The sequence below is a fragment of the Sciurus carolinensis genome, chromosome 10 (genome assembly GCF_902686445.1).
Source record: "Sciurus carolinensis chromosome 10, mSciCar1.2, whole genome shotgun sequence".
NCBI lineage: Eukaryota > Metazoa > Chordata > Mammalia > Rodentia > Sciuridae > Sciurus > Sciurus carolinensis.
The window spans coordinates 100,301,038-100,413,025 of NC_062222.1; the positions used below are offsets into that span (position 1 = coordinate 100,301,038).

The 111,988-nt window shown below is 38.6% G+C and overlaps 2 protein-coding genes across 2 annotated transcripts; both read left to right on the top strand.

Annotated features, from left to right (window-relative positions):
* Nucleotides 1-11,638: 11,638 nt before the first annotated feature.
* Nucleotides 11,639-25,752, top strand: Sgcb (sarcoglycan beta). Its single transcript, XM_047567259.1, is given in 7 exon segments — nt 11,639-11,697; nt 15,193-15,402; nt 19,407-19,596; nt 20,316-20,485; nt 20,487-20,504; nt 20,808-20,939; nt 24,450-25,752. Coding segments are annotated over 7 exon segments (960 nt in total). The 5' UTR covers nt 11,639-11,661; the 3' UTR covers nt 24,654-25,752.
* A 146-nt stretch (nt 25,753-25,898) lies between these two features.
* Nucleotides 25,899-70,438, top strand: Lrrc66 (leucine rich repeat containing 66). Its single transcript, XM_047567258.1, is given in 6 exon segments — nt 25,899-27,962; nt 30,467-30,964; nt 51,717-51,848; nt 51,851-51,885; nt 65,662-65,851; nt 67,323-70,438. Coding segments are annotated over 5 exon segments (2,604 nt in total). The 5' UTR covers nt 25,899-27,962; nt 30,467-30,471; the 3' UTR covers nt 69,077-70,438.
* The last annotated feature ends 41,550 nt before the right edge of the window (nt 70,439-111,988 follow it).

Sequence of the window (111,988 nt, forward strand, 5' to 3'; positions counted from 1 at the left end):
CCGAGACCCGGGCGGCGGCGGTGCGACCCCTTGATGGGCGCAGACGCACCTGCGGGCAGGGGCTGCAGGCAGCGGGAGGCCTAGAACCTTCCGCACGCGGGGCTCTAGGTGACAACACGTGCCTGGAAAGCAAAAGTTAACCCTCCATAGACGTTTTTTATTAGGCTCTCAGAGGAAATCACTTCTTTGACCCTTCCTTTATTTTTTCACCTTTCAAACCTCTCATGCCGCCTAGGACTTGCCTGTATGAATTTTGCTGGAACTAAGATTTCAATTTTTCTTACTTCTACCTTTTGCTTTGTTTCTTAGCCCACGGGGTGGGTGTCCGACAGATTTTTAACTCCAGGAGGTTCACAAATTAGAACTAATCCCTCAGGTTTGGATAGGATTTGGTAGAATGTGCTAGCATATGTGTGTATGTGATATTGAACACTATAAAGCTTCATTTAATTCTGAATTCTTTAAATGAGACTTTGTAAAAGTTCCCACCCCATCTGTCACCATTTCAAAAGAATGCATTCAGCCACAGTGAGTTATGGTTTGAACTACTTGAATGAAGTCATTTCAACCATTACTACGCATTTTAGAAGCAACCACTTGCTTTATGTCATCAAATGATGTGCAGGTTGCAAATCATCTGTTCATGAAATCATGGAGGTGAAGCTAACTTTAAAATCAGTTTCCTTTCTTTAGGTACTTGAAAGGATGTGAACATTATTTATATCGAATTGCCATAAAATTCAGAATTTGCACCACCTCTTGTTTTCATTTCTCTTAATTCCAGAAATGAAAAAGAAAGATTCCTTTCTGGAGCCTGCTTTCCTGCTATTTTTCATACACCACAAAATCAGGATTTATAAGAGTCCAACATGTAGGTGTATCACAGTAGAAAAATTACTATAGTAAAAAGAAAAAAAACTATTCATTAGACATCTCCTTCCTAAAATGTGGGAGCAAGGAAGAAGGGAAGGAATGGAGGAAAGACGGATCCCTTAATTTGGAGTCAAATGAATATTCCAATAGATAATAGGAGTCACTTTATTTAATCATAAAAAATGAACCGCAACAGTTGTTTATGACAAATTAGAGGTTAGATCCTTTTCCTTGCCGTGAGCACCTTAATTAGCCTATAGTCCTTGTTTCATCATTTGTAAAAAGGCAATAGTTCTTACTTCATAGAATTATTATGAGACCAAATAAGATAATTCATGTAAAGTGCGCAGCATAGTTTGGCATTTGCTATTGTAAGTGCTCAAAAAAATGCTATGATTGGTATTATTAAGAATTTTGATCGTAGTATTATATTAAATAAAACTAGATTGAAATAATCTAAATTTCCAATAACAGGATGATGGTAGAGTAAATCGATCAATGAAAAATTTTACAAAACTATCTTTTTATTGAAGAGTATCTAATATCTAGAAATTCTCACTATATAATATTAAGTGAAAAAAGCAGGACATTATATATTGTGTTAAATTATATTATACAAATCCAAGATGTGATTATTTAGATGATTTTAATTAGCTCTTATATAATTTTCCAATTTTCCAAACTTCTACCATGAACATGAATTGCTACTATGAATATTTATCTGAAAAAGTTAGCAAAAACAGTTACCAAAAAACTTTGCCACTCTTGGGAAAACATTAGCCAAAATATGAATGGGTAAGCTGCTGATTTAAAACAGAATATGCTTTGACCAAATGTCCATGTTACTAATTTAATAATTAAACTTACAGTGTCTTAGGATAGAACCATATTTTGAAATCTCCCTAGAATGTGCTACCTGATGTTATTTATCTCCTCTTAAGTTCTAGTCCCACAACTAGACTCAAAATCCTCAAGACAGTTAAAACCTCCAGCCTTCCTACATCTGGGTTTCCCTAGAACTCAGGAGCATGCTTTGAACATAGCAGGACCTTTGTGTTTATTGATAACAGAAACAAGCCTTCCATTCAAAGACTCAAAATATTAGGGGAATGTTCCACTAACTTGCTATTCATCCACACTACTTCCAAAAAAGAATCTGAGATGGCTTACAGTGAAAGACTTATAGAAAATATCACTGTTAGAAGTTTTTTTAAAAAAACATTTTTAGTTATAGATGAACACAATACCCTTATTTTATTTGTTTATTTTTTTATGTGACACTGAGGATCAAACCCAGTGCTTCACACGTACAGGCAAACACTCTATCACTGAGCCACAACCACAGCCCCTGTTTGAAGTTTTGTAAAGGAAAAAGCAAATATACCCTAAATTTGTACACCACAAAATCAGGATTTATAAGAGTCCAACATGTAAGTTTATCACAGTAGAAAAATTACTAAAGTAAAAAGAAAAAAAACTACTTGTTAGACATCTCCTTCCTAAAATGTGGGAGCAAGGAAGAAGGAAAGGAATGGAGGAAAAACAGATTTCTTAATTTGGAGCCAAATGAACCTCATTTCACATTCAATTCTGGGTTTTGTGTAAGCCCAAGCAGAAAGAAAAATAATTTTATGATTATGATTATTTGATTCTAAAGTACATGCATCTTCTTTGAATGGAAACATTTTCCTGGTACCAATTCTAAAATACATTTATCTTTTTAAAAAGATTATAGAACAATATAGTTGAAAGGTGTCTTTAATAATCATTTTTAAGAAAATATAGAGCCAAGTCAGCCATGGTGGCGCAGGCCTGTAATCCCAGCAACTTGTGAGACTAAGGCAGAAGGATTACAAATTCAAAGCCAGCATTAGTGACTTAGTGAGGCCTTGGGTAACTTAGTGAGCCCCTAACTCTAAATTAAAAATAAAAAGGGCTGGGATTGTGACTCAGTAGTTTAGCACCACTGGTACTATTTATATAGTACTATATAATATTTATATAAACAATCTTGATATGATTGTTTCTTGAAGCCAGCTGCCTGTGATCAATGCTAAGAGGATAACCCTAGAACACTTGCCATCAAAAGCAAGTCAAGCAGTTGATGCCCAATTTTTTAGCTCTCAGATGGTGTTACTTGACACAAGCATAGAATTTCCATACCCATAGTGGGTATCTTCCTAAGTGCCCTTAATGATTGAAAACATCAGATAAGTAAAGATTCTATTTGGAGAATATTTTGATGCTCTAAATTTTGTCTCAATTTGATTATTTTAGGATATTATCAAGTAGGCAATTTTTAAAAAAGAAATTGTAAGAACAGTGCTCAAGCCCTTTGGAAATCACATCTCACCACCACGGCCTCGCATGCTGGACATAGAGCCATGGTGCCTGATGTTTGCCCGGCTGGGTTTCAGTCTTGTTTTGTTCTCATCCCTTCTTTCTATGCCCCAATTCCTCCTTTCTGGAATGGGTACACTTACTCTGTGCCATTGGATATTGGATGTATGTCACTTGATTTTGATTTTTACCGGGGCTCACAGCCACGAGTTTCCCTTGAGTCTTGGAGGAGAGTTTGAACTTGGACTTTTGAGCAATAGGAACTGTTCCGTCTATGGGAAGTCTTGGAGATATACTAAATACATTTTGCACTGTGAGATGGACATGAGTTTGGAGGGCCAGGGGTGGAATGTTATGGTTTGCATCTTGGATGTCCCCCGAAAAGTTCATGTATTAGGCAATAAAAGAATGTTCAGAATGAAATGATTAGATTATGAAAACCATAACTTCGTTGGATTATCCATTTGCTGGATTAATCATTTGAATGGATTACTGGATGGTAACTTTAGGCAGCTAGGGCATGACTGGAAGAGGTAAGTCACTTGGGGTATGGCATGGGCTATATCTTCCCATGGCTCCTTCTTCTCTCTCTGCTTCTCTGATGCCATAAGCTGAGCAGCTTTCCTTTCCCACACCCTTCCACCATGATGTTCTACCTCACCTCTGGATCAGAGCGATGGAGTTGGCTGACCATGACCTCTGAAACCTTGAGCTCAAAATAAACTTTTCTTCCTCTCTTTTGTTTTCATCAGGTATTTTGGTAACAGTGACCCAAAGTTGACTAACAGAAACAAACATAGAACATGGACTCTGTTGCTTTGTTTCACACTCTATTTGTGAATTAATGACTTTGTATGTTATTAATCACTCTTGAGTCACATTTCTTTCATCTGTAATATGAAAAGCATGGACTAGATGAGTTCTAAGATCTCTTGCAGTCCTGACATTCTTTAATGCTATTTTAACATTTTGTAGACTCAGGATCGAACACATCTTGCCCCTTGTTTCCATTTTTGGTTTGCAATTTAGTTTGGACCATGCTTTGATTCTGAGAGTTTTTACCATCACCAAAAGTTAAGCATCTTTTTTGAGTTCAAGTATTCTATAAGCTTGCTGGAATAGCTTTCCTAACCTCTAGTAAACAAGGAATTTCTCTATGGTTGCACTTTTAATAAATGTAGTAGTTCGAGTTCCACTAACAGATCTTCTAACCCCCACCCAACCCCTAGAGCTCATCACTCTTTTCTGACTTTTAGACATTGTCACATTACATGATACTTATTTGTCTGCCTCCTCTATAAGCCTGTGTGTTTCTTGAAGGAAAAGACAAAGACTTATTCAGCACAGCAACTGGTTTATGAAAAAAAAGTGAAAAGAGAAAAGGGGGTGGGGAATAAAAGGGAAGGAAGGAGGGAGGGAAGAAGGGAGGGGAGGAGGAAGGAAATGATTGGCTGAATTATATCTGATGTCATAATCCCACTGAGGTAGAAAAAGGCAAGTTTGCCAGACAGCTGTCCATTCTTAGGCTGTCATAATTCTACCTCACAGCCAGGAGTCATTTATTCCAGAGAGCTATAATGTGTCAAACATCAACCTGGCAAAGACTTTCTGAAAGTCCTTAATTTTGTCCACTCTAAATTTTACTTGCATCAATCAACTGGACAGATTTTTCATTTGAGATGTTAAGAAACCAACAAAAGATTAACTGAATCCACTCAATGAAATGAGAGCTCAGCATACATAGTTCACATAACACTGAACATAAATATATGCAATAAACCACAAGGGTATTCAGTGGGATCCTCATCTGGATTCTTCCATACTAAGGAGAGTAGCCCACTCTTAGTCAGTGTGGCCGTAAAAATAGCCTGTGTTCTGGTCCTGAAACTCAAGGCCCTGAACCTCTTCTATATATGCTGGGCGATTTTGGTCCTACTGCTGTCTGAATTGGATCTTGTTTCTTTGGATAAGGGTCTGTATTGCTAGTTAAACAAAACCTTCTGGCTTTTGCTGACCCAGTTGCATGAAATTGTTTTTAAATACAGTGTTTATTGGTGGTACGCTAAGGCACCTTGCACTCAGAAGTACCATGTTCTTATAGGCAGAAAACACTGCTTTGTTTACTTAGCATTCTCTAGCCTGAGTGCTTTGTGTTCTCATTTCAGGAGCTTCATTTTTGTCCTTTTTGTTTCTCTGCTTTAGTGAAGTGGGGAAATGTTCCACTCATTGGAGGAAGAACTAATTGATGAGAATCTGAGCTGAAGGCAGCTTCTTCCACTGGGCAGAAGCAAAGATGCTGTGTCCTGTGTGATCCCAGTACCAATAAGCATTTTCTGCTCAAAGCAGAGCATCAGAATTTTCCTGCACAATTATATCATGCCTGCTAGTGCCTAAAATACATAAACAAGAAGAAAAATTTAATGTATCACATGGTCTCACCTTAGCACCTAAATAAACTACAGAACATTTACAGAAAATACAGAATAAAAGAAGAAAAATTAAAAAGAAGGTAGATGTAGTGTGATATTTACTAAGATACCTCTCCTATCTCAATCTAGGTTTCCAAAAAGGGCTGCACTGTTCTTGATATTTTCAGCTCTGCTAGCCATATCAGTGGCAAACATAAAGTTTCATGAAATGGCCATTTAAGTATGAACTCAGGATATATTAAGTTAGGCAGAGGAGCAGAGGTTATGGCCCCTCCAGTTAGATACCACTAAGCACCTCAGGAGAGTGACATGGGACAGCATGAGGGCCATTGCTAGGATGAGTGATGTTGGAATAGAAACTTTTCACACATTTAATGAACATTTACAGGATTTCTACTGTGATACAACTACTTGACTTAAACCTGAGGCAAAATTAAACTGAGTTCCTGCTCCCCAGTGTCATGTCCCTCGCCCGCAAGAAAGCACGACACAGGAATCTTCCTTCAGCAGTTTAATCAGGACCTTATTACTATACAACCATGGATTTTCTTCTACTATCTTGAGCCGAATTCGTACACCTTTATACTCTTGCAATAGCCAATCCACTCCTGCCACTTGGCCTATGTTCATAGGTGCTCCCATATGCAACAGTTGGCTCAACCAAATATGGGCTTGTTTACCTAGAATGCACCTCAGGCTTTAGCGGAAACCAGCGCCATCTTGTCATGGCGGCGTGGTGGCTCGCCACACCCCAGGATGCCACAGTTCATTCGAGAGAAAACTACCACAACCACAGTTGACTGTGACAAGTTATAAAATTCTATGGAAACAATGACTCCCCTTACCTTCTTTCCTGTCCTTTTGAAGAAAGAATCAGGAAAATTAATAGAAGAAGGTGACATTTAGGGCCAGTTCTGAAAGGATTGAGAGGAGTTCACTATGAAGAGCAGAGAAAGTGGAAACAGGAGGAACAGGAGCCAAGAGATGTGCGATTGAATGGAGAGTCAGGGAATGAGGAATTTTTATCCCAGTGTGACTCAGACAAATGAAGGAACAAGAAACAAGACCAGAAGAGTCCTGGGCTAAGCTATGATGACTCTTGTATATTAGACTTTTAAAAAAATCATCTTTATTTCATAGGTAGTGGGGAGCAGCCAAGGGTTATAAACAACAACAACAAAAAAACTTACATGATTAGATCTATCACAAAGGAGGTCCTAGAGGTTAAGTTTGGAAGAGGTGGGACTGTACCCAGGAAGAACACTTAGAAACAGAGAGATGAGGGATGATAAGGTCCTCCTCTGGGGTAATGTATGGTGAGTGTTAGAATGGACACATGCCAGTAATATTTGTTACCCAATAAAAGATTAACCAAGTAATCATTCATCAAAGTTAATTCATATGTATCAGATGTTGGTTCCTAATGTATTCGAGATTCAGAGCAACATGGAAGTAATAACACATTACTCCTGTTTTGTAAGTAACTCACAGTCTAATCAAGACCAAATTTTATGGGCATGAAAAGCAAAATAACAGGTTAATACATTAAGTACAAAATGGGTATCATAGTGAATCAGTACAACAGAAGTTAAAAGGAGAAAGCAACAAGGAATGGCTGTAATTGTCAGGAAGAGGTGGAACTGATAAAGAATTTGAAGAGGTACAAATTCACAGCTAAGTAAGATGGATGGGTAAGTAAATAAACTTCAGTGTAGTGTGATTCATAACAGGGATGTGCTTGAGGATCACAGGCAGGAGCACAGATATCAAGTTTGTGATGGGGAAAAGGATTACAAAAGGTTTGCTAGAGAGGAATTCCTTCAGCTGGGTTTCAGTGGACAAGTAAAACAGCTCAATGAAAAAGAGAAAGATCCACAGAGGAATAGGCACAGGGACATTAGGGACTCAATATATTTAGGCAAATGTGCAGGACTACAAATATTACATGACTGAAGCGAACGATGAATTTGTGAGAGAGGCAGGAAATGAGGCTAAAAGAGGTAGACCAGGATTCAGCAGGTAATAACCCTAATGTGCTGACCCAAAGAGTAGAAATGTTATTATGGAAGGTACTGCGGTGTGGTTAAGATTCAGGAGGAGAGACATGATTCAATTTGTATTTAGAAAGATCACTCTAGAAATAGTATAGAATGGCTTTGAGGTATATGACTGAACTGGCATCGTTCACTAAGAGAACATAGGAGAAGCAGATTAGGGGGAAAGATTTTTGAGTTTCAACTTTGGATGTGTTGAGCTTGAAGTATGTATTAGTTGCCTATGGCTACTATAAAAGTTACTACAATCTTGGTGACTTCAAACAAATTATTTTTCTGTTCTGGAAGCTAAAAAGCAGAAATCATCAATGTCAATTGCTTCTAGAGGCTCTGAGAGACGAACCATTTCATTCCATTCTCTTAGCTCCTGGTGGCTAGTGATAGTTCTTAGAATTCCTTGCCCAGTAATCAGATTGCTCCAGATTGCTGTGTCTTTCCATTATCTCCCTTGTGTACACCCTGTCCTCTCCAAGGATACCTTCCCTTAAGTCTGCAAGTCTAAATCCAGAGTCTTCTGGGGTCATTTTTTTTTTTTCTTAACCCCTGCAGTACCAGGGATTGAACACAGGGCTTTGTGCATACTAGGCAAGCACTGAGCTACAATCCTAGCTTGGGTCATTTTAATAGAGATCCTTAATTTAATTAATCTGTCTCAAGCCATTCAAGGTATTATGATAGAACACCATAAGGCTGGGTGGCTTCTTAAACAAGAGAAATTTATTTTTTCCAGTTCTGGAGTTTGGGCAGTCTAAGATTAAGGAGCTAACAGATTTGGAGTCTGGTGACAGCACATTTCTTAATTCATTGATGGAAACTTCTCACTGTGTCCTCACATAGTGGAAGGGACAAATGCACAATCCTGGGCTTAATTTATAAGGGCACTAATCTCATTCATGAGGGCAGAGCTAATAGCCTGATCTCTTCATGCCAAGGTTTGAATTGGTCCCCCAAATTTCACAAATTGGCAACAATCTCCAAGTCTCCAAGGACCTGAAGATGAGTAGACCACGAGAGTTTGTCCTCATGAAGGATTAAGGTCATTATCTTGTGAGTGTAAGTTTTCTCAGGAGTAGGCTCCTGGCAAAAGCATAAGGATGGCCCCCATCTTCTCTTGCCCCCTTGCCGTCTCTCGCCTTTTACTATTCCATGGTGGACATGGAATGATGCAGCATAAAGGTCTTCATCATACACAGGCCTCTTAACCTTGGACTTTCCAATATTCAGAAACATAAGAAATAAATCCCAGGTATTCTGTTATAGCAGCATGAAATGGAGCAAGATAACTCCCAAAGGCCCAGTCACTTCCCAAATTCCCACTTCCCAGTGCTATCATATTGGGGTTTAAGATTTCAACATATGAATTTGATTATGGGCAGGAACACACAAATATTCAGTCTATAGCAAAAACCCTATTTCCACAAAGATCACAAAAATACTGAGGGTTATGTCTTGGATATTATTTTTTAAGGGACATTATGCAACCTACTACAAAGTGAATGAGGTGTTAATGTCTTCATAATCTGCCTCATACTGGGGAGTGTGGGCTGGGGAGCTCTGCTTTGTGCTTCCAAATTTAACAATATACAATAGGCGAAAGGAAATGTCAAAGGAAAGACTATGTTGTGTAACAAACAGTAAAGATTTGAGTCAGGTGAACATGGGTTCAATCTTAGCTCTTTAGTTGAAAACTTGGTCAGTCATTTAACTTCTGAGTCTTGATTTCTTCATTTGGAACATAGGGACCTATTTCATAAGACTGTTATGAGAATTAAAGAGACATTAACAGGCACACAGTGGCTTCTAAATACCATTATGTCAAAGAAAAAAAGCTTGAAGATAATGTACTTGATAGTGCCTTACATTAAAGTTGTGATTGTATAAATGAATTGCAACTTTTCATAAAGGACAGAAATTGGCATCAAGAATTGTGGGATGACCTGTCAGAAACAGATCAACAATGAAGAATCCAAGAGAATGTGACTTTCAGATAGCCAAAGGAGCATTTGGCTTTAGGAAAAATCTGCTGTCAGGAAAGTATCTATTATCAGCAGCCAAGTGGGAAAGAGGTTGGCAAAATCAAGGTAGAGCTTTCTAGTCTTAAAATTGGTATATTAGGAATATTTTGAAGATATTTAATAAGTGACATACTGTACCAGGCATTGGAGATAAAACAAAGAGTGAGACATAGACATATGATGCAATCTAAGTACTGCACAAGGGTAGGAGCAGAGTTAAGGAACAGAACTCCTAAAACTACCCTTGAGAGCCTTGGAAGACTTTGAAGAGAACAAGCCATTTGGATGATCCTCAAGGATAAATAAGAGTATGTCTGCCAGAGAAATAGAGAAGGACTTTAAAAACAGTGGGGGAAAAAAACAAAGCATAGGAATTAAGGGCGACCTTTACAGATTTGGAAACAGGAATTCGGGATCAATCAAAAGCCCAGTTATCCAAACTGATGAATGAAAACAGAGCCAGGCTATTAACATAGAGACTTGGTACTGCCTCCCAAAGCCTTTGGCCATATTTTTCAGTCTTCCTCCCTATAACAGCAGGTTTGTCCTAGAGGCTGAGGCAGGAGCAAGCCTTCAGCTGTGAGTCAGATAATTTCTAGCATTTGGGAAAGAAGATATGCAGAGATTGATGACCAGTTAGATGCAGACCATACATAAAATCAGAGAAGAGGAGAAAAGATTAGGAAGCATTTACTGCATGACATTATCTAATTTAAACTCCTCAACAATCCTCTAACATAAATTAGAGCAGCGAAATAACCATTCCAGTCATCAAAAAGCAAAACTGAATTTATGATTACACAAATGGTATGCCTTTACGCCATGTACAGACAGAGAAACAACATGTATCCCATTTGTTTAAAATAAAAAAAAAATTTAAAATAGGAAAAAAAAAACCCATAACTGTTAATAAGGAAAGTATTTTCTACCCTATATTTAGGTTTAAAAAAATGTTGATTTTTATCAAAAAAAAATTACTTAACTAATACCTTATTAAAAAACATTTGGTTTATGTTCCTTTTTGTTGTTATAAATAATGGTGGAATAAGTACCCTTGCATAAAAAAAAAAAAAAAAAAAAAAAAAGAAAAAATGACGTAGTTCCTGGAGAGAGGAAGCTTTCTGCTAAGAGTCAGCCCTGGGTCCCAGGATGCTTTCTAAAAGTGATTGCCGGTGTGAGAAACAGCTCTTACACCTTGGTTGCTGCACTCCATTACGTTTTTTATTTTTCGATGAAAGGCGTGTTGGGTAATACTGATAACAAGTAACAACGAATATGTACTCAAGTTACCTGTACCTGTGGGTGGCTTCCTGGTGTGCAATAAATGTCTGTTAAATTAGGTTCGTCAAGGACATAAATCTTCAACACTATTTCCAATACTATGAGGAAAAGCCGCCCCCAATACCGCAGGAAAAAAGCTTCAGTCTTCATAGGCCCTCCAAAGTTTAGAAGCAGCCCTGAAGCCATTCAGTGTCCTCGCACTGGGGACAATGCCAAGATTCTAACCACCTACTGGTAACTTAATTTCTGTCCTCATTGTCACATCCCATCCTCGCCCATGAGTACGCAGGATGTCGCCCCTTCCCACCCTCGCCAGGGAGACGCTGGCAAGGAGGACGTCACACCTCCGATGTCAGTAGCCCTTCACGGTGGGGAATGGAGAGAGGCAAGATGTATTTTGAGGGTTCCTTTTCGGGCGGGAATCTGGGGGCGGTCGGGGGTCGCTTAGGGTCCCTCCCTGTCAGACCCTTTCCTGACGCAGCGCCCAGCTGGAGATCCTGGGAACCTCGCTTCCAGGCTGGGCGGCACCGGGCGGGGCGGGGCGGGGGGCGTGTGAGCAGCGCCCCCTCCAGTGCGCAGGCGCGGGAGCGGGCGTGGCGGGCACGGCGGGGCGCGGAGCGCGGCGGCGGCGGGGGGAGCGGCGGCAGCTGCAGCGGCGGGCGCTGGAAGATGGCGGCAGCGGCTGCGGCGGCGGGGACCGAGCAGGTCTGTGAGCCCCGCTGCGTTTGGGGCTGGAGGAGCGGGCGAGGCCGGGTGCTGCTGGCGGGCCGGCGGTCGGGCCGGCCGACCGGCGGGGCGCGAGGGCCAGTGGGGCCGGGCTCCGCGGGGCGGGGCGGGGCGGGAGGAGCTGTCCGCCACCGGGATGCTGGCAAAGGCGCGGTGCGACCCGAGCAGGAGCTCCCTCTCCGGGAAGTGGGGAGCCTGCCGCGGCCCTCGGCCTAGCTTGACTTGGCTATCCTTCGGCGGCAGTGAGAAGGGGACACTGTCCTCAGGGATCGGGAGGCTACCGTGCCAACCCAGAGCCTACTCCGGGACGTGCCCTGCTTGGCCGCCAGCAAAGATGCGGATAAAAATAACCTCAGTCCCAGCCGGGAGGCTCCCCAGACACCAGCCAAGAAGTGGTCAGCTGTTGCCTCCTGTCAGATTGTGGCCACGTCTTGTTTCTGCCAACCCTGATAGGCAGACGTGCCAGATTTCCCCTCTCGCTTTGGTTTTTGAAGATTTAGTCGCCAGTATAAAACTGTGCTGTCTAGTGAGTTTTAAATCACTTTTAAGAATGCATTATCAAGTATTTCCTGATCTGCATTGTAAACTTGTAACTTAGAATAGTTTCAGAGTCCCTCCATCAGCCTATACTCATATATGTACATGCATATGTGTGTGAATATGTTTACATACATACACATACATATAGTTGCTAGGGTTATAATTTTCAGTCACTTCTTAACTGTTGTTTCCCTTTTAAAATAACTGATAATGATAGTTTCTTTTGAGAAAGTGTCATTCTTCAACATTGTTGAGAAAATCAGTGAACCAAGTTGCAAACATTCTTTTTGACCTTTGGAAAGATTTTCTTAGGTAATTAACTTTTTAGAGATCTATTAGCTATATGTTCCTGGAAGTCCCATTCTAAGGAACAGAAAAAAATAGGAAGATGTGAAGTCTGCCTTCAAGGAGCCTAAATCAAACTGCCAAATAAATGCAAAAAAATCAGCTAAAGACAATAGTTAAGCTGCAGATTAGTGACAGTTAATGTAAAGGAATGAGTGAAGTTTAGAGTAAAGTTTGAAACTGTCAAGAGTAAAGCTGTTCCTTGGTTCTCATGAGTTCCCTCCTGATTAAAGAGCTTCTGTGTTAGATGCATTGGTACTTACTGTCATTTATTGGTCCCCAGCCATATCCCTCCCCTCATCTTTAGCTTCATTCCTATACCTGTTCTCTCCATCCATTTAAAGTTACCAAAGTTCATTGCCTCAGAGGTGACTTGTACTCTAAATCTCAAAGCTGTTCCCTTTCGTAGAATGCCCTTCTCTGCTTTTGTGCTGGACTTAATACTGACCATCCTTCAGAATTCAACTTTTTTAAACCTCAACTTTTCTTAGAAATCTTCAGTGTAGCCCCCACCCCTTAAGTGGAGTTGCTGTCCTCTTCTGTACCCATTTGGTATTGCTTTCACTGCTGTGGTATGGCACTTACCATGTTATACTGCAGTTGTTCATGATTTTGTCTATCTACCCTACTGTCCTGTAAGTAAGCTCTTTGAATGATATCTTGTTTAACCAGTTTGGAGTACCTGACACCACATGGTAAATATTCAGTAATTGTTAAATACATCAAATTGAAGATAATAGTGGAGATGAATTTGCAAAGAGTGCATCCCAAAAGGGATGAATTTTGCCCTCTTTCTCTCTTATCTATGGGCCTGTATTCAAACTCTGACTAAGACCTTTAAGTCACCCACCTATTAAGACTGTCACAAGCCTGTACTGTGTCTGTGCAAAATAGAAGAAAGCACTTTTACTTATGGCAACTCTTACAACTAAAAAAACAATCTAAATGCATATCCAACTCTAAAATGTTTGCAGGTCATGCACCCTCTTAGATGTTGCAGCCTCATGCAGTACCCAACCTACACAACTGTATTCATGTCTGCTTTGTTATAAAATCTTTTGAGTAGATTATGTTACCTTCTACAGAGCCTTTCTTATCATCCCTGATCTGTCAGGTCTAGCAAAGCTGGGAGTATAAAAGTTTTGGACAAGTAGGGCCAGGCTGAGGAAGTTCTTGGATAGCAGAGTACAGACTCTAATCTTTATGTTCTGTTGAGCTGGAGGTCATCAGTGGTTTTTGATCATGAATGACTTACGTTTCAGGGAATGAAAAAGTTAAGGTCATCTGTCAAGGAAGAGTGGAAAGGACAACTGGAATATTATTGTGGTGGCAGGGGTAACAGGCTTATCAAAGGCTTATGAAAAATGGAAAAAAGAGGAAGTATTTGAGTACTGTATCTGACCCACCTACTCCTCCCCCTTCCCAACAACTCTAGCTCATCCTGATTCTCTCCCATTTGAACTCTGCAGCATGTATTGCTATGCAGTTTGTTGGCACTTGAATATACAAAGTGCTTTGTTGCACTGTTAACTGTTTCTGACATAGTACTGTAACACATAGAGAATAAGAATGCTGGCCTATATGTCTTGTATATGTCTTGTGTGGCCTATATATGGTATAATGTTTAAGCTTAATACATACCTATTCAAGAAATGAGTTTTCTCAGAGCTCTCAAAATTATATAAGTTGGGCAGTATCCATTTCTGCCATTCCTTTCATACTTTTGTTAAGTAGGATTTTTATTGCCCACTATGTCATTCAACCATAGTCTAGTTTAATGGTTCTCAAGTTTTTTGGTCTTAGGTTCTCTTTACACTCTTAAAAACTACTGAGATCCCAAAGAGCTTTTGTTTATGTAGGTTACTTCACTGGTATTGATTAGAAATCAAAACTGAAAAAATTTGAAAACTTAAGAACAAACAAACATTGCATTAGCTTTAAGAGTGATAATGTTGTCACATGTGATCATGTACTCTATTAAAGGGAAAAAGGAAATGATCTTAATGTTATTTTGAAACTGTATCTGGCATTAAAGACCCTGAAGGGGTTCACTTGACCCCACCACAGCCAACATACACACACACACACTCTCTCTCTCTCTCTCTCTCTCTCTCTCTCTCTCTCTCTCTCTCTCTGTCTCTCTCTCAGAGGACTGCCCAATCTGCCGATCTAGGATAATGTTAGCTTTAGTCAGTGGAGTTATAAGGAGCAAACTGTTATCAACTATTCCAAATTCTTTTTAAAATATGTGTATGAAAAAATTAAGCATATTAATAAAAATAAATTGTCCACCATAAGATATGTTTGTCAATTCCAACAAGAAATTATGTGTACACCTTATTGACAATAGGACTGTTGAAAGCAAATAGGGAAAAAATGTTATCAAGTAGTCACACTGAAGTTTTTCCTATGCAGTGCCTCCCTTTGTAGTAATGTTATTATTTGGAGACTGTAGGCCCATGACTTGTGGGGTTTTAGTGGAAAATATGTCCGTAACCGGTTTAGTTTTCTTTAGTTATGAATTTGCCCTTAATAAATGTATCAAAAAGTGTGTTACAGCTGTTCCATTGTGCTGTATTTTGTTTTTAGCAAAGTTCCAATGGTCCTGTAAAGAAGTCCATGCGTGAGAAGGCTGTGGAGAGAAGGAATGTTAATAAAGAGCACAATAGTAACTTTAAAGCAGGATATATTCCAATTGATGAAGATCGGCTCCATAAAACAGGATTGAGAGGGAGAAAGGGCAATTTAGCCATTTGCGTGATTATCCTCTTGTTTATCCTGGCTGTCATCAATTTAATTGTAAGTATATGGTGCAGAATATTCTCTTTTCAATTACCGTGGGGAAGTTTTCATTTTTTTTTTTAAGGTGATATATGAACTTAGTTCCTATAACTTGTTAGGGGACCGTCTTATTTTCTGCTTTGCTGTACATGTTTTATCTCCTATGGGCTTTAGTGAATATGTATAAAAAGCCTAGGCTGAGGAGGCAACACTAATTGCAGGAAAAGTTGAATGAAAAGACAGGATTCTGTTTTTTTAAGAGAGACAAAGGCAATAAAATCATGGTGAAGTTCTCCTTTTAGGAAAAATGTTGACAGATTCTTCCCTTTAAAGGACTTAACTCTTAATAAGGGTAGAGTCAACTCAGTAGAGGAGAACAGCCTCAGCAACTTAGTGAGGCCCTAAGCAACTTAGTAAGATCCTGTTGCTCAGTGGTTAAGCACTCCTGGGTTCAATCCCTGGTACCAAAAAAAAAAGAAGAAGAATGAAAGGATCTGGTAGATTGATTCACTCTATGGTGCTGAGGACCTACATGTTACCTTTTCCAAAGATATTTAAATGTTTACAGGAGGGGTCTTTTTAATCTGAGTTCACAACTCTGAAGGTTAATTTTGAAACCCTCTGGAATATATTTAGATTGTTATTTTTATGTTCAGAGAGTGATTAATGGTATACCTAAGACTGCTTATGAACATGATCTGCAGCACTTCAAAAGTGACTTTATTTTTACTTCTAATGTTCTCAAGCCAGCCTTTGTAATTTATGTACATTCAAAACATTTGTGTCTAATTCTTCACTAAAGTCAGCAAGAGCTAGTACTATACATTTTATAGTTGGTACCATAAATAACTTTACTAGGAAAACATATTTAGAATTTATTTTTTATCTTATAAAGTTGTCTTATTGGAGACTCCTGGTTAAGAGGCAGAACGAAGACATTTCTATCCTGTGCTCTAAAACACTCATTCCAAAGTGACAATGGCAAGAAACAGAAATATCTTTGAAGAGAGTAAAAGACAACTGAAATCCCAAACCACAATATATGAAGACAGAAAGTAGGAGAAGGAATGGCAAATACTTGTCAGTGAGAAGAGACTTGCCTGTGTGTTGGGAGGGGGCTGCAGGGTGTATTAGTGAAGTGCCTTGCTGAACCCTCAAAGCCTCAGGAGTTGGAAGTACAAGTACCTTGAAAAGCAGAAGCAAGACAGGACCCGAAATAGAACTCATTTGAAAAATCTGTAGTAGTCAGATGCCTGGGCCTCCCTCTCCCCCAACCAGCAGTTAGGGCAGCTGCCCCTCTGAACACCACCCAAGACTAGCATGTGTCTAGACACCCTGGACCAGACAGGCATCTTTCTGTCTGAGGCTGTTGGGCGAAGGTGGGTTTCCAAGCTGAAAGTAGTGTAGTCTGAAAGCAAAGCACTGAGGCTGCCTTTCGTGCACCCCTCTCCCCTCCTCCTCCTCCTCTAGCTCCCTGGCAGCAGGAAAGAGACAGAGGAGCCCCCATAGAGAACTGAAGCACCTAAAGAAAAAGATGTGACAACAGTGACTTTTGGCAGGTCGCAGTGAAAAAACCATCTACTCTCCCTGTCATGAAGCCTGTAAGTCACAAACCCCATCCCACATAATTTTCTATGGACATTTTCTCAAAATCACTGTGAAATATGAACACTGAGTCAGGGATCCATAGATTTTTTGAGGAAAGCTTCAGGAATTGAAAAATGATGGAACAAAATACCCAAGTCCTGGGGAAGTATGTCCCGACCCGCGGGACATCAACGCAGGACGGCGAACCTAAGAGAGAAGGAATGAAAGGGACAAGAGACACAGGGAGTGACAGCAAGATAGGAATTCTGATCGAGCTGCAAATTTTTATTATTCTCACGGGTATTTATGCTGAGGGAATGAGGGGTATGATGAGACACAGGCTGGTTGGCTGTGTTTTTCTTTTGGGCTCCTGATAAGGTGCAAGTTCATGCCGTTGGGAAGGTGAAATCCCAGAAGAGAAGCGGGGGCGGGCCATAAGCAGAACTATCAGCCGGGAGTGGGGAGGGGGCGCGCTCGGGGAATCCATCAGCCGTCAGCTGCAGGGTGTTTGCGCAGGGGAGGCAACCGCAAAATATTCCCTGGGCTGCTGCTTATCATAAAGGTCAGAAAGTCCTCAGAATGAGAACTTCTTCTTGGTCCCTGACAGAAGTAGAAACTCAAACTTAGGGAGATAGAGAAAATGCAACAATTGACAGAAAATATTAAGGATATTGAATCCATGAGACAAGAAGGACATACCATTTAAAAGGAGCAATTGAACTGGGGATATAGCTCATTTGGTAGCCTCGCAAGCACAAGGCCCTGGGTTCAAATCCCCAGCACCGCCAAAAATAAATAAATAAATAAATAAAAATAAAAAATAAAAGGAGCAATTGAAGAATAGGAAGAACTCATAAAGATATACACACAGATGGATGGATAGGTTTTGGAAAACAAAGAAATATTCAACAAAATGAAGAATCCATCTAGGAGCTTTCTATTAATAGGAGATTCAGAAAGCAAAACCAGAAAACATTGGAAAGTTATCCAATAAATTAAGAAAATTTCTAGAACAGATTGAAAACTACCATTCTAGCTCTGGAATAATGCATTGAAAAAAGAAAGAATCCAGACTAGTACTATGAAATGTAAAAAATTAGAAATAAAGACCTTAAAATCTTTCTAAAAATTTTCCAAGAAAATAAAAAAACAGGTTTATATAAAGAATAAGTCAGAGTGGCATTGGACTTCTCAAAAGCAGAAGTGGGACAGGCATGGTGGTGCACTCCTGTAATCCCAGTGACTCAGGAAGGAGGCTGACACAGGAGGATTGCAAGTTCAAGCCCAGCCTGGGCCATTTATCAAGACCCTGTCTCAAAATAAAAGGACTGGGAATGAAGCTCAGTTATAGAATGTTCCAGCACCACCAAAAATATTTTTTAAAGGTAGCAATGGAAACTGGAAGGCAATGAGGCAGTGACTTTCAAAGTTCAGAAAGAACATTTCAAATCTAAAAATGGCTACTTAAGCCAGAGTGTCAGTCAGATGCAACATTCTTGCCATGCATGTTCTTCAAAAAATTTTACTTCTGCTGTTTATGAGAAAACCACTGCTTTACCAAAAGAAAGCACTGAAGAAAGATGAAGATAAGGAAACTGGGTATCTTTCTTGCACAGGAGAAAGACAAAAGGAAGTTCCAGCACGAAAGAAAAGGAAAAGTTTACAGTTAGACAGCTGTGCGGGAGGACAGAGATTGGAGCAGGAAGTCCAGATTGGAGCAGGAAGACAGGTTGCAGAAGGATTTTCTGAGAGAGAAAAATAAAACAAATATATGATCTGAGGAGTTTAGACAGAACATTTCATGGAGAGGTTTATAGAAATGTTTGAGGGTTTGAGATTTAGTTAGATTTTCAAAGAAGCTAAGCAAATTAAAGAAAGATGTATTATACAAAGTAGAAGAAAAGAATTCCCATCATAATAAAGTATTTGCTTTAGCAGTGAACAGAGTTTATATGGTCATAATACTGAAAATACTGAACATAGATTCAACTGAAACCTGAAGTTGGAATTGGAAGAAAAAAAGAGGTAAAAATAAGCTAAAATTCTCATGTGCTAAAACAGAAAATTACTAGATAAAACCTAAAATTGATAAATGTGGAAATAACAGTATACATGTATTAATTCACATATTGTTTAGAAACAAGGAGATAAAGCTTACAGCTAAAATCGTTGAAAGTGATTGCCCTGGGGAATGAAACCTGGAAAGGTAGAAGAATTATAGACCTTTCTGAGTATTTTGACTTGTCTTTTGCGAGTAATGCCGTGATAAAAATAAATTGGTTTTGTTTATCAGTGGAAAATCAATTAATATATTCATCTTACTGGTTAAACATTTTAGGAAGTCTTTGATGTTTTGGCAATGATTTTTTCTTTTCATTTTCCAAGTGTGTCACGTGTATGCTGCCTGTTAACAATGGGCTTGTGCTCTTTTTCAGATAACCCTTGTTATCTGGGCTGTGATTCGCATTGGACCAAACGGCTGTGACAGCATGGAGTTTCATGAAAGTGGTCTGCTTCGATTCAAACAAGTGTCTGACATGGGAGTTATACATCCTTTATATAAGAGCACAGTTGGAGGAAGACGAAATGAAAATTTGGTCATCACTGGCAACAACCAGCCTGTAAGTTACCACATTAACTGAAACGTGGTGTGTGAATGGAAAAGGGGGATTCGAGAACAATTCTTTGCAAAAACCTAGTTAATTACAGGAAGAGCTCTCTTCCTTTAGAGAAAATTAATTTATTAGTTTTGTATTCATCAGTGTTTAGAAATACTTAGTATTCAGTAGTGTTGGTTTTATAATCTTTTAAACTTAGATGCTTTCTTAATATTCTAGATTTTGTTCAGTGGTAGCATTGACAGATATAACTAGTGTAGAAATAGGTCGGTTACTCTTCTCCACATGAGGAAACTAATTAAGAAAGCTCCTTCCTGGGGTAGAATACCCTGTATTTTCTGAGAATCTGGGAGAGAATGTGTCATTCTGCTCAGCACCAGGCATGCCACGTGGCTGCTCTAACATAGGCTGGGTGAAACCTCAAGAAGGTATTCTTACTTTCGCCCCAGCCATCTTAGACCTTGAGCATGTTCCCTATGACCTGTGCATTTATGCAGAGCCAAATAAGCAAATAAACATTTAAGTTTTCATTTTAAAGAATTCTTCTCCCAAGGAAGTGGAGATAGGACACATGCAATTAAATGCATTTGAAGTTAATCTATTATTATAGGTTTTTTTTTAAATAGTGTTTTGTATAATTTTTTAAAAATAATGTTCTTTAGGAATTTTGGTTGCAATATTCTTTGAAAATATATTCACAATAGAGTGTTTTTTTTTTAAGATTGTTTTTTCAGCAAGGGACAACAAAGCTCAGTGTAGAAAAGAACAAAACTTCTATTACAAGTGACATTGGTATGCAGTTTTTTGACCCGAGGACTCAACATATCTTATTCAGCACAGACTATGAAACCCATGAGTTTCATTTGCCAAGTGGAGTGAAAAGTCTGAATGTTCAAAAAAGCATCTACTGAAAGGGTACGACTTTTATTTTCTTCACTGTACTAATGGGAGACAATTATTGTCTAAAGTTATAAAGTGGGAGGAGAGTTTCACTTCTTTACAGTGATATGAAAGACTGTATTCCAGAACATGGAAAAGGATTATTTCTAAATCTTTCATTATCTAGTTTGTGTGACCAATCTCAAGTCTTCTCTTTATATCAGTTTCCAGATCTATAAAATTTCCTGTAATTTCTCATGTTTGAAACTCCCATTTATCTGTGATAATTTGTCTCATATTAATTTAGAAACTCTTTTCAATACTTCTTTTTAATTTTAGATTACAAGCAATGCTACCAGTGATTTGAATATAAAAGTTGATGGGCGTGCTATTGTGCGTGGAAATGAAGGAGTATTCATTATGGGCAAAACCATTGAATTTCACATGGGTGGTAATATGGAGTTAAAGGCTGTGAGTATTTTCTTAAGAGTGTAAGAGAGTTATTAGGTTCTTAGATACATAAATCCATGTGTAGAATAGTATACAGTTACTAGAAATGGTGATATAATTGTATATTTCTTTGTCATGAAAAGATTTTCAAAAAGGATTGTGAAGTAAAAGAATGTTACAAAACAATTTGTGAACTATTTTATTTTATTTTTTAGAACATATAAGTTTATAAAAACCTATAAGAATATATCAAAATATCAGCAATATTTAGTTATGAGTAGCAGGATAAAGACGATTAAAATTTGCGTTTATTTCGTTAGTTTGTATTGTCTAAATTTTGTTGGTATTTGTTTAAAAGGCAAAAAGAGAAAAATCCCAAACTTCTTAAAGAGAATTCTGAAAGATCAAAGTATGCATGCCCAAAAGTTGTCATTAACTAAAGAGTCTTCATAGCCTTTCCTGTTTTTAATCGTGTTGTGAAAAAAAAATTAACAAATGTATCAAGTTTATTTCATTTAAACATCTATTATGAATTCTATAGGAAAAAGATTTTTGCCTTTATTGCAGCTTCTGAAAATTAAATTTTCTTTTTGCTTCACAGATTATATCTCAACTTTAGCAGATATTATACCTCATATAAGGGAGCCATAAGTTAAAAAACTTTTGCTAACTCATAATTCTGGTCAAAAAGTACTTATTCAAAATCCTTGGGGCCCTTACTATATACTACTTAACTAAAATTAATTAAATTTGTCTTACCAAGCATTACATGATAAAAGTGACTTCAAATCTAAAGGCTTATTTATTCCCTTTTTTAAAAATTCAGTTGCACATTTTTTAGGAATAATGAACTGTAGAAAATGAGGTAGTTGTTTCACTTTCATAAACAACTTTTTCCCCTAAAGCTCATAATTCTATCTCTGAATAGTAAAGATGAGCGTTAAGTGTAATTCTTGCCAGAAACACCCTAACAGTATTGAGTAGTTGTGCTAAGAAGCCCTTTCTCGAAGAGAGCAAGTTGAGCACCAGCCGGGCTGTTGTTTTGTGCATGAGAAAGCTGAAGGGAAAAGCAGGAGGCCTGAACCACTCACAGAGACCATACACAAATTACTTAAACCTTTATTTTTTCCCCACTGGAAAATTCTTGTCCTATTCTATCTTATTTCATGACAAATGTTAAAATACTTCAAAATATATATACATATCAGTTTCTTCACAGTTAAAAAAGCATATTGAAAAGATAATTAGCTGTATAATTCAGTCAATATCAATGATTAGTTTTAAAGAATATAAGCTACTTATTTGAATTTTATCAAACTACCTTTTCAAATCTTTTTTTTTTTTTCTCTTTCTCTTTTTTAATTTTTCTTTTTTGTGGTGCTGGGAATCAAGCCCAGAGCCCAACACACATGCTAAGCAAACATTCTACCACTGAGCTACATTCTCAGCCCTTAGTTTTCATTTTTAATTGACACATAGTGTACATATTTATGAAGTACAATGTGATGTTTTGGTAGATAAATACGATGTGTAATGATCAAATTAGAGTAATTAGCATATTCATCACTTCAAACATTTATTGTTTCTTTGTGGTAAGAACATTTAATAATTCTCTCTTCTGGCTATTTTAAGTATACAGCATAATGTTAACTGTATTCACCCTACTGTGAATTTAATAAAACTGCCTAAGAAACAATTTAAAGAAAGTAAAATTAAATGACCACAAGATGGCAGCATTGGAATAAAATTTGAAAACTAATAATTTAGAGTTAATATTTATTCCATATAGCTTGAGCATCCCTATTCCAAAATTTGGATTAGGAATACCCTACCAGTAAAATACTTCAAAATCCAAAAAACTGTGAAATCTGAAACGCTTCTTTCCAACCATTTCAGATAAGGGCTAGTCAGCCTGTAACACCACTAATACGTTATCCATTTCTATTGCTTTTTAACCATCTTTCTGTCATTGCTTTAAATACCCTCTGTAAGATGACAACTCCATATCTGGAACTCCTGCCTTATGCCTTAGCCTTTCCTCTGAACTAAGGTTCAGATACATAAATGCCTTCTTACCTTCTCCACTAACATGTCTAATAGCATCCAAAATCCAACAGGTCTTAAATCTTGACATCCTACTTCCTCACCAAACATACATATCTTTCAGTATTCTGTCCTGTAAAATGAGAACCTATCAGCAAAGCCTCTGTCTGTACTCTCAGAAGATGTACAGAGGCTGGCTGCTTCTCACCACCTCCACCATCATCACTATGGTATGAACTGTCATCATTTCCCCACCTGGATTGTTGGAACAGCATCCTAACTGGTCCTTCTATGACTTTGCTTCACAACAAGTCAATTTTTTGCCCTTCAGCCAGAGTGATTTTTAAAACAGTCATATCACTTACCTATTCAGAACCTGTACATGGCTTCCACCTAATTTCAAATAAAATCCAGAGTTCATTCCTTGGACTTTCATGTCTGGTCCCTGGTCTCATCTCCTCACCCTCTGTGCTCCATTCACTGGCCACCTTACTGTCCCTAGAACATCAGGCACATCTTTACCTTTGCACTTACCATTTTCTCTGCTTGGAATTCCCTTCCCCGTTACCTACCTGATTTACTTCTTCACTTCTTCCGGTTTCTGTTGGAATGTGAACTTATCAGAGAGGCCTTCCCTGATTCTTGTGTCAAATAGGATCCCCATCTGCTCACTCTCTCTACTTCCCTACTTACCCTGCTTCACTTTTCCTCAGAATGTATCCCATCTGATGTCCTACAGGTCTTACCTCTTCATTTGTTTATTGTCTGCCCCACTCCCTGAAATGGCAGCCTAATGAGAACTTGAACTTTGTCTATTTCATTTATCTGTATCACCAGTACCCAGGATAATGTCTGGCTCATAGTGGGCACTTAATAATTATTTGTTGAATAAATGAAAGAAATAAAGAAGAAAGGAAGGAAGGGAGATATGCTTAGTGATCCCTAAAAAAGGGGTTCTTAGGGCCTTTTTTATAAGAGTGTTTCTGGAGCAGTGGACTTGAAGAGGAAGAACCTCCACACAGTTTCCTTTGAATACGTGGTTTTCTAAATTATATGGTTTTAATCTTAGTTAATTCAATCTTCATTAACTCAAATTTTCCCTGTAAGAGAAAATGTCTTTTTCTTCTCATCATCAAAAACTTATCAGTCAGTAACTTCGTTAAAATTCTCTTAGGAATTAACAAGTGAAAATGAGACATAATCAACATTAGTTTTATTAAACACTTAGGACTTTTGATGTAATTTTAACTAATAATTGAGAGTTATACTGTGGATTTATTGACATACAGTATGAACTGAATAAAGTAAGAAGTCATCAGTTGTATCTTGATGGTTGTTTTGGTTTTTGATGTTGCCATTATTGCTTTGGTCATGATTTTACTCTTACTGCCTTCTTTTCATGTTAATACTCTGGCAAGTTTTGTTTAGTAACTTTGTTCTATACTCACATGTGGAAGTAAAAAAATCATATTATTATCCCTTTCATAGGAAAACAGCATCATCCTAAATGGAACTGTGATGGTCAGCACTACGCGATTACCCAGTTCCTCCAGTGGAGACCAGCTGGGTAGTGGCGACTGGGTGCGCTACAAGCTCTGCATGTGTGCAGATGGAACTCTCTTCAAAGTACAAGTAACCGGCCAAAACATGGGCTGCCAAATCTCAGACAACCCTTGTGGGAACACACATTAGAAGAGCCCAGAGGTCATCAGTATGTTTATATCTTGACTTGACCTTTTTTTTTTTTTTTTTTTTTTTTTTTTGAGTATGCATGCAAATCATGTTTTTACAGAGTTTGTGATAATTTTTAATTATTTTAACTGGAGAGCGCTACTGTATCTATTATGTAGTCTCCGTATTTAAAATATTCTTGAAAGCCTAAATTCTAACACATTTTTAAAGTTGCACTGAGTTTTCAAGAGACAGTCCTCTAAAATCATTACAAGAAGTCAATAAAATCAAAATTTATCTTTAAAAAAGTGTTTTTTAAAATTCTGCTATCCTTGACTAAAAGACAAAGGGCTGAAGCAACTGTTCAGATTCACTATAATAAGTTTTTGGTACTCTAATGGGGATAGACCCATTAGAGATGTTTAAAAGGCATACCATCAGTGTTTCATGTTCTATCTTTTGGTTTCTAAAAGAAAAGATGTGGATTTTTAGTTCATTAACCTTGAGCCATATTCTCACATACAAGTAAAGTCATTAAAGAACTTGACATACGTGAGAGTATAAATTGTGGGTCCTTAGTTTTGCACTGAGAAGAAAACACTCTGTGATAGAATGTTTACTTGAAATAATGATTATTATTGAGAGTCCACAGTGTAGTAGAAAGTAAACATACGCTCAGCTTTAACTTTCAAGTAATGATAGCTGTCATTTGTTAAGTGTCTTAGATTTCCCAGGCAATATATGTTTAATGTCTCTAGTTCTCACTAAGGCTCTCTGAGTAGGTGTTATCATCCCAGTTTTCCCCATTGGGAACTGAGGATCAGATAAGTTAAGAAACTTGCCTAAGATGATACAGTAAATCGCACAGTTGGGGGGAATGCAGGTGTGATCAAACCCAGATGTAACTGATTCCAAATACTGTGCTCTTTTTACTATCAGCACTGAATTCTCAATTATTTAAAACTATAGAGAAAGATGAAAAAGGACTAAGTCAAACTTCCCTAAAGTAAGAAAAGCAAACAAAACAGTTATGCTACTCTAATAAAAAGAAATAAATCTCATGTCAGTCAAAAAAAAAAAAAAAAAAAACTAATCACTGTTAGATTTTAAACTATCTTAAGCAAATTCCAAAACATTATTCTATATAGAGGTGAAATTGACCTACCTATGAGTTACCAGTTTTCCAACTGATGGTTCTTGGCACACTGGATTACCTAAATAGGTTACAGAGAGGTACTGGGACATTCTTACCCTCAGCCCTTGGGGCAGTTTAGTGCAATGGGAGGCAGTAGACCCAGCCAAGTTCTGCCGGTTTCACTCCAGTGTGCCACACTAATGTCACTTTTGTAATGTGTCAGGATACTTAACTAAAGGATGCTAATGCAGGAGATAATACATAAAATTTTTAAGTGTAAGAATGTATCTTCTAATATCATTATCTCATTATAATTATTTATAAACCCTCAAAACCGTTTTTTTGTAACAGATTTTGTATTTGATGTGAAAGGAACTCTCTGGTACTATTAAGACACACACACAATCAGGGACAGAGACTCCAAAGTAGATTGCCATAGAATAGGCAGTAGGGACATATCATAGGTTCCACCTGCACTGAAGTACAACTGTGTTCTGTCATGGTCACTTTGAATTGTGTAGATAAGAAAATCAATGCAAAAAAAATTTGTTTTCATGATTCTCTGTGACAGAAAAATCATATACCTTAGAGATTATGAAGTCAAAAATTATACTAAAATAGGATTGATTTACTACCTAATACTGAGAGCAATTTTTATATGAAAAGAAAGTAAGAGATTTATGACCTCTGAGTGTTATTAGTTGTAGTTATATTTGAACCCATTTGGATATCTTTTAATATATGAATTATTCTCAGAAAAAAAATCATTGGAATTTTCATTTAGATGCTCAGTATATTTTTAAATTGTACACTCATTACTTGTCTTAGATTTGTTTTGAAAGTTTCTTTAAATAAATATTTTTACTAAAACCACAGGACACTATATTACAAAGTATTATTTATTGAACCTAATTCATGAAATAGTCTATTTTTACTTCTCTTTGAGAAATACTTGTGTTTTTGATACATCTCCATTACATACTTTTGACATGAGAAGATATTTTGGTGTTTTTATAGAACTGACTGTTATTCGCATTTTAGGATACTTTGTAGGTAGTCTTCGCTTTTCCACTGAAATGTAGACCTGGAAAATTCATTGGGAAGTGAAACAAGAACAAACCACCCATTTTACCTGTGACCTATTTTGATTCACAGTAAAATTTCAGCAACTCAATAGCACCTCCAGATGGTGTTTTTCTATAAAGGGATGAATTTGCCTCTTCCTGCTGTATGTTCATTCGCTTCCATTAAGCACTGATAGGGCAAGCAGCAACCTTGGGGGAGGTGGATGATAGAGGACCCTTGGAAGAGTGTAGATGCGTGCTTGTTTACATAACGATAGTATTCTAGAGGTGGATTACTGTGACCTGGGGAACAAAGGTAAATAAATAAATGCATGATTTTTTAGAGACTGTCTAATAGGCAGATAGGAAAAAATGCAAAACAACACAAAGCAGGGACTGCCTATACATAGTCTGTGATATTTAAAAGTATACTTATTTGTATTTTTTGGCATTGTGAAAAAAATAAATTTGTATGATAGTTTTGATGATGAAAGATAGAAATTCTGTCTAGTTTTGAATGAGTGTTTTTTGAAGGAAGTAAAGTGTTATGGTGCTAAACTTGACAAAGAAGAGACCATTGAAATGCTGACAGTTTACTAATCTTAAGTGTTGAGAGGGGCAGAGATTAGAAATCGTGCCACCACCAAAAAATGAAGTAGATAAAAATTTGTTTCAGATTTCTAACTTGCATTTCAGTTCATTCAATTTGTAATAACTATTAATGACCTCTGTTTACAATAAAAATTCTGTAAACTGTTTGCTGTTAGTTTTTTAGTTGTTATATGTTAATGGATTTCCACTTGATCATGCAGACATTATAAATGTAAATATGGCTTGAGAATGGGACCCCATCTGTACTTATGTAATCTCTCTGGAATCAGAGTGAGAAAGTTGCGTGTTTGGATAGTCCTACCCCATTTGCATTGCAGAAGGCCTCTCCCCAGTGTCCCAGGGAACTAACTGTGCACACTGTTACCATGGCAAGAGGCCAGTGCCAGAGATGAAAGGGTGAGGCCTTGCCACATAGCTGGCATGATGACAGGATGGGAGGAGCCTCCACGACTCAAGTCTGAAATCCCTACCTGGCTGATCCAGCTGTAGACCCACTTGAAACTACCTCAGGATCTTAAGGTATGCCTCAGCAGCAATGGATCATATTCTTTCCACGTCTTCTCATCACCCAAAGTAGCCTCTCTTGCTTTTTTTCTTTCTTTTTCCAACTTCTCTTTATCTCGGAATGAATTCTTCATCTCGTTTCTACTTCATTTTTTTCCTCTACCGCCTTCTTCCTCCTTTCTCTCTCTCTGATATGTATGCACACACACACCCACACCCAGTATTTCTAACTGCTTCTTCATACTTCAGCTTGAAAATGTCTATTTAAAGACTTAAATTTTACCTATTGTTTTCAGTTTCATCACGAACTTCTTCTGGAGTTCTTAGTGCTGTCTTACCCCGTATATATAAATTTCTATGAAATAAAAATAATCTTTCTTTTACAAATTAATAACTTTTACTTTAAGATAATAGGATTATTCTTATCTATTTGGAACTTAAATCTATTAATATATCAGTCTCTTCAACTTAAAAATAAGCAAGGCAATGAAAATCATTTTTAAAAAAAACTTTTTAAGAAAAAGCATTTTCATCTTTCTCTTCAGTACTGCAAAGCGATGTGCTTCCCCAAATGATTTTTGTTGTTGCTAATGTTATAGCATTAGCTGAGTGTACAATTTTAAGTATAATGATTACAGCTTGAATGTAGAAGGAAATATCTTTCTGACTGGACAAATTAATTCCATTTCTGTGCATAGGGACATTATAAATCACTCTCGCTATAGGGCACCTTTGCAGTTCGTGGTCATGTGTATGAATTTAGATGTCATTCAAAATATGGGAGAACTAACCTTGTGTGAAAAAAAAAGTTTAAAACTTAACTTTGTAAATTTTATTTAATCCACAAATTCATTCATGCAAACAAACCATAGCCCCAGTGATAGACTACAGACTAATATTAATATAAAACATGGAAATTGTGTGTGTGTGTGTGTGCGTGTGTATGTGTGTGTGTGTGTGTGTAATGCTCCTTACCTTCTTTTGGGAAGTTCAAAACAGACACAAGCAAAACACCAAAATTTCAGGATAGTATTCATTCAATAAATATTTACTGAAATATTTTTGAAGGCTTAAAGACAAATAGAGGCTACAGCATAGGATTTGGGATGAGTCTGGAAGGATATGTAGGATTAGAATGAGGAGAGGAAAAGGCATTGAGCTTGGAATTGGGAGTAGATGAAAACCTAATGTTGACATGACGTGTATGCATAGTTCTTTGCCTAAACCATATCTTGTGGTCACTCCACATGTATTTATCAGACTAGTTCATGAGGTTAGCTAGAAACTCAAATCTTTGAATGCCACTCTGAGAGATTTGGACTATAGGCAATTGAGGAGCCTTGGAGGATTCTGATCACCTGATTGATGAGGGATTACATGAGAGAAACAATATTATGGGAAAAATGACCCTTTAAAGCCACTAGATTGGATCGAGGAGAAGAAGAGTCAAGAGTTAAGGGCAGGAAGATCGGTTAGAACATTCTAATATTTAGACTGGAGCAATGAAAACTGGAAAGTGTGCCATTAATCAGAAAGGAAAGGGCTATTTGCTGTACTTGCATATTGAATAATGTGCTCTTATACACTGGTTTTAAGTGGAATGTAGTTAAAACAGTCACAAAAGTCCTTTTACCTTTCTTTTTAATATATTTTTAGTTGATGATGGACCTTGTTTGATTGATTGATTTATACGCAGTACTGAGGATGGAACCCAGTGTCTCACACCTGCTAGACAAGCATTCTACCACAATCACAGCCCCAACCCCCATTTACATTTCTTTTAAAATTATTTTGTGTATGTGTTCAGCCTTTGTAACTTGTATTTATACTTATAAACTTTCAGTTGCTTCTCAAGAATTTTTGGTGAAAAAGATACCTGAGTTTCTATCGCTTCACTGTATCTACATGACTTCGAGGCAGAGCTTCCTTTTCCTAACTCCTTTATGTTGGATATATTAAAATGATTTGAAAATCACAAACCCACAAGACAAAGCTTTTAGTTCTTCTAGTCATGGGGAAATAAGGTATTTCTGGCGAGTTGAACTTTCTACTTACAGGGTTATGGGAGGTTCACACTTTAGTATAACTAGATATCATTCATGTAATAAACCACGTGGCTTACAGTATTCTAGATAAGCATAACAGACTTTGCTCCCTGCTAAGACCAGCAAAAAAATAGAGAAGTCTTATTCTTGGTAAGTTTCACTCCCTCCAAAACAGACTGCACAGTGAATGATACTGAAAAAGCAGATGCCAAGGTGAGGACTTACTGAACGTATATTCTCTGAAAATGCTGGCAAGTCCTTTATTTAAAGTGTTATAAATAAAATGTTATGCTACTTATATGATTTCAGTAGTTACATTTTAATGCCCTGACTTCTAAGAAATCAGTCACTTAAATTGACAATCAAGATAACTTTCCTGAATCTTAAAAGGAGAAAATTAAATATCCTGCTTCTTATTTGCTATTAATTCTTATGTAAGTTATTTTGAAAAGTCAATTTTTTTCCTTTTTCCAGGCATTATGAAAAACTTCTATTTCAGAGTTATTACCATAGTTATAGGTCTTTTTTTTACTGCAACAAGAGAAAATCCATCCAGAAAAAGCAGTGTTTTTTTCAATTCTGAGTACCAAAGTAATGACTATCTCCTGACAAATTGTTCTACTGGAAAGCACAAACTACCCATGAACACATCACAGACAGCAGCCACAGTGAATGTAAGCTTCAGTTTCTTTAGAGTTCTCTTAGGGTCTCACACGAAAAAAGAAGAATGGAAAATAAAACACCTGGACCTCAGCGATACTCCTATATGGAAAATTACCCTGATCCCTCTCCCACATTTACGTGCTTTGGAAATACTCAACCTGAGCAACAGTGCCATCCACTCCATCTCACTGGATCTATTCAGTCCTCACTCCTCACCGGTAAAATACCACAGAAGCAGATTCCAAAATGAACTTCTCTTTCTAAAGGTGCTAATCCTTCAAAGAAATAAACTCACTGACACTCCAAAGGGTAAGTACAATTTGAAAAGGTGAACTAGACAGAGAAACTATGAGTAATGTGGAGAATTAATGTTTTAATGTCAATAAGAATTCTGTATTTGTTTCAGTTTCAAGGGACCAACTGACAATAAAACAATATGATTAGAGCAAATTCGTAAAAGGAATTTCACAGTGGCATTGAAGTCATGTGAAATTTATAGTCGGTACAATTTAATCTCTCATGAGTATGACCTTAATGTTGGGGTTTGTCGAGAGACACCAGGAAATATTAAAGTGATTAATAATGTATGGTTTTAAGCTATTTTGTTTATCATGTATTTGCTAATATGGAAAAGTATTGAGAAATAGTTCAGATATTTTTATATATAATGTAATCAAATTATGTTGCCATGTTTGTAAGTTTTCATTCATAGAATACATTTTGCCTCTTCTGATCTAATTGTCCTTCAAATGTAAGCCAGAAATGTGATGATATTATATGAAGTATGTAAACTTTCTTATCAAATCAAAATCAGAATTCCTTATGGTATTTATAACAGGACACTCTACTTATCTTCGTATAATAAATTCTCACGTGACATTAGTAGTCTACATGTTAAGAGTTCCTTCACCATGTCCTGTTTTATTTAGAAAATACATCAGGTTCATAAGGCAAAACTTTTTTTGCCCTTTTTATATTCCTGGAGTGCTGGGAAATTTCCTTGGTTTATTGTCGTCGTTGTTCTTGTTTTTAGTCATTTTCACCATTTCAAAGCACCCACTTCACACAAGATACTTATGCTTAAAAAAAGATAAGGATTTCTGTCTGCTTTCTCCATTCCAAATTATGCACATTTAGTTTTTCTCATTTTTCAGTTCTTGTGTTTCAGATAGATGGATAGTTATGGGGGGGTTGTTTGTTTGTTTCCCCTTTCCCCAGCTTCAGACCTTCTTTTAAGCGTCATTTGGCAATATATCTCGCAGGTAGTCATGATTATTGAATCACCATCACCATATCAGCAGAACTGTGTGAGAAGGTGTCGTTTTTTTTCTCTTTGACCATCTCCATGAAAACATGTGTTGTATTTTCAGTGCAAGCGCAAATGAATTAGATTCCATTTAGAATTTTTATTGTATTGCTCTTATTACAAAAGGGAATACCTGTTATTTGTAGAATTTTCAGGTATTTAAGAAACAGTAAAAGGTAAAATTTAAACTCAATTATGTAATATATATTCTTAAGTTATATCTAAATTATACATTTTTTCTTCTAAAATTAGATGATACTGTACATAGTATTTCATAATTTGTTTTTCCTATCAGGACATTTTGGACATATTTATATAATTATCACACAAATAATATTGAAATAGCTGAATAGTTTTCATATGTGTGTCATAATTGGATTAAGCAAACAACTTTTAAGTTATTTCCATTTTGATATATTTGCATGAGTATGATAAGCTACATGTATCTGGATATTTGACATAATAATTTTAAACTACTGTGGTAGATAAAATCTCATTTCACAAATTCAAGTGTCCTAGAGATATAGTATTCTATAGGCTGTATCATAATTTCTGATTCTGAGCCCAAAGGGGGTGGTTGTAGTGTACATAACATCCGTCTTTCTTTGGCTTTCTCTGCCTTTCCCAGATGTGTACTGTAGCTGTAGAATCTTATGCCCTGGCTAGACATGGGAATTCCTAGCCGCTGCTACCCAGAGGATATTTCTTCTTAATCCTTTCAGTTTGGAGAAAATTCCTTCCCCCTTTATGATTCCTCCACACACTGTGTGTGCAGAAAGCCCTTTCCTCTAAAGGGTTAGGACTTATAACCTGCTCTGCCTTCTGTCTCGTCATGTGCCTTCTCTGGGATGGTGAGTATAGAGCCTGTTTTCTGCTTGAATGGAGAGAACAGGAAAGAGGAAACTATAGGCAGGATAAAGATAAATATGTCAAAATATTATTCTACCACAGAGTAATAGAGAAATGCTGAGTCTCTCTCCTTAGGACAGATGAAGACCCCAGTTTAATTAGTGTTTAGGGCTAATACAGTTCCACTTCAGGACCAAATATCCCTATAAATACAGATACAGACTTATCTTCCTTTTCAAGTTAAACTTCTGCCTCCCAAAATATGTTAAACCATACTGACGATATAGCTCATCTTGTTGGGTGCTTGCCTAGCATGCTCAAGTGTTGGAGTTCAAATCCCTAGTGTCCCAGGATTGGGGGAAGAAAAAAAAGACACTTTGGAGAATACCATACTTCCAAAATATGTTAAACCTGTGAAAGTCAAAAAGAAATAAAATGAGCAAATCCTATATATCTGAAATTCCATTAGAATTCTGGCAGATGAAACCATAGAGAAATGAACAAAGTAGATACTGAAAGTTCAATGTAAGCCATAAATCGAATTGGATATAATTCAGAGTCCTTTTATCCTTGGCATTGGTGATTTGAATTGTTTTTCTGTTATCAACATATGCTTTCAGTTTCTCCTAGGTTGAATCTCCTGTATCTGACTTTAAAATTCCATTTTGGAGGAAAATATTTCATGAAAAATATGTTGGCTGGGTGTTGTAGTTTGGATGTGAGGTGCCCCCCCAAAGCTCCTGTGTTGATTCGTGAATATTCAGAGGTAAAATGATTAGAAGAGCTGACGCATTTTCTCTAGTCCACCCTAGTTAGAATGGCTTGACTGGTGGTAACCATAGGCAGGTGGGGCACAGCTAGAAGTGGGTCACTGGGGGTGTGCCCTGGAAAGGTGCTTCTTCCTGTGGCCCCTTCTCCTCTCTCTCGCTCTCCCTCCCTCTTCCCCATCCCCACATTGCTGCCGTGAGGGGAGGAACTACCCTCAGCTGCACCCTTCCCCACGATATTCATCCCCACCTTGGACCCAGACCCATGGAGCTGACGGTCTGTGGACTGAGACCTCCAAAACCATGAGCCCCACATTAACTTTCCCGCCTCTAGTCTGTTCTTGTTGGATATTTTGGTCACAGTAACAAAAAAGCCAACTAAAGCACTAGGTCACTACCCAATTTTTGGCCTTTCATTTCTCCTTTTCAATTCCTTTATAAATCTGTTTTGGGAGGTTTGGGGTTTTGTTCGTTTGTTTGTTATGTTTTGTTACTACACTGCTGGGGATCAAATTCCCGGCCTCAGACATGCTAGACAAGCACTCTACCACTGAGCTACATCCCAGCTCTCTAAATCTGTTTAAAAGTAACATCTAAATAATACAGATGCTCCTCAACTTAAGAGGTGGCTACACCTTGGTAATCTCCTCCTAAGTTGAAAACAATGTAAGGCAAAGATGCATTTAATACACCTCATCTACCGAACACGATAGCCTAGCCTTTCTTAGATATGGTCAGACCACTTACATTAGCCAGGAAAAATTAGTTACATTAGTAATTACATTAGTCAGGAAAAATCGTGTAACACAAAGCCTGTTTTATAATAAAATGTTGAATATCTCATGTAATTTATTGACCACTGTAGTAAAAGTGAAAAACAGTGGTTGTATGAGCATGCCTTCACACACTATAAAGTCAAAAAAACTTAAGTGGACCCCTTATAAGTTGGAGATTATCCATATAATATTTATTCATAGAATTGTGAAGATAAATTTAAAAAAATCTCAAGAACCTGATTTAACATGGTAGTTGGCATAATAAATGGTAGCAATTAAACTACATGAAAAGTATTTTGTAGACTTGTACTTTGCAAATATTAGTTTTTATGGCTCTCTTGGCACAAATTGAGAATAACAGTATACTTAGAAACAAATAATTAATTTGTTTTTCTCTAAGTCTCAAGTTATCATTTAAAATGTTAAATAACTGTTGCCATGGATGGGATTCATAGCCCACTATAATTCATGAGTAGAGAACCATTTGTGTCTATTTAGATGTGCTTGCACTCATCTACAATAATAACAAATTAGAGATATTTCAGAAGACAGTAATCAAGCAATTAGCCTTGTAGCACATACGTACATACCTTTATAACCCATGTCTCGTTTGTGTTTAAATGGTGACTGTTTATAGAACACTCAGATGAGTCCATTTTTGTAAGGTAAATTATCACATTGACTAACAATTATCAGATAATCTCCTATGTTCAGAGTCAGCTGATTTAACTGGTACTCTCTGTGCTGGGAAAACACCCAGGTGAGGAGGTACTTACTGGCCAATGCAACATACAAAACAGAAGCCATCCATGAATTTAACCTTAATGATTCCATCTTCCCTAATTTTGAAGTACAATGTTAATACTGAGAAATGAGTGTGTTCAGCTTTCTGTCGCTGTAACAAAATACCTGAGACATCAACTTCAAGAGAGAAAGGCTTGTTCTGACTCCTGGGTTTGGCAGTTTTCGATCCACCTCAGTTTGTCCCTATTGCTCTATGTTGCCTTACTGATGCAGTACATCATGGCAGGAGCATGTGGCAAAGAAAGCAGCTTCCCTCATGGCAGCCAGGGAATGTAAGAAGAGAGAGAGCAAAAGACCTGCATCTCTTCAAGGGAATCTCTTAAACATGGATCTATCCTCAAATGTCCAAGCCTAGCCATTAGTGCACCACTTTCACTTAACCCATCATTGACTCACCAAGAAAAACATTTAAAAAACAAATTTTCTCCCATTTAGAAATGCAGCCAAGTATCATAGAAGAATTTACATCAATTTCCCAGTTCCACTTTCAATGTCATTTTCAAGGACCCACACTAGTTTCTCTTAATAAAGAAATTTTAATTCTCTTAAATTGGAAAAAAGATGTTTCATATGGGAATCATAACTGAACTTCATGGTATTAATTCCAATCTCCAGAAGAAGCGTACCTTCTTGAGGAATCTCACCTGATATCATGAGAGGAATTGAATAAAATTGATTTTCTTATAATTCTCTATATTCAAAGCTACCCATTCCCTCCACGTTGGCCATGTTTCTGGTCCCATTCTCATTTACTCTTATACTTCTGTTACTCTATTTACTTGTTTATTGACCTTAAACAAATCACTTTCACCTAAAAAAATCCTCCTGGTCCTTATCTTTAACTGAGGGTGATTATATACCCTCAACTGGTGTTGTGATTAGAGATAGTGTGTATAATGACCATAACATATGGAGCAATGGTATATATAAAACAATCTCTCATGGTGCTGGTAATAGCAGATGCTCAAAAACTGTTAATTCCTCTTTAGTGCTGATTGATAGTCCTGTACCTCTAATTCTGTTTCCCATTCCAGTCTTTGCCACAATGATCACTTCCTTGATTTCAGATAACTAAAGGTGATCCTAATTTCCTGTCTGTAAACATCCAGAGTTTATATGAAGCTGAGCATTTGTCAGTAGTCTCATTGCTACTCTTCATACTTGGCAGGTTTCTATAGTATTACAGGCTTCTGCTTCTCCTGTTTCTGAGCTCTCTCTGATCTGTCCTCTGAGCCATACTGATTCGTGCAACTATTGCCATTATCAAGATAATGACCTATGCATCAGCTTCAGTTTCTCATGCCCTTTTGTATTCCATCTGTCCCATTCCATCACCACTCCCCAATCCAGGTGACCACTGATCTCTTTTCTATCACTGGAGATTCATTTGCATTTCTGTAATTTACATAAATGGAGTCATACAATACAAATGGTCCCTGCTGATTCAACTTAATGATTACTTGACTTCATGCTGGTGTGAAAGCAAAACACATCAAATAGCAACTGAGCTTTGAATTTGATCTTTTCCTGGTCTAGTGAAATAGGAGTGATACTCTGTTGTGATGCTGAGCAGTGGCAGCAAGCCATAATCCCAGTCAGTCAGCCACATGATCATGGGGAAACAACTGACTCTACAGGGCACTGTGTTGCTAAGATATGATGCTTGGTAGGTTAGGTACATTAAATGCATTTTTGATTTGTGGTATTTTCAACTTATGATAGGTTTATTGGAAAATAGATTCATAAGTCAAAGAGTATCTAGCTAGCTATCTAGCTATAATATACACATATATACACACATATATAGCTATATATATATACACAAGAAAAACAATAAATGTTTTTCTTGGTGAGTCAATGAATGGGTTTAAGTGAAAGTGGTGCACTAATGGCTAGGCTTGGACGTTTGAGGGTAGATTCCATGTTTTAAGAGATTCCCTTGAAGAGATGCAGGTCTTTTTTTTTTTTTTTTTTTTTTTTTTTGGGGTACTGGGAATTGAATTAACCACTGAGCCACATCCCCAGCCCTTTTTGGTATTTTATTTAGAGACAGGGTCTACTGAGTTGCTTAGGGCCTTGCTAAGTTGCCAAGGCTGGTCTTGAACTGTGATCCTCCTGCGTCAGCCTCCCAAACCACTGGGATTACAGGCATATTACTGATGTGTATGTACTTCTGTTGTAGCTCTTTCTTTCAGCATAATAATCTTGAGATTTATTCATGTCATATATATTAAATTTCCTTCCTTTTATTGCTGAGTAGAATTCCTTCATGTGGATAATCATCTACCTTTTGATAGATGACTTTTGACTTTTACAAATAAAACTATTAGCTAAAAGGATGGAGAAATAAACCATTAGATAAACACTAATCAAAAGAGTATTTCAGGCAAGAAGACTTCAGAACATGAAAAATTATCAGGGATAAGGAAGATATCTTAATTCTTGAAGAAGACATAATAATCCTAAACACGAATGCACTTAACAACAGAGCATTAGAATACGTAAGGGAAAAAACTGATAGTTCAACATTACCCTGTCATTGATAGATCAAGCAAACAAGTAATCAATAAGGATCTAGTTGACTTGAATAGCACTATCAGCTTGACCTAAATGACATCTATAAAATGTTCCATCTAGCCAGACACAGTGACCCATGCCTGTAATACCAACAACTCAGGAGGCTTAGGCAGGAGGTTGCAAATGTGAGGTCAGCCTCAGCATCTTAGCAAGATTCCCAGCAACTTAATGAGAACTTGTCATGAAATAAAAAATACAAAGTACTGGGAATATAGCTTAGTGGTAAAACCCTTGGGTACAACCCCCCAGTATCCCCACCCCCCCCCAAAAAAAAAAAAAACAACAAGAATGCTTCATCCACCAACAGAACACACTTCTTCTCAAGCTCACATGGAGCTTCACCAAGTTACATCACACTATGGACCATAAATGCATCTTAGCAAACATGGAAAAACAGAACTCATACAAACTGAGTAATTCAATTACAGTGGAATTAAACCATGAATCTTTAACAAAGATAATTGGAAAACCATAAGTCTCTGAAACTAAGCTGTTAGACAGCTTCTGTCACTGTAATAAATACCTGGGATACATCAACTTACAAGGAGGAAAGGTTGCTTTTGGCTTATTGTTCCAAGGTTTCAGTCCATGGTCATTTGACTCCATTCCTTTTGAACCTGTAGCAAGGCAAAACATCATGATAAGGGAGCATATGGTCAAGCAAAATACTTACCTCACAGTGGCCCGGAAGCAAAGAGAGAGTAGAGAGGCCAGGTTCCAGTATCTTCTTCAAGGATATGCGCCCAATGTCCTAATTTCTTTAACCTTCCTCAAGGCTGCACCACCCTCAGGAGCACCACGAGCTGGGGACCAAGACTTCAACACGCAGGCCTTTCCACTCAAAATGCAAACTGTAGCACTAAACAGTTTTAAATAATGTATAGTTCAAAAAGCCTCAAGAGTAATTTTAAATATTTGAGCTAGTTGATAATGAAAATTTAACTTATTAAAATTTTGGGATGCAGCAAAAACAGTGGCTAGAAGGAAACTCAAAGAATTAATGCACAAATTAGAAAAGAAGTCAAAAGAAATCTATACTTCTACATTAGAAAATTAAAGACACAATGCAAGCCTAAAGCAAGCAGAAGAAAAATAATTAAAATATAGCAAAGAAATTAAAACAGGAAAAAATCATTAAAATGAGCAATATCAAATTTGGTTATTTGAAAAAATACATAAAATTGAAGTCCTCTGACCAAACTACCCCTCCAACAAATAACATGAGAGAAGACACAATTAGGCTAATATCAGAATTAAAAAGTGATTATCATCACTATTCCCACTGACATTTTTTAAATAGTAAAATTTTGTGGCAATCATTTCTCTTAGGGTAAATAACCTAGTGGTAGAATGACTGAATGACTGGGTCATATGTTGGATTTATGTTTAACTTTTTAAGAAATTGTCAAATTATTTTTTCCATGCAGCTGTACCATTTTAAATTTCAACTAGTATTGTGTGAGAATTTCAGTTGTTCTACATCCTTACCACACTAGGTATGATTGGTCTTTTTATTATAGCCATACTAATTGGTATATAATGTTAGATCAGTTTCATTTGGACTTCTCTAAATTACTGATGTTGACATCTTTCTGTGTGTTTGATATTTGTACATCTTTGATGATGTTTGCCAGATCTTTGACTCATTAAAATCTTTAAATGACTGAGTTTTGAGAGTTCCTTACATATACTGGATATAAGTCCTTTAAGAGAATGTGATTTGCCAAGTATTTCTCCCAGTATATAGCTTGAGTATTCATTATCTGTAACAATGTCTGTCAAAGAACAGTTTTTAATTTTTTGAAGTCCAATTCATAAATTTGTTATTTTGTAGATTATATTGTAATGTCATATCTAAGAAATCTTTGCCTTACCCAATGTCACAAAGATTTTCTCCTACTTTGCTTATGGAAGTTTTATAATTTTCAAGTTTTACATTTAGGTTTATGACCCATTTTGAGTTGTTTGTTATAGTGATGCCAATAACAGTTTTAATGAACGTGCAGTTGTTCCAGGTTCATTTGTTGAAAAAATTATTTTGGAAAGCTTTTTGCTTTTGTCAAAGATTAATATAGGTGAAACTATTTCTGATTTCTTCCAAAGATCCCTTGGTCTATCTTTTTTTTTTTTTTTTTTTTAATTTGTACTGAGGATTGAACTCAGGGGCACTTGACCACTTATGCCACATCCCCAGTCCTATTTTGTATTTTATTTAGAGACAGGGTCTCACTGAGTTGCTTAGCACCTTGCTTTTACTGAGGCTGACTTTGAATTCAAGATCCTCCTGCCTCAGCTTCCTGAGCCACTGGGATTACAGGCATGCGCCACCCACACCTGGTCTATCTTGACCCCAATACTACAGTGTATTGATTTCTATAGATATGTAATAATTTCGAAGTCAGATAACGTAAGTCCTCCAAATTTGTTCTTCTTTTTTAAAGTTGTTTTGACTATCCTAGGTTGTTTTCATCTCTATATAAATTTAGAGTCAGAGTGTCCATTTCTAGAGAAAATCCTGCTGGGGTTTTTATTGGAATTATGTTGAATCTATAGATCAATTTGGGGAGAATTAACTTCTTAACAATACTGAAGTATTCTGATACATGAACACAGGATTTCCCTCCACTTATTTAGGTCTTTATTTTCTCTCAACAGTATCTTATACTTTTAGTGGATATGTCTTGCACATAGTTTGTCAGATTTATCTCTATGTATTTCATATTTTATGCTGTTTCAAATGAATTAAAAATACAGTTGACCTTTACATGTTCATCTTTTATCCTGCAACTTTACCAGACTCGATTCTAGTTCTAGTCATTTTTTTTTTTATAGATTCTACAGGGTTATCTACAAGGACAATAACGATATCTGCAAAAAGAAATAGTTCACTTTTTTCTTTCCATTCTGGACACCTTTTCCTTCAATTTTACACTAACTAGAACCTCTAGCACAATGTTGACAGAAACAGCAAGGGTGGGAATCCCTGTCTTGTTCCTAATTTTAGAGGAAAAGTATTCAGTCTTTTATCATTAAGCCTGATGTTTCTATGGATTTTCATAGATGCTTTGTGGCTAATGAGATTTTTCCTGGTTCCTAGTTTGCTGAAAGTTTTTATCAGGTACAGACATTAAGATTTCATCAAGGCTTATCATATGAATTTTATTTTTCATCTGTTAATATGGAAAATGATAGAAATTTTCAATATTAAACCAAATTTACATTTCTGGGATGAATTCCATTTAGTCATGATGTATTATTCTTTTACATATTGTTGGATTCAATTTAAATGAAATTTTGCTAAGAAATATTGCATCTATGTTCATGGGGAATTGGATTGTTTTCTTTTTTATAATATCAGTTTCAGGTTTGGGGTATCAGAGTATTACAAACCTCATAAAATGAGCTAGGAGGGAAAAAACCAAAGGCCAAATGTTTCTCTGATAATTGGATGCTGATCCATAATGGGGGTGGGGGTGGTTAAGGAAAAATGAAGGAACTTTAGATTGTACAGAGGGAAGGGAGGGGAGGGGTGGAGCAGTGGGGATGGGAAGGATGGTAGAATGAGACAGACATTATCACCCTATATACATGTGTGATTACACTACTGGTGTGACTCAGCACCACGTACAGCCAGAGAATTGAGAAGTTATGCTCCATTTATGTACAGTGTGTCAAAGTGCATTCTATTGTCATGTATAACCAATTAGAACAAATTTAAAATTTTTTTAAAAAGAGCTGGGAAATATTTCCCCTTCTGTTTTCTGGGAAAGTTTATTTAGAAATTGGTTTTATATCTTCCAAAACTGTTTGGTAGCTTTCCCCAGGAAGCCATCTAAACCTTGAGTTTTCTTATGGAAAGAATTTAACTACAAGTTCAATTTCTTTAGTAAATGTAGGAATATTCAGATAATAGCTTTTTGAGTGAAATATTGATAATTTGGGTTTTTTCAAGTAATTTGACCATTTCATCTATGCTATTAAATTTAGTCATAAAATTTTTCATGTTTATCCTCTATCATTAATTTATATAGACTATGATTAGTGATACTGATAATTTGTATCATTTCTGATCGCCTGGCAAAAATTATTTTTATCAATTTATTGTTTATTCTTTGTATTTAGTTGATTTTCTCTATTATTTTCTATGTCATATTTCTTCTGTTTCTTCTCTACTCTTATTTATGTTCTTCTGCTTTTAGTTTCAGTTACTCTTATAAGTTTTAAGGGAGAAGCTGAGGCCATTGACTTGAGCCCTTTCTTTTTTCTAGCACAGGCATTTATACAATAATTTTCCCTCTAAAATTATTTAGCTATATCCCACAAATTTGATATGTGGTGCTTTCATTTTAATTCAAATCAAAACATCATATTTCCTTTGGAGGCTGAAGCAGGAGGATCAACCCACAGAGACCCTATCTTGCAATAAAAAATAAAAAGTGCTAAGCTTGTAGCTCAGTGGTAGAGCACCCCTGGGTTCACAGGAATTTGGATAAACAAATGCTTAGGATTATTTTGCCCTCTAGGTGAGATAAAATATCTTTATCATTATAAAATCATCCTTTTTATGGCTGGCAGAGCTCTTTTGCTCTGAAATACTCTGTTTTACATTAATATAGCTACTTCAGATTTATTTTGATTATCATCAGCATAGTATATTGTTTCCATCCTTCTACTTCTTTTTTCAACATTTTTTAAAGATATGATGCGGACCAAAATTCTTCCTTTCAAACTGTATGACTGAAGAGATTTTAGATTTAGATTTTATCACCAATATCTAATTTTAGAACATTTTTAATCACTCCAAAAATAATCCCATCAACATCATTAGTCAACCTCCATATATTTAATTTCAAAACAGATTTATTAAGGTATAATTAACATATAGTAAGCACATACATTAAAGTTCACGGTCAATGTATTTTGACATATCTATATACATGTGAAACCATCACCACACTCAAAATGGTGAACACATTTATCACTCCCAGAAGTGCCCTCATGCCCCTTTGTAATTTCCCTCTCCTGTCCCTCACCACACCTCCACCTTGAAGCAATCACTGATCTGCTCTCTGTCACTATAGACCAAGGTGTCTTTTCTAGAGTTTTATATAAATGGGATCATACAATACGGTACAATACATATACTTTCTCATCTGGCTTCATTCGTTCAGCATAATTTTTTGGATTTATTCAGTTTGGCATATGTATCAACACTTTGGTTTTTTTTGTTCCTGAGCATCATTACAGTGTCCGGATATGATATGCTTTGCTTTATTCATTCACCCATTAGGGGGCCCTTTTTATTGTGTCCAGTTTTCAACTATTATGAGTAAAGCTATTATGACATTTGTGTTTGTATGGAAATGTGTTTTCTTTACTCTTGGTTAAATGCCTACTAGTGTAAAGCCTGGACCTTGTGGTATATTTAACTTTTAAGAAATTCCCAAACTTTTCCACAGTTATCATACCATTTTACAGCCCCATCAGCAGTTCCTCTACATCTTTAGTAACACTTGGTATGTTAGTCTTTTTCATTTAAGCTATCTAATAGGTGAGCAGTGCTTTCTCCCGATTTTAATTTATATTTTCCTAACACCTAGTGATATTGAGCATCTTTTAATATAATTATTTGCTATCCATACATCATCTTTGCTGAAAACATCTTTGGTGCTCTCTTTATTTAAAAATTTGGTGGTTTTTTTCATTACTGAGTTTTGAAAGTTTAAAAAAAAAAAAATGTACCCTGGACACAAGCTGTGTCCTTTGCAGAGACTTTTCTCCTATTCTGTGTCTTTCCATTTTCATAACAATGTCATTTGAAGAACAGAGGTTTTCAGTTTTGATGAAGTCTAATTTATCCATTTGTTCCTTTACTGAGTGTTTTGGGGTCATATCTAAAAACTGTTTACCTAGCCCAAGGTCTCAAAAAGTTTGTTTTCTTCTAGAAGTACCATAGTTTTAGGTGTTGTGTTTAGGTCTATCCAAAGGGGTTTTTTGTTTTGTTTTTGCTTTTTGCATATGGATGTTCAGTTGTTCTAACACCATTTGTTTGAAAGACAAGCAACAAGCTTTTTCTGTCCTCTTATGGTTATACTGTTTGTGACTTAATATTTAAAGTGGATTTCTCATAGGTATTAGATATAGTTAGCTCTTGCTTTTTTATCCAAACTGAGAATCCTTGCCATATTTAACTAAAGTTCTTAGGTAATTACTTAAATCTACCATCTTAGTCTTTTTTCCTCCTGATTCTTTCTGCTGTCTGTTCCCCTCTCCTTGTTTGTCATTTTTGCATTAGTTATATATTTTTAAAAATTTATCTTCTTCCCAGCACCCAAAAAAAAATTATCTTCTTTATCTCCTTTGTATGCTTACTAGCCATAATTCTTCATTGTTCATTGTTTACTGGTTGCTTTAGGGTTTCTAATATACATCTTAATATCACTGTCTGTTTTTATATCATGTTATATCCTACTTGCCTAGAATATAAAAACTATAAGAGTATTCTCCCATTTTTCTTCTCCTGGCCTTTGTGTAAATATTGGCATACATTTACTCCATATATGCTATGAATTTTACAATACATTTATACTATTTTTGCTTTAAACAGTTGGTTACTTTTAAAGAAATTTACATAAGAAAAAAACTTGCACAGTGGTGCACGCCTGTAATCCCAGTGTTCTGGAGGCTGAGGCAAAAGGATTGTAAGTTCAAAGCCAGCCTCAGCAAAAGTGAGGCACTAAGCAACTCAGTGAGACTCTGTCTCTAAATAAAATACAAAATAGGGCTGGGGATGTGGCTCAGTGGTCGAGTGCCCCTTAGTTCAATCCCCAACACCCGATAAAGAAAGAAAGAAAAGAAAAATATTTGTATTAATTCACATAGTTTACATTTCTGGAATTCCTTGTTCCTTTGTATAGATCCAAACTTCTATTTGGTTTAATTTGTGGGCTTGGGTCATAATCCCAAAACACAAAATCCAAAAAGTTATAATCTTAAATATCAATATCCCAAAAGATCAAAATCTCTGAATTCTGAAATCCCAAATGATCAAAAAGTCCCAAAAATGTAACTCTGTAAAAATAATTTTCAAAAAAGTTCTTTCATAGACGTTTATTTACATTTATAAAGGGGAGTTTGAGAAACATAAAAACATGACAATAGGACTGGGGTTGTGGCTCACTGGTAGCGTGCTCACCTAGCACTCATGAGGCCCTGGGTTTGATCCTCAGCACCACATAAAAATAAAGGTATTGTGTCCACCTACAATTAAAAAATATATTTAACAAAAAACATGACAATATATCATAGGCCACTTTGACAAAAAAATGTGCACCAATAATAAACATTTTGCAACCATAAATATTCGGGTACACTACAGCAGTCACACAGGGTTTAACAGTTTTGAGTAGTGAACTGTATTCATAAGGAAATAGATCAAAAAGAGACATGTAAACACGTATCATTGTGGTTGGTAATTGTGTGCACCCAGCTTTACAACTGCAATCATCTGAAATGCCTGATGGACAACTAAGTCTTTTGACAAGATTGATCAAAAGCCAGGGTAGGTCACTTCAGACTACTGGTGTAGGCAGTCTGACCACATTCAAGCTGTTGAGCGAGCCTGGAGTCTGATATTCTAAGATGCAGAAAGAAACAGCCTCAGCTCTCAAGCGAGTCACCAATTCACCTTCTGTGTTTACTCTCCTTGGGGCCAACTGGATGGTGGTTGCCCACACTGAGGGCATATCTTCCCCAACTAGCCCACTCAGACTCTCACATTAATTTCCTCCAGAAACACTCTCACAGACACACTCAAAAAATCTGCCAGGTATGCGAAACTGAGGCAGGAGGATCACAGGATCAAAGCCAGCCTCAGCAGCTTAGTGAGACCCTAAGAACTTAGCAAGACCCTGTTTCAAAATAAAAATAGAAAGGGCTGGGATGTGGCTCAGTGGTTGAATGCCCCTGGGTTCAACCCCCAGTTAAAAAAAAAATGCTTCACCAGGTTTCTAGTTATTTATCCACCTAATACAATCAACTATGTACAACCAAAAACACACCAATCCTTCCCTAGAATTTGGCTTTCTACCGCTCTTATTTTGTTGTTGTTCTAATTAGTTATACATGACAGTAGAATGCATTTTAACACATCATACATAAATGGAGTATAACTTCTCATTCTTCTGCTTGTACATAATGCAGAATCACACCAGCCATATAATCATATATGCACATAGGATAAAAATGTCCAATTCATTCTACTATCCTTCCTAGCCCCATGCCCCCTCCCCTCCCTTTACACCCCTCTGTCTAATCCATAGTACCTCTATTCTTCCCTAGCCCACCCCCCACTTACTGTGAATCAGCATCCACATATCAGAGAAAACATTCGGCCTTTGATTCCTTAGGATTGGCTTATTTTGCTTAGCATGGTATTCTCTAACTCCATTCATTTACCAGCAAATGCCACAAATTCATTCTTCTTTAAGGCTAATATTCCACTGTGTATATATACCACCTTTTCCTTATCCAGTCATCTGTTGAAGGGCACCTAAGTTGGTTCCATAGTTTAGCTATTGTGTATTGAGCTACTGTAAACAGTGATGTGACTGTATCTCTGTAGTATGCTGATTTTAAGTCCTCTGGGTATAAACTGAGGAGTGGAATTGCTGAGTCAAATGGTTCCATTCCAAGTTTTCTGAGGACTCTCCATACTGCTTTCCAGAGTAGTTGCACCAATCTGCAGTTCCACCAACAATGTATGAGTGTACCTTTTCCCCCACATCCTCGCCAACACCTAATGTTGCTTGTATTCTTGATAATCACCATTCTGACTAGAGTGAGATGAAATCTTAGAGTAATTTTCATTTGCATTTCTCTAATTGCTAGAGATGATGAGCATTTTTCATATGTTTGTTGATCAATTGTATTTCTTCTGTGAAGTGTCTGTTCAGTTCCTTAGCCCATTTATTGATTGGGTTATTTGTGTTCTTGATGTTATGACTTTTTTTTGAGTTCTTTATGTATCCTGGAGATTAGTGCTCTATCTGAGGTGCATGTGGTAAAGATTTTTTCCCACTCTGTAGGCTCTCTCTTCATATTATTGATTGTTTCCTTTGCTGAGAACAAGCTTTTTAGTTTCAGTCCATCCATTTATTGATTCTTAATTTTACCTCCTTTGCTTTAGAAGTCTGGTGAAGGAAGTCAGATCCTAAGTTGACATGGTGAAGATTTGGCCCTACTTTCTCTTCTGTTGGGTTCAGGGTCTCTGTTCTAGTGCCTAAGTCTTTGATGCACTTCAAGCTGAATTTGTGCAGGGTGAGAGATAGAAGTTTAATTCCATTTTGTTACATATGGATTTCCAGTTTTCCCAGCACCATTTGTTGAAGAGGCTATCTTTTCTCCAATGTATGTTCTTGGCTCCTTTGACTAGTATGAGATAACTGTATTTATGTGGGTTTGTCTCTGTGTCCTCTATTTTGTACCATTGGTCTACATGTCTGTTTTGGTGCCAATACCATGCCATTTTGTTATACTACAGAGTTTAAGGTCTGGTATTGTGATGCCTCCCGCTTTACTCTTCTTGCTAAGGATTGCCTTGACTATTCTGGGTCTCTTATTTTTCCAAATGAATTTCATGAATGCTTTTTCTAGTTCTATGAAGAATGTCATTGGGATTTTAATAGGAATTGCATTAAATCTGTATAATGCTTTTGATGGTATGGCCATTTTGACAGTATTAATTCTGCCTATCCAAGAACATGGGATATCTTTCCATCTTCTAAGGTCTTCAATTTCTTTCTTTAGTGTTCTGTAGTTTTCATTGTAGAGCTCTTTCACCTCTTTTGTTAGATTGATTCCCAAATATTTTTTTTGAGACTATTGTGAATGGGGTTTTCTACCCCTCTTCTATATTTACCTCCCCATGGGAATTGTGCTGTGGGGTATTTCACCTTTCATACTAGAAATCTGCTTTTATTGTTCTTAGGATTTCAACATTGGAATTTTAGTCTTTTGGGAATGCAAATTTCGGGATTTTTAACACTTAAGTCTGAATTTTTGGAATTTCAACTTTTGGATTATAGTGCTCAGGATTGTGTCTTTGGGATTGTGATCAGCACCACATCTTCTTGTTGAAGGACTTCCTTTAACATTTCTTCTAGTATGGGTTCACTGCTAATGCGTTCTTTCCAGTCTTATATATCTGAAGTGTTTATTTGCCTTCATCTTTAAAATATATTTTTACTTAATAAAATATTGTAGGCTGACATTTAAATAATTTTTTGTGATTTTTAAAGGTTGCTCCACTATCTTCCATTTGCTTTGTTTCTAGTAAAAACCTGCTCTCATTTTTTCTTGGACTTCTTTATGATGTTCTGAACATACACTCATTTTTTGTGTGTGGTTAGATATATTTATGTTTCCCATATAATTTCTTCTTTTGCTTTTATTCTCAAAAACTGCTTCCCCAAAGTTTAGCTCCACCAACCTTATTTTTATGTCCCTCACATTCCATGGACAGCAAAATTGTCAGAGAAGCTTTTTCCAGAAGATTATGCTTTTAATTAAACTGGAATTTGTTTTGTTGTATGGGAATCAGAATATTGTCTGTGATTGATCTCTGGAACTCACTCAGGTCAGGAACTCTTCTTCCGAAATCTTGGTTTCAGAGCGCTCCAGCCCTCCTCCCCATGGCCCCCCACCCAACCCAGGACTAGCTGGATATCCTGCCCTGTGTTTTCCACAGACCAGAATTGATAAACCATATTTGATGCTAACCTATTGACAGCTTCCCTCTTCACTCTCATCATCCCATTCACGAGTCTGCCAGCACTTACAAAATAATCCAGAATAATTCACACACAGTCACCTGAGGCTGATCTCACCAAATGACTTAGATTCCATAAATAAGAAAACTACTGTGGCAGTCAAGAGCAGCTTTGATTTTAGTCTATCACAATTGGTTGTTATTCCCCAAGAGATTGTACCTATTATCTTGAGGGTGAACCAGTGGGTCCAAGTCTCTTCCACATGTCCCTCAATTGGGACAGCCAGGCCAGGTTCTTTTTAAGGTACTGGCAGAAACCAAGAGAACACGTGCCACCACATACACATGTGAAATCTTTACTCACACCACGTCTGCTGACATTCCATTGGCCAAAGCAAGTCACATGGCAAAAAAATCTCAGTGGGTGGAAAAGTGTATTCTGCCCACAGGAGAGTGAATATTTACTGTCTAGACTATTACACAGGGCTTCCATTGGACTCAGAATGCTGCAAGGTCATAGTAGTCAAGGCAGATCTCAATTTCAGTTGTGAGAAACAAGTCGCAAGGAAGGTAACTGAGGCATGGAGACCTTAAGTGATGTCCCCTAACTCACATCAAAGTTGCTAACAAAGATGGACTAAAACTTGGTCTCTTAATTCCCCCTCCAGGTCACTATTAATTCCCTATCACAAGCAGGATAACTAAGCAACCCTTAACACATCTGACAATTTTATGACATATTTCATGACCCAGGCCTTTCTTTTGATTAGAGAATCCTGCCCTCTGCCGCCTTTTCCGTTTTCTATGATCAAGTTTTGTTTTGTTTAAATTTGATTAAGAGTCTTGCTCAAGCCCCCCTCCCCTTTTTTAAGTTGAAAAGATGGGCACGGTTACTGGGTAATGGTTAAGACACCTGGGTTTTGATCCCAGCTCCATCTACCATGACAGTAGGCAAGTTCTTACCTTGCATGAGCTAGGTGATTTCATTCATAAAATGGTGATAAGCCCCAGGATTTTGTGAAGATTAAAAGGAGATGTTTGTGAAATGCTTAGAGCAAAAATAGTACACAACTGAATAGTTTAAAACTAATTTTCCCCCACTTCAAAGCTAGTTGTGAACTCTCGCTTCATTGAACTCCTAAGTTACTTATTCAGTTCAGTTAAGCACTGAGATATTTTAGGAACCATAAGTTCAAAGTCCAGGCAGATATCATGAAAATGTTAAGGAACCTATGGAGCCTTTCACATTGTTATCTTATGCTGTATTTTTTCTTACAGATTTATATTTGCATATTAAAGCATGTAGGAATACTCTCTGCACAGAGAAACTTATTTTCTCCAGGGATTTTATTAAAAATATTTAACAACTGGTCTTCAGCCCAGGTTCTTCAGTTGGATGCTTCCTGGTTGCAGCAGCATCCTGCTGGATTGAGGAGGGGGAAGGGAGAATGACCAAAGTGCCCAGGGCCATGGGGCAGCACACAGGGACTCTAGCAATGGCTATTTACAAACCAATATGGGAATATTTCTTACTCTCATGTGTCAACTAAATATGAGCTTTGGTTTCTCTCATTGTTTTTTAAACATATAGTCTTCTTGGCCTATCCCTAGTATTCCTATTTTTGTAGAATATGAGTACAAAGAAATTATAGTCTTGTATAAGCTCAAACCCCCATCTGAAGCATGCAGGCCTCATTCAGCTCCAGCCAAATGTTGTCTTACGCCAGTTGGAACTTCCAGCTTTTAAGAGAAGCCAGAAATGCAAATTTTTGTATTGAATCTTCAGTGTTTGCTCAGTGATTTCTAAAACTCTGCACAGGGCAAACACTATGGCCTCTGGTCTATTGAATGTATACTATATAACAGATAGTGCAAGAATTCAAAGATATGAATTCCCTGAAGGAATTTGATCCTCTGATGGTCAGGTAGACAGACTAATAATAGATAATTTTATAGTTGGAGGGTATGTACGATGAACTACTTTGCCTAATTAGTAATTTTTTCTTCTTTATACCTTATTTTCCAACCAGACTAAGCTCCTTAAGGGTAAGAATTCTGAGCAGTATTTGTGCTCAGCACCAAGTCCCTTGTTAATAATGTTTTGATTGATTCACTGCCCTAGTGGTCTCTTGCTTAATCCATATAACTAAAATGGTTGTATGACAACCTACCTGGTATAGCCTTTTCAATTAAGTCATCATCTCTCTGCATAATCAGTCAGTCCACAGTAAGTACCTTGCAGACTGTAGGCAAGGAATAAACCCTTCTGGAATTGAATCAGCTTATTCTGATATGCGGTAGTTACTTAAAGACAGCCCACATGCTAGAGCAGAGCAGAAGAAAATGTAAATATGCAGGCGCTTCCTTGTGAGACCCATCTGGGAAAATCAAATTTGGGAGATTGCTATGACTGGCACCTCATTCCCAACCTTTATTTATTTTCAATGCCAAACAGACCTTCTGGTTACTCCCTGGAATCAAGTGAAGTACAAAGGCAGAAACTAAAATTCAATTTGATTATTGTGCTGGAAAATGAACTGTAGCTATAATTTATTAGCTTGGAAAATGCAAGGATACCTAGAAAATAGTCATAATGACAGCAATAAGTAGTATAAGGAAGGATATGTCTACAAAATACAGTAAGATAATCTTAAAACTGGAGGTATTTATCCATGTAATAAGGCATCAGAATGACATATTTCCTCTGTTATCATAGCAAGATTATTCCATTTTACCCGCAGTTCAATAGAATAAACAAATATTTATCACCTCCTTTAACCAATTTCACTGATACTTTTATTTAAAAAATAAATTACATTCTCATTGTAAGAAAGAACTCAAATGTATATAAAATAAAAGAAACTTTCCTTCCATATCCCTCTTCCCTTCCCTCAATAATCCTACTGCTAAGTACAGTTTGTCTCCTAGGCCTTTTTTCTGCTCAAACATATACCTTTTTTTTCCCCAAAAAACATTGGAATTACACTCTATACCATTCTGCAGCTTAACTTTTTTCTTTCTGTTTAGTCAACTCACAGGTGTATCTACCCTATTCTCTTTTAAAACTACCTATTATTTGATGGTATTAATATACCATAGTTGACAACTTCTCAATTTAGAACCATTAATGTTGTCTTCAATTTTCCACCCTTACAAACAATACTACAGTAAACACCACCAGTTTAGGTTTTAATGTATTTTTTACTTTTAACAGGACTATGGAAACTGAAGTCATTGCAGAGTTTGGATCTGTCATTCAATGGGATATTGAAGATTGGACTGTCTGATTTTCATAACTGCTTGCAACTGGAGAACCTCTATTTAAAGAGCAACAAAATATTCAAATTCACCCAGAAGCTTTCAAGGACCTCGAAAAATTACAGGTTCTAAAATCATTTTTTGTTAATTTTTTAATTTATTCTAATTGGTTATATATGATAGTAGACTGCATTTTGACCCATTGTACACAAATGGAGCATAATTTCTCATTCCTCTGGCTGTAAATGATGCTGAGTCACACCAGTAGTATAATCATACATGTACATAGATTAATTATACCTGTCTCATTCTAACCGTCCTTCCCATCCATACTGCCTTACCCCTGCCCTCATTCCCCTCTGCATAATCCAAAGTTCCTTCTTTCTTCCCTACCCTACCCCCCCCCCAACTGTGAATCAGCATCCACATATCAGAGAAAAATTTTGGCCTTTGATTCTTTGGGATTGGCTCATTTTGCTTAGCATGGTATTCTCTAGCTCCATTCATTTACCAGCAAATGCCACAAATTCATTCTTCTTTAAGGCTAATATTCCACTGTGTATATATACCACATTTTCTTACCCATTTATTTGTTGAAGGGTACCTAGGTTGGTTCCATAGTTTAGCTATTGTGAATTGAGCTGCTATAAACATTGATGTGGCTGTGTCACTGTAGTATGCTGATTTTAAGTCCTTTGGGTATAGGCCAAGGAGTGGGATAGCTGGGTCAATGGTGGCTCCATTCCAAGTTTTCTGAGTACTCTCCACACTGCTTTCCAGAGTAGTTGCACCAATTTGCATTCCCACCAACAATGTAGGAGTGTACTTTTTCCCCTACATCCTCACCAACACTTACTATTGCTTGTATTCTTGATAATCGCCATTCTGACTAGAGCGAGATGAAATCTTAGAGTAATTTTCATTTGCACTTCTCTAATTGCTAGAGATGATGAGCATTTTTTCATATGTTTGTTGATCAATTGTATTTCTTCTGTGAAGTGTCTGTTCAGTTCCTTAGCCCATTTATTGATTGGGTTATTTGTGTTCTTGATGTTATGACTTTTTTTAGTTCTTTATGTATCCTGGAGATTAGTGCTCTATCTGAGGTGCATGTGGTAAAGATTTTTTTCCCATCTGTAGGCTCTCTCTTCACATTATTGATTGTTTCCTTTGCTGAGAACAAACTTTTCAGTTTCAATCCATTCCATTTATTGATTCTTAATTTTACCTCCTTTGCTTTAGAAGTCGGCTAAGGAAGTCAGGTCCTAAGCTGACATGGTGAAGATTTGGCCCTACTTTTTCTTCTATTGGGTTCAGGGTCTCTGTTCTAGTGCCTAAGTCTTTGATGCACTTTGAGTTGAATTTGTGCAGGGTGAGAGATAGAAGTTTAATTCCATTTTGTTACATATGAATTTCCAGTTTTCCCAGCACCATTTGTTGAAGAGACTTACCTTTTCTCCAATGTATGTTCTTGGCTCCTTTGCCTATTATGAGATAACTGTTTTATGTGGGTTTGTCTCTGTATCCTCTATTTGTACCATTGGTCTACATGTCTGTTTTGGTGCCAATACCATGCCATTTTTGTTACTATGGCTCTGTAGTAAAGTTTAAGGTCTGGTATTGTGATGCCTCCTGCTTTACTCTTCTTGCTAAGGATTGCCTCAACTATTCTGGGTCTCTTATTTTTCCAAATGAATTTCATGAATGCTTTTTCTAGTTCTATGAAGAATGTCATTGGGATTTTAATGGAATTACATTAAATCTGTATAATGCTTTTGATGGTATGGCCATTTTGACAATATTAATTCTGACTATTTAAGAACATGGAAGATCTTTCCATCTTCTAAGGTCTTCAATTTCTTTCATTATTGTTCTGTAGTTTTCATTTCACCTCTTTTGTTAGATTGATTCCCAAGTATTTTGTTTTAGGTTACTGTGGATGGGGTAGTTTTCCTAATTTCTCTTGCAGTGGTTGCATCACTTATGTATAGAAATGCACTTGATTTGTGGGTATTTATTTTGTATCCTTCTGCTTTGCTGAATTCATTTATGAGTTCTAGAAGTTTTCTGGTGGAATTTTTTGGAACTTCTAAATATATGATATGTCATCAGTAGTGGTACTTTAAGTTCTTCTTCCCTATTCATATCCCTTTAATTTCTTTTGTCTGTCTGATTGTTCTGGCTAGAGTTTCAAGGACTATATTGAATAGAAGTGGTGAAGACATCAGGGAGGAAATAAAAAATACTTAGAGGTAAATGAGAACACTGATACAACATATCAAAATCTCTGGGACACTATGAAGGCAGTACTAAGAGGAAAGAAAGTTCATTGCAGGTCTTCTTCAATTTCTTTCAGTTTTTAAATGGAATGCTTTCAATTTTTCTCCATTTAGAATGATGTTGGCCTTGGGCTTAGCATAGCTAGCTTTTACAATATTGAGGTATGTTCCTACTATCTAGTTTTTCTAGTGTTTTGAACATGAAGAGGTACTGTATTTTGTCAAATGCTTTTTCTTTGCCAATTGAGATAATCATATGATTCTTGTCTTTAAGTCTGTTGATGTGATGTATTACATTTACTGATTTCTGTTCATCCCTGGGATGAACTCCACTTGATCATGGTGCACTGTCTTTTTAATATGTTTTCATATGCAATTTGCCAGAATTTTATTGAGAATTTTTGCATCTATGTTCATCAGGGACATTTGTCTGAAGTTTTCTTTCGTTGATGTGTCTATGTCTGGTTTAGGTTTCAGGGTGATACTAGCCTCATAGAATGAGTTTGGAAGGGTTCCCTCCTTTTCTATTTCATGGAATAATTTGAGGAGTACTGGTGTTAATTCTTCCCTGAAGAACTCGTCTGAGAATCCATCTGGTCCTAGACTTTTCTTGGTTGGTAGGCCTTTGATGGCATCTTCTATTTCATTGCTTGAAATAGATCTGTTTAAATTGTATATGTCTTCCTGCTTCAGTTTAGGTAGATCATATGTCTCTAGAAATTTGTTGATGTCTTTGAGATTTTCTCTTTTATTTGAGTATAAATTTTCAAAATAGTTTCTAATTATCTTCTGTATTTCAGTATTGTTTGTCATGATATTTCCTTTTTCATCACAGATTTTAGTAATTTGAGTTTTCTCTCTCTTTCACTTCATTAGTGTAACTAGGCTTTATCCATTTTACTTATTTTTTCAAAGAACTAACTTTTTGTTTTGCCAATGATTTCAATTGTTTCTTTTGATTCAATTTCATTGATTTCAGCTCTGATTTTAATTATTTCCTCTCTTCTGCATTTGATATTGATTTATTCTTTTTCTAGGGTTTTGAGATGTAATGTTAGGTCATTTATTTTAATGTATGAGCTCTATGTAATGAACTTTCTTTCCTCTTAGCACAGCCTTCATAGTATCCCAGAGATTTTGATATGTTGTTTTGGTGTTCTCATTTACCTCTAAATATTTTTTTATTTCCTCCCTGATGTCCTTTGCCATCCATTCATCATTAAATGACTTGTTATTTAGTCTCCAGGTGTTGGAGTAGCTTCTATTTTTTATCTTATCATTGATTTCTAATTTTTTTTCATTATGATCTGCTAGAATGTAGGGTAATATTTCTATTTGTTTTTTGTATTTTCTGAGAGTTTCTTTGTGGCATAACATAGAGTCTATTTTAGAGAAGGATTCATGTGCTACTGAGAAGAAAGTATATTTGCTTGATGATGGATGAAATATTCTTTATGTGTCTGTTAAGTCTAAATAATTGATTGCATTATTTAGTTTTTCTAATTATTTATTTATTTATTTATTTTTACAGACTGCATTTTGATTCATTGTACACAAATGGGGTAGATCATTTCATTTCTATGGTTGTACACGATGTAAATTCATACCATTCATGTAATCGTACATGTATATAGGATAATGATGTTTGTCTCATTCCACCATTTTTCATACCCCCCTCCCTCTCATTTCCTTCTAAATAATATAAAGTTCCCCCACTTTTCTCTCACTCCTCACCCCACCACTGCCAGCAGGAGGCACCACTTATCAGGGAAAACATTTGGCCTTTGGTTTTTGGGGATTGGCTTATTTCACTTAGCATGAAACTCTCCAACTCCATCCATTTCTCTGCAAATGCCATAATATTATTCTTCTTTATGGCTGTATATATACCATTGTGTATATATACCACAGCTTCTATATCCATTCATCTGTTGAAGGGCATCTAGGTTGGTTCCACAATCTAGCTATTGTGAATTGAGCCTCTGTGAACATTGATATGCCTGCATTCCTGTAGTATGCTGATTTTAAGTCCTTTGAGTATAAACTGAGGAGTGGAATAACTGAGTTAAAAGGTGGGTCCATTCCAAATTTTCTGAGGATTCTCCACACTGCTTTCCAGAGTGGCTGCACCAATTTGCAACTCCACCAGCAACGTAAAAGTGTGCCTTTTTCCCCACATCCACGCCAACATCTATTATTATTTGTGTTCTTGATAATAGCCATTCTAATTGGAGTGAGGTGAAATCTTAAGAGTTGTTTTAATTTGCATTTCTCTGATTACTAGAGATGCTGAACACTTTTTCATATATTTATTAATTGCCTGTATGTCTTTTTCTGTAAAATATCTGTCCAGTTCCTAGACCCATTTATTGATTGGGTTCTTTGTATTTTTGGTGTAAAGTTTTATAAGTTCTTTATAAATTTTGGAGAGAAATGCTCTATCTGAAGTGTGTGTAGAAAAGATTTTCTCCCACTCTGTAGGTTCTTTGTTCACATTATTGATTAAAAGCTTTTTAGTTTGAGTCCATCCCATTTATTGATTCTTGCTTTGATTTCTTGTGCTTTGGGGATCTTGTTAAGGAAATATGATCCTAAGCCAACATGATGAAGATTCAGGCCTACTTTGTCTTCTATTTGGTGCAGGGTCTCTGGTCTAATTCCTACGTCCTTGATCCATTTTGAGTTGAGTTTTGTGCAGGGTAAGAGATAGAGGTTTAATTACATTTTCCTGCATATGGATTTCCAGTTTTCCCAGCACCATTTGTTGAACAGACTACCTTTTCTCCACTGTATGTTTTTGCTCCTTTGTCTAGTATGAGTGACTATTTATGTGGGTCTATCTGTGTCTTTTATTCTGTACCATTGGGCTGCCTGTCTATTTTGGTGCCAATGCAATGCCATTTTTGTTACTATTGCTCTGTAATATAGTTTAAGGTCTGGTATTGTGATACCTCCTACTTCACTCTTCCTGCTCAGGATTGTTTTGGCTATTCCAGGTCTCATATTCTTCCAGATGAAGTTCATGATTGCTTTCTCCATTTCTATGAGTAATGTCATTGGGATTTTAATTGGAATCATATTGAATCTGTATAGCACCTTTGGTAGAATGGCCATTTTAACAATATTAATTCTGTTTATTCAAGAACATGGGAGATCTTTCCATCTTCTAAGGTTTTCTTCAATTTCTTTCTTTACTGTTCTGTAGTTTTCATTGTAGAGGTCTTTTACCTCTTTTGTTAGATTGATTCCCAAGTGTATTTTTTTTTTTTGAGGCTATTGTGAATGGAGTGGTTTTCCTAATTTCTCTTTCAGAGGATTCATCATTTATGACTAGAAATACATTAGATTTATGGGTATTGATTTTATATCCTGCTACTTTGCTGAATCCATTTATTAGTTCTAGAAGTTTTCTAGTCGAGTTTTTTGGATCCTCTAAATATAGAATCATGTCATTGGCAAATAGTGACAGCTTGAGTTTCTTTTCCTATTTGTCCTATATTATTTAGTTCTATAGTTTATTTGTTTAGTTTTTGTTTGGAAGATCTATTCAGTGGTGAGAGAGGTGTGTTGAACTCACCCAGTATTATTGTGTTGTGATCTATTTGATTCTTGAAATTGAGAAGGATTTGTTTGATGTAGGTAGATGCCCTGTTATTTGGTGCATATGTTTTTATGATTGTTATATCTTGTTGGTGTATGATTCCCTTAAACAGTATGAAGTGTCCTTCTTTATCCCTTCTGACTAACGTTGGTTTGAAGTCCACTTTTTCTGATATGAGGATGGAAACCCCTGCTTGTTTACGCAATCCATGTGAGTGATATATCTTTTCCCAACCTTTCACCCTCAGTCCGTGGATGTCTTTTCCCAGGAGATGAGTCTCTTGAAGACAGGATATTGTTGGGTCTTTTTTTTTTTTTTTTTTTTAATCCAATCAGCTGGTCTATGTCTTTTGATTGATGTGTTTAGGCCGTGAACATTCAGGGTTATTATTGAAATTTGATTTGAATTTCTAGTCACTTTGGTTTATTTTTTGGTTTTTAACTTGACTTAGTTTCTCCTTTGATTGACTTTTCCTTTAGTGTAGTTCCTCCCTTTGACGGTTTTTTGTTTTTTTGTTTTTTTTTCCTCCTCATGTAATATTTTGCTGAGAATGTTCTATAGTACAGGTTCTCTAGTTGTGAATTCTTTTAACTTTTATCATGGAAGGTTTTTATTTCATCTTCAAATCTGAAGCTTCATGTTGCTGGACATAAAATTTTTGGTTGGCATCCATTTTCTTTCAGAGCTTGATATATGTTATTCCAGGACCTGCTGGCATTGAGGGTCTGGGTTGAGAAATCAGCTGAAATCCAAATCGGTTTCCCTCTTTGTGCATTTTGGATTTTTTTCTCTCACAGCCTTTAAAATTCTGTCCTTATTCTGTATGTTAGTCATTCTCATTATAATGTGCCTTGGTGTGGTCTGCTGTAATTTTGTACATTTGGTATTCTGTAAGCCTCTTGTAGTTGATTTTCCATTTCATTCTTTAGATTTAGGAAATTTTCTGATATTATGTCATTGAAAAGATTATGCATTCCTTTGGTTTGTATCTCCACACCTTCATCTACTCTGTTAAATCTTAAATTTGGTCTTTCATGATATCTCATATTTCTTGGAAGTTCTGTTCATGATCTCTTACCATCTTCTCTATAGGGTCAACTTTATTTTCAAAAATATATATTTTGTCTTCATTGTCTGAGATTCTGTCTTCTAAGTGGTCTTGTCTGTTGGTGATACTTTCCATTGAATTTTTGATTTGGTTATTGTTTCCTTCATTTTGAGAGTTTCTGCTTGATTCCTCTTTATAATATTTGCATCTTTTTTGAAGTCATATTTCACTTCCTGTATTTTCTCTGGTATCATCCTTTGTTTTGAAGATCAATATAACTATGTACTTTCTAAACTCCTTCTCTGACATTTCTTCTACTGTGTTGTCTATGGATTCTATTGTTGGAACATCTTAGTTTGTTTGAAGTGCTTTGTTACTTTGATTTTTCATGTTTGTGTGTCTTCCCATCTAGTGGTATAGATCTGAATCAGTACAGTTTCTACCCTATAGTCTTATAGTGTCCCTGAAGACTTTCAGTATCTCACCTTTAAGGGGGAGACCAATATTAACAGTACCCAATGAAACAACATACAACCTCAAACCAAATAACTCTGATTAAGGCATCTACAGTTTTGTCAGAGTAAACAGAAATGCAGTGTTCAATTATTGTGTACAGTATAAACAGTAAGTTTGCTAAAGGTTTACCATTTCAAATGACAGACAATGAGGGAACAGAAGTAGTGTAAGATGTGATATTTATGAAGGAGAAGGAGAGAAGATAGAGGTAAAAATGTATAGTAAGAGCAAGGGAGCAATTAATAGAGGTTGGCTGTTAGTATGAGATAAGTGAGAAAGAGAATCCAGGGAGACAGGTAAGAGAAAAAAATATATACATTTTTTTAAAGTAAAAATATAAGACTATGCAACAAAACTGCAATATATTATTTAGACATCCCATTCCTCAATAAATTGATGCATGAAAAATATTTGGATTCAAAGATGATAGGGATGTGAGAGGGAAAAAAAAAAGAAAAAGGAAAAAAAGAAAGAAAAGGAAAGTCTCAATGGAAAATTAAACGATTGCTTCTGTTGGCTTTCAGAAATTTTCTCAGCTTCCCTTCTCTGCCGATAGGTGGGGTAGTCTGACATTTGAAGGTAGCTCCAGTCCAGTGGGTGCCAAACCAGTTGGGTGGAGAAACTGATAGCAAGATGCGCTCACACCCTCTTCCAGTCTTCCCACCCATTACAGCTGGCCCCTTTCATCCCTGTGCACCTCAGGACTCCCTGAGCTGGAGAGAGCCCAGTTTTCTCCAGTTTCTCCAACTTGTGTCCCCCCACCCCCCGGGAAACTGCCCCTAGTCTCCTGGTTTCTGCAGGCCTTCCAGGCCCAGACTGGCCCACACAAACACAGCTACAGTCTGACAGATCTGGGCTTCAGCTTCACCAGGCCCTGTCTTGCTGCAGTCCCAAGGTCTCAGTGCCCTTTCAACTTGCAGAGTGACTACCAGGGATACCCTCACACAAAGGAGTAACCCTGCAAAGAGGAAGCCAGATGATTGCCACTAGCATACCCAGCACAAAGATCTCAGGTGCAACCAGATCTGCAGGTACCCCAATATATCTCTAATCCCCGGTCGGTATGCCCAGTCTGAGGCAGCTGCACCCCAAGATGGTGACAGTGCCAGCAAACCTGCAGACCCTGGCTGGTGTCCCAAGATGGTGACAGCCGCTTGTAACCAAACCTGCGGGTACTGTGACAGTGGACTTCTAGGCAGCAGCAGGCAGCTGGCCATCCGCTAGCAGTCTGCGGGTGGTCTGCAGGCTAACGGCTCCACAGGTGAAGGTTGGGCAGTGGGCAATGGATAGGTGAAAGGCAAGCAATGGGCAGACAAAGGGGCAGGAAAATGGGCAAATAGCAGATGATAGGCGATCTGTACTCAAAAGACAGGTGATCACAATGGACCAATCGGGGGCAAACAGCAGGGAATCAGTGGGCGGCCATAGCTGCCTAACACAAAAACAGTAGTTCCTCTGCTTGAATCCCGAGTCACATAGTGGCAAGGAATGCAGCCTCCCTCAGCCATCTTGGATCTCAATCCTAAAATCATTTTATATTTTAGATATTCAGACATATGGGCAATTACATTAGAAGACTTTCCTTTTAAGAGTATTCTCATATCCGTTTGTATTGGCTGTTAATCAAAACATGTAAGTCGATGTTAAAAATCCCCTGGAAGAGCTGAAGTTTCTTCATTGCTTCAGAAATCAAAAGCCTTATTAATGGACATGAACTTTACCCAAACAATACTCAACAGCAAAAATTGGCACATTATTTTCTAAATCAAATTAAATTGAACTCCAGGTTTCCACTTATCATTTGGCAAGACATTATATCTGCTACTCGCAAGATTAAGCCCTCAGGGTCTTAGATGCAAACTGGAACACTTGGGGAGACCCCTGTGAACCACTCTGGATAATGCTGAGTTGTCAGACACTCGGACTCTCTGGGCTACTGAGGGCCAGTGACCCTCTTGCTTCCATTCCAAAATTGAGCATGGGATAATAAAAATGGTGATGCTAGTGCATATTGTATCACACTTACCACCACAGGCCACATACTGTTCTAAACATCAGACACATATTGGAGGAACCTGTTCCACATTTTGGAGCATCCCCAAGTCCTCAAATTTGTGAGGGTGAGCTCTAGGTTTGGCAGCTTCAGGCCCTTTTCCTCCAACCAGTTTCCTCCATGCCTTTCCCCTTTGGAATGACATTGTGAAATCCCCCCTCAGTGCTCCTTTAGAATACAAGAGGGACCTCCAGTGTGGCACACAGAAATAGAATGGGAGACTCTTCAGTCATAACCTCTATCACCAGCCCCCATTCCTTCCACAGGCCTTGTCATTCACTAGAAACATGTGAGCCACACATACTATTTTAAATGTCCTAGTAGCTGCATTTAAGAAGTTAAAATAGGCAAGTGAATTTCGTTTTAGTGATATGTATTATTTAACCCAGTATCTTATCTTTTACACATGTAATCCATATAAAAATTCCTAGTGAGATATTTTACATTCCCTTTTTTATACCAAGTCTTCAGCACCTGGTGTGTTCTACGTCCCATCATGGACTACCCACATGATCATTTCATGATAGCTCCATGAGGCTCAGGGTTGTCATTATTAGGCTGCATAGACATAGACAACTGACGTTTCCCCAGTGTGATGGGAACTGATGTTGAAGTGTAGCCATGAGAAAACTCTCCAGCTCCCAGAATGGCTCTCTGAGCCCTCCGCCATGGAAAGGAGGCTGGAGAAGCAGTAGTGAGGTGGGGGACTCTGGAGCCAGCTGCACTGGGGTTCAACCTAGATTCTGCCATTTTCCAGCCACACCATCTTGGTTATCAGATCTCTCTGTGCCTGTTTTCTCATCTGTAAAGTAGAGATGACTTAGTTCTTTCTCAAAGAGTTTTGTGAGAATTAATGTTTTAATACATACAAAGTTCTCAGAACAGTGCTTGGGATTTGGTAAAAGTCTTTGTTAACATAGACTACATATAGAAATTTTAAAGTGGCTACCATACTCTGTTCTATTAATCTGAATATGCCATTCATTGGTTAAAATTCTTCCAAATTTCTCAACTAGGTCCTGGCCCTGCCTGCTTCTCTAACCTCATTTCAAACCACTCTCCCCTTGCACACTGGTCTCCTGCCTATTTTCACCTTAGGCCCTCCCCACTTGCTGATCCTTTACCTGGAAGAGCTGGCTCATATTAACCCTTTCAGCTTTAGGTTGAATGTCAGTTCTTCAAGAAGGCCTCAAGACTAAGTCGGACCCCCTTTTTTGCACCCTTTATAGCATGCTATGTTTAATGCTGTTGCACTTATCCTGACAGAAATAATTTAGTTTGGGTTATGGTTAATTGATAAAGACTATGCCCCCCTCACCCTGTTACCAGATGAAGGATCTCTTTGAGGATATACATGTCTGTTTTGTTTTCCAGTGCTTAGCTAGGACATTTTAAAATATTTGTTGAAAAAAATAAAGGAATGCGTGGATAGATGATGATCATGGATAGTTAGGGATCTATTGCTGCAGAACAAATTACTACACACTTAGCTTAAAACCACACACATCTAATATCTCACAATTTCTGTGGGTCAGGAATCCATGGATGGCTTAGCTAGGGCCTCTACTTCAGGGTCTCTCAAGAGGCTGCAACCAAAGTCTTAGCACAGGTTAAGACTCACCTGAAAACCCAGCTCTCTTGGTTATTGGTAGGACTCAATTCCTTTTTGAGATGTTGAACTGAGAGTTCTGCCCCTCACCAGCTGGCAGTCAAAGCCTGCCCTCAGTTTCCTGCCCTAAGGCCTCTCCACAGGGCACTTCATGGCATGGCAGTTTGCTCCAGAGCCATCAAGCCAGAGAATCTGCTAGCAAGAAGAGCAGTACCATCTTACATAATGTAGGTACCATTTTATATAATGTAATCACCAAAGTGACATCCACTGCTTTTGCCATAAGCTCTTGGCTAGAAACAAAGCAGGTCCTACCCACAGTTGAGAGAAGGAGATTGCTCCAGAACCTGGATACCTGGAGTCAGGATCTTTTGGGACCTTCTTACAGTCTGTCTGCCATGGAACTTAGTAGAGAAGATGAGACAGTCCACTCCACTTGGCAGTGCACATTGATTGATAAATTGCCTGGGAACCTCATTTAGTGCATTCCATATGGATTATATTTGTATGTGTAATTTTCCCTATGTCTGTTTTACTTCCTATGCATTTTTAGTGTACTTTATGAGTCTTCTGCAACTCACAGGTGATAGATGCCAAAGACAAGCTGTAATTCTCAATTCACCAGAACTGCCAAGAATCAAACAATTCCTTCTTCTCTATTACCCTTCTACATGCTTGGCAGTAACTATAAAAACTGGAACATGATGAACATATTTGGTACCAAAAAACTGAATATCACAATGGATGTTGTTTTTCTTCTGGGAGATGAATTTAATACTTGCACTATTCTATGTGTTTTCCCATGTGGGAATCTTTTCAGAAGCTAGGTAGATTTTTCAAAGCATAATTTCATCACCATGTTCAAATGCAATCAAGTAAGTTCCATTGACATTTCAAATTAGCATTTCTTTTCTCAATCTTACCTCATTCTTCTTAGATGCAGTGATTTGTGAAGCTCTATTTATATGCTTCTCCAGTTTCCCTGTAATGTATAGCCCCTTCAAATGCTGGTGGATGGGTGTTTCTGTAGGCAAGTTCGACTCTTCTGTTTTAATCTTTTCTCAGAAATTTTTTCCTCCTGAATCATTTTATTAATTTTCTTTCCAGTTTTGCTTTCAGTTCCATGATTTGTAACATAAGAAAGATGCCAGGATGAAAAAAAAATGCACTAAAAAGAAAATAATTGTCTGAAAAACAGAGTATCTCACTCTGCTGTTGAGGAGGGGTACATAAGAACCATCTATCTAAAAGAAAAAGAAAAAAAAAGAATATCTCAGTCTGTCTATCAAGTAGTATTTCTTTTTCAGAGAGTTATTTTCAAAACATATTTGAAAGGTCTACACATTACAGAAAGACTGGGAGACTCGTATAATATTGCTTGGCAAATCACTGCATCTAAGAAGAACGAGGTAAGAAAGCTACTGATCCTAGGCAAGACAAGGCCAACGCGAAGTGTTTTTTCCTTCCCAACCCCAGTTTTCTGCTTCCTATTTTTGGCAACCTTCCTTTGAGAGTCAAGATTGCTTAGTTTCTCAATACAGAAAAAGTTCAGCAAGAATTCAGTCTCCATGCATAGTGTTCTTGTTTGTAGCACTATTTGATTATTTGAATTAGCTCTTCTTGGGAATTTATGTAATCCAAGATGTAAATACTGATCTTCCCTTGATGTTTATAAAAGCAGTTGGTCTTGATAACATTCAGCCTTTGGAGTTTTCCTCCATGGGCCTCTTTTTTAAAGCAAGGTTTGCATTTTCTGTATGATTTTCTCTTCTCCCAGCTGCCCCTCCCTAAGCTTCATACCCCCACTCTGTGTCTCCTGCTCCAGGCCTCCTCCACCCAGTCCCTCTTTCTGTCCAGCATCGTAGCTGTGAGAGGGTGTTTTCTTCAAGGGCACATAGCCGTGAAGCCAAACCAAATTGCAACTCTGCCACTTCATTTATTCATTCTTTTTCATTCTTTATTGAGCACCTGCAGTGTACCAGGTCTGTGTGGGATGTACTGTGTGGTTCGGCCCAGTTTCTTCCTCTGTAAAAAAAAAGGGGGGGGGCGGGGAAGTGAGACATTGCCAGAGAATTAGAGATAATGTTGGTAAAGAACCCAGCACAGTGCCAGACATACAGCAGTGTTCTGCAAACAGCAGCTGGAGCTGTACCTGTCGTTCCCTGCTTTATCATATCACTGCTAGGTCTGGCTGTTCTGGGTCTCTAGGTCTGTTGAGTCCTTTTTGTTTCCTGGTCTCCCCACTGCATTTCTTATTAGACTGGACAAATTAGTCACCTTGCAGGTTCTAAATGACCATACATGCAAAGAAATGCACTACTATCCTTGAGAAAATACTTGATGCAAAAGATCTGTCTTTGTAACTTCTGGTCAGAGTTCTTCTGTGTTCTTTGTCTTCATCTGGCACCTTCTGCTACTTTTAAGATCACAGTGTTTTTAGAAATTCTAAACCTGCAACCAGTTCTTGACCTTGACAGCATGAAAGTTTAGGTTTTATTTAACAGTATAAATTATAGGAAAGAAGAAAGAGAAAATGTTTGGCCATCTAAAACTTCCACATGCATTTAATCCTTCCAACACCTTTGGGAGGTAGGCTCACAGAAAGTAAACAATTAACCTCGACTTACAGAGTTTTTAAGGGCACGACAGAAATTTAAACCAAATTTCTGACTTTCAAATGAGTACTAAACTCATAATGCTTGTATAGAAATGTAAACAGTATCTTTCTATACATATTTATTTTGTCTCCAAATATCTTTGTTCAAAAACTCTTACATTTGTTTCTTCTGAAGCAGGTTGTAGACCTCAGCCACAATGCTCTGACCACTGTCCTACCAATGATGACCATTGCTCTAGAATTTCCCCATTTGGAAATTGATTTGACGGGTAACCAATGGCAGTGTGATGACAGAGTGACAGTCCTTCAAAGTCTCATGTCTGAGTCCTGGAGGAGAAAGTGGCATGTACTTTGCAAGAAGTCTGTAGGTAAGTCAGTTGCACCTCTTTTCTCTGAAATGGTTCCATTTGAACTGAAAAACAGTTGTCAATTGAAACAATGACAGTCCCTCCAAAAGCAAGATTGCTTATCCCCAGCATTAGTCAGCCTTGGGCTCTGTCACAGCATAATCATCGGTGCCTTACGATATCCTCAGTTTATGATTTTCTTTATATGGTCAAAAATACCTAGTTCAAGGGACCGGGGTTGTGGCTCAGTTGTGGAGCACTTTCCTGGCATGCATGAGGCACTGGGTTCGATTCTCAGTACCACATATAAATAAATAAATAAAATAAAGGTCCATTAACAACTAAAAAATATTTAAAAAAAAAAAAACCTAGTTCAAGTCACTCAGAATCAATTTGATATAGTAAAAAATATGTTTCACTAGAAGAAAAATTTACCCTGAAGCCTCAAAACTTAGAGTTTTATCCGAATTCTCAAAAAAATTGATTAAAGAAATAACTTTTCAATTTTGAAACGATTTTAAATGCTTGCCGAGACTCTGAAAATGTGATCCTATACATACACAAAAAAACACACACATTTCGAAAGTATATTTCCCTTTGATTTGTTTCTTGCTCTTCCCAAAGCTCAGTTGGAAATGAACATTCTGGGAAGGTTTTTATTCCACTATTAGCCATCTTGTTGGGGGGAACCTTGAAAAAAAAAGTCAGATTTTCTAAAAACTGAACCCTGGGCTCAATTCTGTTCAGGAGTGCCAATAAAGTAGAACTAGAGTCATACCTGCCAGCTCAGAAGACATCCACGAAGAGCAGGGAGGTCAGAATGTTGTCCACCACACATCATTCCTTTGTACAAGCCTCAACTGGCATCTGAGTGGGAAGGACAGAGGCCAGGGACCAGAAGACAAAAATGAATGTTTTTTTTTTTTTCTATTTACTAGTACTGGGGAATGGTGAGAAAATAATACTGCAAACCTGGGAAGGACCAAGACAGGTTTTGTGGGAGCTAATAGAATGTTCTGGCAAACATGAGGTAGTTGAGGGCATAGAGGGAAGAGAAGCAATGTGGTTTTCCCTCCAATCTGGTTTCTTCCTCCCATGGGCAGCAGGCAGGATCCCTGGAAACATGCAGCCTCCTGACTACTCCTGATAGCCATGTGTAAATGTGCACAGAGCCATGCATATACCGTTGGCATTAGTCAAGAATGAATGAATGGGCTGTGGTTGTGGCTCAGTGGTGGAGCGCTTGCCTAGCATGTGTGAGGCACTGGGTTCCATCCTCAGCACCACATATAAATAAATGAAAATAAAGGTTGAACAACCAAAAAAATCAAAAAATAATTTTAAAGAAAAGAATGAATGAAGACTATTTGTCACCACTAACAAACCCTTGAAAATATAGTAAGATAAGAACTGAGGAGGACTTCAGTTTTAATAAACCTAGGAACCTTATTCTCATATCCACTCAGTGTGTGGTTTTGTCTCCCACTTACAGGGAATGAGAAGGCATATTTGGAGAGTCCCAAAAGCAGAATTTCCAGAGAGATTCACCTTCCTCCTCCTAATCTGAACTACATGAAAAGCTTTCTAAGGAACAAAGCAGCAAGGCCCCAGGGAGGAACGTCCCTGCACTTTTCCACTCTGAGGAAGGAGGCGCACGCCGGCTCTGATCTCAGGGAGATGCAGGGACAGCTGCCAAGAGTGGGCAGAAATGCTGGGGATGTGCAAGCTGCTGGCAGAAAGGAGGATGCTTCCCAGGACCTCAGCCTGGCCATCTGCCTGTCTGTGTTCATCACGTTCTTTGTGGCTTTCTGCCTGGGGGCTTTTACAAGACCTTATGTTGACAGACTGTGGCAACAAAGATGCTGGCACAAAAGCCCTGGTTCAGATAATGCCTATTCAAATGAGGGCTTCTATGATGAAGTCGAAGCTGCAGGGCGCACACAGCACTCAAGGACAGATCTGCACCAAGTTTTGCACCATCCAAACCTCTATGAGAACCAGCACTCTTTTTTGGTGACAGAGCTAAGTCCACGTGCCACTATCATGCCTGACAAAACTCTGGGAAGCAACAGAAAGGATCCTAGCAATCAACAGAGCTCAGAACAATGCAGGGACAACACTGGGGCAGGAAGTAGGAATGATAACATGCTTCCAAACAGCAGTGCAGCCCATCTGAATCTCTGGAAACATCCACATGCTGATAATGATGAGCTAATTTCAGCAGCACAGGATCACATCTATAGGAATGATATCAGAGAATTAAATTATGAAACTGTGGCCCAGGAATATTCTCCCAGTGAGCATTCAATGGGTGACTCTGCCATAGCTGGCACATTAAGAACTTCCTCTGGCTCAACCCATGATCATTTGAATGTAGGCCCATCACTCTCCAGAGAGGTGACAGCTTCTGAATCCAAAATGCTAACACATGCAAATGCACAGAGGACTGGAGAGAGTAAGGAAATAAGGGGCCCTGAACCTTTGGAAACAACAAGTTTGCAGATGGAATTTTCTGAGAAAATGCAAGTGAACCGTTTCATCAGCTTGCTGAGTGCACAGCAGCCAGGGAGCCAGGGGACCAAGGCTGAGGAAGAGCATTCAGCCATCTACAGTGCAGTCGCAGGCGGTCCAAGAGATGCAGACCCATCAGCCTTCCCACCAAGATGGGACCATGAGCTCAGTGTCACTCCTGTTAATGTGAAGCCAGTGCCAAAAGATGCTCCCTCTAATACTCAGTATGAGACTGACTACGATTCCGACGAAGGGTCTTTGTTCACCCTCAGCTCAGAGGGTTCAGAGATTACAAGGGACATGACTGAGGAAGAGACACATGGTGAGGAGAGCAGTGGGGCCACAGAGCCCCTGCAGGTTGAGAAACCAGGGATACACAAGGACAGTGTGACAGGGGAAAGTCTTCAGGACGACATGACCTTCCAAACAATTTTAGGACAATATGAAACTCAGGAAGATAATTCTGGAAAATCTCTCATTTCTGAATCAGACTCTGGTTTGTGCAAGACTCATTTGGAAAGTGCCTCTAACATCAATAAATCTGAGGACCCATTAACCTGGCCCAGATCCCTGGGCAACAGTCCTTCAAGTGATGAGATTCCAGACATGTTCATTTATGATTATGGCACAGCTCCTCAGGAGGCAGTAGAATGGCATTACTCACTTAGAGACCTAGAATTTTCAAATGTGGACATTTTGTCTCAAACACCTCCACCTTCTACTGAAGATCCCTAAATCCTGAGGAGGGATCCTGCCATGAAAAAGACTAGACACTTGTAGATATGAGCCTTTCATGCAAGGAGTAGACACAGCTCAAAAAGATCTTGCTTTCAAGATTTCTACAGGGGAAAACTTAAAGATTCCCAAGGGGATCGCCAGGATGCCAACCAAATGGACACTGAAGCAAATGAGGGGTTTTATGTCTACTCAAGAACTGTGATTCCAGAAAAGTCATAGGCCTGAATGCGGTTGTTACAATCCTGTGGTGATGAGCTGACTCTTAGTGTGAAAGGGGAGAATATTTTGAAGATGGGTCCAAAAACCAAGCACTATCCTTACAAGACCTTCCAGATAAACCCAGTTCACCAAGAGCACACAAGCACTTCGGTCATAGAAGCCAGGGTAAACATTCAGAGGAGAATCCGTAGAAAAAGGTGATTCCAAACATCCATGCTTGGATACAGACCCAGAGCCATCTGATGGGAGTTGGCTGTGTATGTGAAAGTAGAATAGCTCCACTGTGACAAAGACAAGGACATTCAAGTGACATTTTAGTCCACATCAAAGCACTTACATGGAAATGCTGAAGAGATTTTAATGAATTCTCCACAGAGACCAGTACAGCTTTATGGAGATTGATCATGAAACTGCAAAATTGGAAGAGTTCAGAACAATTTAAATATTTTTAATAAGTTACAGAGAAGCGAGACCATTTTCTAGAACAAAATGTTAATTAAAGTTCAGTTTTCAAGAGAAGTGATATTTTCTGTAAAAGAAAAATGTCCATCACTATGATCCTTGATGAGCCTTCTTGGTGTAACTCTCCAGCTTGTTCTCTCATGAGCTGTTCTGTTTATCTTCCAGCTTCTCTGACATTTTCTCATTTTCCTTCTTGACTTCTTTGCTTGCCCTCTTAAAGACAGTATTCCTCCAGGATTGTTCCCCAATCGTTCTTTATGACCCCTTTGCCAGCACCAGGGAATGGCGAAGAAACAATACTACAAATACTCTACTCACAGGGCCAAGACAGGTTTTGCAGGGACTGATGGAATGTTCTGGCAAATGTGGAACCTACTGCTTCAACAGCCAGCTTGATATAGATGATGCCAGATCTGCACAAGGCTCAACCTCCCTCGTGAGCTCCAGACTTACATCCTCAACCCCTGTTGCTCAATCCATATGAATTATCCAGCACATAAAATTCATCATTTTCCTTCACAAACATCACATCCCATATTGCCTTTTTTCATTAACAGTATCATGTTACCTTCCCAGTAAATCCAGTTAGTTACAACTTCTGACTTAGTTCTGACTCATTCTCTTTCATTTCTGAGTGACCTCTAAGCCAAGTGCATTGGAAGTTCCTGGATGTCTATAATACAGGGAGACAGGTGTGAAAGTCTGGGTGGGGACTAGGCAATTTGTGCTAAATCAGGGTTTGCTAAGAAGGAGGAATTGATAGAGTTTGGGAAAAGACCCTAAGAATCCCTTGTTCTATCTCATGGCATAATCCTATGGGAATCTAGCGCCTCAATAACTTAAATTTGTTCTGTCTTCTCTCAGTCCCCAAATAAGGTGCATCTCTTGTCTATCACCTGGATTATTGTGATCTTTAGTACTTCTCTTTACCTTACTCATCTCCAGATAGTCTTATAGCCAATTCATCACTCCACTGCTCAGAAACCTCTGATGGATGCCATTATCTATATAAAAGCCAAATTCCATAATTGGGACACATCCCACCTTTCTAATTACCTCACTGTACTTTCTATTCTGGTTTACATCATGTATAACAATTATTTATCTCAGCAAACCCCTGAGGCCTTTACTTGGCTCCTGATTAATTTCTTTCCCACGTCTCATAATCACTATTTTAAAGTTTGATTATCCTTCATCTTTCACTAAGAAAATTTGGAAATTTGGGCTGTGAGAAAAATTCCTTTATCTCTTATCCCATATCTGTAAACATGTTTATGTCCATATTTACCCTCATTCTTTTTCTTCAATCTAAGAAGAAATCAATATTCTGCTCTTGCTTCTGTCCTGAGTGTAGATCCTTCATGTTTCCCATTCCTGCACACCCAAGCTCTCCATGTCTATTGGGTCTTTCCCATAGTCTGTAAGCCCTATCAGCATTAAAATTAAATAAAATGCCACCTAGCAGCTCCCTCAAATTACCACCTTCTCTCTATCATAGCTAATCCTCTCAAAGCAACACCAAGGGACTGTCCACTGACTTTTCAGCATCCTGTGGGCATGTTTCATCCTTCTTCTAACCTGTGCCATTAAAGGTCACAAACACTTTCCAACTGACACATACAGTGAACTCTTCACTCTTCATTGAGGAAAACCACTGCAGCGTGACACTTGGCCACTCCCACCTGGAAGTTTTGTGTTAGTCGACTTAACACTGCTGTGACAAAATAACTGAGATAAGTCAACTTAAAGGAGCAAATGTTTATTTTGGTTCATGGTTTCAGAGGTTTCAGTCCATGGTTGGCCCAGTTACTCTGGGGCCTAAGGTGAGGTGTAACATCAGGGCAGAGGGAGCACATGGTGGGGAAGGCTGCCCACCTCATCAGGAATCAGAGAGCGAGCTAACTTGTAAAACAAAACCCTCTCACAAAACCCACTGATCTATGAATCCAAAAATGGATTAATCTATTGTTGAGGTTGGAGCCGTCATGACACAATCACCTCCCAAAGGCCCCACCTCTGAACACTGCTGCACTGGGGACCACGCCTTCATGACATGAGCTTTGGGAGAGGCATTTAGGATCCAAACCATAACACTTTTTCTGTGCCTTTTATGATTTGGGTCAGTAAAGGTGAGGATCCCAGAAGGACAGAGATTGCAAGAAACGGGGATGATGAAAGACATTAACGAAGGACCATTTGCCAAGATGCAGGCAGGATTAAAGCAAGGTAAGGTGAAGGACGTGAGAACTCACAAGAGCGGGGAGGCTTTACCAACCTCAGGCCTGAGCGACAGGGGAGTTGCCAGGTTGCCCGACAGGATCTGCAGTCCTCACATAGTCACTAATGAGCCACTGTCCAGCGGGAACATGCCAGGGAACTGTCACCCCAGCCTCTCCATCTTCCAGTCTCTTCCCAGTGCCTCCCAGTGCCTGACCTCCAGAAGCTAGAGGGCAAGAGAGCCAGTTAATGTGGTCCACAGTGGTCAGCCTTCCAACCACGAGCAGGATGGAGAAGGGTAGAAAGTAGGGTTTGGAGACTGTCCGCCACACACTGTCTCCTGATTCTGCTTCTCTGGTCCTTTCTCAAGCTCCTTTTCCAGCTTCTCTTCCTGTGCTCACCTCTTACCATATGCATGTTTTCCAGGACTTGGACCTTGACCATTCTGTCTTCTTACCTCACTTTCCTTGTGAGAACTATCAATCCTCATGGCTTCAACCACCACTTAATTGCTAATATTTTCTGTTTCTGTAACTCCAGCTTTGAAATCCTTCCAGAGCTTTATACTCACATCCAGTGACATCTCCATAGGCATTTCAAGCTAAGTGTATCTAAAATGAAACCTGGTATCTCCCTCCTCCTAATCCTCTACCCACCAAATCTAATACTCTTAAGTATGTGATGCAATTGTACATCATTATCTTCATATAGGAGAGCTTATCACAAGTAAAATAATTGTGTGATTATTTGTTTAACATCTGCCCATTTTATACCGAAAACTATATGAACATAACAACAATTACAAAGGTGTCTGTGTGCCCAAGGTCTGGCATTTAGTAGGTCTCAATATATGCATTTATTGAATAGGTAAGGGTTTCAGTACCCTTAGTACAGGACAAGGACATCCATGATCTGGTTCTGTTTACCCTCCGGCTTGCCTTTCATTGTACCCTACCCCATTTCTGGTATTCAAAATTCAAGCCAACTGTACCAACCTGCTCATAGTTACAGATCACCTGCCTGCGTCACTTCACTCAGCCTGGGTCCCTGATGCTGCCTTCTCTCTGAGTTGCAGATCTGATGTCACCACAACATGCCGGCAAGCATCTATTCTTCATTCAAGGCTCTCTTTAAGTGTCCCCTCCTCCAAAGCCTTTCTCACTTCCTTCCAACCTACACAGAACTAGCTCTTCCTTGCTCCCTTGGGCCTCCACTGTCCTGTTCTGTATTGTGGAAGAAATGAGGCTTCACATGGCTTGATTGAGACCTATTAGACTCTTCTGTTGACAAAATTCCAACTATTGGGTTGGACCCAGTTCCACCATGCAGTCTATGAGGGTAAAGGTCACCTCAGAGCTGACAGGTATTTCATAGTTAAAAAAAAATTACTTTCTATTCCAGCAGTACAGAGGTGAAAAAAGTATGTACAGCTTTGACTATTTTTGTAAGTGTATTTGCTTTTGTTCAGACTTCCAAAAAGAGCTCTGGTAGTGTGGCATAAACATCACGAGCTTTGCAGTTAAGCAGCTCTATTTATTGGCAAGCCCCTTGCTCTCTGTAAAAAATATATATATTTATATATAATATATATATATTATATATAATATAATATATAATATATATTATATATATTTATATATAATATATATATTATATATATAAAAAATATATATATATATTTTATATATATATTATATATATAAATATATATATAAATATATATATAAAAATATATATATATTTTTTGGTACCAGGGATTGAACTGAAGGGTGCATTACTACTGAGCCACATCCCCAGTCCTTTTTTATATTTTATTTAGAGACAGCATCTCCCTGAATTGCTTAGGGCCTTGCTCAGTTGTTGAGATTGGCTTTGAACTCACAAGCCTCCTGCCTCAGTCTCCCAAATCACTGGGATTACAGGCATGTGCCATTGTCCCCCCACCGGCCCCTATAAAAATAAATTTTAAATGTCCCTCTCAGCTTAACTTGATGTGAATGAGATTTGAGGTCTGTCCAGTATCAGATTTCCAAAATCGCTTGGAATCTGCCACCAAATTGTCTCAAACTTTAAGTTACCTAAATCCTATTGAGTTCCTTTTCCCCAGTTTTCCCCTTTTTTTAGGTTCACTTATTTTAATTATGTCTCTAGTTCTGATATTACATAAATGACCTTTAAAACACTTTTTATTTCGATAACCCTTTTTGCATTTCTTTGGCAGAGTAACTTAAATTTTCATCAGCCTAACAATTCTATATCATGATATTTTAACCTAAAAAACATTTTTTAAATCTCTGGTATAATTTACCTTCATGTGTTTCTAAAGCCATTAAATAAATGTTGGGTCAATGACTGAAAACCTAAAGCATGAAACTTTAATCCTTTCTTTGAAGAGCAGCAGGTGCTATAATAATTTGTCTTTTTAATGTTGCATCCTTGAAATCCTTCAGGTTCAATAAGGTCATGTTGGGATCAGATGGACAAAACTTTCCTCCCCATCTTCTCTCTCTCCTGAAAAAGGTTTTGTCCAGTTATTTTCAAGGACCATGCAGGGCAAGGGGGAGAATCAAGGGAGTAACCAGGAGTACCCAGGAGTGACTCTTAGAACATCCAGCAAGCACATAAATGTAATCAAGCAGTTGTCCACTTGTTTACAGTCTATTTGAAATACAAAAACCACTCTCTCAAGGCTACAACTTTTTTTGAAGTACTTTCAGATCCAAGGGAGATGGAGTGGAGGTAGGAGGGATGGAAGCAGTTCTTTCTATGAGTGCCAAGTTTTCATGGAGGTCAGTAGTGCTTTACACTAGAATAATAAGCCATCAAATAAATAGGAGTGGTCAGCTGCAGACGTACTGCCCACTGATATGCGAGGGGAGAGAGGCTGGTCTTTTTGCTGCCTAAATATTTATGTCATATCTGTGAGCACTTGAGAACAAGACTATGTGGTCCTCTAACTCTAGATTCTATACAAAACTTACCCAGTTTACTCTTTTCAAACTCCCACCTTAATGTTTCATTAAGCTCTAGGAGACAACGGGCAATGAAATTGTTACTGAATTTTAAGACCTTCCAGACTCTCTTAATAATTTGGCATATAATGAGTGTAACTCAGTCACCATAATAGACAGGGACATCCCAAACCTTGAAATGAAATCTTTTCAGTCTTTGGTTGATATATATTTCATCAGCCTCTGTGTGTGTGTGTGTGTGTGTGTGTGTGTGTGTGTGTGTTCATAGGATTAAACAGAAATAACATCTTTGCTCATTTGAATAAATACAAACCACACTTGCATTATTTGTCTTTGGATATCATTACTGACTCTGGCTTTTCACTTGAATATAATTTTAATTAGCCATAATTTTTTATTTTGTTTCTTGATGCTCATGTTATCACAGCTGAACCAATGGGATCCCCTTTCAGCTGGTTTCTGAGTATTTTTTCAGAATTTCTAAATTACCATTGTTTTTTGGCAATAAATGTTCCAAGACAGTCTACAGTATTATTCCATGATTTGAAATCAGATTGTCTCCAAGGAGCCCTGCTCTCTTTTAATGGAATATAAATTGTTCAGGGTTTTTTTTTGCTATGATGTCAAATTTATATTAATAATGCGAAAAAAACCTCACACCTCATTCTACAAATCCCACACCAAAAACCAAGGAGCTTGTGGAGCAAATAAAGTCAGGGAGACCATCAAGAAGGTAGATAATCTCATAACAAGAGCACTAAGGAAAAGTCACTGGTATTGGAAGTCACCTTGATCCACCCAGGCAAGCAGGTAAGCCTGAGTAGAGGCTGTAATAGTAGAGATTTAAAATTCACATAAACCAGCTGGGTGCCGTGGCACACACCTGTAATCCCAGTTACTCAGGAGGCTGAGACAGGAGGATCCCAAGTTCAAGGCCAGACTGGACCATTTATTGAGATCCTATCTCAAAATGAAAAATGGGCTGGGGATACAGCTCAGTGGTAGAGCACTTGCCCAGCATGCGCAAGGCCCTCAGTTCAATTCCCAGTACCAAAACCAAAAATAATCACATAAGCCACTCAGTGGAAATGCTGGCCCCAGTACAGTTAGGGCAGAGCTGTGGGGTGCTGGGACCACACACTGAAGGAGTTCTGAGCTGAGACTCCCCAGGCACAGGCCCCAAATGTAGCACGGGCTGGTAACCCTGCTACAGGGCTCCCCAGGCAGCTTGTGCAGGTGTTCGTTTTAATTATTACCTACCGTATCCCAATATTTGTAGGCCACCTATAGAAACTTCATGTTCAACTTAAGTTTTTATGGGTGCCCTATACATGGGACATCAGGACACAATGGGTTAAAACCCAACTAAAGGCATCTTGCTCCCCAAAAGGCAGCCAAGTTGTGGAATTTTTCCTTTCCTGCTGAAGAGTGCTATTCTGCTTCAGCTCGTCCAGCTCCCCTTGCCTAGGAGAAATCTGCTATGATCCAACTTGACTTCTAATTTAGACTGACGTCATTTTCCAGTGGATAAGATCTGATTGTTGTTATAGAAACGTGCTTCACGAAACCATCAGTTTCCTCCCTCTTGGTGCATGTGAGGTACACCAAGAAGTAGAAGTTGGTCTTCCATCCTTGAACCTGAGCTGACCTGTGCCTGCTTTACCCAATACAGAACAGTGGAAGTGATGCCACAGGACTTCTGAGGCTGTCAGAATCTTTGTAGCCTCTGCCTGGGATGCTCACTCTGCATGAAGCCAGTCATTTTGCAAAAATCCAGTTACCCTAAGGCCACCATACTACAAGGAAGTCTACGTTAGCCTTGTGAAGAAGCCACGTGAAAAGAGAGACACCCAACTGGCTCCCACTGGTTCCAACACCCTACCCTGATGAATAAAGATGATTTCAGTCACAGCCCCTGCCTGATTGCTACCCTATAAGCCCCAAAGCAGAACACTTTGACCAAACTCATTAACCTCCAGAGATGTGAAAAATAATAATGAATTGTTTTAAGCCGCTAAGTTTAAGAAAGACTTGTTTACACATAGTTAACCCAAAATTAGAGGTATGTACTGTACTAGATATGTACTCTCTGTAAACATTACACATAGGGATGCCTAAGATTCTTGATCTTGAGAGTCATGCTGTAGTAGTTGCTGCTGGGCTACTTTAGGGGTGCAACTGGAAAAGATCTCTTGTATTCATGAGCATACATTAATACTTATTAAGTTTAGTCTTAGGTTTGCTCTATGACATATATACTAAAAATTTAATTCCTATTCCAAACTTTAATTTTAATTTCCTTTCTTTCATAATTTGCCAAGTCATAGAACCATTTATAATTTAAGGACAGTATCTTCAATAAAGGGTGTTGGGAAAACTGGATATTCAAAAGTAGAAGAATGAAATTGGATTCTTATCTCAGCCATATACAAAAATCAACTCAAAATTCATGAAAGACTTCAATGTAAGACCTGAAACAATAAAGCTGTTTTAGGAAAAAAAAAAAAAAAACGTAGGAGTAAAATTCCAAGACACAATTCTGGGCAGTGATTTTTGGTTTTTTTTTTTTTTTCCCCCCTAAAGCACAGGCAAGTAAAACAAAAATAAACAGATGGGATTGCATCTAACTGCTGCACAGGAAAGGAAACACCTAACAGTGGAGAGAGAACCCAAGCACTGAGAAAGAATATTGCAAACCATAATCTGATAAGGGGCTAATAGCAAAATATATAAGGATCCCAACTCAGTAGCATGAAAGTAACCTAAGTTGAAAATGAACAAAGAATCTAAAGACATTCCTTAAAATAAGAGATAAGAATGGCCAACAAATCCATGAAAAAATGTTCAATATCTCTAGTCATCAGGGAAATGCAAATTAAAACTACAATGAGATATCACATGTAAAAACATCCCATTAACTGACTGCCTCTCAGATTTCTTTGTTTAGATTTACTAGGGCTGAAATCTAAACAATGCTTCCTGTTGTTTTTTGGATTAGCTACTGTTTCAAATGCCAGAAATTAGAATATTCTTTCTAAAGTATTGGTAGGACTAGAAGCAGCCTTTAGTAGAAAAGAGAAAAAACACAAATTGCTTTAAGGGAATTTACATTTGTACTAATTAACAAACACCACTCATTATCTATTACTGCCTCTTACTGTAGTTGTATTTTGTAACTTTTGAAACTTCTCCAAAATCTTCTCCAAGATGACTTACATACAAACAAAAGTTTATATTCATATGAATGAAAGGAGGCTTTTATCCTAGAACCATTTATTAACAAGAGAGTTCTGATAGCTGGAAAACACAGACAAAAAGAGTGTCACCAGAGGCAGGACTGTCACACTTTTCTTACCTGAGGCATGTCTCAACCTTTTTATTTAATAATTATACACTTAATTAAAGCATCTTTTCTCAATGAAGACATATCATTTATGTAGCCCCATTAAATAAATGTACATTCAGGTGCAAGAGATTTTGTCTTATAGTTTCTTCTGATTAAAATATATCCCTTTCTTAAAGAGACTTATATTCTTTTGTTTGGTTTCCATTTTTCTCAAAGATGCTTCCAGTACTCTGGGGCATGTATTCTGTTTGACTTCCTTGTCATGTGACCTTGCCATGTCTTGTTATTCTTGCCTGTAAGGTACCTTCCCTGCTAGCTCCATGCATGCCCTTGATCATGTAGGTCTACACTGAGTTGGCTCTTTCCAGGCTACCTCTGCTCAAGCACTATAAGATTTGGCGATTCTAGACCAATTTTACAGGAGCTTTACAGATTGTGGATGAGGTATAAATTAGAGGGAATGGGGTCACCATGGACAGTTATGTGACTATGATTTGGGCATCAGTTAATGAACTTGTGCATCAAAGCAGTATCAGAGGGAGGGGTGTAGGAATGAAAAGACCCACTTGAGAGACATTGTAGGGGTAGAATCCCCAGTGTTGACTACAAACCCAGTCCAGTCACGTGGTGGCGGCTGAGTAGATACGTATCAACTACATGGATGAAGGAATAAAGGAGGGAGGGAGGGAGAGGGAAATGAACAGAAAATCCTGACACAGTGAGGTTTAATAGTCTTTTAAAATCTGGATTAATAATCTAGATTAATCCTAGATTAATCCTCACTTTATCGCCACTTTATTTCCATGCCAGTGGAAAGAAGCTAAAGAAGCAGGGGAGATTGTTCCGAAGAGGGACCCATATTCTGGATTTGCTGATTGCTCCCTGGTATCATTTCAGTACCTCTGTCTCTTGGCACCCTTGCTGTTCTGTGCCCAGGTACTGTTTCCCCATTACTTTCCTCTGAATGTCCTGCTCACCCTTCAAGGCCCACTCAGCAGCTGTTCATGGCTTTATGAAACCTCTCCTGATTGTTCCAGAATCAAACTTCCTCATCCCTCTCTCTGTGTTCCCCAAGCACATTCCTTGCACTTCTCTTTAGCCTTTATTTCATTCAGTCTTGCACTTTGTCCTTTTTCTAGCTGAGCTGTGTCTCAGTAGACGTCTCAGAATAATCTCTTCAGGGAACTAGCCCCTTCCCTAAAACTGCTATTCTACGACTTCCACTTGATTTTTCAATCATCAGGCTGTTCTCCAAACTTAACAAAACAGAAAGCTAACCAATTAATTTTGATTGTTAAATTACATCTTAAATTTAGGCCTCCATGTTATGTTTGAAACTTGAGAGCGGAATTGACTTTGGACCATGTATTTTTATGGGATTGGTGGACTTTTGAGTTGCCAGAGCAGTCCAGGTCCCGAACGCTGGCCTCTCTCACTCTGGGTCAGGACTATACCTTAGACCCCATAATAGACAGGGCCCTCTGACTTTCTCTGCTGGGTAGCCAGAGGGAAAAGATGTGCACCAGACCCTGTTGCTACCACTTAAAGAGACTCCAAGCTATCAGAACAATTCCTTCTCCTGCCCTTCTCTGAAAATATTCAGTGCTCTACCCAGAAGGGCTGGAAATGGCACTCAAACTCACAAGGGATTCTACCTATACTTTGTGGGGTTGCACAAAGATCTACTCCTTTAGAGAAAAAGAACATGTTTCCAATTCTGTCCCTGACTGGAAAGCTGTCGAATGCACCTGGTGTCCTACTGCATCTAGATAAAGTTCAATGAGAGCCAGGGTCAGGTTTTATACCCGCCCTCCTCCCATCCCCCACATTGCAGAATTGCATATTGAACAGAATTTAAGGGAAAGTCAAATTCATATAATCCTTGTTTGGTGAATTATTTCCTCAAACTAAACATAGAGGTGACTTTCCTTTTAATAAAAAGTATGTACATTGTAGCCGATAAACAAGGAGAATTGGCAGAACCTTAAAGGATCCTCCGTTGAACACTGTAACTCTTTCAACCCAGACGCAGCTGGAAGGAATGGGTTCAAGGGTAGCTGTGGCTTTTGCACAGGATCTGGTGCAAATGAGATTAGAAATGCTTTTAAATCAGATGTAAAGTTCCAAAATGAACAAAAGAACTTAAAAAAAAAAAAAAAAAAAAAAAACCCTCAGCAAGGCTGGGGTTGTGGCTCAAGGGTAGAGCGCTTGCCTAGCATGTGTGAGGCACTGTGTTCCATTCTCAGCACCACATATAAGTAAATGAATAAAATAAAGGTCAATCAACATCTAATAAAAGTTAAAAAAAAAAAAAGCCCCTCAGTGTCTATTCTGGGGAAGCAGAACAATTTATTAATACTATTTTCCATAAATCCTTTACTTTCATGTAAAAAAAACATTCTTTGTACTTGAGGACCTTAATAACTAGTGCAGATTTTGCAGTCATTTCTTATGTCAAAGCAAGAGTTCATTTTCCATTCAAATGCAATGCTTTGTCTTTTAAAATAGTAGTAACCTAAAAACACCTATAGGAGGAAAAACTTGAATTACACATTTATTCTCTCCCTTTCTCTCTCTCTTTCTCTCTCTCTCTCTCTCTTTTTGGTGGTGCTGAAGATCAAACCCAGGTCCTCATGCATGCCAAGCAAGCGCTCTGTCACTGGGCTGCACCCCAGCACCATTGACTATTTTTAGATTCACTAATTAGCATTTTGTGCCAAATTTGCTCTCTGTTTCTCTCCTGTCTCTCTGAAAAATACATTTATATTTTTAAAAAACATCAAATTTATATATATATTAAAATTTATACATAATATATATTAATAAATATATATAATCAGCTAGCTATACAAGCTGTCCATAAAATATGGAGGTCTAGGTGAATGTACATAATGTCAGCACAAATATCTTCCATCTGAAACAATGTTATGGATGCTCGCAGAGCCTTTGGACACCCTGTCATTATCAAAATCGTTCAAGATGCATTTGTGTCTTGCCTGAGCATCAGTTCCTCAGCGTTTACCACACTACCTGAAGGCCATCCACATGGCCTTCGGCAGTTGAGGAGTGGAATTCTGATGCTGGAAGATGAGAAATAATATTGAGAATTATGCGGGGAGTAGCACATCTTTAGCCCTGCCCTCTTATTTTCCAACTGTTGTTCTGTTCTTTCTTATAGCTAATGTAGGCAACTGAACTGGCGCTAGGGAAATATGATTCTGGTTTGGAGCAGTTTCCAGGTGAACAGTGAAAACTGAACTGTTCTGTCACAGTAAGTTTATGTGCTCAGGTCACCCAGATAGTTCTAATGTCCAAGCAGAATTCCCTGAGGACATCTGCCTTCAAAAAGGACATTGTCCTTGTACCCAGTGCTTCCGCCTTCTGCCTCCCTGCTGGTTGGGTGGCTTGATAGGGAAGCCCTGGCATCCAGGAGATTTAGGAAGCGTTCCTCTGAGGAGGACTCACTCCTTCCCAGAAGAATCAGGTACCTGCCTGGCACCCTGCCGCTCCCTCACTGAGAAGGCCAGCGTGTCTCACAGTTGGATTTAGTCCTGTGCTTTTCACAGTTCCAGCCTGAACCTTCATCTTCCTGTCATCTGAGAGGGCCCTAAGAGCCAGCTTCAAATGTCAAGGCTCCCACTGCCTCCAGATCCCAGGAGCCCCACACCTTTCCTGTACCCTCTTTCCCTTAGGTCTACCTGGGCACCTTCTGTACCAGGCAGCAGGGTATCTCTATGGCCACAAGAGCAGTAACAATGACAATGACCCTCACCTGCCTTCTGCTATTTTAGCAGCTGGACTGTTTGTTCTGAAATTGTTTCTGTTAAAGACAGCCTCTGGGGAGTGAAAGAAGAATGGGGGAACTTTAGATTATGTAGAGGAAATGAGAGGGAGTGGGTTTTGAAAAATGGTGGGATGAGGCAGACATCATTACCCTGTGCACATGTATGATTACATGAATGGTATGAATCTACATCGTGCACAACCATAGAAACGAAATGATGTACCCCATTTGTCTACAATGAATCAAAATGCAGCCTGTAAAAAATTAGAAGATAAAAAGATAAATAAATAAAAGACAGCCTCAACCCAGCTGGCATGGCCCCTTATACTCTAAGACCAGCCTCCCTGCCTCCTCATCCAGACTTCCTCCAACATGCCACTGAAGACTGTACCCTGTGGGCCTCCTTGCCCTCAGGGAAAGATTGCACAGTGCAGAAGATGTTGAAGAAAAGAGAAATGCTCCATCAAATAACTCCCAGTTTCCTGAGGGAGAAAAGCAGCCGGCCTAACTGACTGCAACTGTGATTTCAATTAGGGCCGCCAGATTCTGCAAATAAAAATACAGGACGCATAGTCAAGCTTGCATTTTAGATAAACAACAAATACTTTCTTAGCATTTAAGTATGCCCCATGCAATATTTGGCACCTATTTATACTTAAAATATTATTTGTTGTTTATCTGAAGTACAGATTCAGCTGGGTAACTTACATTTTACTTGGCAACCCTATTTTAATATTCAAATAAACTAAAAATCTTCCACACAGTGTACAGAAAGGTTCAGCAGTTTCAACAAGGGAGGAGGATATTGCTGAATGTCATTTGCTGCAGTAAAGAAATGATTAGCTATTTGGTATGTTCTGCGTGAGGCATTGAGCACATACCACCCATGCTTGCAAAAGTGCCTCTGTCAAAGCCAAGGCAATGATTTACAAAAAGGTATAAATGGAAATTCACTCACACCAGATCCAGAGGGAAGAAATTCCAGAACAGCAAGTCCTGCCTGCAGTTGCCAAGGAAAAACCAAATAAAATTGAACAAAACAAAACACTTGCAAAAAAAAAAAAAAAAAAAAAGTGTTTTATTGCACAGAAGCAGAATTACTTGTCGGGAGAGTGTATTAGGTAAAAGCTTGCACACTTTCAAAAAGGAGAGCCTTTTTCAGAGCCTTCCATTCTGTTAGTTCTACAATAAGTGGCTGCAATCCTCCCTCATTCACCCTCAGTCTCCCCAATGACCGCATGGTTTCAAAAATGCATCAGCTCTGACTTCGCCTGACCAGCCTGGGAGGAATGAAATGACCTTCCATCAACTCTATGGCACATTTAAAAGGACCATAAGCACTGCTTTGGTTTGCTAGATTGGGCATGCACACACAGGGAAATGCTCTTGTACTCACCATTCAATTCCACTGACCACCTCCAACGTGCAGAGTGCCGCCCCCATTACGGGATGAGGGAGGCTGCATGCAGGAGCTGGACCAAGGCAGTCCCACCATCACAGAGCTTAGAATCCAGTGAGAGAGACTCACCAAGGCCAAATTCCTCCACCAGAAGCACAAACCCCTGCTCTCCAGGGAAATCAAGTCCATATTTAGGAAGGAAAGGGTGGAGAAGGGAAAGCTTAGGACTGAGAGGTAAGGGAGAGGGGAAGTATTCGAGCCAGACTTTGGTCCATATTTTAATGTGATTTATGGATTTATGCAGAAGGAATGCCAATGTATTGTTTAGACCACATATCTAAATAATAGCTGTTAAATTACATTCAAAATGTGATGGGCTACAGCCATACATGGGTCAGTAGAGGAAAAATCAATTTGCAAATTCATGAACAAGATTCTATTTATATTTAGTTATGAAACCCCAACCACTTAGAACAATCTAAATCTACAGATGGAAGCACATGGAAATTTTATCTTCCGGTAGGTAATGTTATAAATGGCAACATGTGAGCAAAATGCAGCACAATGGAGGAAATGCAAATGTACATTATTTGTATATGAATAAGACTACCATTAACCAACATACGAAATATTTCCTTTAAAAATGTGTGAATCCTTACCCAGAAGCGGATGCATAGATTGCTCTTTGTTATTCTCCACTAAAACACAGCTGGGACAAGCACACTTCCCACCAGGTAGCCAGATCATGTGGCCACCCTGCAGAACACCTTCCAGATCGGCTCCCCTTTGCTCACAACACCCCTGGCTTGCCTACTCCACCAGTCTCCACACTGAGCTTGGTACCGGCTAGTCTCCTTGTTGCACCAGGTCAGCCGCGCTGGCTTCTCTCTGCTCCTGCAACACATCCGCTGGTCTTTATGTTCGTTATTTGTTGTTTCCTCAGCACTGGAGTGTGCCATGTTTCTTTTTTGAGGGGAGCGGGGGGGGGGGGGGGGTTTTGGGAATTCAACCGAGGGGCACTTAACCACTGAGCCACAACCCCAACACCCACCTCCCAGGCCCAGTCCTTTATTTAAAATATTTTTTTATTTGTCTGGTGTTATGGTTTGAATGTGAGGTGTACCCCAAAAGCTCAGATGTGAAACAATGCAGGAATTGTTTCAGAGGAGAAACAATTGGGCTGTAAGAGTCTTAACCCAATCCATGAATTAATCCCTGATGGGATTAATCGAAGTGGTAGGGTGTGGCTGGAGGAAGTGGGAATTTGGGTGTGGCTATGGGATATATATTTGGTATCTGGAGAGTGGAGTCTTTTTCCTGAAGATGTGAGCTGCTTCCCTCAGCCATACTCTTCCGCCATGATATTCTGCCTCACCTCGAGCCCCAGGGAATAGAGCTGACCTTCTGTGGACTAAGACCTCTGAAACCATGAGCCCTCAAATAAACCTTTCCTCTTCTATAATTGTGCTGGTCAAATCATTTAGTTACAGCAGCGAAAAAGCTGACTAAAATATCTGGCTAAGTTACTTACGGCCTCATTCAGTTGGTGTGACTGCCCTTGAACTTGGGATCCTCCTGCCTCAGCCTCTTGAGCTGCTGGGATTACAGGTACCGTTGCACTCGGCTCTTACTCTGGTTTCTTATTGTAATAAAAAGCTTGGATCTTACCTCCACATGTGGGCCATCTTATCTTTCTCATTTAGATAGAGCACACCCCACTGAAAGATTTTCTATCACATTTTGACATTTCTTATCTTCATGCCTCCTAAAATGATCTACAAAATTATTTATTGAAGTATTTCCTTGTGAATTGTCTATAATCCCAATAAGGGCAAGAATCTTATGCCTTGAGTAGTAAAGCATTCCCTGGGCTGGGGACAGTGCCTGGCACTCAGTTGGTGCTCAACAAACATGCATTGATTGGACAAAGAAATTATGACTCCAGATAAACCAAATGGAAACAGTGTTTTCAACTACTTGTATTAGAAAGGACACTCCTATTCACTGCAGAACAAAGTCCAAGACTGATTAATTTCAGAAATGACTAGAGAAAAATGCCATTCAATCTCCTATTGTAATGACTTTGTGTGATTTCTTGGAAGCATCCCCATGTTCTGGAAAACTGGAAAATTAGGAGAATGTTTGCAATTCCTGATTCTCAATCTAACTTTTCCTTTACTTCCTTTTCATAAAATATCAACAGAAAGGGCCACAAAGCACCACCTCTCTGACAGTGCTCATCTCTGCAAGAAAATTCCTTGCCCCAACTTCTACATACTTTGGAGAAAGGAAGCACAGTTACAGTGGTAATTTAGAAAGGAGTTGGGTAAGGATTTTTCTGGAAAGGATTCCAGAAATGGCACCCATACCCACCCTTGGCTTCACTTTGGTCCCTAGAGTCTCCATGCTTTCCTTTGCCTTTCCAGGGCTTCAACCAAAGCACCTGTCTGGGCTTTTCCCCCACACATGGACACCTCCCTGTGTTCTGCACGAAGCACATTCCGGGCCCAGTCGTACATCAATGGAAGGTTTGTTTTAATCCTCTGTGGCCTCATCAATAAGCCTGTGTGGAGTTGAGCACTCTTCAAGGGCATGGGGCAGGTCTCTGTCATTCTCTTGGTACACTGCCTCAGCCTACAAAATGGGGACTTGGAGTACAATCAGGGTGCTGACAGCCTCCTTACAGCTAATGTGTGACCATTTATCTTGAGAAATCTTTTGAAGGGAGTGTGCACAATCCTGAAGGAATAAATAATCTTGTAAACTTTAGAAGTGAGGAGAGTTTAGAGTTTCACTTTCCTCCCACAATCCTGTTGGAACACATATCAAATCACAAATCAGATCCTCTGAGCCAGGAAGCTAATAAATGGCTGGTTGTCTCTGGGGACATTAGCCACCTAGCTGCCTATGGTAGGAAGAGTGGCAACGAGTTAGCCCCTGTCTGAGTTTTTCACTAACCCTCAGCAGGTGTTCATGTGGAGGAGGATGAGCGTGGTTTGTGCCATGCCCCAGGAGCCCTGAGCTGAGGGAGTCCACTTCCTCTGCAGCATGCCTGCCCTCTGGGGGAAGATGTCATCTCATCCCTCAGGCTGCTCCCTGCAAACACTACCCTGAGAAGTGACCTGAGATAAGGATGAGAGCTTTGCTTTCTGGGAACACCCAGCGTCCCCCATGACAGTTACCTCTCCCCATAAGGTCCAGAGCCAGTCTCTCAGAACTTGACTCAGAGACTCTCCTCCATGAACTTGGAAGACCCCTTTCTTGCCCTGGTACCCTGGCCATAGGCTTGCTTGTGAGGACAGGAGGATATGAAATATTGAGAGTGAAAAGTTGGGAACCTGCCTCTTGTTCCTTGAGCGTTTGTGGGAGGTGATAAGAGAGGAAGCAGGAGAGGAGTGACATGATTTTCCTGGATACAGAGGTGGGGACATGGGTTAGAGAGGCCAGGGAAATGCTTGAGGCCGCAGTGAGGACCCTGGGAGGGCAATTTCCTCAGACCAGCCTGGTCCTCCCAGCTGAGGAGTCTCAGCAGTGCCCATGACCAGGGAGGTGCAGAGTCCGAAGTGAGCTGTCCTGAGCTGCTCTTTCTCCACCGTGGTGTGGCTTAGATCCAGAAAATCCTGCAATGACCCAGAAGTGGGGTGGCCTGGCCCTAATTTATTTACCTTTCCAGTTTCCTTTGGTCATATGCTTCTGGGCCCACACATGGAGCTGCTGCCCGTAACAGGAGACCCTTTCCTTTTCTGCCACAAGCTAGCCACACATCACTGACCACAGCCTTAGTTTCTTCATTCATTTAACAGGGATAAGAATAGCCCTTACATCACTACTTTGTGCCTCAGTTTCTTCATCTGTAATATAGACATAATAATATTAATTACTTCAAAGGATTTCTGTAAAGATCAACATATGTAAAGCACTTTGAAACAGTGTCTGGCACCAACAAGCACCATAAAAATATTTCTTGTTATTGGCATTTTATTTCCAAGTTAGTTTCACCTCATCACATTTTGTACTAACAGCACACCACTAGGAAATAGTCATTTTTATCATAGCATTTTAGAGTCAGAATGGATTTTAAAAATCAATTTAGTCCAATGTTTTTGTGTTACAAATGACAAAAACCAGCTCTGAGTATTGTGCCCAAAATCAGGCAGGCCAGTATGGCAGGGCTTAAGTTAGAATCCAGGACCATCCTCTACTACATGCATATCAGACCAAGTACCCAGGTGACCCTGGGAAAGTGCCAGCTGGCCCTGGGAAAAAGCCAGGGCTTTTACTGCAAAGATCAAGCTTGGAAGAAAAGGCAAGACAGAAGCAAATGGAAAGATCTGTAAGTTACCTCCAACACCACCACTGATCCCTCTAGGCTGGCCTTTAGAGCACTTAGGGAAACACAACTCTTTTTTTTTTTTTTTTTTTTTTTAGCTTTTAATTTTTTACAGACTGCATTTTGATTCATTGTACACAAATGGGGTACATCGTTTTGTCTCTATGGTTGTACACGATGCAGATTCATACCATTCATGAAATCATACATGTATGTAGAGTAATGATGTCTGTCTCATTCCACCATTTTTTATATCCTCCTCCTTCTCATTTTCTTCTACATATTCTAAAGTTCCCCCATTATTCTCTCATTCCCCACCCCCACCCCCATTATATATCATACTCCACTTATTAGGGAAAACATTCGGTCTTTGGTTTTTTGGGCTTGGCTTATTTCACTTAGCATGATATTCTCCAATCACTATGTCAAAAAATGTCATCCATCCCCTCTCTGGGCTCCACCCTTCACAGTTTCCATGGAATTCTATGAATGACACAGGAAAATCCTCCCAGCTCTTCCCCTGTGAACTTGGTTAGGACTCTGATTACCCTAGAAAGGCTCTCGCCCAGAAGAGTACTTGCCACCTTCTGCTGAACCCAGAGACTGTTTTCTTTGGGCAGTTGAATGTTACTGGTCATTAATCTTTGAACTCTGCTTTTTTTTTTTTTTTCAGACTGAGAAAAATGAAAGAACAGGGCACTCTGTAAAACAAACAAGCCAACCCCAAAACTGTCTCTCATCCATTCCTTTCCTCCTTTGTCACATAGCCTCTGCCCCAAGGGGGATACTTTTCACATCCTGGAAGATTTAACACAGAGGTTATTATGGTTTAGATGTGAGGTGTCCCTCAAAATCTCATATATAAAACAATGTAAGAGGGTTCAGAGGTGAAATTATTGGCTTATGAGAGCCTTAACCCAATCATTGCATTAATCCACTGATAGGGAGTAACTGTGTGGTAACTATAGGCAGGTAGGATGTAGCTGGAAGAGGTGGGTCCCTGGGGGAATGCCTTTGGGGTATATGTTTTGTCCTTCTTGAGAAGAGCTTTCTCTGCTTCTTGATGGCCATGTCCTGAGGTCCTTTCCTGGACCACACTCTTTTCTACCTCACCTCAGGCCTCAAGGAATGGAGTTGGCCATCTGTGGACTGAGGCCTCTGAAACCATGAGCCCCAAATACACTTTCCTCTTCTAGAATTGTTCTTGTCAGGTCTTTTGGTCACAGCAATGAAACAGTTGACAAAAACAGGTGCTCTAGTGCCTTGGGTGAGAGGATGGCAGGGGTGAGGTCTTGGTTTGAGCCCTGGTTCTGCCACTAATGGGCAAGGATGAGCTTTTCAGGAAGTCACTTAACTTGTCTAGGCAGAGAGGAACCAGCTCTAACCTGTACATGGAAGCAAATTATGCATTTCTTTCCAACTCTGTGTTCAGTGACATGGGTTAGAAACTTGAGATTAGTGTAGATTGTCATATCTCATGCATATTAATGTGTCTCAGCATCCATCTTCTTGTCCTGTCCCTTGCTTGTCACTTTTGACCTGCCTGGCCTGAGACAGTACTCACCCAGTTCTTAATCTCATGTTCTAGATAGCCAAGGCCATACCCCGAACCACTTGACCTCCCTCCTTCTGCTTTGAGCCTGGTGAACCCAATAATGCAACTCCTGAGCTCCCAAGTTTAGCCTTTCCCTCCCTTTAAAAATAACAAATTCACCCCTATCACCAGAAACTCACCTCTGCAATGACTTGAACTCCAGTAAAGTCTTTGTCCCCTGGATCCTTCACTCTCTTTCTCTCTTGCTCCTCAATCTACTGGTTGGGGACAAAAGTCCCAGGTGACCCCCTCTTCCCATTTGACCCTGAAAGGCATGCTGTCCAACTAACTCTGGGATCTAGGAGTAATACAGACTAATCTTTTCACCATTCTGGTCTAAATATCCCTCACTGTTAGCAGAAAAAGATCAGGTAGGATGCAAACCTCACGAATCATCTCAGCTGTTTATTCAGGAACAAAGTTTCACACAGGAACAGAGAATGCAGGGATGAAATGGCATCGGTAGACCCACTTTTCTGATGGAAAAAGAGCCACTGAACAAAGAAAGGGACTGGGTTTATATAGGTTATTTTGAGGGGTGGCCTAGTGAGTGTATCAGTTTCCTTGGGCACTCAAGAATTTGAAATTTTGGGGGTCAGGGGTCTATGGATAGTGTATGGAGTGGATTTACTTTGAAGGAGACTGTTACTTTAGGGGTGATGAAACACCTCCTCCCTGTCTGTAGCTGTACTTGGAAAACACTTGGGAGATGAAGTCTGACAGTCCCTTACCTTCTTTTTCTCTCCCTTTTCCAAGTCACATTATCTTGGGAATTTTTTCATTTTCCATATCTATTACTCACTGTGCTGCACCTGACTGCAACTACCCTAATTTAAATCTCACTTAATAAATCACAATAGTGATGCTTTACACCATGGAAATTGGCATAACCGCAAATCAGTATCCCCTCCCTCCCCCAACTGGTTGTTAAATATTTACCAGCACTTCACTTCCTCTAAGCCTTAGTTACCATCCACATAGTGGTGATGACAATAGTGCCTACCCCACAGGGTTGTTGTGAGAATTAAATGAGAAGACATAAGTGCAATGCCCAAGAAGCATCTGGCACAGAATGGTCCATGTCCTGCCATTATTATGCACCTCTTAACGAGTCTAGCACCTCTGCTGTGGTCTGAATGTTTGCATCCCCCCATTCATATGATGAAATTTAACCCCCAATGCAATAGTATTAGAAAGTGGGACCTTTGGGAGGTGATTAGATCATGAGAGCCCTTCATCATGAGTGGGATGAGTGCTCTTACAAAAGAGGTTCAAGGGAGTCCAGTTGTTCCTTCAGCCTTGTGAAAACACATGGAAGCAGAGCATGGCCCTCACCTGACATGGAATCTGCTGGAACCTTGATCTTGGACTTTCCAGCCTCTAGAATTATGAGTAATACATTTCTATTGTTTATGAATTATCCAGTCTAAGGTGTTTTGTTACAGCAGCACTAACAGACAAACACAACATCCAACCTGTCTCCACTCTATCCCAGAATTTATTTATTCAGCAAACATATATTTGGCTTTGCCATTCTCCTGGGAAATCTCCTTACGTCAATCTTCCTACACCTTCCTACTGACTATGATACGTCCCCCACTCCCAAATATATTGCAGCTCTAATCTGAATCATAGATTCTGTGATCAAGGGCAAGGGAGGAGAGGAGAGGGACCATGCATGAGAGGAAGGGAAATAGACTAAATGTAGCAGTAAGGAAGGACTTTACCACCTAGGGGACTAGATCTTCTTCCTGGCCTCTCCACTAATTCTTTGTTTTCCTGGAAGTGTGACATTCACTATGTTCACTATGTACCTGTTTCTCCATCAGTGAGATATGAGCAGCTGCACCTATGTGCCTGAGGGCAGGTGTGCATGGTGCACCCGCTCACCCACCCTATGCAGGGACATTTCTAAGGTTTAAGGTGTCATGGAAGGTGCTGTGCCTGTCATTCAGTTTTTGTCAATGTGTACAGACACTAACTTCTCCCCAAACTAACCAGCTATTTATTGACTTGCTGACTTCAGAAAATCTGCCTTGTGATTTGGTACAAGCTCCAACGGAGTGGTGGGGGGAGGAGGAAACTATGAACTGTCCTTACTTTTAAAACTACCAGGGTTATTTATGCTGTTTTGTACATGTGCCCTTGGAAAAGGGGAAGGGAGAGGTATTTTTCCACTTACTCTTTCCAACTTCTCTCTGCCAGCCTGCTTACCATATTACCCACTCTTGCCTGATTTTCCAGCTGGGCCGGCTCTCCCAACTCCCTCCCTACCCTCTCCACTTGACCTGGACCACTTTGCTTGCCCTAATTAACTTGCTCTGGTACAGACTGAGTTCCTGCCTCCTTGGTTCAATGCAGCAGGGTTTGGAAATGTTCAGAAAGAGCTTAATTAAGAACCTAAAACACAGCTGATATTGAGCTAGCCTGCTCACCAGTGTACTACTACTAGTTGTGAAGATATTGAGACACTTCTGTGACCACTGGTGTTCCTCAGCCTCCCCTCCTCCTGACGGGTTCTCATCAAAGATGGCGCACCTGGTACATTGGCAAGTAACTCTCCATCTGTCCTAGTGTTCAGCGAGCGTGTTGAATAAAACAGCTGAATATCACCTTGTATTACTGGGAATAAATAGAATTACACGTTCCAGATTCTGACTCCCAACAGAAGTTAAGGATGGATAGACTTGCAGTGTTTCTACTCCCTGGGGGGACACACCCAGGTTCTCCCTGCAGAACCACCCTGCCTCAGGTAAACTCCCCTGCTGGTCCAGGCAAGCTTCTCTTTTTACCCTAAAACATGGGCATGAAAGTCTCTAGGCCCAGTGGTTCCCAGTTGTTGAGGATAGTGCCTGTCTCTGGTGAAGGTTTTACCAGTCTGCTAAGATGTGAGTGATACAAGAAATACACTCATACAGGGTTTATTTTAGTTATTGTAATTGTGGTGAAATAAATATAACATCTTACCTTAATTTTCCATCATAATCATTGTTAAGAGTTTACTACTGTTAACTATAACCACATTGTTGTGTAACAGATCTGTGGAATTTTTTGCCATCTTGCAAAACTGAAACTTCGCACCCACTGTAGGCCCACTTGTCATTCTCCCCTCCCCCAGTCCCTGGCAACCGCAATTCTACTCCATCTTTATGAACCCAACTATTCCAGGGACATCATATGAGGGGAATCACACAGTATTTGTCACTTTGTGACTAGTTTAGTTGACTTAGCATAATATTCTCATGGTTCATTCATCCATGCAAGAATTCTCTTCCTTTTTAAGGTTGAATAATTTTCCATCATATGTGTATACCTTGATTTGCTTATCTATTCATCTGTCCATGATCACTTAATTTCTTCCACATTTTCTCTATCGTGAATAATGCTATTATACTGTGAATGTGCATGTAAACATATCTGTTTGCATCCCTTTCAATTCTTGGGGTACATACTGTGAAAAATAGAAAGTCTGATGATCCATTTTCCCAAAAATATAGTATTCAGCCTCAACTGGATCCAACTATAGTAGCCCTTCCCTTTTGCCCGCCCTAATCCTAAAATTAACCAATCACGTAGATTGTGCCCCTGAGCCCGCCAATCAGGGCGAAGAGCAGCACTGCCGTTAGGTATATAGACAGGCGGACTGCCAGCTCAGGTGCCCTTACTAGCAAGGTTCTGTGGCACGCCCTTCTGTCAGAAATAAAGGTTGGCCTTGTCCCCGACTTCCAAGCTGGAGTTTGTGTTCTTACAGCACCTCCTCATTCCTAACGACTTTGGCTCCTGGCCTAAGGATCCATACCTTGCCTAGGGGTTGTGTCGATCCCCTTCCTCAGAGAAGGGGAGTCCTACTGCCTTGCTGAGGTGACCTTGGAGCAGGGGAGGAAACTGCCATCCGTTAGGCTGACAAAGGACCCCAAATCCGAAGGGGATGGAAAGCGGATCGGCAAGACGGGAAAAGGGTCCAAGCAAGTATTGGCGGGATGAAGTCATTCTATGCAGAGACCAAGGTAGGAAAATCTATTCTCAGGCTTGAGGGAGAAGTACTTTTTGGTGGCCATCCCAGGATTATGTAAGTGTGAACAGAAACGGGATGGGGGGATTCAAGAATTCCCCAATAAAGGGAATTGAACACACTGTGGGGTCTCAGGTGTAAAAAAATCCCCAATAAGGAATTCTCAGCTCTGGGGCCCCTTCTCTTGGAGAAATCTATCACTGTATCTCTGTCCTTTGGCAATAAACAGATTTCTTGATTGCTTAAAAAAAAAAAAAATCCCCAATAAGGATTGAGCACATGGGGAGAGGGAGCAAAAGGTTAAATGCACCAGGGGAAACTTAGTAACAGGAACCTACCAAAGTAGGGCTAGGGACTGGGAAGAACAATGGAAAGAGCCCACATGTATAAATCTTTTCCTCTAAAGACTCCTGAGCAGGGAATAAACAATAGTAACAGTGGGAGTAGATCTGCCTCAGAGAGGACTAATAACCACTTGAACCTTTGATTACAGCATCCACCATAACTGGCAGACTCTATCCCTAATGTTCCCAACTGCACAGGTCCTCTTCATGTCTGGGTCATACTGTATTTAAGTCTGTGTATTGTATGTTGTATGTCTATATGCGCTTGTGTCTATACCATATACACGCTACCAAAATTGGCTTATAGATAAAGGAGTACTCACAAATTTAATGAATGGATTCAAACATTTTTCAGTTCACATGATTTAAATAAAACTTTAACAAAAGGGTTAATCTAAATTGGTTAGAGTAAAGATGCCTTTGAAATGACTAACCCACGTGTTTTTCTAGGTCAAATTCCCTAAAGCTTGGACTTGCTCAATTCTAATTAACAACAGCGGGGACACCATTTGGGGAAGGAGGAAAAAGATTTGTTTGCTTTGCTGCAGGGCAGGGAGAACACAGGAGAGTCCAGTCTCAGGCTACAATTCTACGTTCAGGCAGAACAAAAGGTTTTTATTTTTTATTTTGAAACAGAGTCTTGCTAAGCTGCTTAGGGCCTGGCTAAAATACTGAGGCTGGATTTGAACTTGCAATCCTCCTGCCTCAGCCTCTCAAGCTGCTAGGATTACATGTGAGCCACCATGCCCCAAAACAAAAGTTTTTAAAGCAGCTATTCAAGGTTTCCATTCCAGGTTGTTCCCTGTAGGGGGACCGTGATTTATTTGTTAAAGTTGGGAGATAACCATTTCTTTGGGTATGCACTCAGGGACTAATGGCAAAGCCTAGGGTGAGAAAGGGTTGGTCCTATTCCCTGCTCGAGGTTGGGGAGGGGAAAAAGAGGAAGAAGAAAAAAATGTGTCAATTTTAAAATAAACCCAGAATGTTAATTTCTATAAAATATTTAAAGTTGCTTTTAAGGATTTCTCTTTGGCAGGAATAACTAACTTAAAATGTTAATTAGACTTGTTTGATACATTGGCTTTCATGGATAATCTAAGTCAGAAATGGATTATTAGTTTTAACATAAATGGGATTAATCTCCATAAATGTATCTGTTAGAGGAGACATTAATTAATTTGCAAAGTTAAAATACTGAAATGTCAACTAAGTATAAGTTTAAATACTCTTGGCTTCTTAAATTCCATAAGATAACATATTTGGGTCTATTAAATGTGTTTTTATAAATTGGTAAATTAAAAAAGACAAGCTTATAGAGATAGAGTGCTTGCCTAGCACATGTGAGGCACTGAGTTCAATCTTCAGCACCTCATGAGAATAAATAAATAAAATAAGGTATTGTGTTCATCTACAACTAAAAAAATACATATAAAAAAGAGACAAATTTAAGATTACTCGTTTCTGGGGTCTTAACTGAAAAGCATGGTTAGTAAGAATTGAAATTCTAACAGGTGGAATTCTCTAGCATACAAAAAATTTCAATTGTATTTTTATTAAATTACTGTAAAATATTTCATTCTATTAAAGGAGTAAAATTTGTTAAATTAAAAAAGATAGAACTCTTATGATGGGAGGGGAAATTAAAGAAGGCTTTTCCACTTGGATATATTATTCAGGGGACTTATAGCTCCTGGATAAAGGCATTGAGCAGAGTCCATTATAAACAAACACTAAAAAAGTGTGGGGCTAATGATGGGAGTCTCTGTTGCACAGGTATTGGGAGGACACCAAAGTTATTGGCTTGGCCATCATCTTCTAACTGACTATGCCCTGTTAGTCCTTAAATCTAAATTTTTTCCGTAGCTTCTTTTTGAGTCCACCCCCACCTCCATTTTCCACTATCCAGGATAGGGAAATTGACTGAAATGTTCGGCCTCCAGGGATGGCCTTTACATTTGAAAGGAACCTTGACTGGGACCCATTACCCTGAGCACCTGACAATCAGCTAGACTGTCTTATGGTGGGGGGTGTAGATAGAAGCTGCTGACTGCAGGAGACTTGGTCTGGAGGGACACCTCTTTTAGGGGCTAGCCAACAGTAGGGGAAAGCAATTCTGTGACAGTATCCAATCAAACCAAACCTATGAGGAGACTAACAGGATAAATAACTATACCTAGAAAAGAACAAAATAGAAACCATGGCCAACCTGTCTTTTGTTGGCAACCTCTGCAAAGGGGCCTTCAAGGAAGCCTAAAAAGTAAAAAATAAAAATGAAGATAGAAAGGGCCTCCTCCATTGAATATCAGTATGCCTAGTGTAAGAAAAAAGCCCAAAAGAAGCCTCTGCATACAGAGTTTATGTGTATGCCAGATTGTCCAATCCCTCTCCTGGGAGGGAATTTATTATGTAAATTAAATGCACAGATAACATTCATAAGGATCATTTCAAAATATAAATTTAAGAAATTGGCTATAGTTAGCATCATCAGTTAAAGTTAGCTGGATTTTAATGTACTGATAGGAAGCAAAGTCTGAACATTGATCTGCTTTTATCTATCAAGCATTTTCTTGGGTCTGTTAGGTTTTATTACTTAGGGGAGCTAAGGCATAAAGGGATTAGGTTTTGTACAACTCTGGTTAAACAAACAACTTTTTTTAGTTATTTCCCTACACTATGGATTCTAAATTTTCTTTAAAAGTTTCTAAAGTTTCTTTTAAAGTTTATACTTGCTTTAATAGAAGGACATCAGTAGAATTGTGATGCTATTACTGGCTTCTTTGTATATTATATGTATTCATGTTCCTTAGGAGAGCACTTTACCAAGCTGGTGTTCTCTAAACTAAATTTGTCTGAAGTGTTAGTATTGTTCAGACCTATATAAATAACAAATATAATTGGGGATTTATTTATGTCATTTAATATTTAGTAATTGATTAAAATTACCTGTCATCAATAAGTGATATGTATAAAATTTTGTGTTACTCTCTACACTGAAATAGGAATTTAAATGTATTTTTGGAAGGCAATAAGGAAAGCCTAACTTGTTTAAAGATTAACAATATGGAATATGGAAGCATTTCACCACTTTTAAAACTTTTCCACGAAAAGAAAGTTAAGAGCTCTCGGTTTTTGTTTGATTCATATTTCAGATGTAATCTTGTATTGTGTTGTCAAGAACCACCCCCCCCCACCTTACCTGACATAAGTCTCTGCCTCTCACCCTACTCCAGGTTAGGATGGCTCCAAAGTTAGTGAGACTTAAGCTTATTTAAAGTTGTGTTCAAAGGATAGGTTTTTGTTGTAAAGATTACTGCAGTCCTCAAATTATGTCCCAAGGAATATAATACAAAACTACGTAAGGTTTGGGTAAATTATAATAGACATATAAAATTATAAGAGTTTAAAAGCAATATTTGTAAAGGGTCTCATGTGTGATGAGTTGATAAATTTATATGTCTTTGTGCAGGCAATGTAGATGCCAAAGACATATTAATGTTATTATAGAAATTATGTTTCAAGGCTGTGGTTGTAGCTCAGTGGTAGAGTGCTTGTGAGCACATGTGAGGCACTGGGTTCAATCCTCAGCACAACATAAAAATAAATAAGTAAAATAAAGGTATTGTGTCCATTTACAGATAAATTTTTTTTAAAGAAGAAATTATATTTCTTGGTTCAAAGCTATTATACAAACTAAATATGTTTTTGGTTTTGTTAACTTCATTTTGTATTTTCCTTATAGAACTTTATAACTTTTGCCTGTTAGTGTTTTGAAGAAATATTCCTTCTTACAGGAAACTTGAGTTAATTTTGAACTAAGCCATCACCTACAGGACAGACGAAATATAAGGCTGACTTCCAGTACTAATACTAACTCCAATTAAATGAAAGGGATAAATAACTGCAAAGTTATAAACATTAAAGTTAAAACTCAGTACTCCCACTTTAAGACTGGTGAAACTGGCCAACTGGATGTTTAAAACTGAAACAAAGGCAAGGAAATTAAAGGGCTAAAAGAAAAAATAGCCAATATCTGCCTCTTGCCCTTTGAGTCAGCTATGACCCAGGGAACAACAGGAATTCTCTAAGGGTTTTGCAACTCTGGGTCACATGACCTCCCAATCAGGGATGGAAGGGACCCTGGAGAATAGGAAACCAACCAGCGAACATTTTGCAAAGAGGAGGGTCATTGGCGAGGGAAATGTCCCTGATGCTTCCACATGTGGTCAGCAAGACCCTAACCTGATCTGGCAGATGGCAGTAGAGAAGCTAAGAAGCTTCTCACAAATTCCCCAGAATGACCTCCTAAGGAATCTCAGCTGATTCTTAGTAATAGATAGGAAGGAACAAGGTCAATTTAACCAGCTTGGTCTTAAATACCTGGCAAGAGAAGTATAACTAAAGTACAGTCCTACATGGACATTTAAGAGAAAATACAATGGTTCTTTTAATGTAACTAGATATGTACATTAGTGTCAGTCCTTCCAAAAGTGAGTAAAACTGGGACATTGTTAAAAAAAAAAAAAGAAGAAGCAGTTGAGGGTTTATATAGGAGTGCATAATGCACAAGTTTGTTCTGGGTCAATTTGAGATCTATCTGTTGTCTTTTTTTTTTTTTTTTTCTGGCATGATTATTATAAACTTGCTGCTCAGAGTCCCCTTTTAGAATTTGCAATACACACTTCCAGAGAAGACAGCTTTCAACCAAACCGGAAAGGACCTTACCAGTGCTCCTTATCACTGGATGGCTGTCTGAATTGCTAAAAGTAAGAAAACTCATTAGCAAAGTTGATTTCCACCTCAAAGAGTTTATGTCTAGGATAAATGGCAACACCAAAGCATGCAATGGAAACAAAACCAGGCTACTGCAGGTGCCCAGAGGTATTTTCTCCGGATGCTGCTGCCCACGCCACCATGGATGCCCAGAGGCCTTTTCTCCAGGCATAGCTGCCATCTATACTGCTGCTGCCAACATCACTGCCATTCCCTGGAGGTCACCTGGAGGTCTTCTCTCTGGGTGCTGTTTAACTGCAGCCACAGCTGCCACTGCCACTGCTGCCTCCCCACCTGCTGCCAACACCACTGAAAACTGCAGCTGCTGTTGACCCCCACCGCTACTGCTTCCACCACTGCCTAGAGGTTCACTCCCAGGGAGACTCCAGGTTTGGCTGCATGTGACTGCATCCATTCTGAGACACTGGCCAGAGCCTGGGTTTGTTTAGGATGCTAACAGGTTTGCTCCCACTGCAATCTTGGGACACAGCCGCCCTTGTCTGGGACACCAGCAAGGACTGGGAGTTCAGTGTCGGGGTGCCTGCGGGTTTGGGTGTGCCTGGGGTCTTCCTCCTGGGAGTGCTGGTTGTCACCATCTACTTACTGTCTCTCAGGATTGCTCATCCCTAGTGGTCTCTCTCCAAATTCCAGTAGCACTGAGATGTGGGACTGCAAAGTAGCTGAACCCAGGACATCTGAGGCACAGATTGATGATAGTGACTGGGTCTACCAGGGCCTGTCTGGGTCAGGCAGTCTTGTGGGAAGTCAGAGACAGGGCTGAGAAGCTTTTGGACACCAGCAGAGACAGTTGTTCAATTTTCTACCGAGATTTATTTTATTTTTATTTTTACTTCTCTGGCATCTCTCGCCACCATATTTGGAGCAGGGGTGCTTTTGTGTGTCAGTTTGTCAAGGATGGTAATATATGCATGGTGGGTTTGCAGTTCTTCTGTATATTCTTAGATTTTTATTTCTTTTTCTCTTTATATATATTCTTCCTCTCGCTTGTCTGTCTTCCTGAATTCCCTTTCTACCTTTTTTCCACCTAACAGCCAATCTCTGTTGGTTCCTCTTCCAGTCTTCCTGTGGATTTTTGCTTCTGGTTTCTCTCTTTCTTCTTCATGAACATCACGGCCTGCACTGTTTCTGTTCTTTCCTATCCAATATATGAGATTATAAATCCATTTGGCAAATTTTCTGTTTTTATTGTGAAGAGTGATTAAACTCATCATTGCTGTTTATAGCGAGTGGACACCTTGGTGGGAGTTATTAGATTTAAGGCTGTATTGTTTGCAATGGGTGCTGTTGATGTTGATATCCCTCTTGAAGGTGGGATACTGTCAATCTTCAAGGACAATATAGATCTACAGGGTAGAATCTGTACTGCCTCAGGTCCAAACAACTAAATGGGAGAACATACAAACAACATAAAAAAAAAACAAGGGAAAAAAATGCCCCAAACAAATCAAGATGCCCCAATAAGAGAACCAATTGACAACACAGTCAAGAAAAGTGTGAGAAGGAGTTTAGAAATTACATAGTTAAACTGATCTGCAAAGTAAAGGATAAAGAGTGAAATCAAAGAGAAAATACAGGAAATGAAAAATCACTTCAATAAAGAGTTAGAGATTGTGAAAAAAAAACACGTAGAAATCCTCAAAATGAAGGAATCAATAAATCAAATTATAAATTCAGTGGAAAGTATCCCCAACAGACTAGATCATTTGGAAGATGAAACCTCAGGTGATGAAGACAAAATATTTAATACTGAAATTAAAGCTGACCATGCAGAGAAGATGGTAAGAATCTATGAACAGAACTTCCAAGAATTATGGGATAACATGAGAAGACCAAATTTAAGAGTTATCAGGATAGATAAGGAACAGAGATACAACCAAAGAATGTACAATTTTTCAATGATGTAATAGCAGAAACTTCCCCAAACCTAAAGAATGAAATGGAAATCAAATACAGGAGGCTTACAGGACCCAAATGTACAAAATTATAGCAGAATCCACCAAGACACATTATAATGAAAATGACTAAAATACAGAATAAGGATAAAATCTTAAATCCGTGAGAAGAAAAAAAAAATTACAGATAGGGGAAAACCAATTTGGATCTTAACTGATTTCTTAACCCAGTCCCTCAGAGCTAGGAGGTCATGGAACAACATATTTCAAGCTCTAAAGAAAATAGATGCCAACCAGAATTTCATATCCAGAAAAATTAAGTTTCAGATTTGAAGATGAAATAAAAACCTTCCATGATAAACAAAAGTTAAAAGAATTCACAATTAGAAAGCCTGCACTACAGAACATTTTCAAGAAATATGCTATGAGGATGAAGTGAAAAAAAAAAAAGTGAAAACCAGTAAAGGGTAGCATACACTAAAGGAAGAGTCAAAGGAGAAACTAAATCAAATTAAAAGCCAGGAAATAAACCAAAATGCTGGGAATACAAATCATATCTCAGTAATAACCTTGAATATTAATGACCTAAACTCACCAATCAAAAGACATGGACATGCAGATTGTATTAAAAAACAAGATCCAGCAATATGCTGTCTCCAAGAGACTAACCTCATAGGCAAAGACATCCTCAGATTGAAGCTGAAAGGATGAGAAAAAAACATACCACATAAGGATTGTGTAAGCAAGCAGGGGTTTCCATTCTCACATCAGATAAAGTGAACTTCGAGTCAAAGTTAATCAGAAGGGACAAAGAAGGTCATTTCATTCTACTGAAGGAAACTATACATCAGCAAGACATAAAGATTGTAAATATTTATGCCCCAAACAATGGGGTATCTATGTACGACAAACAAATTCTTCTCAATTTCAAGAATCAAATAGACCACAACACAATAACACTGGGTGACTTTAACACACCTCTCTCACTACTGGACAGATCTTCTAAACAAAAACTAAATAAACTAACTATAGAACTAAATAATACAATCAATTATCTAGACTTAACAGACATATATAGAATATTTTATCCATCAACAAGTGAATACACTTTTTTCTCAGCTGCACATGGATCCTTCTCTAAAATAGATCATATCTTATGCCACAAAGCAACTCTTAGTAAATACAAAAAAATGGAGATAATACCCTGTATTTTATCAGATCATAATGGACTGAAATTAGAAATCAATGTACAATAAAAAATAGAAGCTATTCTAATACATGAAGACTGAATAATACACTAGTGAATGACAAATGGATAGCAGAAGAAATCAAGGATGAAATGAGAGGCTGGGTTGTGGCTCAGTGGTAGAGCACTTGCCTAGTATGTGTGGGGCACTGGGTTCAATTCTAAGCACCACATATAAGTAAATGAATAAAATAAAGGCCTATTAATATCTAAAAATAGGCCTATTAATATTTAAAAATAGGATGAAATGAAAAAATACTTAAAGGTAAATGATAATAACAATACAACATACCAAAATCTCTGGTATGCTATGAAGGCAGTACTAACAGGAAAGTTCATTGCATTGGGCTCATTTATTAAAAGAATAAAAATTCAACAAATAAATAATCTAACATTACATCTCAAAACCCTAGAAAAAGAACAAATCACACCAAAAGAGTAGAAGACAGGAGATAATTAAAATCAGCTGAAATCAATGAAATTGAAGCAAACAAACAACAACAACAAAAAAAAAATTTAAAAAATTGACAAAACAAAAAGTTGGTTCTTAGAAAAAAAATCAATAAAATTGATAAACCCCTAGCCACTCTAATGAAGAGAAAAAGAGAGAAAACCCAAATTACTAAAATATGTGATGAAAAAGGAAATATCACAATGGACACAACTGATGATAAAAAAGATAATTAGAAACATTTTGAAAATTTATACTCAAATAAAAGAGAAAATCTCAAAGACATCAACAAATTTCTAGAGACATATGATCTACCTAAATTGAAGCAGGAGGACATATGCAATTTAAACAGATCAATGTCAGTAGTGAAATATGAATATGCCATTAAAAGCCTACCCATTAAGAAAAGTCCAGGACCAGACAGATTCTCAACCAAGTTCTATAAGACCTTCAAAGAAGAATTAACACCAATACTCCTCAAATTATTCTATGAAATAGAAAAGGAGGGAACCCTTCCAAACTCCTTCTATGAGGCTAATAGCACCCTGATACCAAAACCAGAAAAGACACATCAAGGAAATAAAAACTTCAGACTAATATCCCTGATGAATGTAGATGCAAAAATTCTCAATAAAATTCTGGAAATTGCATACAAAACATATTAAAAAGATGGTGCACCCCAATCAAGTAGGTTCATCCCAGGGATGCAGGGTTGGTTCAACATACAGAAAACAATAAAAATAATTCATCATATCAATAGACTTAAAAACAAGAATCATATGATCATCTCAATAGATGCAGAAAAAGCATTTGACAAAACACAGCACTTCTTCATGTTCAAAACACTAGAAAAAGTAGAGAGAGTAGGAACATAACTCACATCAGAAAAGTCATATATGCTAAACCCAAGGTCAACATAATTCTAAATGGAGGAAACATTCCCTCTACAAACTGGAACAAGACAAGGATGCCCTCTTTCATCACTTTTACTCAACATTGTCCTTGAACTCTAGTCAGAGCATTAGAAGAAATTAAAGATATACAAATAGGTAAAGAAGAACACAAACTATCACTATTTGCTGATGACATGATTCCTATATTTAGAAGATCCAAAAAAATTCCACCTAAAAACCTGTAGAACTAATAAATGAATTCAGCAACGTAGCAGGATATATCAACACCCATAAATCAAACCAATCCTATACATCAGTAATGAATCCACTGAAAGCGAAATAAAGAACACTACTCTATTCACAATCGCCTCAAAAAAAGTATAATAAAGTACTTGGGAATCAATCTAACAAAGAGGTGAAAGACCTCTACAATGAAAATTAAAGAACACTAAAAAAAAAAAAAAAGAAATTGAAGAAGACCTTAGAAGACAGAAAGACCTCCCATGCTCCTGGATAGGCAGAATTAATATTATCAAAATGGTCATACTACCAAAAGGATTATACAAATTTAATGCAATTCCTATTAAAATCCCAAAGACACTCTTAATAGAACTAGAAAAAACCAATCATGAAATTCATTTGGAAAAATAAGAGACCCAAAATAGCCAAAGCAATCCTTAGCAAGAAAAGTGAAGCAGGAGGCATCATAATACCAGACCTCAAACTATACTACAGAGCTATAGTAATAAAAACAGCATGGTATTGGCATCAAAACAGACATGAGGATCAATGGTACAGAATAGAAGACACAAAGACAAACCCACATAAATACAATTATCTCATACTAGACAAAGGTGCCAAAAACATCCACTGGAGAAAAGAGAGCCTCTTCAACAAATGGTGCTGGGAAAAATGGAAAGCCACATGTACACAAAATGAAATTAAACATTTATCTCCATCCTGCAAGAAACTCAACTCACAGTAGATCAAAGACTAGGCACTAGAACAGAGACCCTGTGCCTAAAAGAAGAAAAAGTAGGTCCAATCTTGACCAGGTCGGCCTAGGATCTGACTTCCGTAACAAGCCTGGAAAACGCAAGAAGGTAAATCAAGAATCAATAAATGGGATGGACTCAAACTAAAAGTTTCTTCTCAGCAAAAGAAACAATCAATAATGTGAAGAGAGAGCCTACAGATTGGGAGAAAATCTTTACCGCATGCACCTCAGGTAGAGCACTAATCTCCAGGATATATAAAGAACTCAAAATCTTAACACCAAAAAAACCAAACAACCCAATCAATAAATGGGCTAAGGAACTGAACAGACAATTCACAGAAGAAGATATACAACTGTTCAATAAATATATGAGAAAATGTTCAATATCTCTTGCAAATAGAGAAATGCAAATCAAACTACTCTAAGATTTCATCTCACTACAATCAGAATGGCAATTTCATCTCACTACAATCAAGAATACAAGCAACAATAAATGTTGGTGAGGATATGGGGGAAAAAGTACACTCATACATTACTGGTGGGAATGCAAAATGGTACAACTATTATGGAAAGCAGTATGGCAATTCCTCAGAAAACTTGGAATGGATCCACCATTTGGCCCAGTATCCCACTCCTTGGTTATACCCAAAGGACTGAAAATCAACATACTACGGTAACGCAGCCACATCAATGTTTACAGCAGTTCAATTCACCACAAACTATGGAACCAACCTAGGTGCCCTTCAACAGATGAATGGATACAGAAAATGTGGTGTATACAGAAAATTATATATGATAGAATATTACTCAGCTTTAAAGAAGAATGAAATTATGGTATTTGCTGGTAAAGTGTGGAGTTAGATAATATCATGCTAAGTGAAATAAGCCAAATGTTTTTCTCCGCTATGTGGATGCTAATTCACGAAAAGGATTGGGGGATAGGGAAGAATAGAGTTACTTTATATTAGGTAGAGGGGAGTGAAGGGAGGGGAAGGGGTATGCGGGTAGGAATGACGGTTGAGTGAAACTGACATTATTACCTCATGTACATATATGACTGCACGTCTGATGTGATCCTACTGTATGTATAATCAGAAAAATGAGAGATCGCACTCCATTTATGTATGATCTATCAAAATGTATAAATGCATTCTGTCATGTACAACAAATCACAACAAATTATTTTTTAAAAAATAAAATAGCAACACCTCAAAAAGTTAAAGAAAATAAAATTTAAAATATTAAGAAAAGGCGGGGGTGGATTTTGTGAGAAATAGAAAGTCAAGTGGTCCATTTTCAAAAACAATAGTATTCAGCTTTAATTGGATTCAACCGTAGTAGCCATTCTCTTTTGCCCACCCTAATTCTAAAATTAACCAATCACAGAGATTATACCCCTGAGTTCTCCAATCAGGGCAAAGGGCAGTGCTGTGTTAGGTTTATAAACAGTCAGACTGCCCACCAGCTGTGCTTGCTAGTCAGGTTGTGGTACACTGCCCTTCAGCCAGGAGTAAAGGTTTGCCTTGCCCACCCACTTTTGAGCACGTGTTTGATTTCTTGCATCAGTTTTTATTTCTAACAATACCCAGACAGGGAATGACTGAATCATATGATTACTTTACTGTTACGTTTTTTGGGAAACTCATACTGTTTTCCATAATGACTGCACCATTTTACATTCTCCCTGGCCACGCACAAGAGTTCCAAAATCTCCACATCCTCATCCACACTTGTTATTTTCCAGTTTTTTCATAGTAACCAACCTAATGAGTGTTATGGAATAGGGTGTTTTTGAAAGGTGAATTTATTCCATTGTCTTTTATTCTGGGATTGTTTCTTTTTGCTTTTAAAGCTAAAAAATATCCTTTCATCAAATGATGGCAATATTGTTTTTTAAACTATCCTTACATGAAAAAATTAAGTTGACCTTATTATGTTAGTCCTTGAAATTCAAAGAAAAAGTTCAGACCATGAAATTCAAATCTTGTAAGTAGGAAGGAGCAGTAAACACATTAACAACTGCACAGGATCAAAAGAATGTTCAAAAAACAAAATGAGAGAAAATGAATCAACTCCATCATAGATCAAATAGAGAGAGAATTATAGATTGTCTCATTCAGTCCTACCAACTCTAATCAGCAGTGTGTTGAATGGATGTCAGCAATGTCTGCGACCACTGGGTAGCACACAGCCCCAATCACTTCCAGTGAGTCCTTGATCTGAGCTTAGACACAACAGAAACAGAATGACATGTTCAACTAGCCATAGTCCTTCCCAATTAAGTAACTTATAGAAAACTGCATTCCTTATCCAGCTAAGTACTACATTGGAATTTGTTCCCAAAGCACAGGAACTAAGGAATCTGCATATTACAGGTCCTTCCAAATATGCTATACTACAAGTTTACACCACATAGTAGCAAAAAGTCTAGAAAAATAATCTAATGCACACCGCTCAGCTTTCAAGATTTCAATATTATTTCCAATGTTATCTTATTATAGACAATGCCTTCATACTTCTGTACCTTGTTGATAATTTTCAGCACCAGAAAAAAATAATACAACTGATTTCAGATGGGCAGAATTTACAAGGGATAATATCACAGCACCATTCAGAATATCAAACCCGGTAAATTAATAAGATGAGGACTACATTAGTGACTGGGTTTTGAACAAATAAGAGTGTGGAGAGATGAATTGGTGTGTCCCTCTAAACACTGTTATCTTAAAGGCTACAAATATATCTTAATGATTTAGAACACGCTCTTGAATGATTCCCTGGGTGGTATATCACTATGTATTCAGAATGGATATGATTTCTGAAAATAACTAAAAGTGATTCAGAGCCACATCTGGAGAAGATGATGGGAATTGAGCAGGGAAATTCTAGTTTCATCAAAAAACGAGAGATGACTACAAAAGAACATAAGTGATTTGTAAACCTTTCTGAAGGCAATTCCAAGAGAAAAATTCTGAAAATATTTTAAGCAATCAAAGATTTATCTGAAAAAGTTTGTAGATGCTCCAACTTGACTACTCTAAAGGAAAATCTACAAGTTTTTCCTGGTGTGAATATTTGGGGGAAATAAACTACAAAACATTGCTTTCCATGGATACCTCATAAATAATTCTCTCAGAATGCCAACACAAGCTGGCAACCCACAGGTCATAACTGGTCCATACTTTGGTTTTCTTGTTTGCAGAATATTTCTTTTTAAAGTTTTAATTGTTTTAATTAAGAGATTTTCATATTGTTTTAAAAAGATTTCAGTTTCTGACTAAAGGTGAAAAATCAGCAGAACTGATAAACCGTGATTTATCAGGTATGCCCTGAGTCCGGACCACCTGAGTCTGAATCTCAGCTCTGCTACTTTCTACTCCTTTGACCCTCTGTGGTCAAGTTACTTAACCTCTGGGTACCTCAGGACCAGACATAACTCCAGTTATTTTCCTCATTTGTAAAATAGGGATGATAATCATATTTTCCCCAGGGGGTATTGGAACTTAAAATGAAACTGGCTACTTGCCCAATACATGGTAAATATAAACCATTATCTCAAAGAATCACACTTTCCTTTCTGCTAGAGTCAGTGTGTAAGGATCCTATCTGGTCCTCTTGACCCCATTTATATTTATATTATCTGTCTGGGCCCTGAGGGGATAAGCAGTTTGTGTCTCCTGCCTTAGAATCAGATTGGGTCAAACAGCCACATTTAGAGACAAAGAAAGCCGTTGTGGTGTCGGGACACCTGTAATTCCAGAGAGTTGGGAGGCAGAGGCAGGAGGATCACAAGTTCAAGACCAGTGTTGGCAATTTAGCGAGGCTCCATCTCAAAATAAAATAAATTTTAAAAAAGCCTGGGGCTGTGGCTCAGTGGTACAGTGGCCATTGGGTTTAACCCCAGTAGCGGGGGAGCCGGATGACAGAAGAATTTCCTCTCGTCACCAAGCTAGTTAACTACCTCTCATGTGCCTGCTTTCTGCCCTCTGGTGCCATTTGCAGGGCACCTGTGTCTGTAATCTTGGTGCACAGGAAAGGGTCTCTCCTTTACCTCAGTGCATCACAGGAGTCCCAAAGTCACTCCCAAGGCACACAGACTCCCAGAGCAAACGCAGTCTCCATCTTTCATTCCTACTGTTCTGCAGGGGACCCACCACCCAGGACAACAGGAATAACTCAGACTGGCCAGCAAACAATATGTATATCTCTTCTGATCTAATTTTTACCCCTTTTATTAAAAAATCTGAATCTACGAAAAATTGAATTCTCTCTCAGGCCTGGTTTAGTCAGTCTTACCAGAATGACCTCATCCCTGCCTTTCTCCTCTCTCCGTTCTTCTGGAGCTGCTGTCTGACTGGAGGCCCGCACTCCGTTTTAGAAAGGCTTTGAGGGGAAGGGGTCACCAGACTGGGCTTTGCAGGAGGTGCTTCTGGATTGCCCAGGGGCCACTCATCTTCTGTGACTGAAATCAGTTGTCACTTGCCCTGTCTTTGTAAGGTCTGGTAACTTTCCTTGATGAGCTGCTGGGTCACTGGGATTTTCTGGGTTTGAGCCACCATGGAGGAAAGCTCAGGACCGCTCACTTCCAGTCCTCACCTCTCTGGCCATGGACATAATGAGTCTCCTCAGCTGGAATGGGGCTGGGTGGACCCAGACTGGTGTGCAGAAGAGAGCGGTGGTAGCCATCTCAGGGTCCTCACTGAGGCCTCAAGCATTTCCCTGGTCTCTCTAACCCACACCTTCACCTCTGTATCCCTGGACTGTCACTTCAGTGACTTCTCTCCTGCTTCCTCTCTTATCACCTCCCACAAACCCTCGAGTCACAAGGGGCAGGTTCCCAACCTTTCACTCTGAATATTTCACATCCCCATTTCTTCAACAGCAAGCCTTTGGCCTGGACACCAGGATGGAAAGGGGTCTTCCCAATCCAATGGAAGAGACTGAGCCAAGTCCTCAGAGACTGGCTCTGGACCTTGTGAGGAGAGGTGACAGGGCCTGTATTGGCTTCATTCAAACTTCATTCCAGCAAACAGTGGCTTTGCCCCTGCTGACACCCAGCTGTTACCTGGGTTGGAACCAGAGAGTCCCCAGACAACACAACACCCTTGAGGGTCTGAGCCAGTTCAAGGTTCTTTGTCTTCTCTTGCAGCAGTTTCTTTAATCAAACACTTCCAGAAACACAGATTCACAGTAAGAAATGAGTCAAAATGGTATGAGGTGTTAATATTTTTGCTGTTAGCAAATTCCTTGAACATCTTCCATTTAGTTGCTTAGGGCATAGCTTGGAGAGGCCACTAGCTTTCACTTACTGGAAGATGAAGTCGGATCAAGCAGAAATTTGAAACCTTGGGAATGCAGAATATTCTTAATGCCTTTGAGCGGCAAAAGAGGGTCAAAATCCTACATCTCTAGTTCTCACCCAGGCCCAGTTGCTCACGAGAGAAACAAAGCTTACACTCATTTAATTTCACCTGTCTTCAAACAAACAGGTCAATAAAAACCAAGAAGCTCTGCCAAAAAAAAAAAAAAAAATTCCACTAAGGAAATTGTGATACTATAAAATGACGTGCAGTTTATAATTGCCCTTCTTACCAGGGACTTTGGGCTTAAAACTGGAATCAGGATCTTGAGGAAAAAAAAATTTTTGCAGAGAAGGCTCTTTTGTCATTTTGTCTGTAATGTTCCCCAAAGGCCCGTATAATAAACTCTTGGTCCCCAGCCTGTGGTGCTACTGGAGGTGGCAGAACCTTTAAGAGGTGGGGCCTGGTGAAAGGCCTTAGGTCACGGGGCATGCCCTTGAAGGGGATAGGAGACTCCAACCCCTTTTGCTCTCTTTCACTCCTGCTTGCCATGATGTGACCAGCTTCCCCACCACAGGCTCCCTGCCACAATGTGCTGCTGCCTCACCATAAGCAATTCGGGAAGTGACCATGGACTTGAATCTCTGAAACTGCGTCAAGATAAACAGCTGCCTCTTTATTAGTTGCTATCTCAGGCATTTGTTAACAGAGTAGAAAGCTGACTAGCACAGGCTCCCACTGCTTCCATGCATGCGCTGTCACCCCCAAGCGCCCCTGAGGTCAGCATCTTCAACAGGACCTGCAGCCCCATCCTGGACAAGGCTGGAGGAAGGGTTTTCTGTTGTAAAGATGCCAAAGCAAAGGCTTACCACATAGATGAATGTCTAACCACAACCAGAGGAGGAAAAAGAGTATTTTCTTTGGGCAGGAAGAACATTCTTCCAGCGCATAAAAAATTGTATCCTGTATTATTACTGAGCTGTAGGCAAGAGCAGTTTGTAAAGGTGTTAATTAGCCTAGTGGAGTTGGGTGCATAAAAGTTAAAAGAATGACCCCTGAAGCTAGTTTACCTCTCTTCGAATCTTGCAGCTTGTTATCTGTGTGACCGTGGGGTAATTGCTTAACCAGTCTCTGCCTCTGATTTTTTTCCATCTGTGTCATGAACACATAGTCCATCTTTCTATGTAAGGAGACTAATAACACTCAAATATCCACCTCACAGTGTTGCAGAGAGAACTAAGTTAAATTATTGCCTGCAAAGAGCTGAGGACAGGGCCCAGCTCATAGAAAACACTCATCAGATCTTACTTATAATATTTGGGGGTTAAAAATTTCCTCTCAGTTGCTTGTGATCCAGGAGATGCCCTCTATGAACCCCTGAAGGGGGCAGAGCTCAGAGTTCCATAGGGTATTTGTTAACTACTGAGCCTTCATCAAAGCCCCAGCCCAATAAAAGATTTTTCAAAACTGGTCTTTGAGATTCCTGGCTGCTCTGGGATTCCACTGTGATCTCCTGCGGTCCATCTGGATGCTGCACACACCTCATCTACTGCTCAACATTGTGCCCCCGAGTCTGGCTGACTCCTGGGCTGTATTAGGGTGTGTACTCACAGGATGAATTGCTGCTGCCTCCGAAAACAAGCATGAACAGTATTTATATAGTGATTCAAAGATTTTAGAACTCCAGCTAAATGGACAATTTTATATGCTATCATGTCAATGTAAGCCCTTTTTTATGGAAGTAGAATGCATATACCAGAAAATAAAGGCATAAAATAAAGGCATAATATTAAGTGTACAGGTGCCTGAGTAACAACAAAGAAACCTGTATAACCCTCATCCCAGGGCTAACACATCACCACCAGCACCTTAGAAATCCACCCTCACCCACGCTCTCTTCTTACCCAGAAGCCCTCCCTCTTCTTCAGAGGTATCTCTGTCCTGATTTCAAACATTATAAATAGTTTTCCTGTTTCAAACCTTGTATAAATGGAATCACAGAGAATGGATCACGTCTGGTTTCCTTCTTGTGATAATCATCTACAGGTAGCGGTAGTTAGCTCTGTATAATGCATTTCAATGTCACTGGAGCACTTATGTAAACATTTCTAATGAGTATAGACCTGGGAGGAAATGATGACTCACAGGCTATATATATATATTTAACTATAATACATAATACCAACCAATTCTCTATAGCATTTCTACCAAAGTATACTCCTGCCAGTCAGGCAAAGAAGTTCTGGTTGCTCCATATCCTCATCAAAACTGGGAACTGCCAGTCATCCTATTTTTAAACTGTAACCATTTTAGGGTGACAGTAGATGTGTCTTGCTGGGGATCTCATTTGCATTTCTCAGATGATTGCATACTTAATGATATGAAATCATTTTTCTATGTTTATTGAGATTATTGTATGATTTTCCCCTTTATTTTGTAAATATAATAAATTGCATTTCTTTCCCAAAGTAATTCATTCCAGGAATGAAAACTCATTTTTTGCTCAATTTGATTTAATAGCATATTGCTTAAGATATTTGCTTCTATGTTCATGGAAGAAATTTGTCAATGGTATTCTTTATTGTGAAGTTCTTTATTACGTCTGTACATTGACATTATTAAAAAGTTCCAAAATGTTAGTGTTGTCTCTTCCTTAAGTG